Source organism: Micropterus salmoides, unplaced genomic scaffold, assembly GCF_014851395.1.
Source record: "Micropterus salmoides isolate LMB-PRFRI ecotype aquatic unplaced genomic scaffold, ASM1485139v1 Ms_hic_scaffold_13, whole genome shotgun sequence".
Taxonomy (NCBI): Eukaryota; Metazoa; Chordata; class Actinopteri; order Centrarchiformes; family Centrarchidae; genus Micropterus; species Micropterus salmoides.
The window spans coordinates 2,904,738-3,048,916 of NW_024040374.1; the positions used below are offsets into that span (position 1 = coordinate 2,904,738).

The window sequence follows — 144,179 nt, forward strand, 5'->3', positions numbered from 1 at the left end:
AATATCATTAAAATGCAACAATCTGGGAAGAAAGAAACTGCTCACCACACATGCCTACATGCACAGAAATATCTTCATGAGCTGAGAGATAATCCGATGGGTTTCTAAAAGGTTAATTTAGGTTAAGACCTAGGACAATTTACCCATTTAGCCCAAAGGGGCTCTTAATCCTAAATTAAGTCATTATAACTAAAGAAATTTATCACCAAATTTGAAGATACACATTTTTTCCTGGACAGAAATGATATACAGTAAATAACATTAATAGCATTATGGTGGTCAGCCTCAGAGTTGTGTGCATGCATGATTAAAAAATAGAACATTATGGCAATTTGCACAGTGCAACAGAGTAAACCTGTACTTGTCCTCCTTGAGCCATTATAACCTTTCAGATTCATTTTAATATATTCAATGCCCTGTGATCGCCTTCGACTTGGCTTTGTACCACAAATGAGCTGAGGGTTAGCTCCACACCCATGAACACACCCATACACACACCCATGATCAGCTGGAATCCACACACACACACACCGCTATCTCCTCATGTTAGCAGTAATGTGCTGACTAAGACCGCATCACTGCATGTACAGACAGCACATCTCTCTCTTTCACTATGAAACTCTGTAAGTTTAATTGTTTTGTTTTTTACTGTCTGAGGGCTGTCTCATCTTGTCAGGTCCTTGGCATCAGCCTGCATGTCCTGAACAATGTGTGTGTTCATGTCTGAGTGTGTGTGTGTGTGTGTGTGTGTGCGAAGGGAAAGTTTTCAGCCATTAGGTGAGAGGATTAAAAGTGGTGCTGAGTAATTATAATAACTGCCTGTGTTCAGGGTGTGGCTGCTTGTTTAACATTGTTCTCAGGCTTCGCAGACATTACAGGAAACCCTGAACATGAAAACCATCCTTATAACTAGATTGCAATGTTTAATTAGCTCACAGCAGTTAAAAGCTTACAAATTTAGCCCAGAGTTCTTCTGCTCTGCCAATCACTAAACCAGTGCTTGCTGGGATCTTTTCAGTAGTATAAAGATGAATATTGATCAAGATAAAAGACAGTTGTTGTAGTTCATGCACTTAAGCTCAATCCATATCAAATATCTGTGAAGCTTATAACTACATTGTGGATGTAAGATTTCACATAACAGACTATAAGCAGAACAGGTTATGCACTCATGCATGGGCGTAGCCCTGCTGTGTTGTCACACTCTACACCTTCGAGGCACATAGATATCACATCCATGTCTGCACCTGTTAAAGCAGGTGGTGCAGAGATGACAAATGCAAAAGTAATTATCTCCATCAATAACTGATTTCAATCATCAGGATATTTTCTTTGAAGAAATGTCTAAACGGTTAGCAAAAATTTGTTTTTATAATGTTCAGCCGACCACCAATTGGCAATCAGGGAAAGAAAACACATGTAAGCTGTATTAAAAAATTGCGATCCACGGAGCACGTAGCAGACACGTTTCCCTGCTCACTTAAACAAAGTTAACAAAGTTAAGGTTGAATAGCTAGTAAAAAGTTGTTTCACTGACATTGAGATAAGTTAAATAAACTTAAGATATTAAGTTGAATCAAGCAAGTTGCCATACTAATGTTTGTAAAAGTCAAATTTTTCTTTACATTTTCAAGTTAGTGCTTTATGAGACAAGTACTTACAACCAAGGGCGTCACTTTGTATTGAAAAGTGGCTGAGATTAGGAGCGTGATGATACATATGGGTCACAAGAAGATGTGACAATGCACGAGTACAAGACAAGAAGATTTGTAGCACTATTTTGAATAAATATTTGATGTTGATATACTGTACATGAGTGGTGGTCTGGGGGTCCTCCGCCAGAAGATTGTGAACATTAAACTTGTAATTTCCTGCGTTCTGGAGACATTTTAGTTAACATTTCTTGCAGCAAACTATTCGTCAGATTTTTTTAAAGAAATGCCTTCAAAAAGTGATGGGGACATAATCAGCCATTTGAAAATGTGTTGGTCCCCAGCGTCCCCAGTGTAAACGACACCTATGCTTACAACTTTTCCTGCTGCTATCAGAGCCACTTTTTAGCAGGGTTAGTGGGTTAGACAGGTCAGACTCCTCGCAGGGACTTTCCTACATTGTTCGTGCCTTACGGTGAGGACAAAAATCAATATCAACCTTCATTGTGTTTGACATTGTTTTCATTTTTATTAAAAGAAACACCTATGATGTATCTTAACATGCTTTGCGATGTGGTTTGTATGCAAGTTAAAGATGAGAAAATATGCAAGTTTCCAACATCTGTGAGTTTCTTTAAACTACAAAACAGCAGCATCACTGGAGAGTTTTAACTCCCAATCAATGCATGCTGGGAAGTCTGCTGATACAGGGTGCAAATTATACAATGACAGTCAGGGGCGGGGACGCTCATAAAATACAGGCATTATGCATTATCATCCCTAATTGCTAATTCTTAAAATTAAAAGTTTTAAGTTTCAACAAATATCTCCTTTCCTCTTGCTCATGTTGACTGTGAATGCAATGTAATCTGAGTTCGATAAAGCCGTAGTCATACATTGTTGGGTCTTTGTAAATAACAGTACGGTAGACATCTTTTCTCTTAATTATGACATCTTTTCTCAAAATTGCGAGATCTTTGCTTACAATTATGAGATCCTGATTTTGTAATTATGACATCTTTTCTCCTAATTACGAGATAAGGTGTCTAATTTTTTTCCTTTGGTGAATGCAATGCCCTTCTGTACTTGAGGCCTGCACTCCAGGTGAGCCATATGTGTGTCACCACTGTGACAGCGCAAGACAAGCTGGTGCACATTTGCACATTTTGTTTTTTACATTATTATGCTCACTACTATGTCATTACTATGACTGACAGTGGCTAAGATACTTATATCAACCCTACACACACACACGCACACATGCACACACACATATTCCTTATTACATAATGTTACATTTCACCCCAGAATATGTTACTAGCCCAGACTGTGGGGGGGGATTGTAACATTTTACTCTTTGTGTTTGAGAATGAACCATGCATTTTCTGTCTGTGTTGCAGAGATAACAATTACACTATTAAATGTAACTAGTGTGTATTGAATGCACAGACTCAAGATTCATCCCTGGTCTCACCTAATTCATTCATCCCAACATTTTCAATCAAGTTGAGTCATATTTCAAGTTCTGAAGTGGTCTGAAAGTAAAAAGTAAACTTTTTTAGTGTATGTTTTATCTTCTTTTAAGAATAAACATACACTATCTTAGCTTTGAATTAGTTAGCTTTTTAGGTTGCATTTGTATCAGATATTCAAATAAGCTTGAAACTTTTATTGAATTTTAATATTTTACCAATCCATATATTTAAATTCATCTTTCAACAATTTTAGGTAAATGTACAAATAAATTCAACCCAAACATTCACATTCCAAAAACTTCAACTGTTCATAACAATGCCTCACAGTACTTGAAGTGGGCCGGAACGCACCTCGACATTTTACTCTTTGGCGTACAGGGACTTCTCCCAAGCTACCGGTAGGCTACTGTCCTCTGCCCTCTCCATATCAGGTTCTCTGGGCGCTACGTGACGTTCACCTGTTCCAGTTCTCACCTGACTGCTAACCTCTGTCTGCGGAGAGAGACGAGGGAGAAGAGAAGGTCGGTGTCTTTGAAGCAGCAACGTGCTGAATGTAGCTCGTCACTGTCACTGAACCGACCAATCACCGCCTGGATGGGGCGGGACATTTAAAAATATTGACAGATAATTTTCACTGGGGACGCTGGGGACAGGTCAGAATCAGAATGTCTCCATCACTTTTTTAAAGCTTTTGTTAAAAATGTTCTGGGGGGGGAGTACTGGCACCTATTTTTCTTCCGCTTCAAGCACTGGTGCTTCATATACAGTGAATGATAAAGAGAGACATACAGCACCTTCCACTGGCAAGTGTCCTTCATATGTGGACACATTTATGTTCTTTAAATGTGCTTGTGAGTACTGAATTTGTCCAAGTCATTTGGATTTGTTCTGTGAACACACTATTCGCAAACACTAAATGTTCTGATACTGACTCTGCGGTTAGGGTGGAGCTGAGTATGTAGCAACCAGAAACCAAAATGTATGCGTGTGCACAAACACACACGCACGCACGCACGCATGCACACAGTCGTATAAAGGGAAGAGTCAGGACTTTTATTCAATAGGGCTTGACTGCTATACATTTTTAATAGGGCACCCTGAATCACAGGGAGTAATGAGAAAGAATAAGCTCTTACTCCTGTGTTTGCACCTGTGCAGGTGTGTGTGTGTGAGAGAGAGAGAGAATGAGCATATAAAGGATGAGAGGACAAAAACTAGACTCATGCATTGGTTGAGAGACTTTGCATCAAAGGTGAAAGAGGTGACTGTGCAGGGAAACTGAGAGAAGCTCTGTGTTCAGTTTCAACACGGCTGCTCTTATCGCCCATGTTTGTTGTCCTGTTGAAATGATAATAGTGCTGAAATTGCACCTGAACAGTTCATCTAAGGATACTGTGTATGTAAGCATGAATGAAGGAGCACAGGAGCTGGTACAAATAAGGAGATATGGGTCCACTGTGTACCGTGCTGTCTGGTTTCAGGGCAGAAGAGCAGCTAGGTTGCAGGCTGCTGTAGCGCATTGGTCCTGTGACAGAAGTGTACCTGTGCAGAAGGGTGACATGGATATGCCTCCTGGGGGTATGGAGACAGAGCCAGGGAGGGAGAGGGGGTGAATGGGAGTGAGGGGCCGTTAGAGAGCCGTCACATGACACCTGAACCAATCTGGGTCACTGGTGTCATGGAGACAAATCATGCTGCTCCACCTCCTTGTGAAATGAGGAATGCTTTCCCTCAGTAGAGTAGAGATTATCTGGGATGTTATATAATGTATTTGGAAGGCTTAAAGGACCATGGTCAATAAATAATATGTTAATGTCTGCTTTCCAAAGAATCATGTAGTGGTTTAGATTTGTTAATGTTTTTTTTAACCAACATTTCATTGATTTCCACTTCTTTCACTATATAAACATGAATATCATATTAGACGTCAAACACATGAGCATCATGTTCTCCTTTTATTATTGTCACACAATAGCATAACTGACAAATATAAAAGGTGACGTGATGTTCATTGTGATGGATTAGTATCTTAAGATGTGTCTAATATGCACAAGTTGAATTTAATATTAATAATAATAAAATTTCTATACAAATGGTGCTTTACAGATATAAAAACAGATAAATGCAAAAGAAAACAAATAAATTACAAGAGCATGTAAAAATACAAGATAAGAGAGTTTATATATTTAAACACAAACATATAAAATTCACTTGAACCAGTGGATTAAATTAGAAGGAGTAATTTAAAATATATATATCTTGCAATAATGCAGCTTCACAAAACATGCAACAGTGTGGCAGCATGTGATACCACAGTAGTGAGAAGTGTTCTGTTCAAGGGTTATATAAGATGATCAATACCACTCTCATGTCTGTGCATTAAGTATGGAGCTAAAGCCAGGGACAATTAGTTTAGCTTAGCATAAAGACTGGAGGCAGAGTGAGACAGCTAGGCTTGCTCTGTCCAAAGTTAAATAAATACGCCAGCCAAAACCTCACTAATTAACACATATTGTTTGTTAAATACAGTTTCAGAAGGAATTATCCCCATCTGCCTAGTGCTAGTCACAAAAAGACTCCTTGAAGTCCCTGCACCCAGCTGTGTTCAAAATACCATTTTACTTACAGTTAGCTGCACACACAATCAGAAAGAGAAGACAGGTACAGGAGTTGCAGCACACTTTTGACTGAGGTGAAATCAGTAAATAACTACACTATATATAATATACTTAATTGTGTGCAGCATGCTGCCTATAAGGGGCACTGAAACACATAAAACGGCATGTAAGTTTCAAACTCAAATTTGCAAAGAGATTTACTCATAGCAAGTTTAATGTTTAAGCTGATAGTGGCCATTCATGATAGCTTTTCTTTACCTCATGTTTTTGTTGTCTTTTACTTTAATTGTGTCTGTGTGTGTGTGTGTGTGTGTGTGTGGAGGGGCGTGGGGGTAGCATTATTGTCATTGTCTTTGTTTTTATACTGTGAAGTATGTGTTACATGGCTTTTGTATGAAAAGTGCTATACAAATAGCAGTGATTGATTGATGGATTAAACAAATGAGATATGTGTTAATTAATGAGTTTTAAAGGTGTTGGTTTTTGAACTTTGGACAGAGCCAGGCTAATGGTTTCCCTGTGTCCAGTCTAATCGCCTCTCAGCTGTAACACCTTACTCAAATATACATGATTGAAATCATGTATATTGTGTATAAAGTGTATTTCCTATAATCCTGTAGAGCTGCTGTGTGAAGTAACTGAACATTAAAAAATTATTATCATTTTAATTTGGATATATTATTAAAATTGACAACTTATTAAATGTTTGCTGACAGTGACATTTAATAAAATTTAGCCTAATAATATTAATTAAATTTTTACATTTTTTGATTTAGTGTGTGTATGTGGAGAAGGGTTTTTTTAGAGCCCTAAGAATGCCTGAATGCCTGAGCCAGCTCTGGTATGTGTTTTAATATGGGTGTGGTTGGCAGAATGTAACAGATGACACATACACACACATAACCACCTCGGCTTATTCTCAGCCTCCTCCTCGATCTTAAACCTTAATAAGTCTCTGAGAAGGAGGAGGTGGAGACGGGTGGGGTGAGGAAGGAGGTGAGAGATGAGCCCAAGTTGTCACCTCTCCGTTATTCTGTCAGCTAAGCCGCACCCTGAATATGAGGAGTTTGCTGTCAGGTTATTACACACAAGACTAGGCTATATCTCACCCACATGAACGTCTCCACACATTATCTAGGCTGCAGGCCTCTCAGATGCTGAGGGGAAATCTGTCAATCACTTGGATCTCAAGGTCAATGCACACAGTCATTTGGGAGCAGCTGCAGCCACATCAACACCTACAACATGTAAAGACATTTGAATCTCACTTCCTTGCTTGTGTGCACCTTTGGCAATAGAGCTGTGTGAGCTATAGTTTATTTTCTATCTTGTTATTATGCTAAAAAATCTATTAATTAATGGAGACAAACTGATGCAAGGACGGGTATTGTGATTATTTGACGCCCCCTCGCGGCTGTCCAGCAGCACATCACCACCAAAAACCTTGACATCCTCCTATTGTCTCCTCAAACCAGTAACTAATAGGCCTATTGCCTATTTATATGACGGTTATGAAAAAAAAAAAATCCCATGACGCAAAACAGCCTCCGCGGGATGTTCAGCAAACGCATCTACGCAAACAGCCTGCAAACCCTGCAGCTATTTCTCCACCTGGTCATTTTATCATAAATCATATTCTATCGATGAAAAACATAAATGATTAAATAATCCTAGAAGCTTGATATTCAGTGGAGAGGGCAGAGGCTGCACACAAAGGGGATCATTGTTGCCTGCAGATGCCCGTCAGTGGTGCAGTCGCCCTTTGAAGGCTCACCAATCGCAGCGCATAGCGCGACCGAGGGAGGGCGGGGTTTTCTCTCCCCCCCAATCTCTGCTCCAAGCCCCGCTTTAGCACCATGTCCCATTGACTAGACGGCGACAAACCGAGCAGCATATTCCACCACGTCTCTGAGCCCAACACCACCAAAGTGGACAAGCGATGACTGGGAACTCGGGTATTCTGGAATTGAGAAACTAAGTGATGCTCCAGGAGGTCACAGTTTGGACAGGTATGAGACCTGTGGCGCTCATGGATGAAGGGCCAGCAGATGTTTAGTGGATCACAGCGTGGATGTAGCTCCATATTCCACTTCTACACTACCAGCAGTCCTGGCCCACTAAAGCTCCACATGGATGGATCCCGCTATACTCATGGAATACAAAACCCATGCTGGTGAGCATGCCTGCCTATCCGAGTCCACTCCTCTCCGGGAGCACCTCCACAGACCTCTCCTCCTGACACAGCCTCTCTTCTCGGACATCCCCTGGTCGCTTCGAGTCCCCTCGCCATGAGGACGACTGCTCGGTGATTCGGTGCTTCTGCACGCCTGCACTGACCGAAAGACCCCTATTTTTGGATCGGGCTTTTGTTGGCTACACACAGGATTTATCTGCGCTCTGGGCTTTCTTTGTGTCAAAGGGCTTAACACAGAGTGCGCGGACGACAACAGAGCGGGGGGCTTTGCTTCACCCGCTGTTGCGCCCAGCTGCTCTCTTTTTGGCCGGGGCGCGATGGCAGCCGGCCGGCCGGAGGCGCAGGACCACCCGCCTGAGAACGGCTTCACCCCACTGGAGCACCCAGTGCCCCGGCTGCTACCGCACATCGACGGCTCGGTTCTGCCGTCTCTGGGGGGGTTTGGGAAACATCAGAAGCAGCTCGTGGTCCTGACCTGGATACCGGCTTTGTTCATCGGCTTTAGTCAGTTTTCGGATTATTTCCTCCTGGCGCAGCCTAATGGCACGTGCGTGCAACCCCTCGCGAACCAGAGTAACTGGACCGCTGCAACCCCGCCGGTCACCGTCACCAGTGGCGTGCCCGCGCTGCAACTCAAAGAAAACGGCACCGGGGAGGGATACGGCGACGGCAGCGGTTTGCTGTGCGCTTGCAAGGAGTGGAGGCTGGAGCTACAGACGGGACTTAGTCAGAATGTGGTTACCAAGGTAACAAACGAGAACCAGATAGCTCAACGAGAGAGAAGAATGCTCTCTGTTCGCCATCATCATCATCATCCTCCTCACCACACTGTTTCTTCATCACTGCCAGTCTCAGTTCAGTGCAGAGCAGAGCCTGATACACAAGTAGCATACTAACACAGCTGACTGAAGTTACCCACTGACCTCAATATGAGAGGACGTGTGTGTGTGTGTGTGTGTGTGTTCAGCACAGAGGAGACAGCAGCTGATGACTACAGCGATGCTCCAGGATGTACTGTGTGTGTGTTGGTCTAGGCAATATGGTTGAAGTCAGTCTCACATTATTAACAATTTTCTGACATTATTATATCCATATATTACAATATGGCAAATTAATAACAAATCACATATAAAACAATCAAATTGATGTTCAATTCAAGGAACTGTGTTCCACTGTTATTCATTACATCACACAACACTAGCTGGATTACCAACTGCGCAAAGTGGGCAACTGTCCCAGAGCCAAAGGGGGATGCACCGATAAACCCTTTTCTCTCCCCGATACTGATTCCGATATCTCTCCTCGGTGTATCTGCAAATGCCAATAGAGAACCGATCCGCTAAACTGAATGGCCAGCTGCAACTTAGAGAATGTAACTAAGAGTGGAAACACTGAAATTTATAATGACATTGAAGAAGGATATATCCTACCAATCTGCTCAATAACGATCGGTGCATCCCTGGCCAGAACTCCAACTAGAAGCTCCAGATTTACTGTGTTTAAAGTGGTTTGTGCGTGAAAGAATTTATTTGGGAATATGCCACACTAAAGCACTGACATAAGAAAGCAGCGATGTTGAGTTGTCGCCAAGCTCTGGCATGTGTGCATGAATGATACCTCAATACATGATAAACCCATCCTGACTGAGTTCTCCAAACCAACACCGAACATTTTATGACCAGCACCATCAGTCATATCCAGTCTGCTTCTATTCTGTCCTCTTTGCTCCTCTGCACAGTCGTATGGCTCGGAGGGGAGTTCTGTAAACAACTGTTAAACACCAACACTACTTAAACACGCAGCTGAATTGGCCTGCTGGGCTTTTATATTTTCAGGGTTGTGCACAAATATAGAGTACACATCGTGCTTCCACATGTGTCCTTGGCTGAGTTTCAGATGCTGAGAGCTGCAGCGGTGTGTGCACTGACCCATGGGCTTACAGGAAAGAGTGGAAAGCTATTGATTTCTGTTATTATAGACACGCGCCCACATATTCACACACGCTGCCCTTTCTCCCTCTCACACACACATACATGCTTGCGTTTTCTCTTTTGTTTCCTTCAGGATGCACATTTAAATATTTCAAGAGCGTCCATAGCGTGTTTGTTCACACTTCAACCTTCATGAATTATCAAAACAGTGAGTCAGAGAGTGAAGGGTTTTGACAGACTTCCGATGAGAGAAGCCCACATTTCTTTTTGTTTCTGTGCAGCTTTCAGAGGAAAACCGCTCAGCTGCTGATGTTTAATTCCCTTTTATCTTGTTGTGGGTGGTGTTCTCTGAAAAGTTGACTAATTTTCCTCTCTCCGTCTTTGTCTCATGTTGCAGTGGAACCTGGTTTGTGACTCAGCCTGGAAGGTGCATATTGCCAAGTTCTCTTTGCTGGTGGGCTCCATATTTGGCTACCTAGTGATGGGTGTCATGGCTGACTGGTAAGCTGCCTGTTTTTTGTCCGTTTTGTGCCTCTGGTTAACCCTAAAAGATCCATTCATCAAAATTACAAAAAAGTATTTTCTCACTTACTGTCATCTAACCATGCAGATAGTTTTGGTTTTATTTATAAAGGTTGTGAGGTATCAAAGATGTCTGCCTTCACCCCAAAACAATGGAGGTGAATGAAGTTTTCTTTATACAAATCCTTAAGAAAAATTAATTTAATTTAAAATTGACGTAAACAAGACAAAGAGTTTACTACCATGCTTGTGTAGAGGGTTTACTTTGGCACAGTGAAACGTAGAGCTAAATGCTAACATGAGCATGCTAACATGCTCACAATAACAACACTAACAGGCGTTTATTAAGTCAGAATCAGAAAGCTTTATTGTCACTGAACGAGATTTGAGTGCAAACTCCACTCAATGGACGGTTGGTTAGGAAGTCCATGATCCATCTGCATGTGTGCTGACTGATGCCTAGATTGTAAAGTTTGTAAAGTGGATTCTGTTTGGGATGATGGTATTAAACGCCGAGCTAAAATCAACAAACAGCGTTCTCACATATTAGCTGCGATGTTCCAGGTGAGCTATTGCTGTGTGAAGAGCAGTGTTGATGGCATCTTCAGTTGACCTATTAGTGTTGCTCCAGAGTGGGAGGGAGAGAGGATTTTATGTGTTTTAAGATAAGCCTCTCAAAGCACTTAATCACAGTAGAGGTAAGGGCCACAGGTCCGTAGTCATTTAGGCTACTGATAGGTGTTTTCCTTGGGTAGTGGGACAATGGTGGCAGATTTAAAGCATTTAGGAACAGTGCATGCAGACAGAGATAGGTTAAAGATGTTTGTGAATACCTCTGCCAGCTGGTCTGCACAGCCCCTAAGAACCATCCCCGGTGTGCCGTAAGGGCCAGCCGCCTTCCTGGGGTTCACACCACAGAGCACTCTTATGATATCCTCTGTGGTCACAGTAAGTGGTAGGTCATGGTTAGGTGGAGCAGGCCCCGTTTCCGTCTCAGTCATCTCAAAACGGGCAAAGAAGTGGTTGAACTCTTCAGCAAGAAGGTCGCTACTGGTGTGGACTATTGGATCCTTGCTGCCCTTGTAGTTGGTGAGATGCTGGATACCTTGCTTTTGCGTCTTTTATGCCTCTCTTTAGGTTGGATCTGGCCAAGTATAAGGTTTGCCATCACAGTTTAGCATGTAAGAATGCTAACATTTGCATAAACCAAGGTATTGGACAAATTAAAATTATGACCTGATGATAGCACTAGATTAAAAGCCAGTGATCCTGTGGCACACATGAATTTATGTACCAAATTTCATGGAAATCTACCCAGTAGCTCTGTCCAGAAACAGTGGGCCTCATGCAAGAAATCTCTCTTACTTTTTTCATATTCATACAAGTGTTATAAGTCATATTTACCAAACTCTCTCAACTGGCCAAAACAGTTGTAAATCGCTTGTTTCAGGCTGATAAATGTCACCTTTTCATGAGGAGGTGCGTGCTTGTTAGATTTCAGCATTGGCATAATCTACGTCCCTAAAATTGCCATATAAGGCCGCCTGTTCCGCTCCATGTGTGGACAACTTTCACTCACAAAAAAGTCTGTCAGAAATCAACAGATATAGAGATAACAAGTTTTGTTGCAGTGTCATTTCAGTCATGTTAGATGACGCGTAACAATACAAAATATTAATAGCACAGCTGTCAAGGAAATGTCATCAGAGCAGAGGCACACTGTGACAGATATAAAGAGTGAATGGGTTGGCATGAAGGTAGATGCAAAAAAATGACTAATATGAGAGTGGGTCAAGGGGATGTGAAAGTCATGAAGATATAAGACAATATAATATTATGGCCCTAGGTAGGTGATGTTAGAACAGAGGATGATACTGACAGAGACCTGCATTAGGGCCCTACGGCAACAACTTCAGAACTGTAAATATATAAAAAAATAAACTGTAAATATACCAACAAAAATCTTAAACTCTAAATATGAATATTGTGTTCACCACATCATTAGCATGGGACCATGCTGATTCATTTTGCATTATGTACTGTATGTCTTAGTTATATCCTACATTTTAGTTCATTTTGGTATCTTATTAAACTACAAATTCATTCAGTTGAAGGTGTTTCAGGTGAAATTAGTGTTTTCCCCCTGTGTGAAGGGCAGACTGTCTGTTCATAACTCATTTGACAGGTCTGGACCACACGTACAAAACTGTGAATGCCACAAATTCCCTCATATCACTTATATGTGCCACTTCAGAACAAATCTGTTTGTGCGAGTGGTTCTTGCATGAGGCCCAATGTCCCATTTAGTGTGGCTAATCCACAGCAGTTTCAACAGGGACAATTTCTTCGGTAGAAATAAGCAATAAAAACGGTCCAGGCGTTACCAGGGACAGATGTCTCAAAACGTAGACATTTAAAACCAAATCTATCTGCATCTATAAGTGAGGAAATATGTTTTATTTAATTGTAATTAGGTGAACAAAATCACCCTTTATGTCACACTGTTGTCACGTCTGCAGCCTGTGAACCACTTGAGCTGCATCGTGGGAAAAAAAGTCCCTGTATTGAGTTTGGGATCAGTAACCATGGAAACAATGTAAAGAAATGTGCAGGCCCAGCAGGCCTTAGCTCTGACCTGACCCACTGACCTACAGACCCCCCCTTAAACCAGGATGTCCAGCATACAATGACTGGGAATGGTCTCTTTCACCTGACTGCACATCAAAAGCTTCATTTCTCAGTTTGTGACAGTTTCTAAACCCTTTGCTACGTCTTTCTCCCTCTGCTTCTCCCTGTTTCTAAGGTTTGGTCGACACCCAGTGTTGATTCTCTCAGTGCTTTTCATGCTGGTGTTTGGTCTGAGTGTTGCCTTCTCTGTAAACGTCACCATGTTCAGCACCTTGCGCTTCTTTGAGGGTTTCTGCTTGGCGGGCCTCGCTCTCTCCCTCTACGTGCTCAGTAAGTAATTGCTTTCACATTCTCGTGCCTGTCTGCTTTCAAGCGCCTGTATTTCCTCATACTTTCCCTGTCCTTTTATCGTGTTTATTTAATGCCTGAGTAGTATGGATTAGTAAGGGACTTAGAGGAAATCATTTCAGAGCAGAAACAGAAATCCTAGGCTAAACCTTGTCCTCATATTATGAAATTTAATGTTATTAGTGTCTGATATTTGTTCGTTCAGACATTTAATGCCTGTCTTTGTCTTCATAAAGGGTGGTGGACTTTAGAAACAACACGGACTACATAGGGTTGGTGTCTTGTTGAATAAATGTAATGTGAATTTTCAATAAAATAAAATGAATATATCAGGGACAATGATGGAAATAAGTCAAGGACTTTTTATTTCCATCAGTGATAAAGTTTTATATCAAAACCTGTCCTTTAATCCATAGAAATGTAAGAAAAATAAATATAGGCTTTCAAACACAGTTGGGACATTTTTTTGACAAGTGTTCACTGTCCGGTTACTTTTTTATGGTTGTTGGTCCTGTACTGTATTCGAATTTGGTGTTTAGCTATATTGTCTGTCTACAGTTATATAACAACGCAAATTGTTGTTTTTTTGTATGCCAACAAATTTTCGTATATCTTTGTTAAAATCATTATTGGTTTGAACCAATTTATTGAGACAGAAAACCCCAGCAACACTTTCACTAATTTAGAAAGACTAATGCGCACTGCTCAATGAGAGATTGCAGATTGACAGAAGCTACTGGAACAACAGCTAATGTGGGCTTTGGCTGTGTTTTCAGTTATATGTTGATTAAGTACATTTAACAATTCAGCATTATCTGATTAGCGCAGAGACTTCGCAAATGTTTTGTCAGAGAACACAACTGCATAATAGCACATGGCCAAGGTGTTCTTAATGACACCAAACTGCCATTTTTACTTGCCTCCAGCCCCCACTGCATTCCCCTCTGTCCCCTCTCCCTGCTGCCTCTTTCATGCCAGTAGATTTGATATTTCTAAACATATTCACAACTGTGAAGTGTTTTTACATCATCGGACAATTCAAGATGGCGGCTGCTAGTCTCGTGCTTCCACTTTCACTCATTAGTTGAGATTTTAGCTGTCGAGTTTAATTTCAGCTTTTCTTTTTTTGATCCCCCAAACAGACACAAATTGGCATCAATCAATACAAACAAAATAGAAGTAGAAACATTTACTAGAATTCTTAAAAGAATCTCACAAGTAATGTTATTTTAGCAGATTGCAGTCAAGAAATACTGTCAGTGGTCAAACAGAAATACCTGTAATGGGAGGCAGTTTTTCTATATTTCACTTGTTTGTGTGCTCAGTGTTGACACATTAACTGTGTGTGAGTGAGTGTGTGTGTGTGATTTTGCTGTTTGCGGATTGGATTGGATTGTATGCATGCACTTAGAAGTGAAACAAAAAAAGGTGTTTTGTGTGAGTTTGTGTGAGGTGTAGCTGAGTACAGTTGGCTCGCTGCCAAAGAATGACTCGCTTTGAAGTAAACTCATAGTAGGACAGCAGATAACACACACTGCCATCCCATTAACAGAAAAAAACATGTAGAATAACAGAACACAGCGTGTCATAAAGACATTGAAGCTTCCAAAAAACTAAAATACTGTACGCGTGAGCTATGGGGAAATGCAGCACAGTTTGCACAGATGCAGAGTGGACACTGAATATGAAACTTCTTATTACTGTACCTTGTTTCTCCTTGTATTGTTTGCCAAGAGAGGTACAATAGTCACCCTGCAGGACAGAAACAGTACAGTCAGTCAGTATTTTGGCAAGACACATTGTTCTGTTGTGTTTGCTCTGTAGTCCAGTACTTTGGATTTGAAATGCAAAATGGCTATGTGGTTGAAGTGCTCATAGCTCTTTTTAAACTCATCCACAGCAGATGAACAGTGTAGGATATACATATTTTTAAGGGGCTAAAGGTAATTGAATTGTAAACTTGAATAAAGTGGTCATGTTTAAAGTTAAATTCTGGTTTATCACAACAAATTTTAGTAGTTTTAAACCAGTATTCCTATCCTATAATAATATGACTGTACTCACTAAGTGTACAGCAGCTGGAATTCCCATACAGTCGGCCATCCAAGATCAGAATAGATCAGGCATGCTAGGGCTGTCGCTCAGCAGAGGATCACACAGATTATAAACAAGCAGTTTAGCCCATCTTATTTGGAGGAAGTCAACGGTAGATTTTCAAACATCCAGTTAACAAATCGACCTCCTTATTTGAATCACTGTACTTACCATAGTTGTGTGCTCACACAGTTTTCCTGTGCAATGAGGGATTTCCAGGCCTGTACTTCAGCCAGCTTCATGTCTTGCTTGTTTCAGGATTTTTTGCCTGCCTCTAGGAGGTGAAACACATGATCAGTTGGGCTGAGGTCATATGAGGTCATATGTTTACATGCATTGTGGATGTAAACAGCCTCAAATTAAATCTGAAAGCAATTTAATGTAGAGTAATGTTTAAACACAGCTTTTTTAAACACACAGCAGAGGCATTTTATTGTAGAGTGTGATAGACTGCTGAGTGCTAAATAGCAATAGCCTACAACAGAAAAAGGATCAGATAAAGAAACATAAAAATATGCGTGAAGCACATGTATAATGTATTACGGATGATTATTCAGTATGTATACATGAGTATGTGCTGTGGTTGCACTGTTCCATCTGTATTTACGTACCTCCTCTCCCCACAGAAATACTCTTTGTCTGCCTTATTTTCCCCTCCTTTCACTTTTTATCACTGTAAATTCAGAGCTGAATCCAGCATCTCTAAATCCAGCAGCACTCTGGCTCTTTCCATTTTCACTCTATGCTTTACTCTCCTCTGCCCCATTCACCCCATCTTCCTAATTTCTCTCTCTCACAACCATTTTATTATTACCAGCACTCTCACCATCACTTTCTCATTTTCTCGAAGCTCATTTGAAATCTCCCATCGTTTGGTTATCTCTCTGCAGCATGCAGCACATAATGAACTCCACTGGAGCTGCCAGCAGAAGCTTTAGTTTGTTCTGCTAATATAAATGTGTTTATGTGTGTGTTTTTTTGTGCATATTTATTATTGCACCAATTCTGCACGGGTTTATTAGTTTGTAATTTAGCACCTACCTCAGGGCCGTCCTCCGGGAGCTTTAAAGAAAGAGCTTCCATCTCCTCATACCCTTTTCCTTGTTTGTCTCTACATTTGAGGACAACTGCATGTAAGCCCACTCTGCAGTCACGGCTGTCAATATCCAAACTCATCTAGAAAATATTCTCACGTTAATACAAATGTTGTTTGGGCAAGAAACCATTATCAAATGTCCAACTGAAAATCTGTATTTTGAGTTTTAAATACTTGCTACTTAACTATGCTACTTCCTATGGAGCTTTAGAGCTCTGAGGAAGTGATGGTGTAACAGAGAGGTAGTGTATTTAGCTCTGTTGTGGAGAAACTATGAGTGTTTGGAACCAAGCTACAGATCTGAAACTGGACTTAGGATTTGACTTGGACTGGCTAAGAGATTTGACACACTTCATGTTCAGACTGAGGAGATCCATGTGTTTAAAAAAGTCCAGTCCAGTTTAAAGGTTTATCAAATGCTAAAACATCACAATGGTTTATAACATTAGGAGTTATTGGTGTATCTTTTCTTTTCCGATGATCTTAGATTAGATGGATTTTTTTATTAATGAATGAAATCGAAAAATACATTGGGTTACGCTGTAGATTTCAGTTCGTGACTGGTGTTTAAGGGAGAGTTGGGTACATTTTATTTGGACATTTTCAGTTAGGGATGTACTCACTTTTGTTGCCAGCGACAACGATTAATGGCTGTGTGATGTGTAATTTCTTCAGTGTCATCACATGAAAAGATATAATATATAATTAAATGTGAGGGCTGTACTCACTTTTGTGAGATACTGTGTGTATATATATGTAAAAGATTGAAGTCTCAGGTTTTGATTCGGTAAAATCCCATAGCAATAAAACATTAATAAGACACCATCACACAAGTTTCAGTAGATATTTTGGTATGTTTTCCTCACAAAATTGTGTCAACATTTGAATTCACTGCATATGCTGTGAATCCCAGCTGACTAGAGCTGCTATAACATTTTCAGAGCCACTTTTCAAGGCCTATAGGGAGTGAGCATTGGGTACTGAAAAGATAGAGTTTCGGTGAATGAGTTTTGTATAGACCCAAAGGTATTAGGCTGCAGATTCTTTTACACAGTGAGACAAGGTTAATATCTTTGTCTCTTCCTCTCTGTCTCTGCTCCTTAGAGACTCGTCAGTAATGACAAAAACATGCAGTATATGTGTGTGTGTGTGTGTGTGTGTGCGTGTGTGTGCTAGCGGGGATGACTACTGCTGACTCAGCTGGGGAGAAGACTGTCCTGTCATGCTGTGCCCTTGTCAAACCTTCTGTTTCCCATCTTTGCCTCACTATGAAGTCATCCACCTAAGGCAGCAACGAAAGATTATTTTTTGTTAGTGGTTAATTTTGTTTAGTCTATAAAAAGCCAGAAAACTGTGAAAAATGCTCATCGCAACTTTCCGAAGGTAACATCTTCAAATAGTTTTGTCTGACCATCAGTTCAACCTCAAAGGTGTTCACTTTACAATGATATTAAACAAAAAGCAGAAAATCCCCACATTTGAGAAGCTGGAGCTAGCTAATTTTTTGCATTTTTATCCATGCTAGAAGCCTGGCTCTAGGGTTGTAAATGACCGTCTATAGATCAGGTGGTCGGTCCACCACTTTGAAGATGAATTGCCATTATATACAGACAATCATGTCCCATCAGGATGAATTGTAAAAGCCTTTGTGATCCTCTGACTTCTCTGGCTCCAGCAGCAGATTAAAATATTTTACAGACCAAACACTTACTTGATGAATCATTTGGTCTAAAAAAAGCCACTTTCAAATATTTTTCACTAATACAATTTCCTAAAGCCCAATGTGATCTCTTCGAGTTGCTTGTTTTGTCCGGCCAGTCCAAACAGCCCAAGAGTCTAAAACCCCACATCTCCCTCCTCTCTCTGAAGGCAAGTGTAGCCATTCACGAAAACTATAAATGCCATTGATTTCTGACGTGGAGGGACAGTACAATGTAAGAACTAGTTCTGATTGAGTATAACGTGGCCCTTAGTTTTGTGATCTACATATGCGGTTCATTTTCTATGGTTGACTAATCGATACATTGACTAGTCATTTCAGCGTTACATTTTTCCCTCCAAGCAAATATACAGTAAATCTAAAGTGCATATAACCACCTGCATCCTTCCTATACATCTACATCACATACACACACCCAGACTGTGGTTCTCCCTCTGAACTCATGCTGCTAGAAAGCCAATTGTCTCTCCACCCTGTTCTCATGCCCCAGGCAAGGTTAGCAAGGGAGCAGCAGCCAACAGAAAGTGTGTGTGGTTGTGCTGTCAGCCATTTGTCATCAAAGATTAGTTTGGCCATTGGATCAGCTGCTTTTTGTTGCACTCTCTTTGTTTTTCTCCTCCCTTTCTTCCATTATAGTTTTAGTTTTTCTCACACTCTGCAACTGTTTGCTTTCAGATGTAAAGACAGTGGAGAAGCTGCTTGGTGAAAGGAGGAGGGAGAGGAAGGGGGTAAGGAGGGTGGCTAAATGTGGGGGATGGTGGCTTTACAAAGGGTGAGGGAGCCACTTTAGCCCTGATGAGCGAGAGTGGGCAGGAGGGAGGGTGAGGAGGGAGGATCAGCCCACAGGGGGGGCAGTGAGATAATCAGCACAAGGAGAACCATTCTCCCACTCAGTTGGAACAAAAGGTCCTTGCCAGCGCATGTGTGTGTGTGTGTGTGTTGATATCCCAGTAGATTCAGTAGGATGAGAAACCTCCCCACAGAGTTGGGGAGTGTTTTTTGTTTTGCGAGGAAGGTTAGGGATGCATAACCTTTGCCAAGGTACAGTTGATTTCTCTAATCTATGTGTGTGTCTCAGTCTGATCCGTGTCTATTGACTGCTGTGGACAGACTGGATAGATTTTTCAGAGTTGTGTATCAGAACAGACTGCAGCAGTGGAAAATAGCTAAAAAAAATGCAAAGCATTGTAATTAAGTGTGATTTTTGGGTACTTGCACTACTAAATTTTCATTTTATGCTACTTCCTTCTATTTCACTACATTTCAGAGGGCAATAATATTGTTATTGCGTTATTACACTTAACTTTTCAAATAAATGATTCCCATAGAAACATTAATAATTGCTGAATAATATATAAAGCATTGTTATATATCAAACTACCTAATTGCACAAGCAGCTACAACATTTAAATGCAATATTACAAGGTATAGAAAAACACAATACTACTTAAAGCGGCAGTCATTGTTTTTTGGACACTTGGCGGCAGCGGAAAGAGTTAAAAACACAACAATTTTTCATGGCTAATGTGTTAGCAAGTTGCTTAGTTACACATCAAGCAGACAAGAGGCAAAATTATCATCCCATTGGTGCGTTTATCTCCTGATGAATCAAAGTTCACTCTCCTTTGAGATCTTTTTTTTGGTCTCCACCAACTACTGAGAAAAATATCTGGCTTTTTAGCTGCTAAATGCTCCACTATGTTCAGAATCAGCTTTATTGCCAGTTATGTGTACACGTACGAAGAATTTGACTCTGGATTGTACAATGCTCACAATGTGCTTATTTATACAATAATACAGTAATAAAATCAAACACAGGCTACAGTATAGAGAACACATATATACACACTATAAACAAAAACAAAAAAGACAGATTGAAACAGTAGTGCAATGATGCAGGAGTAAATTATTATTACCATTATTATTATTATGTACATGTCGGAGGTGGATGTGACATATAGGTGCACATACAAATACAAGCAAACATGTAAACTTGTACACAGTGTGTTGGAGCTGTGACGGAAAGGCAAGAGCTGTAACCCCACCCGGATTTGAACCCGGGTACCAAACATGCAACTTGACTGCAACGCCAAAGAGCCAGGCTTGTTGGCATGGCAGTCGCAGCGCATACTCAACTGTAGTGACGGTGGTCCGTCACAGGAGCACAGTGCAAAGGATGCTGGAATAAATAAGTATTATGTGCAGGTGTTATGTACTTGAGGTAGGTGGATTAGGTATACAGTATATACAATATGAACAGTATGAACAGCTTTGAAATAGAGAATGATGAATAAATAATATATCGTAGCCAGTAAACAGGTGGCTGATTAGAGGCAGAGTTACTGGGTTATTGCACAGGAATTGTTCCTGACACTGTGAGTCAGAGTCAGCTGTTCATCAGAGTGATGGCTTGTGGGAAGAAACTGTTCCTGAGTCTGTTGTTTTTGACGTACAGTGCTCTGTAGAAGTTGGAACAGGTTGTGTCCGAGGTGATGATCTTTTCTGCTGTCCTGACTGTCCGTTGTAGTCTGCTCCTGTCCTTTTTGGTGGCAGATCCAAACCAGACAGTGATGGATGAGTAGAGGACACATTGGATGATGGCTGTGTTGAAGTGGATCAGCAGCTCCTTAGGCAGGTTGAGCTTCCCGAGCTGGCGCAGGAAGTACATTCTCTGCTGGGCCTTCTTGATGATGGTGTCTGTGTTGGCCACTCACTTTAGGTCCTGGGAAATAGTGGATCCCAGAAACCTGAAGGATTCCACAGATACAGGGCTGTTGAGTATGGTGATGGGGGGCAGAGTGTGGGGGGGGGGGTGGGTCCTCCTGAAGTCCACGGTCACAGGTCCACAGTTTTGAGCGCGTTAAGCTCCAGGTTGTTCTGACCGCACCAGAGAGCCGGCTGATCAACCTCCCGTCTGTAGGCCGACTCATCACCGTCCTGGATGAGGCTGATGACCGATGTGTCGTCAGCAAACTTCAGGAGTTTGACAGATGGGTCTCTTGAGGTGCAGTCGTTGGTGTAGAGGGAGAAGAGCAGTGGGGAGAGCACACACCCCTGGGGGGCGCCAGTGCTAATAGTCCGGGTGCTGGATGTGATGTTCCCCAGCCTCACCTGCCCCACCTCAAACTCTCTCTAAAGAATTCATGTCGCTGTTCACAATGAGCCTCGTTCTGGTGTTACTCCTGGTACCATGTTTTGTTCATTATCCTTCCTGAAAAATAAACTGCAACCCTTCTTTGACAAAAATCCGTTTTTTCGTCGTGTTAGCAGGTTAACAATAGCAACGTCTTCTTCTCTACCAAAACGTATATCGGTTGTTCCCACAAACCACTACTGACTCCCTTTGGTACAATGTGGAATTACATCTATTCATCACACTCAGGTCGGAATTGATGCGACTTTGAAAAAAATTTGAACTGAGCATTAAGGCCTGCAGTCTGAATGTAGCCTTATTCTCCATTGATGCATGAAGACAGGGTGAAAAGACAGACAGAGGGGGGCAGACAGGCAGGTTAAGGATTATGGGTCAGTGTGATTTCGTCATCTGTTTTGGTTCCTGCAAGGGAGGTATTTTGGAGACATTGACTCTAAAACTGTCCACCTGGGGCTGAAGACAACAGATGTGAAGGGCTTCCTAGTAATACCTTTATTTTTTCTTTGTCAGCCTTTGTGCCTTATGTTCTAACTGAATCATTTTCCTGTCTTTCTCTTATCTTATCTAAATCTTTGTCATCTCTCTCTCTTTCTTTGTTTTTCTTTCATTCCCTCCGTCTTTATGTGTTTTTCTCTGTCTCTCTGCTTTCCTCTGGCTCGTCTTTATTATCATTCATGCGGTGATTCCACTGGTGAATGGAGGGACTTTTCTGTGTCCTTTGGAGGGAAAAGTAATTTGCATTCTGCCCCACTCTTTCTAATTCCTCCTCTCCCTCCCGTTCCCTTTCCTCACCCTCTTTATCTTCACAATAAAAAGTCATGGCACATGAGGCCAGGTTACTGAGTCTCACCCCTCCCTCCCTCCCTCCCTCCTCCCTCCCTCCTCCCTCCCTCCTCCTCTCCCTCCTCACCCTCCTCACCCACCCACAATGGTCACCTTCAAAAAGACCTTGCCATATGGGCCAGGCCATCTGGACTGTACCATATTACAGGCAGTACGGGAGGGGATGGGAGCCGTGTCTGAGGGAAATTATGAGACAGTCACAGTGAAACTCTCACTTAGCAGCTGAACACTCTCAAAAGCTTTGACGTGTAGTCCATCCTAAGTTCATAAAGAGGTCTGGTGTTAAACTAGCGAGTTCTCCAGGGAAGGATCAGTAATAGTAGTCCTCAATAATTCAGAGAGGAAATTCAATACTGGCCCCACCATTAAACAAACACATACATCACACTCTTCCAGGCCATTAAGGCTTCTGCGTAGTTTAGGATGGTAATCTCCCTCATCGCAGACACACACACACACACACACACACACACACAGACACACAGCTTATGCATAATTTACATGTCTCCACTAGTGCACCAACAACACAAGAATCTATATTTTATATGAAACTAAATGTTCCTCTTTCTCTCTGTCTCTCTATTTTAGGGATCGAGCTTTGTTTACCAGCCTGGCGTTTCTCCATGACCATGGTGGCCAGTTTTCTGATGGTGGGCGGGCAGCTACTGATGCCAGGAGTGGCCGCTCTGTGCCGCAATTGGCCAGGCCGGGATGACTGGCAGGTCCTGCAGATTGTCATTATCAGCCCTTTCGTTCTGATGCTTCCTTACGTCTGGTGAGTCCCACCCTCTGAGGAAATCCACAGCGGGGACAGGGTGGGCAGATTCTTCTAGCTCTGAGCCAGGCGATGGCTTGTACAGTACATACTACACTACACAGTACTGAACACAATCTGCTTCTACTAACAAACAATAGTCTCTTTCTCCTGTCATTTCTTCTTCCCCCTTCTGTTTCTTCTTCTTGCTTTCACAATACATTCTCTTTTCATCCTTCTTGTCTGACCTCTCCATGTCCTTCCCATTCCTCTCTTTCTCTCGCTCTGCAGGATTTTCCCCGAGTCATTGCGCTGGTTGCTGGCCACCCAGCACTACAGGCGGTCCAAAGCCATGATGCTACGCATTGCCAGAAAGAACCAGGTTGACATGACAACAGAGCCGAGTGGAGTTCTTACAGGTGAGGAAGATTTCAAGAGGCACATGAAGCAAAATCCATTTCACTTTGTATTTATACTTTCTTTTACTTTATTCACTTTATAATGCAAATTATTTTAATTTGTCACTAATGTTATGTTGCAGCTGCTTCTTGGTGTGTGGTGATGAAATGGACATGCAACAAACACAAAGACACTGACTCATATACAAAGATTCCTTTTCATGTCTGCAAACAGTTTTCAAGCTGCATTTCTCAGCTCTATATGATGAAATGCAGGTGAAATGAAGCAAACACATGCATGCTCCTTTAGATCTTTAGAGATCTTCTCACAGGAAGATCAATAAAGTCAGACTTCTGTCTAAGACTGCCTGAGTTTAATCTGTCAGTTTCATTCTTTATAACTGACCATCAGACTTTCTTAGATCCCAATGTCACATTTTCAAATTGCTTTTTTGTCTGATCAACAGAACAAAACCATAATATTCAATTTACATTAAAAAAGTGGATAATGAATTGTCTCGCAACCGTGCTGTCTTTAAAGAACTGACATATTGTTGATTTCCTTAACCTAGATCTCTCCCCTTACTTCCTTCCATGTCTTAGTGATTGATTCCTTGTTTCTGCTTCTCACAGTGGCCAAGCAGACAGATATATGATGAGAGTGGGCAAAGGGATGTGCTATATCTATAAAGGCCCCACAGCACATTAGCTCGTCTGTGCTAAATGTCCCATAGCAGCTGGCCTCTCATTACCTTCTGAAAGAAAAGGTTTTAAGGTGTGCGTTTCATTTTTCCTACCAGAACTGGAGCAGGAGTTGCACAAGAAACCTCAGAGGACCTGTATTGTCAAGATGATGAGCACCAGGAACCTGTGGAAAAACATTGTGGTGCTCTGTGTCAACTCGTAAGTGTGTCGCGTTTGTGGCCAGGCTTGGACACTTCCTTTTCAAATCAAAGGCAATATCTGTAGTGTTGAAAGAGCATGAATTACACATGAGCTTGTTCCCCAGAGAGAAATGAAGATGTCGCCCCGTGGCAGACGCATGTCTCAGGTACCACCTCCCTGCCCACATTCTTATTGTTTCTTTGTGTGTTGTTTGTGCAGGCTGACAGGTTATGGCATCCACCACTGCTTCGCCCGCAGTATGATGGACCCGGAGGCCCAGCCCACTGCTTTGTGTCATGCGGACTATTACACCATGGCAGGCATCGCTGTGGCAACTTGCCTGGCGCTTTGCCCCGCTGTGGGGTTGATGGGTCGGCGTGGGGGGCTGCTCACCTTCATGATCATAACAGCCCTGGCATCCCTACTACAGCTGGGTTTACTCAACTGTGAGTAATCACACAATTAAATACAAATCAGGACAAACAGACCGTTTGCTAAGTCCTGCAGCCATTAATTACTGCATTCTAGAGTTACACATATGCAATATGTATATGGTGATAAAACTCACTCAAAATGTGATGTAATTTTTGGAACAATGGTTATTTGATTTCGGACACAAGTAGATAAAAGCAGCTTCTCATTGTCAGCTGGCGATCGTTTATTTAGATGCCTGAAAGAGTTCTTGGAAAACCCTGCGCTGGGATCTTAACTATAGACTTGATTTTTACATTGATAATATCAGCTAACAGTGCTGTAACAAGACTAAAATGACTAAAGCTAAAATTTCTAGGTAAAAAAGTAATTTTCACCAGTGATCCAAGTCAAAAACTTGGATATAAAGAAGCAGCATTGTTGTTTGTTTTTCAAGTTTAAGCTAGTTAATCATTGTGTGTTATGATTTATGATTAGTCGTTGTATTTTCAAACAATATGTATCTTTTTTATTCGAGAAATGTTTCAAGCATGAGGAATAACCAATGAGTTTAGCAAATATATCTTAAGCCAGTAGCAGGACAGAGCAGCTAAAGTTACCCCAAACGCTGATGTATTGTTAGCATGATCCAAAACCAACGCCCAGTGGATTTGTCAGTTCTGAACGAGGCTTTTTCTAATTTGTCTTGTTACCCCACAACAGTATACATTTATCTAATGTTATGCTATCACGTGGCAGTAATGCTAAGTGAGAAGCTAGTTAGCATGACATGCTAACATTAGCATCTTACCTCAGCGCTCAAAAGCACACACTGAACACTGTTACTGTAGTTTTTTTGTTTTAGAAAGGCAAGAAAAAACCCTTCAAACTGTATGGTTTTTATGCATCATTCCTACTACTGACCCATGCACTTCACATGTTGAGAATACCCCAAAGCTTTAAGATACCTGCTGTGCATAGCTATGGTTGTTAAAATATAATTGGACAAATGCTGTTCTGGGAAAGTTTTAGCAAAGTTCATGTCAGAAAAATCTGTTCATAAAGTTATGTAAACTGTCTTGGACACACATTACCAAAAAAAAGAAAGTTGACATTCAACAGTGCACTAAGTTGTACTTGCATCCCTGTGTCATTAAAACCATACAGGCAGCAGTTCAACTCTCGGTCTAATAGGAGCCTCTCCTTTTCTGACCTACATATGCAGAACAGTAGTCATTATTTCAGGCTTCAGCGATAAAATGTTCCTGAGGGCTTTTTTATTCTGCTTGTTTTGAGTCAGCACTGTGCTGCCCTTCGTGCTAGAGACTAATGATATGTTCTCTCTTTTACTCTCCGATGCTCGCTAATGGAATCCAGTGATTGGGAAGTATAGCCTTCGCCATGACACAGGTACAGCTACAGTTTGATGATTTGTGATACATATTGATTCCTTTGAAATAATGAATTCCCCTATGAGCAGAGGGTTAGGCTATGATGTACTGTAATTTTTAGGTCCCTGTGAGATATTCTTATCTCTTTTGTGTGTTAAATTAGCTGTTTGTGTTTCATGTTGGGTGTTTCTGGTACTACTTACGTTTTCTTGTCCTCCTCTCTGCAGTTTTGCGAGACACTCTGAACAGGAAATTCTCTGTGGCCTTCTCCATCATCGGCATGTTCTCCTCTCATGCTGTCAGCACACTGAGTATATTCTTTTGTGCTGAAATCACTCCTACTGTGATCAGGTGAGTCTGGATGGTCATAAACACATATTACAACACTTAGGCAAACATTCTTACTTTTCATTACACCCATACATAATGGCTGACAGTAGGGCTCCAGATTGTATCTGAAATCCCTTCCAATATACTACTTATAGCAAACTCTATTTACTATGTGCCATTTTATTTGAGTGTCCAAATTCTTAGTGTTAAATTTGTGCACTCTTTTGAATTGAATGTAAAATATTTACATTCTTCGTCAGTGTCACAACAATGCTGTACAGGTGGCCCTCCAATAGCATAAACACAGGTGATGCCCTTTAAGGTAACTGGCATTAGCAACAATTATCCCAATGACTTCCACACTGTGAGGTACACACATTTCAAATGTGGAAAATGGAATCAGTACTTTGTATCGGCAGAGACTCTCAGTTGAGGTACTGGGAGAGAAAACGTTGGACCATTTTGCTGTCTCTTTGTTAAGTTCATCGAAAGTGCAAAGTCACAATTTAACTATCAGTCGGCACACATTAATATATTTTTCCTTTTAGTACAAAAAGGTATGGTACATTTATTTCTTATTATTATTTCTGCAAAAACAGTACACTTTGACAATTTCTGCGTAGTCCCTGCTGTAAATTATTACAATTTATGGAATCTTTGGACACAGCTGTTGTTTTCATTTTGCTTATTAGCTCCATCTTGTGGTTCAGCTTTGACTGACAGGTGAGTGTGGCTTTGATGCCCATAAAGGGCTCAGTACGCTTCAAACCAATACTTTGTATGAAGTTTTGTCCGAAGGTGTCTAAATGTGTTTATACCTGTTACGTGGATACACTTGAAGGGGGGGCCAATAAGTCTGCATCATAGAGAAGGGCGAGACAGGATAAATTGTACAAACGGGGGTAAAGGTGCAGACAGTCTTTCCTCAGAGGCATTGATGGTGTTGCACTTGTTTAGACACACAAGAAATAGCAGAAGTAGTTGTATGAAGTTGTGTGAAGACTGCGTGAAGTGGATTGTTGGTTTTGGAAAGTTACAAGAATTGCTGGAGACAGACCCCCAATTCTGAAGTTGAACAGGTGTGGGGGGGTGAGGTTTCAGACCCTGTTTGATAATTTGATGAAACAAGCACTTCATATGAAGTATAACGATGCTTTAAGAGCTCCTGCTGTTAGTTTTAGTCACACCAGACTACCTTGGTAATGGATCTACAACACTTTCTCTCTCTGTGCAGGGGTGGAGGGCTTGGTTTGGTCCTGGCCAGCGCTGGCTTTGGCATGCTCACAGCACCCATCATGGAGCTACACAACCAGAAGGGCTATTTCCTGCATCACGTGATCTTTGCCTGCTGCACCCTCCTGTGCATCATCTGCCTGCTGCTGCTGCCTGAGCCGCGGGGCCATCCACTGCCGGAGAGCCTGGCCGATGGAGAGACCTTCACCCGTCAGACCCTGCTCCATCCAGGAGAGCAGCACCTACTTCTCGCCAAGGGTGATGGGGATTACTCCCGAGTCCATGACACACCGTTACACCTCTCAGCCACTGGGGGCGCTACAGTGGCAGTAGCCACCGCTCTGGCAGCGGTCCCTGCCACATACGCCCTGGCGACTGGCGGGGAGGTTATTGGAAATTGTGCCATAGCCAATGGGGTGTGAGCATCATAGCAATTGTCTGCTACTGTGCTACTAATGGCTCAAGCATTAACCTGACTGAATTGTCCTTGAACTTGTGAAAAAACTTTTAAGGGAAAAAAAGAATCTTTTGGATGAACCAGATGAACTCTTGTAACGGTGAATATGAGATGGTGACGATAGTAAATTTGTGTAGTTTGTAGTGACTATGATTCATTCAGGAGTTGCCAAAAATATTGTACTGGACTAAGTTTATCTGAAGTCAGTGTATGTTAAATAATGAGTCTTCAGTGGTGTTGGTCATTTTATTGCACTGCCGTCTGTTCCAACGCTAATGAGTTACTGGGAAAAAGATGCAGATGCAGGCAAGTGAAGAGGCAAAGTAGAGCAGACAAGCTTTCAATAATGTGTGCTCTGTCAGTTTTCTGTTTGTAGTTTTTACTCGTTGAGAGAGGATTTTACTGCATCTTATAATTCTTTATAAGTTATTTTGCACTAAATGTCAGAGACACAATCAAGTGTTTGTGATTTTCAGCCAACACATTAGAGATCCAGGGATTGGCTAAACCACTACCACTCTTTTTGCATGAAAGGGCACAAATAGTTTTACATGTTTGTTTCTTCTTATTTGTAGTCCCTCTACTAGAAGTCCAATGTGGCACTTTATCCTCAGAGGTGAGGTCAGTGTAGACACTGATTTTTAAAGAAAGCATTACTACAGTTGGTGTTGGTATATGATGGTTGTCTGACCTGACAAACAGCCGGAGACCTTGGCAGACTGTATGTGTAGCCTATAGACTGTGGGTAATGCTAAACAAATCTGAGAGTTGAATGGACATTATGGTCAGTGTACTACTGTATGTCTAATGAAGCATCTCAGCATTTAAATGGCTTTATCGTGACGGCTCTGTTTTTAAAAACAAATACAAACAGAGAATGTAATTTAAGAAAACCAGTATTTATTTTGTCATGCTGCCAAGGGCAATTTGTTGCTTGAAATACCTCCCTAATTAGCAAATATTTCCACTCTCACTCCTCCTTCTCTGTACTGTGGTACTGTTGTAATCCTACTCCTAGGATGTGTAACTCTAGACAGAAAGCACAATATTTCATAGTTTGTTTATTTTTAAATACACATTTGTGAAGGTTAGAATAGAGCAGCGTAATCTGCATAGACCTGGCCTAGTTGTGATTAGTGTACATTTATACACTTTACTATATAAGTATCCCTTAGGACTGCATTAAATTGTAAGGTATGTATACATGTACCATTCATTCATAATGTATTGACCATCAACTTTTACAGGATATAAGCACATTGACTACATAAACCATCCTGTAAACCAATTTTGTGCAAATGTACCTGAATCCACAGATCCAAACATCCTTCATTTTTCAAATCCTATTTAGTGCACAGCACATATTTTTAACACCCTGTATGGTTTACTAGTTTGTATGTTTTCAACAGTTAAACACTAGGAGAAAAAGAAAAAAAAATAACTCAACCACTAATGCTTTTTTCTAAGTGTTATTTTTTTAATATGATGCATTTGTACAAAAAGCCATAGGCCTACATGTTTTGATAATAAACCACTTAATTTATTACGTCAATAAAAGAACACTTGTTGTGAGCGTTTGTGGTTATTGTGTTGGTGTACGATACAGTATCAGAAGGAAAATGTCAGGTCCAAAAGGAGAACAGGAGAAGCATTTGCTTTTTTTCCTACACAAAATGAGAGCTCAATAAACAATCAAAAGTGTTCAGGGTGAAGTTCCAACTCCTTTTTTATCCTGTTCTCCACCAGAAGACTGAGGTTGGAGTCTGTCATTGGAAGACTGTAACTCACAAAGACTTGCTTTTTGGTCTTCTTTGCTGCAAAACAGACATAAACAGACAATTTTTTCACTTTTAGTTTAACACACAAAATGGTTTGCTTTAGTATACAATTACATTAAAGTCATCAGTCTTGGAAGCTGGTGACCCAAGACAAATGTTTGCTTTCTGTCACTATTTTTAAGTTAATGGACAGTGTCGGTGTTTTTGCATGTTTAAGCCTATTCACTACAATGTCTATTTTTTCAAGACCAACCATTTCCAAAGCATAACATATGATCTTTGTGTTTTTCACACATTTCAAGAAGCCACTGGTTTTAATTAAATTTGTTGTGGTATGAATATCGACTTGGGAAGACTTGCCTGACATCTGTAATCTGTCATGGTAAACAGCGTTATAACTTTTAATCTTGTCAAACTTTTGTGGTCATTTTATGGTTACATAGTAATAATAATAATTAAGCTATGACTTTGTATAGCACTTTTAAATACTAACAAAACTGTTTCACAGCAATTAAGGTAAAACATTGATAAATTAAAATTAGTATCACACACAGTGGTTTACAATCAATAAATAAGACATAAACAAATCAATATACAAATAAATGAAAAAATTAAGTATACGTCACACAGAGAAAGCTTTTTTGTAGAACTGCTGTTGTGAATAATTTTAGAGCATTATAGCCTAAATTGTTATCATTAATTACTTGAGCGATGGTGGTCTACATTGTCATCATTTAAAGTGTTATTTTATAGTGTAAAGTGTAGGATCACAGTGTTAAAACTCTATAGCTCTGAGTGTATGTGCTCCTTTCTGTATCTAACTGCCCAGGCTCAGCAGTAGCACATGTATGTGTGTGAGCAGGCACGTGTGCTTTGGGAGCAGAGTGAGGAAGCACAGTGAGACAGCATCAAAAACACCAGTTAAGGAAAATGTAGAAGCAGAATTAGTGAAAATTGTGTTACAAAACATACATTATAATAATATAGTCCATCACAGTAAGAATGCCCTGTCTCTAGCACACAGCACAAAAGACACCAGCTTATTCCACAAAGTCAGGTTATGGTTAAAATAGCATGATCAGCAGAGGGCATGTCTAGGACACACAGAGGGGGAGCAGTGCAGACAAAAAACAGACATCAGTCAAGAAACACTCATCAGTGATTATCCTTAATCATTAATCATTCTTAATCATTTCATTATCCTTAATAGTCATTCTTAATCATTTTTTTTTTACCCAGATGTGCCTTGACTTTACTTAGAAGTGCTGAACTATAGTCATGAATACAGAAACAAGCTCACTGTGGTTAGATTATTGACTGCAGACACTGATTATGCAAGCCTTGTTCAACTGTTATCTACTGTAGATTTATGACTGCAGGAGAGGCTGCAGGAGTTCAAAATCTGCTGATGCTGTGACAGTGCATGCTGTTATCTACTGTTGTTTTGACTACATGAGGAACTGTTGATGTAGTAGTCTGCTGATATTAATACTACATGTTTAATTACTGATTAAGGGTTTGACTGTCAACTTCCAACCTCGCTGAAGGAATTTTTGATGACAGAAAAACCGACAGAGGCTTGCTAAAAACATTTCAGATAGTGGATGACAAAAAAGACGACAGACGCTTCACAAAAACGCGACAGAGAGAAGATAAGCAGAAAAGAGCCCGCACAACATCAAGATTACTGTAAGAAACCAAGCATTAATGAAAGATACAGCATTACATATGTTATTCTTGTATTCATTTTTTAAGAAATACAATTGTGTGTCAAATTATGCATGTATAACTTTAAAAAAACAACAAAAAACGGTGAGACTGAAGTTGAAATGTAATGGTGAACTTCTTATCCAGTAGTGTAAAAATATAGAAAATCAACAATACAGTAATGAATGACAGCTGGAAAACATTGTTAATTGGTAAAACAACACATGTAAGCAGCATGACAGCAGAGGATAAGAAGTTCACCATAAGGAGAGGAGGGGGCAAACCAGCCCAGAGGGGGATTTATAAGGCTTTCTGCAGACCACAGGATTGACTCCATCCTCCGACCTGCAGGGATGATGTACGGGTTTATCTGTCCTGTATTGGAACAAACTCTTTTGCACCGACTCTTGACTGCAAACTTATTGACTATAGTAGAAAGTTAATGGAGTATTTTTTGACAAAGTTTAAAAAGCTGGTGAAGGTGGGGGACCAGGCTTAACCGGCCCAGCCTGGTCGTACATCTGATCCAACACTGTGTCTTAAGAAGTGAGATAAACAGACAGGAACAGACTCTGCGAGCCTGTTAACCAGTGAATTGATTTCTAACTGAGAAAAGTATAAAAAAAGAGTTCCAGTAATTGAGGGCGGGAGAAGATAAAAGTATGGATGAGTTTCTCCAGATCTGCGGCTGAAATAAAAAGACTTATCCTGGGCTATTTTATTTCAAATGACAAAAACATAACTGGACAACTTTCTTTACATGGGCTTCAAAACATAGTATAGACTCTTCCAATCAATCTGCACTTGCAACTGCATTAACACAAGCTGACAACACTAAAAGCAGACATGAAGGATGATCTAACTAAAGCAAGTTTCAGGACTCTGCATTCCGAAATGAATGAAACACATAAACAAAATCTGAAACAGCAGCAGGATTTGGAAAACTGTTAGAAGTAAAGTTGATTTTAAGTGATTTCTGCAAATACCGGCAGCCTTAAACATACAAAAGCATCTTTAATATCCACAAATAATAATCACATGATAGCAGAAATACATAACAGCATAGATTTTGTTTAAAAGTTTACATTTATGAGAAAAAAACCCAGTGCAGACATAAGAGAAGAGGTGGAACTTTCAGACAGGCCAATATGAGGAACTGCAACAAAGAATGTGTCACATCTTAGTCATTTATAAATGTCTGCGGTCCTACCCCAGTTCTTTATGCTTTTGGTCTTTAAACAGCAACATCATCTCATAATACTGGTAGCTTAAATGCGACCGCTGATTAACATGTGCATACCCTGCTTTCAATAGAGTACATGTAACATCACAAGCCTTTCTGAAAAATAGAATTTTCTGAGTTTATGTCTTGCAGATTTATGACTTTAATCTTGGAATATTACTCCACTCCCATGACCTTGTAATTATCTACAATGGCCCTAATAAGCAGTCATAGAAAAGAGCTTTTCAGCTTTTTAATAATGTATTAGAACTTTCTACATTAGCAGCAAAAGAAATATAAATTCATGAAAAGTCATACATCATTACCTAATCTCTGTGCCAAGGAATTTGGAGCAGTATTGGATGGGTCCCCCAAGACTAATGTAGATAGAGGCATTGAATCCTGCAGACCAAAAAAGAGAAATACATTTAGCTCTGACATCCAAAACAATGTTTTACTTTCCTAATATCTGTCTGCCCAGGTGTTTCAAAAAGGTTTTCAAACTAAAGGCAATACATCCCAAACAGCTTTGTTGTCTCTGTCATTGGTGGTATAGTCAAAGGATGTCAACGAAATGTACTGTACTTTAGGCCCATTAATCAACCCGTGGCCTTGCGATGGAATACTGCAAAATCATAGGGTGGTCCCACTATGCAACGGATCTTTAAGACAACGTGACAAAGCCTTCCTCTTAAAAGGGTCGACTCATCTAGGTCACAGAAATATTTTCCCACGTTTCCCTTGTTGGATTTTGCAATGGATGCTGAAGGTGAGCAATATGGATCAAATCCTCATGGAATATGTAATTTTTTATATCACATTATTGATATTAGAGTTACACCGCCCAGTGAAAGCATGTTTTAATTTCCACAAAAATTATTATTATTATTATTATTTAATTCTACCTGCTCTGCCTCAGAAGCTCAGTGGGCAAGTCCGGACATAAAATTCAAATAAAAACAAATTCTCAGGTGTTCAGGAAAGACAAATAAAATGTTCCTATAAATCAAAATAACAGAATAAACAGAAGTTTTTCCTGACCACAATACCTTTATTTAGAAAACATTGATAAAACTCAGGATTTCCATTTTACATTCAAAAGAGTTCAATTAAACAGGGAATATTTTACTGTGCAAAATATTTTAAAAGGAATTATACTAGATCTTTTACACAAAACAAAACCTCTCAAGGTTTCTGTCCAGAAATAGCCAGCACCTGACTCCTCTTCCTCTTTTATCCCTAAAGTGTTCAAATTAAAATAATCATACAGGAATAATCTGTCAGGTTAATATGTGACAACTTATGCTTCATCATACTGCGACAAAAGCACATACAAGTCATTACTATAAAAAAAAAACCCACTATACTTCTTGATTTACTATACTGACCACAATGGCTGGATACTCCCAGACACATACTGTACAGCAAAGGGATAAATACTACAGTATAAAAAGTACATATATGATTTCTGACAGTTGACAAATTAAAATCCTTAGTTCAATATCACTCCTAATCAATGCAGACAGCTTTGGTTTGTTTTGGAAAAGTTCAACATTCCCAAAATTGTATGTGGTCACAAAGGAACACATGAAATGAGATGTGTTGAATAAAACAGTATTTACGTGCACGGCTAGACACCACTAAGTCAGGATAATATAATCATTACTCTGTGTGGCCCAAAACTGCAACAGCCTGCCCATAAATATCCAACAAGTAACATCAGCAAATTCCTCCAAGAGAAATCTTAAGACTCATCTTTTTAATCTTTAATCTAAACTGTTATTTTGCTGCCATGCCCATTTTATTGACTCATACTGAAATGTTTTATTTTCTATCCTGTTTAATTGTATTTCAAATTGTTTGTTTGCAACCTTTTAATGTGTTTGAGATGAACTTAAGAAGAGTTTTAAACATTTTTGGTGCAATTTTATGTAGAGCCCTTTGAGCTGCACCCTGTGCATGAAAGTTTTAATGCCAATAAAGTTTATAATTGGCATTATTGTTATTTAGGTGGACTAGCTTTAACCCTTTAGGGCTTCATCAATTAAGGCCTGTCCTGATAATACATCCAAATTTATGCACCTGTCTAATTTATTTTTTATGCAAATTGCACATTTTCTGTTCATCCAATAAACCTCATTTCACTACTGAAATATTTCTGTGTCTTTCAGTTATTTGATAGCTCAAAAGGAAATTGCTTATCCAAAACACCCAATTATTTATAAATGAAAATCATGGAAATTGTCAGGAGTGCCTAAACTTTTGCATACGACTGTATGTCACAGCAGCACGTGGAAAAACTCGTCAGTCGACTTGACTACTGTAATGGTGTCTTTACAGGTCTCCCTAAGAAAATGGATCAGACAGCTGCAGCTGAACACCAAAAAAGTGGATCACATCACTCCAGTTCTGAGGTCTTTACACTGGCGGATTGATTTAAAAATACTGCTGTTTGTTTATAAAGCACTGAATGATTTAGTGCCGAAATACATTTCTGATCTTCTGCTTCGTTATGAACCATCCAGACCTCTCAGCTCCTCTGGGATCAGGTCTGCTTTCTGTTCTCAGAGTCAGAAGAAGCGTTTGCTTTTTGTAATGCTCCATATATCTGGAACAAACTCCCAGAAAACTGCAGATCTCTAAACTTTTGACACTAACTTACCTTTAATTCAATAAAATTGAAGGCTGTAGATGAATAACTTGTAAGTTACTGCACTTCAACTTTCACTGTCCTGATTTAACTCTTTAAAAATGTTTTATCCTGTTTTTATTTTCTATTCAACTTTAATTCAATTTCACAGTCTTTTTTATATTTCCCTATTTTGCTTTTTAAGTTTTTATGTAGGAAGCACGTTGAATTGCCTTGTTGTTGTTGTTGTAATGTGCTATGCAAATGAACTTACCTTACGGCACTCATATAAAAAACCCGGGTATTTTAAAATCTAAATTATATTACATTTGCATCAAGATGAAAGCACTTTGTTAAGTTGGCGTGTTTACTTACATATTTGCTGCTCATTGAGACCGCCAGGTTGGACAGGACGGGACTCGAACCGACCCACAGGAAAAACCCGCCGCTGAGCTTCATTACGTGAAAGTGCACGACCTGCTCCAAAATCTTCTCCGAAAAATTGTGCACTGTAATGGCATCAAACGCCGCTCCGTTTTGTGTTTCAGTCATTTTGTTTAACTCTAACTATCTAGCTTTGACTAGCAAACACTTGCACTCGTGTTGGCTGTAAACAGAAACAGCTACTTCCTGCTTAAAGAAAAGCGCAGACCAAAGCAATCGATCATCAATGTTCAGCTAGTGCAGCACTAGCACAACTGATCTTGACCATAGACTGTGAATGTTACCATATATATTTTTTTTTTACCATATTCACTCACTGTAGGCCTGCTGTTTGAATTAAACATTAAATATAAATGACCACTTATAGTAAAGGGCTTATAAGTTGTAAGTAACGACTTAATGACTTTATGCTTAGTGAGGAGTGACCCATCACTTACTTCAGAAAATATTTAATTATAGAACAAAATAACATTGAGATAAAGAAAGTACAATATACAGTAATTGATAAACAAGGTTAAATAATTGAATTTCTTAGTGGAAATATTTGCAATAAACTAGACTATTAGTCAGTCTGTTTTGTTTTTTTCTTCACAAAATGATCAGTCGTTATTTCACCGTGTTAATTGATGCTTCAATCATCCAGAAAGTCTTCCACCAGTTTGTTGAATTCAGCAGCATATCTCAGGTGGAGATTGTGTTTGCCCTCTGGCATCAGGTGTAATCTACATTTGGGACAAAAATAAAAGGGTATACACATGTCACACGTGTCATTGTAATACTGCTGTTGTTTAACTCTGTGTGTGTGGTCTCACCGCGATCCCTTGATGTGTTCGAGGAGACACTGTGGGTGGAAGCTGGGCACCATGGGGTCTTTCTCTCCATGAATGATGAGGGTTGGACAGCTGATGTGGGGCAGAAGCTCCATGCAGATACTCCCTGACCAGAGGAGCTTACATTTAACATTTTGGCTTTACTCTTTTCAGCTGACATTTATTTGAATGCCACAAACTTCAGGAGCATGTCAAACAAATTTCCTTGTGTATAAATGTCTCTTGTGGCAGAAATAAATTCCATCAGTCTTGTGTTTCTTCTTACTACACATCCCCACATCCTCTATGTAAAACACTATAAACACAGTATTTATATATTTTACTTTATACCAACATCAATCTCCAAACACCTCCCCTCCACCTCCTCATTTTATCATTTGTGATGGTTTTCAGTTTTAGATTGCTCAGATTCCCTTGTGTAATGAGTCTGTAACAACACGAATTCAGTACCTTCTGGTCTTTTTGCAAAATGTGCGACCCCATCCACCCAGGCCTCCCAGGTTTTAGCAAAGACTTCTGCTCCATACACCTCCTCCATGGGCTGCCTCATCCTCGCACTCCACTTGGAGACATCACGCACCGCTACGTGTTTCCACAGAAATCCAAGCACACACAAAGACAAAGTTAAGTGACTGCACTGGCAGTTACCCAAGACAGTGATAAGTAGAGTAAGAGTACCATCGTAAAGCTCAAGGTCGTGCTGGGAAATAAAGGCATTGGATCCCCATACAACCATCTTGCCGATCAGATCGGGGTTCTTCGCTGCTGCAATCAGAGCTGTGATTCCTCCGTCACTCCACCCAAGCAGAGAGAACTTGCTAAAGCCTAATGCCTGCCAATAAAATGAAAAATACTACCACTAACAAAGTGTATATTGTCTAAAATGCAACAAATGAACTAAATAATAAACATGCAGATGTCAATAAGCTTCCAGCACTTTGTAAACTATGCAGTTTAGTCTGGTAAATCATTAGACTGTTTAGACCTTCATCAGATCGACTGCATCCTTTGCATCCCTCTCAAAGAATTCAGGGGGGAAGTCTCTGTCTGGAGGGCGGGATTGTCCATAACCACGGGGGTCCCAGCCCACTACAGTGAAGCGTTCCTTATTCAGAGACTTCAGCTGAGGTCCGAAATCAGTCCGAGTGCTTCCTGTGGGCAAAGAGACCAGGTTTTCACAAGCTCAGAGGATGTATTCATATAGGACGTGAGACAGACATGACTGTATTGTTGTATTTACCCAGAGCGCCAGGAATCAACAGCACAGCGTGTTTCCCTCTGCCTGTCTGCTCGTAGTACAGATCCACTCCATTAACATGCTGCCTGCCTGAGGCCACTGAAGAGCTGCAGGGAAGCAGACAGGTACACTTTGGCTGCAATGCTCATAGTGATGGAAAAGAATAGATCTCTCTATTGAACAGCACTGGTTTTCATTTGACAGCCACAGTAAAACCAAATATGTTTGATCTTATCTTTAATACAGTTGCAGCAATCATATTTGGGGCGGTTGTGGCTCAGTAGGTAGGTAATCAGAAGGTTGGTGGTTCGATCCCCGGCTCTTCCAGTCTGCATGTTGAAGTGTCTGATCCCCTAATTGCTCCCTGTGCTGTTGCTGTGTGAGTGTGTGTCAATGCTTAGTTTTTGTTTCTGATGAGCAGTTGGCACCTTGCATGGCAGCCCTTGTCATCAGTGTAGGAATGTGTGAATGTGGTGAATGTAACATGTAGTGTAAAGCACTTTCAGTGGTCAGACGACTCCACTTACCATACAGTACAGCAATAATACCATGAAAACGCTGTATCTTTGTTGTGAGACACAAGAGCATGTATCACCTTCTCTGCAGAGAAGGTGATACATGCTCAACACCATGATCCCAATAGCCCTCAATATCATTTTCACCGAATCTTGATGTATGACTTTATTGTATCTTTGTTCTTTGTACTAGCTGGTGCATTGTTACAGCTATTTCCTTGGATTAATGTAAATGTACTGTTATTTTGTCATTTGTTTCTGTACTCACAGCTTGTGGCAATTTCACAGTTTGCACCTCCAGGTCATTGACCTGCTGTTGAACATGACTCAGGCTGTGAGGAGGGCCTCTGTACTTTGATACACTAACACTTTAGTAAAACATGAAGCTACACTGACAATGATTGCTTTGCTGACTGATTTGATGGCGTGCCACCAGTTACAAAAAAGTCAGGCAGGAAAATGCTTCAGTTTAAAAGCAATCTTGTGGAATTGTAGGTATTGTGCAGGTGCTCAAAAACTCTTGAAATATAAGATCCTGAAGGATTTTAGTGGTCTTGCAGGAAATGTTAATGTTTCCTACAGGGAAATTCACTGTCCTCCATTTTCCCAGATAGAAAAAGTTGTTAATTCAACACAGAGTTATGCTATTTTGAATCAACTTTTTTTTTTTTTTTACAGCGGTCACAATTTCAGTGTTAAAATGTATTTATATACCTCCATCATTTAAGCTTATGCATGATCAAATGAACCATTGAAAAACAAATCTGTGGGTATATATTTTAAGATTTTTGGGCCCTTTTTCTTTCATATTTGGATAATTTCCCATTGTAGATTTACCCAATTGCAGAGGGAATGTTGCATATGGTTTCTGCTCCAAAAGGTTTATCACCTTCGTGTGGTTAATACTTCAATTTTATGGATGTTTTAAATGCTTTTTATTCATTTTTAAATATAAAATTTGACATTGTAGGGACGCCAATTAAAAAGAACCCATATCTTTATAGGTAAAGCAGGTACAAAATTACCTCAATAATAATAATAATAATAATAATAATAATAATAATAATCCTACCACCATCATTTACAGCGATACAAGAGGACACGGTGCGTTTCCTTATAAATTATAAACATTTTAGCAATATTATTTCGTGCACACTTTTTGTGGTGCACTTCCTGGACATACAACGCCATCTAGTGGATTTAAATCAAATAAACCTTTCTGCAAAAATCACGAAAATGTTACTAAAAGCAGGGCAGACATTTCCTGTTCCGTGACTGCGGCACTCCGTGGTTACAGCAAATTTGAAAGAATTTGCTTATGAACATGCAAATATCACAGTTAACATAGTGCAGATAGTTACCAGTACGGCTGGATCGCTGTTATGGCTCTATTCATGACAGTTCTGCATTTGAAGAAACGTCCTCCGAGTAAAACCAACGTCATTTCTCAGACGTCCACACACAGGTCTATTTCGTGTGGTTAAAGATTGAACAAAGTTTGTTTCTTTCAAAGTATCTTTCTGACTGCAGATCAGTATAATCCTGCACTGCACGTTTTTTAGGGGGTCCAGGAAGCTGCAGTCAGTTTGGCACTTTCAACACTGTCTTTATTGACACATTTACAGCGAAAGTACGAAAACGCACAGAAACTCAACCCTTACGTGAAGGTTTTAATTCACTATAATAAGGTTTTAATTCACTATAATAAGGTTTTAATTCACTATAATAAGTATAATGTTTCAGTAACATTATTTCACAGATCCCATGATTTCGCAAATTATTTCCGAGGGAGTTTCCTTGTATGTTCTTGGGAAAAAGGAAAAAAGAGACAATGTGATACAGTTAGGCCTATGGTGTTCAGTAGTATTTACTTTCCAGAGGAATTTCCCTTTTGGTAAAGTTTCTTAAATTAATTCATTAGTCATGTAATTTTGGAAACCTCATATCTTTTAAGTTTGGGGTTTTTTGCATGTTCAGTCACCTGCAGTGCATTGTCTAGACCAGGCTACACAAGCAAATAAGTGAAATTGATTTACTGGAAATGTAACAGTAGGACCCTTCCCCCATTTTACACATTACTTGTAGGTCTATACCAAGTTAAAGTACAGTTAGACTATCTTTGCTTCCCTGAAAAATTAGGAAACTATGGGACCTGTGATAAATGGCTTTTATTTTATATGAGCTATATGTAAAAATATGGGCTATTTGTTTGCCAAAATGTCATTCGCAGACAAAGAAATGTATTTCTACTCTATATTGACATGACTTATTGGAGAGTTTAAACACCCATTTAGACCTGTTGTGAACAAACTATGATAAAACTCCTATAAAGTAGCCTACAGAGATTCTGTATAGAGAAAGTAAATTATATAACCGTGAACTGCATAGTTCAGAGTCAAATGCTAATGTCAATATGGTAAGATGTTCACAATGTCCATGCTGATGTTTATCTGGTATACTTTCACCATTTGCCCGTAAACACAAAGTACAGCTGATCATGGCATTAATCCAGTTTTAAATCACAGTAATAAACAAAGTCAAACTTCGACCTCATGATGGCACTAGATGAGGAGAGGACCACCAAAGTTATTACACCACATCCTGATGGGGACATGAATGTCTGTGTCAGATTTCATGATGAACCTCAACCTCATGGTGGCGCTAGAGTAAAAGTCAGAGGACCACCAAGGTCAGCAGGCTTTTCATTCATAGCAGTCCAACAGTGATTTAGATATTCAGACTGTTATCAGACGCTGCCAAAACACCAAATGTTCTCTGGCTCCAGCTTCTTAAATGTGAGGATCTACTGTTTTTATTTTATTTTATATCACTCTAAACTGAATGTTTTGAGGTTTTGGGCTGTTGGTCGTACAAAACAAGGCATTCAAGGACATCAACTTGGGTTCTGGGAAGTTGCAGTAGGCATTTTTCATTACGTTCTAGCGTTTAATAGACTGACCGATTAATCAATAAATCTAGGAATAACTGTCTATAAGGACTTTACAGTTTGGTGCTGTTTTGTTGTAGCAGAGTTAGCATTATTATCTGATAGGTGTAACAAACAACCAACTGGCATCAAACTTGAAAGTTACTCTTGAATTTAAAGTTAAAACCTCCTCTTTTCTTTTTAATCATCAATATCTCACATCCTTTAGTGTCTGTGCAGCAGAGCCCCCACTCCCTCGTCCTACACACACACAAAGACACACAGACATACACCTACACACACACACACACAGTGATGCTCTAACGAAGGTGTTTTTTTAATACACAATCTATTCAAAAAAGCCCTTGTGTCTGATGAGTGACGTGTCTGTTTATCAATGGGTTTGAGATCTAGTTCTCAAGCAGCTTTTTGTAAACGCCTCCACTCTCCTCTGCCTGTCAGAGCGTCTGAGCTGTGCCACACACTGAACCACACACAGGAACACAAGACAAGACAACAAAGCTGGGCTAAAAATACCTCGATCTGCTCAGAGCGATGTGTTGAAGGAGTAGCAGAGTTTACTGGAAATACAGTTACTAAAAGTCCACTGAGCATCAACACATGAGTTAAAGCTGCTGAAAACATGCTTTGAAATCTGAAGTACTTCTCTATAAAAGAAAATATTCATCATTACACGTGCAACAATCAAAGTTAAAGTTGGAAAAGAACACATAGTTATTATTTATTATTAGTGCAGTACTCAAAAGACCCAGCAAATCTGCTTCATCCGGACTGTGTAAGACTGGTGTGATCAGCTGTCATCGCATTTTGATATTGAAATATTGCTAAATACTGATTGGTGTGACATCAGTTGTTTTCTAACCTCTTCCTGCCCACTTCAAACCATCAAGAATGAATCAATGTGAAATGAAAAATACAGAAAATCCTTAAATGAAATAACAGAAACTGCTATTTTTCAGGGCCTATACGCTAAATGGGGAAATACTTCCAATCCCTTACACCTCGAGACTATAGTATAATTGAGACTTATTACAGGTGACATGTATTTTGAGTCTCATCAAGTTCTCCTTGTACGGTATAATACCTCTGCAGATAGTGATAGCTAGGCGTGACCCGCTGTTGGATCTGTTGTCAACTGACCGCTGTCCCTCAACCATCTTTGTCTGGCTGGTATGTGCCTATCCACGGTCCCATGACACACTCCTGGTCTAAATATAAATATCCAAGCAGGGTGTTCTACTGCTAAGGTCACATTACGTCATCCCAAGCAGCATATTCTCAATCAAGTAGCACTCAGGGCATGTGCTTCGGATTGTGTCGCAGTCTTTATTCTATCCTGGGTCACATCAGGGGTTGTTTGAAAGTGACATGACACAGTAACAGCTGGTGATTGATTGTCTTCCTGCGGAGAGGGCTCAAGTTTAAAAACCTGGTGAAAAATCCTTATTGTGTGCTAAACTTGATGTGCTTCTCTTGAGACTTTTGGCTGACATGGGTAATGGAATTAACAAGGTACAGTATCAAAATACCTGTCATACTTAAATACATACATACATACATCCTTGTTGTACTTTTATACAACCTCTGCGTCAATTTCTAACTTCCTTCAGGTCCTGCCTAATCTTTACCTCGGAAATATCAAAGGTAAGATGCCCTGCCTCTTGTCATTTGAGTGAAGAATTGATTTATTTTCAGGATAATGTAGTATGTTTCAGTTCCTCATACGGAGGGGCATGTGGTGAGATACTACACTGAGCTCAGTTTCTATAGAGTGGAGAGGTCACAGTGTACAGCAGAATGATTTAAGGAGCGTATGAAAAAAAAACTATTACACTGTGCTTTTTGCTTCTATGCATGTGTGCGGGGGTTGGTGTGTAACTCTCTGTCAGCAGCTGGAGGAAGGCCGCGAGAGGGTTAGTGTAGGAGGGGGTGCCCCGAGACATGGGGGTGTCCCTGGTGTGAACTGTATTCCACATCTTTCCATAAAGCAGTAAATGCAGTCATTAGGTTGCTTTTTTATCTGTGCACACATGAAATGGTGACCACACAGGACATGTCTTCAAAATGTGGAGCACTTTTTGTAGAAAACACATTCAGGGAACCGCCGTCGAATAGGAAATCTTACTTCATGTTACCCAGGCTTTTGATCTTCTATTATCCATTTTGCATGGCACATTTGATAACATCTCAAAATTTTATCTCTGTACAACAGCAAGTGTGAGCAAGTATGAGGAAGTCTAAAACTATGTAAGACCTAAACAGTGTCAGCCAACTTGTCCTGCCCTATACAGGTGGGCCTTTTTAGGCAAAAAATAAAAACGTAAACATCCCTATCACAGAACCCATATAATACCTAGAAAGACAGTTTTCTGCAGTATCTACCAGCAAATATGTTTTGTCAGCTTTCTTGGATGTGAAAACAAACTAATAAAATATATTAAACTAATTCACCAGTTCATAGATTTTATGTGTGATTTAAAGGTAGCTTTTCCACACCAAATTCCATTTGCGTTAAAAGCTGAAATGACCGTTACTGCTGCTCTCCTTACAGTTACATTAGCTTTAGCAGGAGTTCAGTGTTAGCTGGGTTTTATTCTGTACTATGGTTGGATTTAGCCACTGCCTCAATTTCCTATGTGGAATTTAACTCAGTCAGTTTATCAAAAAGGATATTTTACAGATAACTGCTAGGAAAATAACAATAAGTAAATTCTGTTTTAGTTTTAACAGAGGCTCACCAGCTAATGTCGCTTGGTGCAGTTCTCTTGTTCTCTCTTGTTGGCTGTTTGTTTTTATCTTCTTTTTATAGTTCCTGCTAATTTTACATGCTGTTTTCACATAAATTACCCATCTGGCATAATCATTTTATATGGTAAACAGATGCCAAAAAGTCAGATTCCATAACTCACTTTTGACCAAATATATATTGACTGTGTTTCAGCTTTCTAGGGTAGTGTCACTGGTCTGTGCTCAGCAGAAATAAACTTCTCTGTTACCAGCTTTAATGTTGTATCAGCACCTTGACACCAAATAAAAATATTTATTCCATGACCAACACTGACTTACAGTGTTAAGTCACATAATCAGATTATGTTTCCTTTTCAAGTATCCTAAGGATTGGTATTAAGTACTAATATATTTATCTATTTATATTGTAAGCAGTTTTTTTTTTGCATCACAATGCGTGAGATTGGGGTTAGTTCAATTGATCTGGCTGGCAGGAGGGTTCAGTACAGACTCATCTTAGTCTTGTATAGGTGGCATCAGCATCCTGCAAACTTGCAAAGCATGAGAAAAAGTGCTCAAGACACATCTGTCCAAGGTAGAAAACATTTGGCTTCCTTTTAAAGAACAAAATTTGATTAGAAGAATTACTGTTTCTTGCTTTTGGCCCAAGCTGCTGCACTGTTTTAGAAACACTGGTTTTCCGGTTTTTCTTTCAGTTCAAAACAAGAGCAACACTTTTAAGCCATAAGGCCACATTTGCTTGGGAGATAATAGAGGAGGGGGGTTGTTGTTGGGTAAAAAATGCTTAATTTAGGTTGGACCTTACGTGGGGCGATTTGTGATTGGATGGAAAGAACATTTGAGATTTCACGATTTTCTTTGTGGTCCACAGATGCACGAGACAAGGAGCTTTTGGCACAGCACAACATCACCCACATCCTGTCCATCCATGACACAGCTGCACCCATCCTGGAGGTGAGCTGTCTTATCTGTGTCTTATATCGGCCCATGTGACCCTCCCCAGCATTAATTCGGCCATGAAGTACACAACCTCCCTGGAGCTCACCACCATTGTTTTCCCCCCTCAGTGTCCCTGCTGCTCGGTACTCGTTCTGAAAGTGTTCAATGTTGGCAGCAGACCTGAGATGCCACACAGCCTTTTTCTGACTAAAATTTCTTCATTAGGGCTGTATCTAACAAATGATCAAATTGAGTGTCGGTTCATCTGTTCAATGCATTGATTAGTTGTTTAGACTCAATGTCCACCACAATTTCCCAAAACCCAAGGTGACTTCACACATTTGAGAAGCTGGAACAGCATAATATTTCTTAGAAAATGTCTTAAACAATTGATCTTTTGATCAATTACTTAATCTATCGAATGACTAATTGATTAATCATCTAATTGTTTCAGGTCTAATCTTCACGACCCCCTTGTTCCTCTGTGGTATCATCTTCAACAATCTATTTATTATTGTTAGTTGTGTTATGAAAAGGTAAATACAAAGAACAAAGGGTGTTAGGTAATATCCTTTACACAAAAGTCCAATTTTTTATCAAAGGCTGTTGAAATAGACCACTTCAATTGGTGTGAAAGTCAGATGTTCTTATTTTCAATTCCTTTTGTCTTGTATCAGTCAAGACCTGGAATTCACCAAGTTTCACCAAGTAAGCAGTCTTCTATTGACTGTGATGCCTCAATATTGTGTGGGATCCCAGTGAATATCTGAAAATTTGTATGTTGTTTTCAGTTTGTTATGCAGCTGTGATGCAGATGCAAGTGATTATTCTGGAAGATACATTTCACACAAGATGCTTTTAGCTCAGCAGCTTGAAGTCCATAAACTCTTGAAAGTGGAACTACATTAAAAAAGGTTTCTGGCTTTTCATGGCTGCATATAGATGGTTGTGATTTGTGTATGAAAGAGCGGGAAAGGCGTTTTTCTTGTGTGTACGTGAGCATGATAATGTGAGAAGGAGAGAAAGAGGTGATCTTACTGTGAGAACCTAGTCGGTTGAAAGTAGAAATTTGCTCATTGATTTCCATTTGCTAACCGATGTGAGGCTAGACCTTTTCTACAACTGCATCTGTTATTAGAGAAATTTAGTCGTTTTAATTTAGCTGAGACATTATCCTGTTAATAATAATTAATGATCCATTTGAATTTAATTGTCGTTTTATTAGAGTGACATTTTCCTCTCTCCGTCTCCGTCTCAGAGTCCATTTGAGTTGTTTTTGAAAATCTTGATCTTCAGTGTCCGCTTTCACAACTTTCATCTTTTCTTGTTGAAAGCGAGCATGAAAAGTGCTCAGAGATTTCTGTACACTTTCTCCATACACCATGTATGTTTCATGAAGAGAAACAGCAACTTGTATTACAGTATCACTACCCAAACTGGTCAACCACCAAAACTTTTAAAATGGTTTTGGACTTGAAATTATGTCTGACTCCCTGCACTGTGCTGCCCTTCCCTCTCCAGCTCATTAATCCTAGCAGCTGGACAAATCTTTGATCTTGTTTGTAGGATTGTTCTCGCATGTATATGGACGACACAGCTTTTTGAGTTCTGTGACAAAACGATGACTCAGGTCTGTTTTACCATGTGTAGCCCAAATGGCCAGATGGGATGGTTTATTTGCATACCTAACAGTCAAACTGCTGACTGATTGATTTCTTGGAAGACAGCATGATGGTTCCTGAGAGAGGAAGGTAGAATTTGCAACCACCAAGTCTCTAAGGTCGGCTGTGCCATTTACTGTACAGTATTTAGCTCTAATTAACATATTGCAAAATAAAAACGAAGAGGTCAGTTTTGTGGAATAAAATCTGAGCCTCCAAATGCCTTTTTGCAAGTGAAAAAATAAATGTATGCACCCACAATTTGCATGCAGATTGTTTGGAAGTGTATTCATGCTTTCTGTCGGCCTGGGTTTGATTTTTTAAATCGCTGACTCATGGTCATAAGAGCAATGGTGCAAAGATAAGAGGACTTTCGTCAGAAATCAGAATTTACAAGTTACGTGCTCCTTCAATGTGTCCATGTCTATTAGTGTTTAAGTGTGAGTGTTGCAACAGTTTGTCTGTGGTTGGGGTGTGCGAACTAACCTGTCTGGAGCACTTCCAGAGTTCAGTGTGTCCCAGAGGGCTCAGGGGTTTTTGCAGCGGTGCAGTCATAACGGGACAAGGTAGTTTCTGTCCACTGCATGTACCATCAGCTGCCAGGTGCACAGTACACAAAACACACAAATAGACACACACACGCAAACATCGTTTTGTCATGACCTGTCATACCAGCAGGGTCAGAGGGGCAAGGTTTCAGGGGCCGTCCCACACACCGAAAAACAGGAAGTGTGTTAGACCCAGAGTTGAAACAGATGACCGGACTGGATAGAAATACTTGTTATAATTTGTGAGCTGTTATACATTAATTAATTCATTATCTGCAGAAAAATGTCTAAATGTCCCCCCCTTCACCATCTAGGACATGACGTACCTGTGTATATCTGCTGCTGACCACTCTAAACAAAACCTGTGAGTACCTATATGGTATATACCAAATGCAGTATTTATATATGAGGTCCACTATGTTTAAAAGTTTTTCAATATTGACTAGATTGACCTTCTGATGAGCTGCAGCAAGGGCAATTTTAATTCAGTGTGTTTAACGTGATGCTTTTCCCAGGACTCAGTACTTCAGAGACAGCATCATGTTTATCCACGAGTCCCGACTCAAAGGAGAGGGCTGCCTTGTCCACTGGTGAGTGAAAATAAATCATGAAAATTGTTTGGTTTGTTCCTTACGTATTAATTAATCTTAAAATAACATGGTTGATTGATCAAACAGGACTTACTTAAGTTAAAGGGATTTTCATCCTTATTTTCTATAAATAATTTTAATAAAATAGTTTTATGTCTTGTTTTAACTGCACTTCATTATTTACTGCATAGTACTCCTATTTTTTGATTTAAAAATTGATTACATTGAGTCAAAATATACTGTACAACAGAGTAAATCATATGAAACTGGTAACATTTGCATTTGAGGATGTTGAAAGGAAGATACATAAATATGAGTTTCTTTTTGTTTAGAACGATGAGTATTTGCCTCAAGATATTTACTGACTGGACATCCTCATAATTTAGTTTTCATTTTCAACCACATCACTGTTGCCAAACCTGGCAAAATTCTGTTTTATGCTTTCATTGTAAATTTCATTACCTTTCATCTTTTCTCATATCAAACAAGCAAAATCAAGCATTTAACCACAGCTTAAGGAAAAGGGGGTTTCACTTCTTTGTACACTAAACAAGAGAATCTGAAAATGTGATCATTACTACAGCTACAGCTAGCATCATGCTGTGATGCCCTACGCTCAGTGTTGCAGGAGTGTCCCGCAGTGTGACTCTGGTGGTGGCTTACATCATGACCGTGACGGGCCGCGGCTGGGTGGAGGCTCTGGCGGCGGTGAGGGTGGCTCGGCCGTGTGCAGGGCCAAACCTGGGCTTCCTGCGTCAGCTGGAGGAGTTTGAAAACACAGAACTGACAGAAGTGAGTGCCACCCCGCTGATCTCACTTATGATCATTAAGGTTTCATGGATTTTCAGCAGTAGCAATTCACTGCATTTCTTGTTATTGCCTCTCTATTAGAAGTTTCTGGCAGACTCTGTTAACCATCAACATCCATGTGCATGGATACACATTCATATTGTGTATCCATGCACAAGAGATTCACAGGAAATGATGCAAACACATATTGGACTACAGAAGTCTGTGCAAGAGACAGCATCTGATCATGATTTCAGTATTACTGTGTTGGATGACATTGTTGACTGTCTACTTTATTAAAACAATGTGACATGATGAATGCTCTTGGCCAACGGTTTGATTAGGTGCTCTGTAAACTTATTCTGTTACATACTCGACAGAGTAGTTTACTACCAGGCTAAAAAGCAACATTTCACTGCCCTCTCTGGTTAAAAGTTTCAAACCTGTTTCAATTCTTTTTTATCGATAAGTAACAATTTTGGCCATTTTTGCCTTTTTATTTGACAGTTAACAGTGAAGAGGCAGACAGGAAGCAGTGGGAGAGAGAGGGGTGTGAGTTGAATCAAGCCGCGGACATTGTGGTTACATTATGCACCATGCACTGTAACCATTTAGCTACCGAGGCACTACAGCCGGTTTCGCTTCTGACCACACCATCACTGGGTGTGGTCAGAAGTGTGTGCTGTTGCACCTGTAACCACACCCACCAGTGATGTCACTGTGTACTGAGACACCCTCCACGTCGCTGCAGCAAGTTAAGAAGCTAAACAGCTGGAGGTCACCAAAAAACAAGGGGGACGGGGATGTTAGTCATTTTGAACTGAACATTGGTATCTATATAGCTATAAATATAATACCCCAAAACGTAAGGGTATGCTTGACATGAATTTTGGAGCTGTTCTGAATGGCCACACTGGAAAGGTGGGATGAAAGACAGACACCGTTCGACAATCTGAAGCATACTGACTCTAAAAAAAACACTTGCCCTTACCAACAGTAACCATAGTTGCCAAACAACAGGGACTTTAACAAGCCTCTTTTCCCCGAACTGGAAACACCCTCCATCCCTTTGATTCTGTCTCAGCTGTCTTTTATTCATCTCACTCACTTTTACTCTGCCCTCTGCTCCCCCTCCAGTATCGAGCCTGGTGGAAGGACCGATACGGGAAGAACTCGTTCAACGATGATGAGGAGATGGAAACCCTTTTAACCCAGAAATCTAACAGCAATTACACAACAACCAGGATCCCTCCTGCACTGGGCACAAGTGGCACCTGAAAAAAAATGTCTTCTCAGTGTCGTTTTGCCCTGAACTCGAGCAGCCGAAGGACTGTGGGCTTCTCCTTGGACCATTAAACCCACTAAGACCAGACCAGCTGTTTGAAAAAACTCCTGCCTTCATCAGCGATCCTGCAGAGAAATGCCTCAGCAGGAACAATTTCTGTATCGATATATGTTGAATCTCATGTTTGCAGAATTGCTACCTAGTCATGGGATGGGGGGATTTTTATGTCATTCTCTCACTCCCCCTTGTCATGACATGTCCTCAACACTAACTGTCAAAACAACATGCAAGGGCAGTCAAGCATGACACCAAGAAAATATGTACATGCAGTCCACAGTGTGAACACACATTTAGCAGTGTGCGCTCCCCCTGTCAGTTATGTTATGCTGTGTCTTCTACTATATGAGTATTACTTTCTATAACAGTGTGGAGCTAAAAAACACTGTCTCTTCCAGTAAAACAGTATCAGAAGCAATATTTATTTATTCACGCTGTTTTATTCCTTAATTACATTTTTAGTTAATTACATATCCATAAACCTGAGACTTAATTTGTCAAGTGAATATTTATTTATGTACTTGGTTCCCAACCTAGGGCCCCACAAAGGATTGGAAAGGCAGAAAATAAGCACGTTTTTTTAATGTTTCTTAATTTTAGGCATTTCATAAAACATTCAAATGAAAGAAGGTCTTTGGCTGAAATGGTCACAAGTGGGAGAAAAAGTATTTAGATCCTTTCCTCAATTAAAAGTAGCAATGCCAGAATGTAGGAAATACTCTAGTAATGCAAACACATTTAAAATCTTGATGCATTTGTGTATAGGCAGAATTTTAATATTGCTATTGGTTCTAACTGCTTTATATACTACTGCGTAGTTGAATCAATAAGAATTAATAATATTTTATAAGCTGATCTAAAGAAGTTACTTTAGCTATTAAATCAATGATGTGCAGATACTGAAGAGTATCTGACCATTTATAGTTCATAAATGTTCATATTTTTACTAATAACGTTTATTGGGATTGTTCTTATGTTAGGATTATTGTTATCGTCATTTTATAAATTGTGGTTTGTTTTCGATCAAGTTCTCTGCTTAATGTTGTTTTAATCTTGTTTTTGTGAAGCCATTTAGGCTATATCTCCGCATGAAATGTACTACACACATACAGTTACTATTTAAGTAAGTACAAACTTAAGTAAATGTATTTATAGTTACATCCCAGGACTGCAACTGATGACAGAAGTCAGACATTGCTTTATTTAATTCTACAGTACTTAAATAAATACATAATAAATACAGTTACTACTACATGTACAACCTTAAAACTTGAGTAAATGTATTTATAGTTTCTTTATTTAACTCTTCTTTAATACTACAGTATTAAAGTATATCTTACACGTTTATGTATCAATGATCCAATAAAATAATAAGGGTATTCTGCATAATAAGTTACTTTTTATACTTTAAGGCAAGACACTACAGCCCAAAACATTGTGTTTTTGTGCACTGGGCAGTTGTGAGATTTGGGGCTATTTTGCTTCCATAACATGTCAAAATACACTTTACCACTTTTTTCTCCAAAGGTTGGCATTAGATAATGCCTCTTTTGCATATTTAAACATAAAATGTCATTAATCTTGTAGGCCTATTACAAAAAATACATGTCTTTATGTAAGTGAAGTTTCAAGCTGATATCCATAAGTTTATCCACATTTTTAGCCTATTCACCTGTAGTGTCTCTTTTTAATTTTAAAATACATATGTTTAAAGGCCATTTCCTCAAAGTTAAATAGTTTTCTCATACTCTGAGCCACTACAGTTGCACTTTTCAGCTTTATCCCTCTTCTGAAGGTTCTTGCACATAATTATTCATTGACTAATTTATTGCTATAGGCCTAACCTATTTTCCTAAAAACATGGCAAAAATTGATTTTACTATGGCTGTTGAGGTTATTTTCTGGTTTATGGACTGATTAAAAGAGATTTTGACAACATTTGACTCTAATATGTTAACCAAATGAATCAAAACTTTATCCAGTGTTCCGATTTCTGTTCGGGAAATATATGCAAATCCCAGCACAGACCAGACAGACTGTACTTACACAATGCAAATCTGCATATTTAAACATACAATTTCTTACTTGTAACAAATAAATATTGTCTTAATGTAAGTAATCAACTGGAGAAGTTTCATGGTGACCTGTAGTGTCTGGCCTATAGGCTCCATTTGTTGCTGATAATTGTTACACTTAAGTACAGTTCCACTCAAGTAAATTGCTGGTAGCCTAATTACTTGGACTTAAATCTACATTTTATACTTCTACTTCACTACTTTTTAGTGAGAAATAGTCCTATTGTGCTTTGTGTTCCTCTACATTCACATGAAATCTAGTTAAAAATGACTTATGCTGCTACACAATATTGTATTAAATATTTAAAATTAACATTATTTCTTATAGGTGAATACATCAGTGATGATAACCACATATTGTATTATAGGCTATACATTCTTTATTACTACACCGGCAAGGGACAATACAGCAGAATAAATATTTTACTTTTAAAACTTTGAGCACGATTTCCTTTTTGTAGTACTTTTACTTAAGTAATAATCGGGAATGCAGGACTGCTGTACTTGTTACTGTGTAGCTACTGCCCAAAAGAGCATTCCTATTTTTTATCAGTTGTTTTTTTAAACTGATATGTATTTTGTAATGAACTTTTAAAATCCTATTGCAAAGTCTCTTTATTAACTCGATGACATTGTGCGCACTCAGAAACGTATTTTACTGTAGGTCTCTATTTCAAGGCTATTTGTTTCTGTGAAAAATGCCTGTATACAAATATGACACATAGGCTAATCTTATCTGGTAGACTTTTCTTGTCGGTATAAATTCTGTATAATCTTCCAATGGGAACAAACTGCTGATGTTTTTGTTCATCGCTTCTACTGCAGGACCACTGTTTAGTTACTTTTCGTAAAGCTTTATCATTTCAAAGAATTGTTTTCGTCTCCGTCTAATGATTTTCCACGTGTGCGGGTGTGTGACACTGCTGACTGACGCCGGCAGGGTTTCCCCCGTGTCTTACTGGAGATCGGCCGCTGTGTGCGCGTTGATAAGCTTCGCCGGAGAAGGCGGGCAGCGGCAGCAGCAGGTGCGTCCTCCTCAGCATCCCCGGCTGTGTCTCCGCCCTCTAGCTGCTCGCTATAGGCTGGGGGATTTAAGCGCGCCCGCCGTAATGATTAGGGCTTTCTGAGACTGATTGATTTCAAAACTTGACGGGTTTCGAGTTTCGCAGGTAAGACCACTTCGATATGCTCCCATGGCGCACATTAAGTCCAAGTTAGTCTGCGTGGGAGATCAGAGGGGGTTAGTTTTACTCAGCTTGGATAGACTCACCCTTCGCTAAACTTACATTACTTTCAAAACACATATCAGCACATTGCACTGCATTGCAGGACCTAACAGTGGAGTTTTTGCATGCGTCTGTTTGGACAGAGATGAACCAAGAGTTGGATTACGGAGGCTCCGGGAGCAGCGGTAACGGAAAGCTGCGCCAGTGGCTGATCGATCAGGTGGACAGCAGCAAATATCCCGGTCTGGTGTGGGAAAACGACGAGAAGAGCATCTTCAGGATACCGTGGAAACACGCCGGGAAACAGGACTACAACCGGGATGAGGATGCCGCGCTTTTCAAGGTAAAACAGCCGCATCCTCCGGTTCATCCAGCCACAGATACTTTCAGAATAAAAGTAAGAAAGTAGGTGTAACTATCAAAAAACATAGTTTTAAATGCGTTTAAAATCTCACAAAGATTTAAAGTGATATGACGGGAGACTATGAGAAATAATTGCCAAGGCTACAGTTAATATATATTTTTTTATCATAATGATGCGGCCTACCAATTCGAGTTTTAATGTCTTGTTATATTTCACGTTTAGTAGGCTAAAGCACTTTGCATTGTCGTTGTGTATGAAATGGGTAATATAAATAGGGCTGCAAAGATTCTTTTCATTATTGATTAGTGCCGATTACTTTGATTGATGTTTGGTCTATTAAATGTCAGAGGCTATTCTAAACCTAAAGTCAGTTTAATATTAAGCTATATAGCTTAGTTAAGAAAAACAGGAAATCTTTGCTTGTTCCTATAATGCATTTTCTGTTGGTGGACTACTTAATTAATTGCTTTAGCTCTTTAAACTCTGTAACAGGCTACCACAATGATAAGCTTTGTAGTAAAAGTTCCTTTTCTTACGAGGATGTCTATCTTAAACACACTTCTGCAGGCTCCGCAGTAAGCTACATGCAGAAGTTGGATTTTGTCTTATACTCTCAAGCTTTAGTAAGGTTTTTTTTTAAGTTTTACCGGTGACCTGTCTGCAGGCCTGGGCGTTGTTTAAAGGCAAGTTTCGGGAGGGGATCGACAAGCCGGACCCGCCGACTTGGAAGACTCGCCTCCGCTGCGCCCTCAACAAGAGCAATGACTTTGAGGAACTTGTGGAGAGAAGCCAGTTGGACATCTCAGACCCTTACAAAGTCTACCGCATCATCCCCGAGGGCGCCAAGAAAAGTCAGTCCCACCTCAAACTCCTCATATGTCAAACAACGCAGGTTGATACTGTGGCACAGCGTGAGTTAAAGGGCGTTGCAGCCTGAAGAATACATTCTTGAATTTAACCAAATAGGGTGATTTCAAATGAAGGCTTTTTTTAAAGATAAGATTATTAGTTGTTTTTATGGTGAACTCGTTTTGGAAATTCTCTGAATACACTCAGTGATTCATAAAGGTCACTGACACTGACTTTCAGAGTCAAGAAGTTCAAGCACCCCTTAAAGGTCATGCTGCATGCATGTGCAGAGTTCTGTATGTCAGATTTGTTCTTCTCTGTCTTGCATTTAGGACCCCGACAAGAAGACAGTCCCCTCAGTCCAATGAGCTATCAGGTGCACCCCTCCTATCCTGCCCTGCAGACCCAGGTGATTTTCATACACATGCAAATGAGTGGGGTGGACTAGAGAGAAAGAGACCCAGAGAGAGAATGAGAGAGGTTGGATGTGCAGCAGGATGAGAAAGCATACTGTGCATGTATGAATGACATCAGATATACCAGATGCCTAGTGGAGGTTTATGAGTTTCATCCCAGAGTTTTTACTGATACTGACGTCAAGTGCTGTTGGAAATGCTGAAATTTCAAGAATCATCACACAGGACCAAGAGAGTGTCCCATTTATCTGTGTTGTACAAGTTTAAGCTGTGATATTTTAGGCAAAAAGTATGTTAATAATGTCTTTTACTTAGTTAGACAGTTATGTATGTTTGTGCCAGGGTAATGAATTCTCCTTCCTTTCCTAAATTTAATTATTTTTTTATAATTTTAAGTAAAATTGTGACATTTTAACACATTTGTGACAGCTCTGAAAAAGGATGCTGTAATTGTAAAATGTAAACTACTAACTTAATTACTAATAAAGACTAACTAATTACAAACGATTTAAATTATATCACCATTAAAACCTGGTGTCCTGCTGTGTCCAGTACAGTGCGGTCGGATTACGTTAACTTTGCATGTTGGTTGTGTCTCTGTCTGTAGATGCCACAGTACATGCCCACACCAGAATGTGGCTGGAGAGATTACTGTCAGGATCAGGCCTCCCTGCCTGAGCTGCCCTTCACTCAGTGTCCCTGTCCCCCCCGCAGCCTGCCATGGCAGGGCCCGTCCATGGAGAATGGTACAATATATATATATTACAATATTAATGTAAAAGCATTAGCAACTTGTCAGTTTAAGTATTGCACATGTAAACGTTTTTCCTGCTGGTACTGAGCTCTTGTTTGTTCCTCTGTGTGTCCAGGATATCAGCTCAGAGCCTCAATTTACTCGTATGGTCCTGCTGATAGCCAGCCGTCGCCGTTTACACTGGACGCCAGCATCAGATCAGCAGAGGCGCTCTCAGGTACACAAACACTTTCATTTCACTTTTTTCTCTGCACGCTATGAAATCAGAAGGAGGGGATACTGTTGGTGCAGGTGACGTCTTCAGCTCTAGAATCTTTGAAACAAAGCCATAAATCAAGCAGTGAACACATCTTTACATAATATTTAAACACCTGGAGATATCATAATATGCCACATGTAAGTCCATATGTACAAGACTGTGCTTTGTTTATGGTCATATACAAAGACTATCTATTAAAGTATAACTTTTAAAGTAGTCTAATTTTAGCCAATATCCATTTAGACATCTTTAAAAAAGCTAATCAATGCAAAACTGCAGAGGACTTAATAACACTGCTCTGATATTGGGACAACTTGGAAGGTTAATACAACTGCACATTGTTTTGCCAAACTTAAAAATACATTGATTGAGGGTGCAATAATTAAACTTTTTTAAAAAAATCAATCATGAATATTTTTGATCTACTGTATATATTCAGAATCACCATTAGCATCACCTCCGTCGGCTGGTGTTTCGATACACCCACTTTACGCTACTAGCACCAAAGCCTGGGGATGGCTGTGTATCTGTCAGCTAGATTAGATTAGATTAGATTATTTTCTGCCCCTAGTGGCCCTAAATGAATTAACACAGCTTTAATGAAACCTGGGTAAGATGGCACTGTGTTATGACATTGAGAAAATACACTATACGCCTGATGGAGGCACTATTTTAAACTAGCTTCAGTTTAAGATTAAAATTTTGCAGTGATAATTTCAGACATGGCTGTTCTAACTTCAGTAAAATTTGAAGGCAAGACATATTTTAGGGCTTTGTAGCGATTCAAAACACTGACTGATGAAGGCACTATAATTAAAGTTTTCAACATTTCATCTTGCAACACAGAGCCTAACCTCAAAAGCAAGAGAGTCCAAGCACTAAGACATCACTTCCATATAACCATTCATAAGCTCTGTTCAAAGCTCTGTTCTGTTCACTGTTTAACTGTTTGCTGCTTCTGGCCAGAGAACAACAAACTTTAGGATGCAGCAGCATAAAGGCCAATAAAATAATTTGGGATGGGTTTTGATTAGTGATTTGAACATGGATGGATCAGTCCAGTCTTGGATGTTTTTAGGGATAGAGTTCCAGCGTGTTCCTATCGCCCCCGGTCTAATGTGGAGACGGAGTCGTGGAGACAGGAGGTTGGCAGTGAGGCAGTTTGTCAGAGTGGAGTGAGTTGTAGTAATGATAGATTTAGTGGAATTTTAGAGCTGGACGTCATTGGCATAGCAGTGGAAGTGGAGACCATAGCGGCGAATGAGCTTACCAAGGAGGACCATGTACAGGATGAACAGGGGAGGACCAAGCACCGAAGCCTGGGGGACACCTTGGGACAGGGGAGCAGTGGAGGAGGTGCAGTTGATGATACTGATGAACTGTTTGTGAGAAATGACCTTAGCCAAGAGGGGGCAGTACCAGAGATGCTGAGGGAGACCTCAAAGTGGGAGAGAAGAATGGTGTGGGTGATGGTATCAAAAGCTGCAGGAAAGTCTAGGAGGATGAAAATGTTGAGATTACCAGAGTCTGAGGAGAAGGTCGTTCGGGACTTTGAGGAAGGATGTTTCTGTTCTGTGTTGTGAGCGGGAACAGGATTGAAATGCTTCGTTCAGGTCGTTTGAATGAGGTGAGCAACAACATGATCCAGTATTTTTGACAGGAAGGGGAGATTGGAGATGGGCGGGAAATTACTCATGATATCAGGGTTAAGTCCAGGTTTTGTGAGGATGGGCGTGACAGCAGTCAGCTTGAGTGTTTGGGGTACAGAACCAGAGCTGAAGGAGGAGTTAATGAATGTTCTGTGATGAGTGAGGAGATCACTGGGTCCAAGGCGCAAGTGGTGCTTTTCATTTCTATCATAAAGTTGGACAGCTCCATGTGGGAAACAGGAGAACAGAGACAGCGGTTAGTGGTAAAGGAGACATGTGGGGGAGGTGGTCAAGTAACTGTAGAAGGTAACAATTTTTGTTTGGAAAAAGAACATTATCACCTCAAAATATCTGAAGAAATAAGTGAACTGGTAAATTGAGCAGGTTTAAAGCTATAGACTACGCATGCCAATGTGCGATCACTGAGAAAGAAGTAAAAACTCATTAAAGTTAAGCAGTGCCTGCATTTCAATTTGTAGTTTGGTATGTAATGGAATAAATACATAAAATCAGTTTGGATTTCTGCGGGGTTGGAACAAATCCCTAAAAGGAAATTATCAAGTCATTTCTTCCAGCGGACTAATCAGTTATTCCCCTAATCGCATTTATTTTTATATTCCAAACATACAGTAGCTCGAACTCAGTAACAGTAACCGCATGAGTCAAGGTATGATTGTATCGTATGGATGAGACAAAGATCAGTGTCTGAAATATGTGACATTCACTAAGACAGCACATTACACTGGGAAACATCTGAAAAGATTAATGCATCAGAAAATGTGAAGAAAACATATTCAGTGACCTCTGCCTGTGTCCTCTCCTCCTCCAATCAGACATCCGCCTGCACGTGTCTGTATATTTCCGGGACACTCTGGTGAGGGATGTGACCATCTCCAGTCCGGAGGGGTGCCACATCACTCCGTGCTCCCCAGATGAAAAGCACTTTCTGCCTGGAGTTCCTGAGGTGGTCCCCCTGCCTGTGGACAGTCTCTCAGGGCAGAGGAGGTCAGAGGAGTGTCCACCGAGTCCCTCGTCAAACCTGGAGAGGGGAGTGTTACTGTGGATGGGCCCAGATGGACTCTACGCTCGGAGGCTGTGCCAGAGCAGAGTGTACTGGCAGGGAGGACTGTCCCAGTACGGAGACAAGCCCAACAAACTGGAGAGAGAGGTCACCTGTAAACTCCTCCACACACAGGACTACCTTACAGGTGAGGCAACGGAACAGGGCTGCAACTAATGATTAGTTCCATAATAATAATATCGATTAGTTGTCTCTGATCTATAGCCAAGTCTATGAAACGCCATAAAGCAGTGAAAAATGCCATCACAAAGCCCAAGGTGATGACTTCAGTTCAACAGTCCACATCCAAAGATATTCAAATTATAATATTAAACACAGAGAAATCACATTTAAGGAGCCGAAACCAGCAAACGTTTGGCATTTTGGATCGACTGATGATACACACCTGATTATTATATATGTTTGTTGATTTGTTTTCTTTAAAATTAAAGCATGTTGCACAACTCCTCTCCAGTACCCGATGCTTCATCACTTGTTTTCAGCTATCTCGCCCTGGAGAAGAGTTGTGCAAGGTATTTTTTTAGTTTTAAGGACTTTCACCGATGCTTCAAGTGCAGATATGATCCTTTGAGTTACAGTACAGATACAAAACCCTTTATTCACTGAACAAGAAAGACCAAACTTCTGAAATGTTTAACACTGTTTAAACACAAGCAGCAAGAGATTTGCTTCTTAAATGTAAATTTAAATCTACATACAATCTAAAGGAACTGTCTGATCAAAGAATACATTGAGAATTATACGAATGTGACCTTTCAGTCCTTGACAGATGTGGACAGATTTCATTCTGTACAAAAAAGGGTTAATAACCAGCCCTACAACTGCTAAATCAATCAATCATTCTGGAAATGCCTTCAGAAAAGTGGAAAGTGGCTCATAAATTCACCTTCTGGGTACTTCAAAAGTCAAGTTTGTTTGTCAATGTGTCTGAACTGTCTTTGAGAAAAACAACAGCTCATTTTCTGTAAGTCACTTTGGACAAATGCTTTGTAAGAACAAAACTTATGAAAAACAAACCCCTATCAGAGAGGTAGACAAACTTTTTAAAGTAGCATTTCATGTTGAGGCAACAGTCACATGACTTCTTCACAGACACATCATCCCCGCCCACATGCCAAGACGGCCCCAGCTGTGTAAAATTATAACAGCTAATTGTATTTGCATACATGGTGTGACCAGGACTTTCCATTCGAATCACCCCAAAGGTCATGCCACTTAGAGTGAAATTCTTCTGAATTCATTTGAATTGTACCAGCTAAGATGTATTTTAGACATCAGAAGCTAATGATGGTTTGATCTTGTCTCCTTCATGACTATCAGAGATCCAGAGCTACGGGCTCCATGGTCGACCGCCTCCTCGTTTACAGGTCCTGCTGAGTTTTGGAGATGAGTGTCTGGACCCGCAGAGACAAAGACGGACCCTCACTGTCCAGGTCACTGTCCATTCTGTAATTCTAGCACTCATATTAAAGCACTGTTTAATCAGCCCTGCCTCATATCTCTTCATAGTACTTCCATGCACATTCAGATTGCTTTCATTTTATTTGTTTTATTATTTATTATTTACCGGGTTGTAAGTTAAGTCTTGAACGTTTAAAATGTAAAGTAAAAAATAGGATTTGAAACAAAGTTAAAACGTCAGATCTGAAAGTCTGTAAGAACTTCTTCATTGTCATAATGTTTGCTTTGTTTGAAAACTTGAAATTCAGTTCCTGAACGAGTCTTGCAGATATTCAGCACCCGCCTGGTTCCAGACCTCTGAATTGCCACCCACATCTGGGATTTTCTTTCACTGATTTCAAGCCAAAATGAAGGAGACTAATTTAACACACTCATTTGAAAGAATCAAATCTGCTATTTCTGCTTCAGATGACTTGTCACTATTTCAACCAAAAAACAAACAAAAGCGGAGGTCCAAACTATTGTGCTCTAGCATTTGTTGGCCGTTAGTGTTACTGTTGTAGCCAGATAATGAGACTGAATCGCCAGTCATTGTGTTCATGTTAGCTTATTTCTTTATGGGAGGAGTTTTTATTTTGCCCTAACCAATCAGTAGCGAGTGATGTATTTGTCCCAATGTCGCCATCTTCAGTTGACAAAGAAGATGCTTTTCCTGTCATTCGAAGAAATATGCAGATTAGAGCTTAAACAAGTAGTTGATTAATCAATTAGTCGATAAACAGTGAAAACACCTAAATATTCCACTGAAACAAGTATGTCAAATACCTGCTGGACAGGTGCATTTAAAATGACAATAATAAAATAATTCTTCACCTTGGAAACAATTTTTACGTTATCGTCCTCAATGGCTGGAGTTTGTTCATCTCCACAATATCTGAGCAAACTCCGAACAGGAGACCGACCATGAGTTACAGTTGAAAGCTCTAGACAAAGCTAGTAAATGGATCTTTGAGGGAAGATTTTCTTTATGAAACTTAAAATGAGAACAAAGCAGCTCTTACAGACTTTCAAGTGTTATTTTTACACTTTCAAGTCCTGTTTTTCACTTTTCAAACTTTTTAGGCTGTTAAATATTAGCTTTGATATTTTTATATTGATTTGAGCTGATAGAAATCAGTGATAGTCTAAAGCTTTTCACTGACCTCTCTGACTTTCTTGTGCTTCAGGTGGAGCCGCTGTTTGACAGGCAGCTCCTGTACTACGCCCAGCAGATGGGTGGCCACTACTACCGCAGCTACGAGCACCCAGGAGTCACGGATCACATAAACACCTCTGAGGACTACCAGAGGGCCATCACACATCACCACAGCAGCAGCCTGCAGGAGTGATCTCAGTAGGTTCAAGTGACTGTTGAAAACTTCCAGATGCAGCAATGAAAGGACAAGGAAGGAAACTGAGACAAGAGGACAAACCTGGACAGTATTATACATAAATCGATGGACATTTAGTGGCAGTTACTGTTTGCCCTGCAGGGTTCTGTGTATGTTTGTCAGTGTGTGTGGCAACAAAGTTGCAGTGTTATTTTTTTACTTACTATTTGTAGGTTGCCATGAGTATTTTTTATACTGTCTATGCAAAGAAACCTGACAGCTTAGGTGATTGTATTGTGGAAAACTGTGTGGTGATTTTAGTGCCTTAAGGGGATAGTTAGTTAGTTTATGAAATACGCTTAATCACTTGCTGAAAGTTAGATGAGAAGATCGATAACACTCTCAAGTCTGTACACTAAACATGAAGCTGGAGCCAGCAGGTGGTTATCTTAGCTTAGCAGTAAGACAAGAAAGGGGCGGAAATAGTTAGCCTGGCTCTGTCTAAATGCACCTCTAAAGCTCACAATTTAACATGATGTATACTGTTTGAAAGTAAAGAGTAAAATGTTTTATGGATGGTTAGGAGTCTTGTCCAGAAGCAGTAATTTCCTGGAGACTTTGCTGATTGTTTGGCAATTGCTCAGAGCCAAGAAAAAGGCTGGCATGAGTAGTTTTGGACTTACTGTGTACTCTGTACACAAGTTACAATGTGTTATATGAGAGCTTTAAAGGCACTAGGAGATTAGATTTTGTACCTTTGGAGTGAACCAAGCTAGCTGGTAGCTTAGCAGTCTTTATGCTAAGCTAAGCTTAGTAGCTTCATGGATTACTGTACAAATGTGAGATCTGTGAGAGTGGTATGGATTTTCTTATTTAACTGTTCTTGTAAATAATTTTGCATCTCTTGTTGCTAGGAGACACTATCACCACCATTTAATAAATTATGAATGAAATCTTGCCTGGCTGTGTTTGTGTGAGAAACTCTCAGGGAGTTGATTTTAAATAAGCTTTTTTCAACTCAATTTTGTATTTCATTTACTTGATTTATTTTTAAGTGTCATACATCAAATCTGAGAGACAGTTTAAGTGAATGTTTTGAGATTTTGGTGCCATGAATGAGCACATTTCTGTTGTAAAAAACAATAAATGGCTGAAGGTAAAAAGAGTGACGACCTTTGTTCATAGTTGTATGAGCTCTTCGGATAATGTCAGTAGTATGTGTGCTTGTCTGAACAGGAAGTGTGGTTCAGATGCAGGATGGGGCTGGTTAATCAAACACTTCATTATCACAAACAATGTGATGACATCACGAGGGGAGGAGAAAGAGGAAGAGGTTGGCCACGCTTTCCACGCTGCGCTGGAGCGAAAGCCTTCCTGGCTTCTACTTACAGATTAGTCTGTTTCCACGTCCCTGGAAAACAATCATAATACCCCATAAATACATTAGTCACTGCCGCAAAATAATGTACAAGAAGAGCAAGGAAGATGTCATCACTTGATAAGGTTGCTTGTGAAAAACAATTGAGACATTTTACCTGGAAATCCACCATCTAATGGCTTTTCATCAGGCAGAAAGCTTCAAAGTTTAGCATGACTACAGCTAATAGACTTCGTAAACAGTACATCAGAGCTGCAACTAATGATTAATTTGTTTATATAATGTGTTCATTATGGTTTTGATAAACAGATTAATTGTTAAGTCCATAAAATATAAGAAAATGGTAAAATAAATGACCAACTTCCCAGCGCCTGAGGCGACATCTTCAAACTGCTTGTTTTACTTCAAATCTCAAAGACAAAAACTTTTTTAGAATATAAATGACAGAAAAGCAGCAGATCCCCACATTTTAAGGGATCTAATTTTTTATTTAATTGCATTTTTGTTGACTAAATTACCTGAAACGATTGATTATCGACTAAAATGATTAAATAACCTAAGCATTTCATTTACTATAGAGCATGCTTCGTTAACACACACACATTAATACACACTTAAAAACTGTCTGTTCAAGTGCTGTGTGGTGATGTTCTATATTTTTCTTATTTGTCAACAGATCCCAAAAACCAACAATGAATTGATCAGTTAGTATTGTGTGTGTATCCACTGCCTGATATATCTTAGTCCTCTGTGCCAACGAAGCTCCATTGTTGTCCAGAAACTACACTACGAGCACCAAATTGTTGTGTATTTATCTGCTGCTGAGAATAGTCCCCAATAAGTGCACTATTTCCTCCTGTTTGAATAACGTTTTTTAAAACCAATGGGAAGCTGAGAGCCACACTGAGAGACAGACTGACACATTAATGGTTCTGGTCTTTTCATGGGATTTGTTGACAATAAGAAAAATGCAGAATATTGCTAACCTTATGCTTATAACCTTATAACCTTAAGACTTTTCTGCCAATAACCATTATTGGAAATGTCATGGATTATATAAAAATAATTTGTTGAAGCACTTTTGTGTAAAGTTTCAACTAGTGGAGGTTAAAGGTTTATGTGATGCTTGCAAATGTCTGAAAAACACATCACTCAATCAGTAACTGTCCTGATCTTTTGTGGAACATTTCATCATATTTAGTCACTGAAAGAGACAATCTTACTTTAACTCAGATGTGGAAAACATCAAACGCCTTGCAGGTTTTCTACAGCAGGTGGGTCCATGAACACCTATTCACCACTTCAAGCGAAAACATGTTTTTGTAAATTTCAAAAAGGGAAAAATCTGCTTGCTTTCATTGACCCTTAAGCTTTGAGAAATGCAAACAAAGTCAGAAATGAACTTTGTCCATTCAGAATTGATCAATTAATTGTTACATTTGACCAGGTGAGATGATGAAAATTATGCGTAAGGCCACACTTTTAACACCACCTTCTTTTTAGCATTTATAGGCACTTTATAAACATTTAGTATAATTAAGTTGTAAGATTTAAGTGTTCATTAAAGTATTTGTTAACTGTAACTTTTCCTATGGGCAATTATAAGCGGAGGCTGTTGTATAAACAGATGATGAATGACAATATAGTAAAGTATGGTAAGTAAATATAGGACAACCCTGTCAAATGCCACAAATTTCCAGTGTAAATTATGTGATTGTTACTTGCTGCTCTTGTGAACTTCTAAGCCCACTGCATGAAAACATGTTGCTTAAGCTGCTTGACAATCAAGGTGAGCTAAATCGAATTTCCTCTCATGTGTCAAATTTCTCCATCCTTTTGATTACCCACTCACGGTGAAGAAAAGTGAGATCAAGGTCTAAATGTGTTTTGAAGGTCTTGTCATCTCGTCTCCTGAATGGAACAGAGTACCGGCGAATGAAAAACCCCCCCTTCTCACCTCTGTTACTGTAAACAGAGAGCTGGTGGAGAACGGATAAGGCTTTAGGCTTTGAACTTATTTTGTGAATGAATCCGTGGGAGGACAGAGAGCTATGTTTAGAACACAGAGAATCAAAACAACTCCTGCTTGCACTGCATGGCTTTCCCCTAAATGTAGATGGGAAACCAATACAAAGCAAAGGTTTGAGGTGCATGAATGTAGACAATAACAGAAAATTGTAGCCAAAAGACAACTGAAACGTGCAGGTGTAGCTTGTACATTCAAAAGTTGAGACTGAATGGGTGAGCTCCTGCTACAACACAACAGCACATCCGCAATGTCCTCAGATAACCTCCTCGTGTCTTGTCAAACTTTCTCATGTGAGCTGTGGGCGTGTCACTGTCTGTCTCCTCTACTTGAGTGACTCGACCTGCCACAACCGTCCCTACACCCACCACCATAATCATACTTTCTGTTGTCACCATCTTCCTCTTGGATCCAATTGCAGCCTCCTCTGTTTGCTGCCCTGAATAACGGCCTACACCGTCCCCACCCTGCATACGCCCTGTACACACTCTCCTCCCAGAGAGCTAGATGCTGACATACCAGACAGCACAAGTGAACTGGTGAGCTGGAGCTCCAGAGATGAATGGCTAAACCCGCTGGTTTGACATATGATGCACACAGACCAACTGTCGGCAAATATACACTAATGCAAAACAGTTCACTTAAGTGTGATATATATCTGTAGACAAGACTAGATGGTATTACTCATAAGTGATTGTTTTGCAGATATTTCATAGGGTTGGCCACAAAATTATTATCAGAACAATTTTCAACAGCTCTGCAATGAATTGATGAGGTTTTTAATTTCCATTCTTTGAGACTGTATCTGAAAGGGACTTCTCTATATACAAGGATGTCCATACGTGGAGTATTAATATATTTTACTTAGGTGTGTATTGGTGTAACATGCGGGTTATATTTTTTGAACTTTTACCACCAGTCACCAATCACTGCTAAAAAATTTAAAAATGAACTGTTAAGTTCAACGTTTAAACCAACAAGGATAAGAAGTCCTGAAAAAGTGCTCAGAATTATGGAAAGATCTGTGACAACTAAGGAAACTTGATCTGCTGATGAAGAATGTGATACAGTGAGACGCACCTGAACAAGAAAGAAAGTGGACCTTGAGTTGAATTTGTTGATTTTACAAAAAAACACAAATGAAAACATGCTACTTCTACAGTGAGTTGTATTACTTTATTGGGCAGTAGCAATTGCACTGAACAAATTATCAACAGTGACCTTAAATCCTCAACACATTCTGCAAGTGTATAGGACAGATATTTCAGTCTGAGCAGAGACAGTGGAGACTCCAGCTTTATAGTTTCATCACCACTGCTGGCCCAGAACTTTCTTGAAACAAGCCTTTTGTCACACTGTCTGATAGCTACATGAGTGTCCGTATGTAATTAGCATAACCAACATGACTGGGACTGTCCTACACAGTAACAATGAAATCCACTCATTTAGTGTATTTGAGATTAGATTAACAGTCGCTGTCCAATCTATTGAAGCAGAAATTGAAAGTGACACTGAAAATAGCGATAACTGAAAAGATAAAGTTCATTAGCTGATGTGCACAGATAAGAAACAGAGTAGTATAGTGGCAGATAGAGTGGATTGAGTTTATCTCTTCACAGGCTGGACACAGGAGGGCTGGAAGCAGGTGAGCTGGAGCTGCATGCTGCTTTTAAACTTGTTCAACAGCTCTTCCAGTAACCTGGCGGAAAAGATAAAAACATACACAAATCATGTGAAATGAATCTTTAAAACATGAAGCACACACCCAAAGGTCACATCTCTTATTGGTAACATGGACCAGTATGAGACTCACTTCTTATCAGCTCCGCTGTGTAGCTGAGGAAGGGCATCCAAAGCCAGTTTGAAGCTGGAACTAGAAACGAGATGCTCAGTTAAAACTTTATTTCAAAAAGAACATATTTATTAACACTGGATACCAGAAAATACACTTCAGAATAGTGTCAGTATATCCATGTATGCACACTGAACTACCTACATGAACACAAAAATGAACGCACACACATGCACACCACAGTGCATGCACACAGCAGAACCAGATTACTTTCACTTCCTTTCCATAACCCACCAAGTAAGATAAATAGGGATTGTAGTGAGGGATGTGCGACTGCCAAGATTTATGTTTGTCACATTCGCACCATAAATCACTAGGCACATATATGTGAGTTCCTGTCTGTGCCACTGTGTGTGTGTTCGCTCTACTTACTTGCTTTCAGTGTTTAAGAATGCGGCTATGGCATCTCTCAGAGCAAAGAGTTCAAGTCGAGCCTGAGGACGATGGGGGGGATTATAAAAAAGAAAGGGCAACAGTGCAGATGAAATCAAAGGAAAATTGTCAACTGCCAGCAGTTGGTAGCTTGAACAGATATATGGTATTATAAGAAATGACAGGTAAATCCCCAACAAGTGTGGGGGGTCGACTTATGAGTCAGGGTCTTACTAAGAGTGATAAACTGCTCTATAACGGTGTGCGTGTGAATGCCAGTGTGTACCTGCAGGGCTCCATTTTTGCTGAATGAGGACACGCATTGCATAAGGCGACACATCTCGTCCGCAACTGACTCAACAATTTTAGACAAAACCCGAGGTACCAGATCCTTAGAGACTGTGAAGACCTGAGAAAGAGAAGGTTGTGAAAGGATAAGACAGGGTGGGGATAAAAAAAAAACAAAAAAAACACAGCAGGTAAATGCAGGGTTTTTTTTGTTTTGTTTTTTAAAAGGACAAGTCCAAAGAACAACAGGAGTGTTGATGGTGTTTAAAAAGTGTGTATGTTGTTTGTACCTCAGCATGAACTGTGATGATGTTGACCAGAGCTTCCTTCAGGTAGTTCCTTACACCTGAGGGAGAAGAAGGCACGACGTGAACAAAATTTCAGGGAAACCGGATGACGAGATGCTAAGAGAGCTAAATGGAAACAAATAGTATTCAAACTGTCAGATACACCTCAGGCTTGAACAACAGTCGTCGGGGAGAATGTGTCGAGCTACAGGCAGGTCTGACACACACCAGCTGCATTGTCAAGTGTTCCGTTATTTAACACGTGTCGTATCTCAAAAAGAAAGGTATCAAAGTACCATTTTTGGTACTGATACGTTACTCAGGAGTCGTATTGACAATAGTATAGAAAGACGTCACAGGATAGCCAGCCCTATGCATAAGATGTTTTATAGCCGTGTCAAAATCACAAGCCCATAACTAAAAAGAGCCATATTTGGTTATTTATGATTAATATATTTTTGGAACTGGAGCAGTCCAGGGAGAAGAAAAGTAGCACACTGAAGGTAAATAATACCAAAGTTTTACACTGCAGGGCTTAAGAGGCATAACTCTGCCCACACCAGTGTTGTGTCATCATGTTTTGTTTAAGCCAATAGTATATACAATGAGAAATGGTGAATCTAAGTGGCTGTTCAGTGAAATCTTCATAATGATTAACAATTTACGTGGACCAACGTCATTTGCGCTAAAAATGTGACAGAGAGGACGTTATTGCTCCTAAAATTATTTTACTTTACACCGGAGAGACCATAGTTAATGTGTTGCTTGGAAGTTTAAAATCTAACATTTAATAAACAGTGAAACAACCAGAGGCGAAAACAGACAGAAAGTACTGAAACTGGATGTTTAATGCCTTGCAGCACCCACACACCAACATGAGTCCCACACAAAAAGTGCAACAAGTGAAAGTATCATATCCTAGACCTGTGGTTTAGTGTCCAAAATGTTCCTCTTTCACATGTAACCCAAACACACAAACTCACACCGGCAGGAACAAACCCGTGCAAGACCCAACTTTCGATCAATACTGCCTTTTAAAACCGTGTGATAAGCTGCTGCCCATCTGAAAATTCACCCAAAGCTCGCACACACACTCTGACATGTTGCTTCACATCCTGTGCTTAGGTAAACCACATATACGCATTAAAGTTTCACCTGGGTTTGGAGTGCATCTGGTGAGCAAAAAAGTCAAACTAAACTCATAAACACACATATCACTGCACACCCACAGCTGAATGCAAAGGCCACGATTCTTTAAGGGGGGACCAATACACTAATCTAAGTGGTGTTTACAGTAAGCCATCAAAGAGCTGTACTTTACACATGACACATGAGAGCCACAACAACAAAGATCAGACAAGATATGTCGAGTTACATCCCACAGGACTGTTAGGGACTCACTTCTGATTTTACAAGGGTCAATTAGCGGTTGCCACGGGTGACTTCCCCTGTCATCTCCAGACATACATCCAGGTTTTATCATAATGCCACACAAGGAGTGTGTCCGGACCGTAAACTTTTCACTTAGCATGCCTCCACTGAGGCTGTGCTGTGCAGTACCTGTTGGTGTTTGGCAGTCTCTCCAGTCAAAGTATCCAGCGTAGATGCCGGGCTCCAGAGAGCCGGCAATCGGGTCAGCTCGTCTCTCAATGTAGGCATCAAAGAGTTTTCTGTCCAACTCTCGTACAGCGTCCACACTCACCTGGCATGTCAAGGACATTTAATGTTACCGCAACAGAATGGAGACAAAAAGTACACAATACCCTTTTTTTATTGTCACTTCTAAGGCTAAGCAGGCTGCAGCACTGAACAAATAAATCCATCCATCAACAGACACATAATACATCCCCATCTAATGATCATTGTTTAGCTGTGTTGTCTCTCTTTAGTTGCATGTCTATATCAGTGCTTCTGACAACCGGAGTCTAAATCATTGTACAGTATGTGTCAACATACTTTGATACTGAAATCCGCTAATGCACATTTGTATGTTTGGCTGGCCGATAGGATTAAACCAATTTCAAGATAGCAATATGAGCAGTAAGAATTTCCGTTAGTGATATAGATCTTGATTTGGGCTGCAACTACTGACTTGCGGCAAAATTCTAATTTTTTCAGTTCAGATCCCAAAGATGTTCATTTACAATAACAAAAAACTGAAAAATAGCATAAAAATTTCACATTTCAGAGACAGAGAATGTTTTTGATAAGCAACTTTAAATTGTTGTAGCAAAATCACATATAAAAATAATTCTCAGTGAACGTAATGAAACATATCCCATCTCACATGAGAGAAATTGAAAGAAAGCAAAAATTGTCAGTGAAACTTAACAAGTTTCATCGACAATTTTTGCTTTCTTTCAATTTCTTTAATCAACATATTTATTATGTCCAACAAAATTTAGTCAAGTCATGACAATGCCATTACTATACGTTTCCAATAAAAAGACAAAGTGCCACACACATAACTTGTTATATAAATACTAAAATACAAGATAAGTCTAAAATCAGTCTTTCAAAGAAAATGGTGTTCACCTATTTTTACAGGAAACCAACTGAACAATTTGCTTTGTGATTCAGCCATTACTCATTGTGTGCAGTTGTGTGACTGTGCGCATATGTGAAGAAAAAGGAGTGAAAATGTGGAACTGAGCTTCCAAGACAATGACCTTTACTTATTTTCTTTTAAGAAAAGAGTCATATCTCTGCTCAGAACACAGTGAGGGATCTTCAGCATCTTTTGTCAGCTTTGTATTTAATGACAACACAAAAAACTCCTCAAACAGTACGAGACAGAGCTGAGTAATCATTCCTTTATCTGAAGTCCTTACAGTTATTTCAAAAACCAGCTGCTAATTAGTAATGGTAGTTAATGGAGTGTAACACTGACCCGTGTGATCTTCTCGGTTCCTGTGAAGCCATGTTTCTCAAAGTGATCGGCCAGGTTCAGGAAGGTGCGTCTCTCCAGGTATTGGCAGTTACTTAGGATGATCAGTAGACGCTGCTCCTATACACAAAAACACACGTTTATACTTTTATATTTGTGTGAACTCCTGTAGACATAATACAGTCCGTAGCCATGAGTTTCTGAATATGTCCATACTTTTCTAGAATATTCTCCCTTTCCAATTGTTCTCACTTTTCAAACTTGTCCACATTTTCCTAATACACACTCACCAGCCACTTTATTAGGCACACCTGTTCATTGCTTGTTAACACAAATTGCTATTCACATGGAAGCAACTCAATGCATTTAGGCATGTGGACGCGGTCAAGACAACTTGCTGAAGTTCAAACCGAGCATCAGAATGGTGAAAAAAGGGGATTGGATCGACTTTGAATGTGGCATGGTTTGGCGTAAACAACATGAAAGCATGGATCCATCCTGCCTTGTAGTGGTGTAATGGTGTAGGGGATATTTTCTTGGCACACTCTGGGCCCCCTAGTATCAACTGAGCATTGTTTAAATGCGACAGCCTACCCGAGTATTGTTACCGACCAACGTCCATTGCTTTATGACCATAGTGTACAATATTCTGATGGCTGCTTCCGGCAGGATAATGCGCCATGTTATAAAGCTCAAATCTTCTCAAACTGGTTCTTGAACATGACAATGACTTCACTGCACTCCAATGGCCTCCACAGTCACCAGATCTCAATCCAATAGAGCAGCTTTGGGATGTCGTGGAACGGGAGATTCGCATCATGGATGTGCAGCTGACAAATCTGCGTGATGCTATCATGTCAATCTGGACCAAAGAATGGTCACCATCAACACCTTGTTGAAAGTACGCCACGAAGAATTAGGGCAGTTCTGAGGCAAAAGGGGGTCACTAGCAAGGTGTACCCAATAAAATAGCCAGTGAGTGCGTCTTTACTTTCCAAAAATATCCTAATTTATAAATGTCCCCACTTAACTAAATCATCACCATACTTTCCTAAAATGTCCTTGCCTCTTCCATGTCCTTCCTTTCCACAGTTGTGCTGCTATTGTTTTGCTAAAACTTTCTTTAATCTCCTCACTTCGCTCAGTTTCCTAAAACGTACACACTTTTCTGAAACATCCTAATGTTCCTAAATTTTTCTCCCTTTCTAAGCGTCCTCACTTTTCAAACTTGTCCACACTCTCCAAAAATGTCCTGTCCTAAAATGGCATCACTTCGTAAATTGTTCTTACTTAGCAAAAATATTCTCAGTTGTGCCTCAAAAGTCCCCATTCACTAAAATGTCATAACTTTCTAAAAATGTCCATGGTTTTCAAAATGTCTTTATTTTCCTACAATATCCTCACTTTTAAAAATTGGCCACACTTTCCTTAAAGGTGGGGGCATGTGATTCTAGAGAAATCCAATACCATGATATTGAGCGAACGACACAGCAATTAATGTAACCAACGTTAGTTGTGGGTTAGCATACTGTTGCTTCAGTTGCTGCTGCAAAGCTAACATGAGATGTTCCCAGTGCCAGCACATCTCAACAACAGCATGTCTTGGCAAACCAGAAAGTACGCTGAATGTCTGTAGGAAAGTCATTTAATGTTACCTGACACTCAAATCATGGCTGAAATAGTCTTGTGTGTGGCAGGTTGTGGGACACTTTGTTTGTTTCCTATTTAAAGAGCCAGACAATCACCAGACTTTTTTTCAGCACACACAAAGAACATACAGCTGGAGGGACAGTGGGAAGATATTTGAATTCGACAAAAGAACGTGTATGGGATAAGAATCGCACACCCCCGTATAAATTAAAGTTCACTAAAATGTTCTCACTTTCCAAAAATGTCCTTGCTTTTTCACAGTTGCTCTCACTTTCCAAAATTGCTTTTATTTCTTTGCTAAAATGCCACGTGTTTCTCAATATGTACACACTTTTCTAAAATATTCTCCCTTTACAAGTGTCTGCACTTTTCAAACCTTTTCCTCATGTGGCTTTCAGACAATGTCCTAATTTTTTCAAATAATTACCTCAAAATGTCCTCCTGTCCTAAAATGCCATCACTTGGGAAAATGTTCTCACTTTTCAAAACTGTTCTTACTGGTGTTTCCAATGTCCTTGCTTTCCTAACACATTCCCCACTTTCCAAAATGTCTATATTTTTCAAGAAAAAATCCATATCTCCCAATATGTTCTGCCTTTTGAAAAGGGTCCTCACTTTTCTGACCTCCTCATTTTCCTAATATGTCCTTACTCTAAAAGGTCTAAAACTAAAATTGGTACTCCCAAATAAATAAGCGCAAACACACGATAATGCATACAGATTAAGAAACATAAGCACACTAACACTGACAGGAGCAACGACAGAATATCAGCCTACATTTTGACAACCACATATGATGTCGTCATTGGCAGCAACCAATACTGCAGACCTACACACAAGATAAAAGACTTCAGTGGACTGATGTCAAATGATATCTATCTAGTAATGGCAGCCAGGTACCGTCCTTGTTAGTATGTGGGTGATTCAAGCTTGCCAACATGCCAAACACTAGAGCTCATATAATGAGTGACACCAGTGGTAACTCTGGTCAACTGCACTCGGTCGAGTCTGGCTGCATAACCCCTGCTACACATATTTTGGCTGGGGAAACCCCATCTGCACCTTGCTCCATTTCCCTTTACCAGAAGCACTCTACGCCCTACTCTTCCTCCTCCCCTGCGCTTAACCCCTTTCACTAACATCTCAAACAAGTTACAGGAAATGAGGACATATCTGCTTCTTGTCCGCAACCAGGAAACAGCCTGATAACATTTGGTGGTTTGAATGAGTGACACACGTGTTTGTCTGGCTGTGTATAGAAGAGAGCTCATGCTTTGGAGATGCTAGCAGTCGCCGAATGTGGGATTTCAGATTGTATTATCCCCCAACAGTTTAAAGGAAACAACAAAAAAGCAAATCCCACTTACAGATGTTGGACTGAAGCCCTCTTGAATACCATGAAACCGATCAGGCGAGGACAGGTCCACTGAAATGTTGCTGCACACACAGGAGAGATTTTAACATGCTAGAGTCGGGCACACTGTAATCAAAGATATAAAATAGTTATCCAAATACTTACTGAGATTTCTCCATGTCTCCATCTGTTTTAGTGCTCAACTGCTCCAAGCAGTTTATGAAAACCTGAGTCGAACACATGGACACACGTGGTCAGGCATGGTGTGAAAACATCCGCTCATTTCACAACAGATTTATATCTTAGCTATACTAACACAAGATGATACAGTGCTTCAGCGGAAAATTTATATACATATATATATATTTTTAGCTTTCATATGGCACCTATACACTGCAAAAACAACAATCTTGTCAGTTTACTGCATATCACACTATATGAGTTGGCACAAAAGAAATCTTGGTGGACTGATTGAATAAAATCAGTGTAGTGCTATGTTGCAAAAGGAAAAGGAAAAAAAAAAAAAGGAAGCAAGCAGAGACACGTCATGTTTTTAAAAAGTAGCAAAAACGATCAACAAGGTTTAGCCACAGAGCTAGAATCAAAAAATCTTGCAAGAGTGTGGCTCTCGTGGCCAAGGAAAAGACAACCACGTGGCATGCTGATTCTGCAAACTTGTTGTCTAAGTAAGCAGTAACATTACTCTATATTGCCAGAGTATTCTGTATCATTTCATGGTGTATTTTGACTGGTTGATTTTTAGATGTGGATCATAGCAGAAGTCTCATTGTGGGGGTTTGGTCCTAAATATCTCAGGATTGTCATTGGTTGTCAAAGTTCTAAATTTATAATGCTGTATATCCAATGGATATTTGTCCAAGATATGGATATTATCCATATCATGGACAGCCCAAGATCACACAGTGTAAAGGGTCATTTAAACAGAGCATTAAGAGCTAAAATCATGGGTGAACAGCATGTTAAATACCGCTTTCCCTAATTTGGTGTGTTCTTAAAAACATCTAAAATGTAACTACCCCTGTTATTTTGGCTTCAGGTTGACGTATCTTACCTTCATGATGCTCACACTGAGCTCTGTGGCCTGGTCCTGGACCTGGTCCAACTGCAGCACCTGAAGAAAAGACAACATCAGAGAAGTCTTACTTTCCAAATTACCTAAAATAAGGGGTTGTGTCTATGTTCTGTGTTTTATTATTATTAAGTTATGAAGCACAATGTCATATGATTGCTTTCCAGGACCCCCCCCCCACAGTAGTGGTTATAATCACACAAAACCTTCTGCTAATCTAGTTTCTGTATTTGTAGATGATCTCACATTGATTTCTCCTGGTTTGATCTCCAGCGGTTCTTTGAGTGACTGCAGCATCTGGACCACGCACTGTTCAAACTGGGAGGGCTGCAAAAAACATGATGCAGAGAACACGCACACACGCGCGCGCACACACACACACACACATATATTTGCAAAAACTAGCTCCTGAAAACATCCTGCAATTTTTAACTGCATCATATGGGGTTGGCAACCTCAATCAGCATGTATGCAAACACATTATGGGTGACATGTTTAATGGTCAGAGGGGGATGTTCTACCATACAGAACATACATTTGTTAGGAAAAGCCAATTTTATTTATGTTATTGTACAGAGAATTCCTGGCTATGCTGCTGACTACAAAGTGAAAAACTCATCATTTAAATTGCAGTACTCATATTTGTGTGTACCTTTGAGTGTGAGCGACAATTTGGTGCAGTATGTCTACCATTTTTCATTATGATACTATGTATCGTTTGATGCAATAACACATTCTTACCAGACTGGTGATTCCCTCATTATCTACAACCCAGGCCTCTTTCTCAGCAAGCGTCTTGACATCTGAGTGAGTAAAAAGCACAAATATGGATTGAAAGGAAAATTACTTGAAACCTCTTGACAGTTTATTGAAGTCACAGATAAAAAAGCCTTTCTATATATGAGGTGTGACCACTTTCGTACAGGTTCATTACAAATGAAAATATCAGAATTAAAGGTTTCTGAGGGAAAACCACAACATGATATAAAATCAAACTCTTTCTGTGGAGACCACAATTTGATGTGAGTGTGGCGGAAAGTTAAGTGAAAACCAGTCACTCTTCTCAAAATGACCATTCCTAACCACAAGTGAAACTGAGCATGTCTGGTTTTAGTCTCATAACACTTTCTCCATTACTACCCTGGAAGTTGTATAAGGTAAATGATGACAGTTGAGGACACTGACCACCAGATACTTCAGGAAAGAATGCAGCAAAAACACATGAGTCTTTACTGTCTGTGTTGGGTTTGCACAAAAGAATGGCGTTATTATACATCTTCAGTTTAGAGCTAGTGTTACTGTATAGCCATTCCATGACTTATTACTTGTATATAGTACTATACACTAATTGTTATAGTATACGGTTTAGAAGTTAGTACACAAGAAACTAATGTATCTCTGCTAACAAGAAATCATACAATATGGACCCCAATAAACTGCAACATCAGAATTACATTCAGGAGAAAGCTACATGTGTTTCTAAAGATTTAATATTCATACTTTAGTTTACTTATATCTTCCTGTAGCTCAAAAATCTGTTTTTTTTTAGTACTGTATGCATTCTGATCTTATAGTATAGTTAACACTTATTCTTAATTTCCAGTGAACATTCATTTTGCAAAACTTAAAATATGCGTAGAATTCAGTTATTGTGTTGTTTTTGATAAATAAAATGAAAAACTGGCTTAAAAATATATTTAAAAATCTAATATATCAAAGTCCAGGTGAAAATAGGATAAAAAAATAATCATTCGCAGAACATTACATTTACATTACATTTATTAATTTATCTGACGCTTTTATCCAAAGCACCATCACCACCACAAATTATATAGCTTTCATGTAGTGTTTAAGTGTCTTTTACCAACGTTTTAATAAGGTAGTTTATTTGCCTTTTGTTTATGTGCCGGGGACAACATTTTTAGGAACTGATGTTTCAAAAGTCTTGTTAATTTTCCATGAAGATCACTTACAACCCATAAAGACAAGCCTTATTATAGCCTCTTCCATCTGTTACTGTTCCTTCTCCCTCACCTTCTGTAGTGTGCAGGAGAGTTACCATGAGGCAGTGAACTCTCAATTCCAGCAGCAGATCCTGGATCACCTGCAGCAAATCATTTGGGATCTCCAGAGCAGACAGAGCCTCATGACAACCCCTGGACAAGAGAGGCAACAAAAAAGAGAGAGGGGTCATTAAATGTTATGGCAGGCATGAAGTTCAAAATTCCTGCATATAACCATGTCAGAGCTGCAGTCAGTCAATGAGACACATATTCAAACAGGTGTGAGAACCTGACGGTGTGTATGATTTGTGTAAGCCAGGCTCCAGTGAGCTCTGTCTTGTTCTCCCAGCCTCCATAAAGTTTCAGCTCTGCCTGTGGTAGGGTGGTGGGGAGAAGAGCTCCCCGAACAAGCTTCACCAGCCGGAGGGTCATCTCCTCAATCATTTTCTATGAAACACACAGCATTTTATATTAACAACTGTGGTGAGTAAGACTCTCAAAATGACAATTTTCATAATGAAGCATACCTTAAAGTCATTCTGTCTCTGTCTAGCATTCTTCTTCGATTTTTCCACCTGCCCAGATTTCTCTCCAGTCTGCAGAAAAAAAACAAAAACAAGAAATACTATTGCTTAATATTTTCAATAACCTTTTAAAACCTTCAGAAATAAAACTTTTATATCTGGAAAAATTCATAAAATTAGTCTTTTTTCAACGTTTGGTTTTAGTGCTTTTGTTTGACTAATTAAATAAAATTTCCAGAAAACTAGAACATAATAAGTAGACAGATCATCTCTCACTGTGATTTCCGTCAGGCTTGTCAAGGCAATGGTATTTTTTAGCCAAAAAGTTAAAGGGCTAATCCACCAAAAAAACTATTTTCTATGTGTTGCCAGTTGTCATAGAAAATATTTCTATACACAGTGTGTCCTGTGGATCCAGAGTAACAGGGACACTGATTCCAGTAGGACGTGTTACTTGGATTTTATAAAAATATTGCTTTTCCATACACTGAGCACTACAAATGAAGTTCGAAGTTCCAGTCACGTCAATTGTTTTGGGGTTGAGGGAGAAATCTCAGAGAAGAAGATCAAACTATCTAAATGGCAAGATACTACAAGGAAATGTTTTTGTGAACCCATGTGTTCAAGTGTGTTGTAGGCAGTATTTTATATTTGTTTGTTTCTTGTCATTGTAAATTTTTCTCAGGTATTTACCTCACTAAATAGACTTCCATTAACATAAGAGATCCAAAGCTTCCAGAAGTTGGGCAACTGACCGACTACCACATCTGACAGCTTCTCCACAAACTGCACCTGCTGCGGGGTTTCAAAGCGCCAGTCTGGAATAAGGACACACACATACTGATACACCCTGATACACAATACTTATTTTTACTATACTGGAAGGTGATGGGGGACTTAAAGGATAAACTAGCAAACCGCACTTCTGTAATTCGAAGAATCAAAGAACAAAATATTTAACTTCCAGGCACACCAAGTTCCTGTTGTTTTGTTTTTTGTTTGCACTTTTACCGTACTGCGTGATGTAAGGAGACACACTGCAGTTCCCTTACACATGATACTGTGATTCCCCTAAGTACTGTACATGGCAAGAAGTGTTACACACACACAAACAAACAAATGCACAGTCAGAGTGAGGTTCAGACAGGGAAGCCCCTGCCAAGCAGTGGTTGGGTAAGTTGTAATATGATTGTGGTGCTCACTGCTGGGTCGTGGTGTTCGCAGGCTGCCCCCTCTCTTCAGAGATGCGGTGTGGCTGAGCCTGCCGAGGGCCGATGTACGGGTATCCCCCTCTGGGTCCAGAGCTCCGACACCCACTGACAGACATAACGAAAGGAGGAATTTTGGGGGAGGGGGGGGGGGGGGGGGGGGGTTTGCAAGAAATGAGAAATGAACTTGGTAGAAAAAGAAACACATACTTCACATATCAAATAATCACATCAGCCATTTTCATAATTCCACATTCCTTAATAAGCTCAGCGGGCTTTCACACCAAACAATCCTCCCTCGCCCCTCTGGCCTTTCTTTATTTGTGTTCTGATCCATCTATGCTGTGGCCCACAGCTGAGAGACTGTCCCGTTGTTTCCAGGGTGAGGAAACAGAGCTGTGGGCTTTGTGAGCACCGGGGTGAAGTGGGTTTACACCGGCCACATTAGGCTCAGTTACGTCTCATCCTCAGGCAAGCACCAGAACTCCACCAGATGGCAACAGGGAGCCTTGCAGCACTCTGCAACCACACACTCCAATCTCACTTAGTGAGATAACTTTAGTGCAATGAATCTATGAGATAACTTTAGGATATCAGAAGAAGGGGTGAAAGTTGACAAACAGGAATGAAAGTGAAACACTGCAGTGCTGAGAGGGGATCAAACATACAACAATGAAAATGAAACTTAATACACAAGTTCGTGCAACGCTGCAATACGCCTACAAGTAGCTTGTCTAAACTTAGGGAAACGGATGGCCACATTTCCAAAACATGTGTCTGACACACACGGAGAAAAGTGTACTGGTGACTCACAGACTGAATGTAGTGTGTAAGCAAGTATTGAGAAATCCCCAAGCAAAGGAGCAAATGCGTTAACGCTGGCCGTGCACGGCCTTCCAGTCTAGAAAATGTAAGGAAATTCTCAATTGAGTCAGATTATCTGTAAACACACAAAGCTTTCTCATATTACACTTAGACCCCCCCCCCCACACACACACATATTGGCCTTATGGCTCTGTGCAGTGTCTGTAATGTTTTACAGGGATGAAAGCTGCTGTTGATCCAGGTGTCAGCTGAACCCCCGGCATCCTCAGTATGCCAAGTGTATGCATGTGTGAGACAGTTTAGGTGCGAGTGCGTGTGGGTTAAGTGTTAAACTATTCGTAATGCTGCTGTGTTGTTTTCTTGCTAGGGGTTTGAAGATTAAAACATAGGAACCGCTATGTATGTGACACTGACATGTCGCCTCTGCTCACTTCCTCCTCAAGTTTGATGCTTCTTTGCAGTTCCTGTTCCCCAAGGGGTCACTAACCCTTACCACACACGAGCCTGCTTTCCCTTTATACACACACATGCACGCACGCACAAAAACAAGATAGTGTACTTTTAAAACTAGATTTTCAGCTTGTTTTTCAACTTTTAGTTCTTTATTGTTCAGCTTTTATCCATTTTTCCAACATTTTCAGGTTAGACAGATGATAAAGAATATAATAAAGTAATAAATAAACTCACAAGTTCCAAGATTTCTTGGAAGAGAAAAGTAAAACTTGAAATGACCCACAAGAATTTAGCTGATACACATGCAAACACATTACTCACATGTTAATTGAAGTGTGATAATTAACACGTTTCTCCTAGAATGGTACTGACCGATCCTAAAATCGAAACCGCATGTTTCCCAGTCAAATGTACGAACACCAGAATCCCTCTAATTGTTCAGTGACAATCCTATTTTTCTACGAACAAAATTTCCTGCTAATTGTATTGATATTGGCAGAAGAAGCGCTGTTCAGGATTTAAGAGTACTGCAGTTTATAATTGAATCAGGCAGAGTCAGATTGCAGCACCGGGGCACGATGGGAGCGTTTAGACATACGGAAGCAACTTGCGTTGCTATGCTTCCTCACAAGAAAACTCAAGACTTCAGGCTTTTGGTCCAACAGAGATGGATGGGTCTATTTCACGTTTAAGGCATTTTATACGGTAATTAATGGAATCATAACTACACCAGAACGGCCTCTGGCCTCATATACTGGACTGAGAAACAAGAGACAGAGAACATGACATCAGTTATTGCAGACATGGCTGATCCATCACAGAGGAATAATCCCTGCCACGTGTGATGCTGACAATAGCATAAAAGATGGCTTATAAATACACAGAGCTGGCAAATGTGATACGAGGAGGAAGAGGAGGCCGCTAGCAGGCTGTGAGGTACCGGTTAGGGGGATTCAGGCTATTTGAGAGGAGGAGTAAGGGGGAGGAAGAGTGGGGTTGGGGGAATGTAGTGGATGTGGTTTATGATGGTTCAAGGGCTGCCTGGGTGGAGGGATGTTTCAAGAGGCACGGGTTTCGTACTTGGGTGAGAGGTGAGCAGCAGACCGGGGATGGTAAATAGCTACCAGGTGTGTGTGTGTGTGTGTGTGTGTGTGTGTGTGTGTGTGTGTGTGTGTGACAGAGAGGGGAAGAGGTAGGGGTTCTCTGTAACGTGTGACAGCAGAGGGGACAGGAGACACCAGAAATGACATTGTGAACCTTACTAGTACACAAACCAAGCCGCCAGAGGTAACGCTGGGCTGGAAGGTGTTTTTGTTGTGGTGGCCACAGTCAGAAATGCATGACATGATGACCAATAGGAAAGAAGCAGCAAAACAGTGAACACATTTTTCTGAGCATTGCAAACACACCGACATGACTTTTTGTATTCTCAAAAGCTGATCTATTAGGTCCAAAAAAAATTGAAAGTTTCCAAGCCAGAGTGGGACAACTTCTAAACATTGTATCCACTTCTATTAATAAATCCAAGACACAAAACGAGGATGCACATGTCTGTGCACAAGCACAGACAATTGTTGACAATTATTGGCATTAAAAAGCCAAGAGACTAACAACGCTCCAGCGAAAGACAGAGATACAGGCCTGCTAACATGGATTTTAATAATGCAAGTTCCATAATATTAAAAAATTTGCAAGTTTTGCAAACCAATGTTTTGATGAGAACGTAAACAGAATACTGTTTATTTATGAGAAATCACCACAGGGTACCTTTAAAAACACCCTGCATTTACATTTTCCTTACAAGTGACCTCATGTGGTTGTGTAAATGATGACTGTCCTCTCTCAGTGGCAGAGGCAGAGGTAGCGTGATGTTATTCATACCACCACAGAGAAGTCTTAGCAAGGGGATCGGGGTGGATTTACAACTCTCATGACCTCGACGTGGAGACTGCAACACATGTCCTGCCTGCTATTTTCTTCTAAATATGAAGGTGACCTTTTTCTAACCTTAACCAAGTAGCTTTAGTTGCCTAAACTTAAACGGAGCTTAACCATAGATATGGCAATTCAGGAAACACTCATGAGTTTTTTTGGATGACAATGACAATAACCTCTTATATGTGTAAGGTATGAGGACTTGTTGTGCAGTGTCAACATTGTAAATAGAAAACTGTTTAGACCTAATGTTTCTCATGAATGACTTAAAGTTATATTTTATGTGGCGCAAACTGTTATATTAAAGTAAATAAACTGTCAATGTGCATTTCTGTGTATGTGTTTTAGTGCATTTTTGCAAACCAGCAATTTTCAGAATAGGTGGGTTGCATGTGATCAGCATGCAATTTCAGATTCACTCCCTGCCACATGTTGCTCTGCTGAGGAATGCATGTGTTGACTGAAAAGGGGCCATCCCTGACATGATAATCAAGATGATATTTAACTGTGGAAAGGCAGGGACCAAACCAACCCCCAGATCCATCAAGCCTGAGCCCCGGAAACCACTTGTTACCCTTAGCATTAGACATGTTTATGTTCCAGCTGCACTATGTGAGGCAGCCACCCACTCACATGTATTTGTATGGGTGCCTTTGTGTAAGTATGGGTGAAGGAGTGTGTGCGTGTGTGTCTAAGCGTGGTTAGCGAATCGCTGTTCTTCCTGAGCGGACGGTTTCACATTCACATTTTTCTGCTGGCTGATTTAACAGAGGAACAGCTTAATTGGGGTTAATTGTTCCAATCCATCTGTGAAGCTGTGTGTGAGTGAGAAAGAGAGTTTGTATGTGTGCGTGTGCAGTAACATGTCAAGCCCTGAAACCCAAATCCAAAGCCAATGCTCCCTCACTTTCATCTTATTCATACATTCATGAAAAAATAAACATGCAAGCCTCGAGCAGAACAGGCAGGGGAGGGCGGTGACAGAGAAGGGAATGCAAGCAGAGAGCTGGTACGACGGAGAGGCAGCTCGCTTTCTCTCTTCCCACAGCCAACTTCAAACTCACGTGACATCCACCAGCGACTTTATAGGAAATGCTAAATAGGGGCTTTTCACTTCATGTATAAAGTGAAATTAGCTTAGACATGCGTGTGCTTCTGTGAGTTAGTCACCTCTCTGGCCACTGATGAACTCATCTCTGCAGTTTTGCATGAGCTGCAGGATCCACTTGTGCTGAGCGTAGATGCACAGCCATGCTGGGTCCCCAGAAGCGTGCAGGTCAGACAGGTACCTACACGTGCACAAACACACAGGTGTAAAAACATTTACATTCAAAGAAAGAAAATAAAAAAAGAAACCCCACAGCTATTCTGGTGAGGCTCACTAGAATAGCTGTAAGAGCAGAACAATTATTTCAGCAAATACCTCCTGCTTCAGGATAAAGGCAACAAATAATCAAACAAAAGCACATTAAGTGTCTTTATAACATGTTGTTCCACCACAAGCCTCCAAAACAGCTTCATGCTCTTTGGCAAAGATGTTTCAAGTCTCTGGAACGCTTGTCTCCGTGCTCATCAAACAATTCAGCTACTCCTGTGGCCTGTACTGTATGGAGGCATCAGCATTTGTTATGTCTCTACACTCCTTTACTCAAGTTTTTATTTTAATTTGTCCTCCATTTGTATATAGAGTATCGATCCACAATGAACTCCATTATCAATAGAGAAGTCAGTCATAGCCAAAAAAGGCTTTCAGCACACATAAATCTACATTTAACTTTAACTTTTCTGGTAAGTAAAAATCACTAAGTAGAAAAATCAGGATGCTTACATTGAAATTCAGCAATACAGCCTTGAAGATAACTATGCCAACCAACAATTAAGTAGAAATTAATATGAATCCTTTAAAGCCACTAGGTGCAAAAAAATGCTGGCTTCACCAAGATGGAACAGCAAAAAAAAAAACTGGATCAGTCATTGCGTTAGTCAGCTTATCACAGATATCAGCATATACGTTAGTTTAATTTAGTTTACTTTTCAATTGTAAAATGCCCCACTCCGTGCATATGTTGGTCACAGACCAAATGTAAGACATCCTGATCAAAACATTTTCTTGTGTTATCTGTAAATATCAATATTGGTACATGCTTTAAATACCTAAATAATCAAAATAATTCAAAAGTTGTTATAATCACTTATAAATTCCATATATTGGCTTTCAGTTAATGTGTACAATGAAAATATAAATTATATAATATAGACATACTCATTGCACAATAAATAATAAAGCGTAAGAGAAAGACATATTAAAAAAAAACAACTATTTGAATGCATCCAATAGCAGAGACAATATATATTTATATTCTTGCCCACATTTGTGCATAAATTCAAATTCAGAAATAAAAAAGCATTTTTCAATCCTCTCGCCTCGCACTTTACAAACACTTCACCCTCTTATCCACTCCTCTACATCTCTACCCATAAGTTTATTTCCTGGGCATCACTCAGTGACCTGTGGGATGTCAGATGACTCACTCTGAGCTGTGGCCTGGCTCCCTCTACTGTCATCCTATGATCAAGCTGCTCAGTTGTTTCTCATTAGGTGGCATCTTTCAAAAGTTTGAGCAAGTCTCACAGGCACAAAACACACACACACACACACACACACACACCATCCACAGCAAGAGTAAACAGGAGCTGAGTGGGTGTTCAGAGCCGTGCCTAATGCAGCAGGATGAAAGATGTTGCCGTGTGGTCGAGAACTGGTCTCTGTGATCGTGACAGGTCGGTCTTAACAATAATAAATCGAGAAGACCACAAGAATGAATGGATAGACGGATAGAGGGGAAAAAAGAAGGAAAGAAAGGCAGGGAAGAGGGAAAAATAGAAACAGAAACAAAGAGAATGGGACAACAAAAAGCTGAGAAGATTAGTGAACGTTCAGAGAAACGTGAGATGCAGACAGAAGAAAGTGGATGGAGGACGGAGTTTTGGTAAACGATGACACAGACAGACAGACATCAAAGAAACCAACAGGAGTGTAATGAAAGAGTATAACAATTAAGTCATAACTTATATTTAATGTTCACAGACTGTCTGCAAATTGCAGAGATTGTGTGACACATGTAAACACAGGAAAGACATATGAAGACTGCTGAATAGGGAAAAAGATAAGTTATAGATGATGAACACATAATGTAAAAACAAAACAGAGTATGAGATGTGTAAAGACACGAACATGACGACTGGGTGGAATACGGACAGATGGTACGAAATGGCTGTCGCAGGATTATAATAATGTAAAGAGACCTGATGTATCTCTTCTGGTCGTGCAGTGTTGACGGGGTCTGCAGCAGTTTCTCCATTAAGAGACTCCTCAGAGCTCCAATCCTCGTCTCAACCTCAGCATACACTACGGTAGAGTAACACAAAACCATTTTATTTATGATGAAAACACTAAAAAATTGAGAGAGTCAGTGAAACAGTGAAATTTTAGTTCATTTCATTCATTTGTTGAGGTAAAAACCCCAAAAGGGAAAATAATCTGTTTACCTTTTTTGAAAACATGGACCTCAGTATTGCCAAAGAGAGATTTGGCTTTCTCATAATCATTGATCACCACATCGTAATCACCCTGAAAGAGAATTGTCAGTTCAGTTAACAATGCAGCTCCATCTGTTTTTTTTATAACCTATCAATTGTGAAACAGACTGTATTTAAGCCTCTCTAGCTCCACCCTCTGGATGACAGCCATCCAATCTGTGACTTAAAACAAATATACTACACTGAGGATATATGGCAAAGGAAACCCTGTATTAAAAATAACTTTAATTTTAAAGTAACAATTAATAATTAAAAAGGGCAGCTTCACAAGAATCCCACAATGTTGAGTGCACTTCTTTTGTAGTACTGTTTGGGTTAAAAAAAAGCTAATGTCCACATAACAAAGGCATTTTACCCAAAACTGCATTTATTAAATTTAATAAGTAAAGTTTGGAAATTCATGACCAGAACTGTTAAATGCAGAAAACTGCTTAGGCTGAGGGGAAATATTTCAAGCTCACAAACAGGAACACATGAAACTACAACTGTAGCCTTAACAATTAACGCAGATTTAAAAAAAACACCTCTACTACGGTACTACAGTTTTAACAAAAATTGGACATTGTGAGCTTTGGAGAGCAGGTATCACTGGCTTTTGAAGATACAAGCAACAGAAATCAAAAATAACTTTTCCATCATTCTGTTTCTTAATTTGTTAAGTAGTTATAACCTGGCTCTTGGTTTATTTGTTGTTTATGGTTGCTGTCTTGGGTTATGTATATATTTATGTATTCATGAGCTGAGTAAAGTGAGATGAGGTGAATTTACACACGCTGCTGGACTTGTAATGGCATTGGATGTTTCTTTTGGGAGCCATTAGGTTTTATGATTGCTTTGCACAGCATTCTGTGCCTCCTACAGTACAAACACTGTTCTCTGATGATGTTCCCATACTTTTAGATGACAATGTCCTGTTATGACAGCTAAATTAACTCAGGATTAGTTTCATGAACACCAAGACGAAAACAATAGCCTCACAAATAACCAGACCTAAACCCTCTATGCTGAGGGAAGTCCTAAGAGTGCAGACTGCAAAACACATTTTCACCTCTTCTATTATTCAGAGAGCTGAAGGGTCTCCGTCTTGATGAATGATCCACTAACTCTTGCACACAGCTCAAGACTCAAATGATAGCATTACAACTGTACTGGTGTGGAGGCAAAGGGAAGCTGTATTTATTCTGTATTGGGTGCTTAACAGTCATACATGTGCTGGTGGTGTTTTGTATATACGTGTATGTGGATAGTACCTTTTGGATATTGCGTTCAATGTTGAGTGGCAGGTTGAAGAGAAACTTGAAACGTTGCAGGACGTTGAGTGCATTGCGTGTGGAGTCAGCTTTGTCTTTCCGCCCCAAGACCTCCTGGAAAAGAGTATCGGCAGTATCACTCGCTCCTATGAAAAAGACGGCGAGAGAAAGAGTGAGTGAGAGTGAAACAGGGAGGAGAAAATGAGAAACTGGGATACTATAAAAATAAATGTTGATACCACATTTCCCTTTTAATGTCGGTCTCTGGTTTTCTTCCTGCTCTGTATGCTATCTGACACAGAGGCTGAACTGTTAAGGAGAAAGTGACAGCTATCTCGTAGTCAGACAGCTTAGTGGAACCTTTGCACAGCTAACTGGCTTCGTGGGTGGCCTTGGATGTGCCGGCAAATAGAAAAAAAAGACAAAAACATGTTCCTCTAATCAAAACAAAACCCCACCCCCAAAACAAAATCCTTAAGGAACAACAGCATAGGGTCTGGCAAAGGAATATTTCGCATTTTTTGCTTGCAAATCTAAGTTGTCATGAAACTACTGGCTCTGTGTGTTTCACACATGGGTTTTGGGGGGTGAACAGTGGCCTAGGCACACTGGGCCCACAAGTTTGGGGCTGTGGGGATGAAAGCTACGTCCGGCTGGGAGGTTTATTTACTCTAGACTCCGGGAAAAGAACCTGCTTATTGACCCTCCATTAGAGGAGTCACATTATCATGTATGAGATGAGAGGGTGGGAAGATCTACAAAGGCAGCCAAACATACATGGCCTACATGTGTTTGGTCAATGGACGGTGTATCAGTGTGTGATAACTGGTGGATGGTGGGCAGCACAGAGAAGACTCTCTTCTCACAATCACTATGACTCTTTGAGTTTTAACTTTAGTTTAGCTCTAGCTTTTTCAACAGTCAGCACATGGAGAAATATTGTCAAAAAGACCACAGCTATTCACTTACGACACCTAACATTATCTTTTAACAGAGAAAAGGGGTTACCATCTCCCTCCATATATGACCACTTGTTATCATATGAACGTTTCACACTAATGTCACATGTGGGCCACTTCATTCCACGACGAAGACAGTAAGACATTCACCAGTAACTAAGCCTTGAGGTGAAAATATTTGTGTGTGTAAACTGTTCTCCTTACCTATATTATGTTATAATATGTAAAGATAAATTAAAGAATGATAAAGGCTATACATACAATTGTTTTAATTACCTTTTTACTGACATAAAAGTGTTCTCATCAATGATGAATGACTTAGCTTGTTAAACTTGTTAAACTATCAAACAACTAAAAAGCCAAATGAACCCAGGATTGCCGTACTGAGCATTGCTGAACCTGCACAGTAACATGAAGGGTGTAAAAAATGAACACCAACTACAATTTTTCTTGTGGCTGGACTTAAAAATGAAATGCCACTTACGGTTAAGGATATTTTCTAGTCGCTGAGTCATTGATCCCTCCACTCTTTCTGTACCATCAGACTCCAGCCTCTGGTGGATTGCTGCAACACAAAAGTCAGTATTCATTTATACTGTAAAAGAATGTGGTGGACAAAATACAGTGAAATCAACTGAAATACAAATCAGAAAATTATAAATGGTAGCATGAATGTTGAGGTGGCAAGTAAAAAAGTGAAAAACGGTGCAATTCCCTGACACAGGAACATTTTCAATTTCAGGAACTGAAGGTAAAACAATAAACAGGCCCTACCCCAGTGGTAGATGGGAGATAACCTCGGTGGTTCTCCGCCCACAGATACTACTATTGAACCCACCCCGCCTTGAGTCTGTTCCCACGCAAAAAACAGGACCTGACCTTGTTCCAGTGGTGACTGTACTGGATCAATTCACCTAACCAAAACCATTAACAGCCCAGTTTTGTGGTCTTGGGACATTTGGAGCCCTTTGACCTGGAGGTAATGCGAATCTAAAATGTTTCCACTCTGAAAAATAACATTTGGGAGAGCAGAGCTGGAGGTCTGGATGCCAAAAATTGTTGTTGCCCAGGGGAGGTGGGAGGGACTCTCTGATGGCTTGTATCCATCACTTAGCGTGAAGAGCTTTACGCGGGAGAGGGAATTTGAAAAGAGGGAATGAGGGGAGAAAACAGAGAGAGAAAAAGAGGCAGAGCGAGTAGTGTGGCTACCCCAGTGAATAAATAAATGGTGTGCAGTAGTGGGCAGCTGGGTGTTGAGAGCTGCAGTGTGGGTTTATTGACAGAGTGGAAGAGAGGTGGAGAAGGCTTAGGAGACCGTCTTATACATTCTTGTGGAGCGATTCAGATATGCAACAAGCAGACATCTCAAGAATGAAGTTAAGAGACAGAAACATTAAAAAAAAATAAAGGATAACGACCCTCTCATTTCTATTCTATCCACTTCCTTGCCTTCCTTCTTCTCCCACACTTGTTCCATTACAAATACTGGCTGTTAGCAGAGCTTGGAGACAGCAGAGGGAGCGGGAGGCAAAGTGAAGGGGGAGAGTTCTGTAAATAAATATGTGGGTCCATTCTGACAGACAGAAGCCTCAAGGCTGAGGCTGAGGTATTCCTAAAACACCCTGTTCAAACATGCCATTGCCTAATCAGTACGGACGTCGATGGCCCTTTCATGGACCTCTTGCTGCTCGCCGACCAGCAGAAAACTTGGCCAAATGCAGGTTGGGACAAAGGCACGTAGACATGGGAGTGTATATGGGAGAGCACAGGATTGATAGGCCTGAACACACAGGAAGACACACACACACACACACACCCCACAGGTCTGCTTCACATCTCCATACTCCCCCTTGCCCTTTTGCCAGCTGTGTGTCCTCTGCATCTGTCACACACTGAAGGGCTGATGACGTCACAGCTAACCTAAACATCAAGTCAGAGTCCGGATAACACACACAGCCAGGACCTGAGGAAGAGCCGCAGCTCCCGCTCAGCTTCCTGGAACCGTTGAGGGGGAAAAAAATGAACAAGAATAAAAATACAGCGTCCCTGGATTCTAAAGCTGGAGATGTTTTGACTCCTGCCGGGGCTGGCCGCTCAGGGAATAGGCCCTGGGAATCTGGCATTTTTGGAACACGGTAGCCGTTCCGTTTCCTGCATCACTGGGAGACTTCCTTTTCACACAACAATGAAAAACCTCAAATTTCAACATTTTAGTAGAAACAACCCTGGACTCCCTGACAGACTGTCAGTCAGTCAATCAGCTGGAGCAGCTCTGTCTCAGAAGCATGGCTCAATTTGTCACTGAGGCTCCATGACCAGTGGCCATGCCAAAAAAATTCCATTTCTTTCAACAGTCTGAGGTGGTTCACATGGAGTCTTTAGAGGACCACTTGTTTCCTCACTGCAAAAATCCCCTTCTGTAAACAAGTACAATATTATATCAAACAAAAGAATCTGCCAATGGGGTAAAACTAGCATAACAATCAGGCCACTACAAAACACTATGTGAACTAAAAACTAGTAAGAATGACTTGATATAATTACGGTTCAGAAATTTAACATATACTGTGTTGAACCTACATTATTTGATTAAATCCCCATTTGGCCTCAAAACATACTTCCAACTTTTTACGCCTAGTAACTGGACCAACTGACAATAACCAAAGGACTGATATCTACATGATCCAACCTGTGACTTCATGTGAATGCTGTCTGACTCTGAGCCCTGTGTGAGTGATGCTGCATTACTTTTCTGGGTCACAGCCTCAGGTACAGCAGTCACCCGCATTTAGGGTCCTACTGGGTTAGGCTGGCTCAGTGTCATTTAATATTTAATGTATTCTCTAATCTCTTTTGTACAATAATATTTTTTCCCTTGTAATTAAGGATGCACCCATTCAACTTTTTTCTCTTTATATGAATTCTGATAACTCAACTTGGGACATGCTGATACAGATTCTCGATCCGATACCAATGGCCAATTTCCCCAAGTTTAAAATCTGTCCACCACATATAATTGTTATGTAAAGTAACATTTGGCAAGGAATTACTGTGGTGCTAAAAACGGTTCGCTGTGACTTCATAAATATAGCATAAACACAGAATTGTATAATAACATTGACAAAGAAACTGTTTTAATGTGGACTGGTCAATCTGGTTGATCTGCTTAATAAGGTTAGCATCGGACCACATACGGATCTGTTGGTTGGGATGGTATCCTTTGTCTCAATAAAAACATAAAATATCTTTTGAGGCCTGCAACTTGATCATGCACTCCTGATCTGGCCTTTGGAAGATTTAAGAATATGACGCTAGCATAAAAAGTTGGCTAGAGCTTTCAGTCTCGTTTCTATATTTGCCAAAAGCAGCCATTAGCTAACTAACCCAAACAGTACTGTAATTACTAAGATTTGTAGTTTGCAGATGCAAAATTCTAAACTGTGTGTTTAAGCACAGTTCATAGTTCATTAAAAAAGAGACATGGGATTTTATTTTGCTATTTCTGTTGGAGGTGGTTAGCTATATTAGAGAGCAATTAAGAAGCAATTAGTGGGGACAAGAAAAAGAGAGGGAGGAAGAGAAACCCCACGGATACTGAAGTCAGAGTCCTGCTGTTTGCTCTAAATATTTTTTATCCGCCTCATTTCTTTTCCCAGATTTGGCTTCTCTTCTTGTTTCCACTTGCCGGCAGCAGTACGCTTGCATTAAAAAATTACTCCAGACTTCTATTAAAGTCATCAATAAAAATCTCACATGCAAGCAGAACTGAAAATAAACAGGAGAGGAGACAAAAATGACTTGATGATGATTGAGAGGGCTGGAAACACTACAGCAAATTCTGACTAGGAGAACACACAAGCACCCTGTTTAAACTTTTTTGTACAGCTAATTTCTTAAAGATTTTTACAGCGACATCTCAGGTGAGGTTCATTTGGAATGACTCAGAACAACAGAGACCTGCCAAATGCTGCTAAAAGACAAAGAAAGGATTCACAGTTCCTCAGACAGCTGTGCTAACTAGGCCTGGCAGTGAGCTATTGCAGAGCTGTCTCGAGGTAGCTGGCTGCTAGCAGCATGCCGGCTGGTATGTCGGTTTGGCTGACCATGCCTAGTATACAGAATATCTCCACTTGAGCTATCCATTCTGGGCTACCACTTCATTTTTTATGACTGAATGAATGCCAACTCTTGGCCAAGAAAGGATGTTGTAGTGCTGTAATGAGTCATGGTGAGAAGACGGGCCTCAGGAAGTTTAAAAATTATCTTTTAAGTCAAGGTGCTGGTCCAAACATGAGATAATGTTTTGTAGAAACGATATTTGAAAAGCTGGATTTGTATGATATTTGAGGAGTAGACATTTACAGATTCACAACTCTCAAAAAAATGTGTACCTGCTCTTATATTACAGAGTGAGCCTGTTCCTTTATGATTATATTTACCAGCTTGTAGATAACTCTGTCAGCTGTTTGGTGGTGGACAGGTAGCTGCAGATGCAGGTTATAATTATCTGTGGTTTTGTCACTATAAGCAACACCTTTCACATATAGTAATTTGAGCCATTCTTAGTATTAAAAATATCGATTAGTGCAGCTTTAATTAAAGTATTTCATCTTTCAATTTTATAAGAAACAAGTTTAAGGATGAGGACTAACTGGGGAGTCTGGCAAATGTATAATGAGCAAACTTTCCTCAAACTCTGCTAATTACCAGAGCTGTTATTAAGGTAAAATGTTTGAAAATCACTATAAACCTTCCTCCACTGTTTAATGTTAATCCTTCTTGAAATAATACAACAGTATTACAGACCACTTGACTATTGTTTGTTTCCCACTTTGTTTAATTGAAAGTGTTCCTTATCTTTTAAAAGTCTTTATAAAACATTTTTGTTGCAACGGCCGCGGGGCATCTTATAATCAGGGTCATCTTACATTCAGGCCAATACAGTGAAATCTCATCCTGTTACACAGGTCAAAAAGCATCATTATGCCCTCTTGGTTCCCAGGTCACTTGAGGCCATCCATGGTGCACTGCTTCCTCCATCTGTAAAGACTGTACATTTCCCATTGGGGCACTGGGCACACAGTAGGCACGCTCAGTCTGAACGTGAGAATGACTGTGCATTGTTCCCATTGGTCATATTGGGTCTGTTATCAGCACTATCAGTCCTAATACTCTGGCCTGCATTGTGTTGGGCTGCTCCGTTTATTTAGATTCAGCCACTAACAATGAAAACATTGCCTCTCTCCCAATCGGGGCACAAACATACGGAAAGCAATAATAATAATGATGGAGGCAAAAAAGTGCACGTATAAATAGTAAGGGGAAGTAACTGAGCGGCTATGGTGGGAGGAGAGAGTAAACAGACAAAAGTATGAATGATGAAGCAAACAATTGATTTGAGGTACCTGGCAGAGCGACAGCAGTCAGTCTGTTACCTTGAAATCTCTTTGGCATCTCAGAGTCAACGTGTCTAAGTCTGTGTGTGTGTGTGTGTGTGTGTGTGTGTGTGTGTGTGTGTGTGTGTGTGTGTGTGTGTCCACTTCCTGGCTCTAGGGAGACTGTGTGTGACAGGTGAGAGCTGATCTCATTTTGATGAAGGTGAATTAGCCGTGTTGTGGTTGGCTGCTGTAACTATAGCAGAAAGTGGAGGGTTTTCACACAGCGGCCAAATGAGCCTCTTTAATCAACCGCTGCTCAACCGCATGTGGAGTAAAAATATCCTGAGACATGAACATTTGCACACCAAAAATCAAGAACTTTTTTTCTGAGCAGAAATGAAGAGTGATGATTTGAAAGTTTGTGTATTAATTGTAGAGCATTTGGTGCAATTCCACAGCACACAAAAATGTGTTAATCCCTCTCACCTGCCAAAGCGTCCTGGGCCTCAAAGAACGTACTGAGGCCTCCTTTCACATAGGCCAGACTCCCCTCATTCTTCTTAGTAGCTTGCTTCTTCAGATTACTGGCCGCAACCTTCAACTGCTCAAAACTGAGGAAAGAAAAACAAAATGATCACGACATTATTTTAGGCCTGCAATTTGTGATTAAATTAAGTTTAAAAAAATGCCCATTACAGAGTGCCCAAGATTACATATTCAGATTGCTCCAACAGTCAAATTTACAATGTTAAACAGAAAAACAGAACAACAAAAAAGCACTGAAAGGCCATAACCAAGAAAGGTTTGGTATTTTACTTGATGACAATTAATTTCTAATCCATTAGCCAACTTATCCTTTTAGCACTACATAAACAATATATTGCCATTTTGTTGTCTAGAGACAAACGTTTTGTTGCACAGCTCACACAGAAGCATGTATCTCAGAAACACAATTACACACATATTTTTGGCCAATGTGAGTACGTGTGTCTGTGTGTCAGTGTCCTGAGTGAGGTTTCCTCCGCAGGAAGAAACAGTCACCCAGCGAGGTCCAAACAGAGGCCTCTGGTCATGCTGGATCTTGGGGTCTGGGTTACCGAAAGGCTAAGCAGGGGGAGAGGAAGCCAGGAGAGTCCAAAATAACTCTCCTCTGCCCTGACATGACAGTCAACTGGGCTCAGGGCTTTTGGGTCAGCAGGCTGCCTTGTCTACAACACCTAACTGTTCTCTGAAGGACCAAATGACCATGTGAAGAGTCGGCTCAGAAACTATAACCTCAAAATGAACATCATAAAACCAAAGCGTATAAAGTTCTCTGTAATTTCCCCCCATGTATTAAAAAAAAAAATTCTTTAGTCATTGCTATCTCCCAGTATGTACCACAGGGCTGCAACTAACGATTCAATCAAGTGCAAGGAGATGTCTTTAAAGGTCTTCTTTCGTCTGACCAACAGTCAAAACCCAAATACATAAACACACACGCACAGAAGAAGTTATCTACATTTTAGAAGATAAATCAATTATCAAAACTGTTGCAGGTTAATTTCCTGTCAACTGACTTATCCATAAATTGCAGTTCTATAGGACCATAATGCTGTGTTTGGCTTGGAGAGGGTATAGAAGGTAATGTCTCTTTAACAACACATGGATTTACCTGCCACTGATCCCATCTGCCAGCAAAGAGTGTTACAGGACAAATACAGGCCCTACAGTGTTGAAAACGCATCTTAACAAACCAGTAGGAGTTGCTAGCACAGTGACCAAAACATGCTAGACTCCCACTAGGATTTGTTGGTGTGCCCAGCTATGCCAGAAGGAATTAATCCCAGCCCTCAGTTTGCCTCTGCATCACCCTGTATAGACTCCTGTCTCTTGTCTATTTACTTCAGTTGAGGACAAAAATATGATGCAAGCCAACATCTTGTGGGTATCCAATAAATTCAAAATCACGAGGGATGGTAACTTAAGATCAGTGATAAAGGATCTACCTGGAGCCTGAATGGTTTTCTATGAGGTACCAGGTGGCAGAGAAGTTCTCACTGGTGAAGTCTCCACTCATTCCAGGAAACGTCACCTCCATGTCTTTCTGTGGGATTTTGCCTCTGGGAGAAGACAAATAAACAAAGATGAGCACAAAAAAAGGCAGGACAAAGTAGGAGGAACTCCACTGTATTAAAAGACGTACGGTATATAAACACAAAAACACCAAGGATGAAATGTGCAGTACAAACTTTAGCGACACTTAAACAAAGAAAAAATAAATGTGTAAATATATTACCAACAAATTGGTAGTGAGGAGGGCTTGGCAAAAGAATTGTGTAAATATTCTGATGCTTTATTAATGAGGGTCAGTTTTTACAGCAGGGGGCAGTGTGCAGCCAAAAAGTACCCATGCTGGGAGAGCTTGGCGTGGGAAGTGCAGTGTGTGACGCCTGGTTGCCCCTGGAGGACCCAGCACTCATTAGGGAAGCTTGATCTCTACTAATGACCCGTGGCCTACACAAACCAACCCCCACCTCCACCACCACCCACTCTGCAGTTACACACACACACACACACACACATATGTAGAAAAACTGACGCACAGACAGTACAGAATTTAGTTCTAAGGTCTGTGAAACAGAAATCCAAATACAAGAACACACTTGGTGACACGTGCACACAAACACAAGCACAGAAAACCAGACGCACTTAGAAGTATGTACAAGCAGATACACACTCATTCATGTTTATGACTTTAATATTACTTCTGTAGAGTTGTTGCAATGGTTAAATGACACCATATCATAACAGAGTGAAGGTGCAAGTTTCCTCATTATTAAAGAACACACATTCACTGTAGATGGACATACACTATTTTGGGCACTAAATATTATTACTGCAGGTAGTGATGTTGCAGTGGTTAAGGTGAGAAACTTGAGTGAAATTGCAAGCATCAAAAAGGTCAACAATATTTATCAAAGATTAGATTTCAGTGTTGTAATCCCTAATTGTATTCAGTTTAGCTCAGCAGATACCAAACTAAGGATGGTTACTGAAGACAGTCCCTTACAGCAACAGCTGTGCAACTACTGCTCTTTAATCTTATCACTTCAAAATCAGATTTTATGGGATTCTGTATCTTTGTCTGTAACAAGCATACTCACTTTAAGCAGGTTGTATATATGCTTTTGTAGAAAGCTAGTTTTGTCAGCTGGTTCAGTCAATTGCTCAATACTTACAGCTTGTAGTTAAGCATGTGGAGATATTTAATACGCCTAAGACTAGTTTGTGTAGTGTCTATCTAGAGACATTTCAATCTCCACATACTAAATTACGTATGCTATTACAAACAGCTGGTGAAAACAGCTACAGCTGAATGAACATCCAGTGACATCACCATACATAGAAGTGCACAAGAGTGATGCTCTTTTACAAATAAACTGCTCCTTTGAATAAATCCGTAAAGTATTAATTTCTAAAACCCTCCCTCTTTCAGATAATCACAAACCATTAAGGTGCACAGATGACAATGTGTTCATATATATTACTGTCAAAAAGAATTGAGTAGACTTTTTATGCTGGATGTTTAATGCAACCCTGGGAGATAAGTGAATGGTACAGCTTGTTCATCGGGGTCTCATCTCTGGACACGAGCGGTCACTTGCCCCCGGCCCCTCTAAACCAAACAAACACTAAGCTAGAAATGCCAGAACCTGACAACACAAACTATATATTACAACTTCTGTACTCCCTGCCAGGCGCGTGGGAGGCAGCACCATGCTGCCTGCTCTGAGGCGGTATACAAATAAGTGTGTGGGTCACTGCCACACTTCTTTCCAAATCCCTTTCTATCGTCGTCCTCTCTGCTTTATACACAATTCTTCTGTTTCCACTCCCTGTGAGCAGCGGTTTGAGGCAGTTCAGCCATTGCTGTGTTGGCATAATATTTCAAACGCCTGCATATGGGGAGAGTTTGTTCTTGTTTAGGGATGTAAACCATGACTCAATAACTAGAGCGCATGTGTTTACGGCGGTGTGATTGTGCTGAGCGATTTCTGTGTGTGTGTGTGTGTGTGTATTTGTATGTTCTTGTTCTGTACTTGTCTAACTCGATGCCCAGTGGATTGCTGGGTCGCAGGGAGAGGGGGGAGATGCCTTTGTTGCGGTCAGTCCTCATGTCGTAATAGTTCATCTCATCTACCCACACAGCAGACTGGTCCAGGATACCTGCAGGACAGGGCAGGACGGGAGAGGCGTGACACGCGTCACTGAGCTCAACAATATATCCCAGATGTGCACACGCAGACATTCACTGTCTCAAAAATATTTTGCACACAAACAAACATGAACATTCAGGCGGCACCATATAAAATAATTACTGTTACCATATAATCTTGTTTTTCTCCAACTGTCATTAAACGAGTGCAAATTCTGCATACTCAACTCTGTACCTATGAAATGTTCGTAGGTCCGGGTAAAGTGCCTGTGTTTTCCACAACTAAATAAATGTGCTGTAAAAACAGAAATGCTTCAAGTTGTACACAGAAACAGGAGTTTCCAGGGGACACACACATCATTAGTAAAGAGCTAATGCTGTGTATAGCCAGTATCTCCAGTAATATTGGAATCAAAGAATCAGATTGTTAAATCTAAAATAAACATTGTTAGCTTATTCTCAAACTTCATTGACGTGTGGTTGACTTCAGAAAAATCACATGACCAGATGTGTTCATCATTCTTGGCAAATAGGTTGTTCAATCTGCTGTGTTTTTTTTTGGTTTTTTTTAACAATCTCATGTCTACATTGCCAAAGTGGCGAAAACAATTTCTTTTATATATGCTTTGTCTATTTAAATGTGTTTTTTTTTTTTTTTAGTTGTAGGCCATGGAGCGCTCTCATCCACTGTAAGGATCTCTCCTTAGTTGCTCTGCCTTAGTTTTCTCTCATTCTTTTTATTGTGATAAGGTTTGTTTCTGTGAAAAATGTTCCTTATCTGAATCAAGGTTGTAAACATAGAAGGTGTCTTACAGATTGTAAAGCCTTTGGGACAAACTTGTAATTTTGGTGTAAATAAACTTGACTTGGCTGCAACAAGTGCTAAAACAATTAGTGGGTTTTGATAACTAATTCATTGTTTGTCTTCTTTGTTTATCAATTAAAAAACAGTGGTTTCAGACTCTTAAATTTGAGGATTTGCTGCTTTTCTTTGTTTTATATATCACTGTCAGCTGTCAATATATTATGGTTTTGAAATGCTGGTTGGAAAAAGACAAATATGAAGACGTCACCTAGAGCTCTGCGAATTTGTGACATGGATTGTTCACTATTTCCTGATATTTTGTAGATGAAACATTTAAGAAATTAACTTAAAAAAATACAATCTTATGCTAATGTAATGTTAGCTAATGTAATGAATCATTAGTTAACGTTTATCTGCTCTTGTTCAGGCTAGCAAATAAAATATATTTTTTAGTCTCATAAGGTCTTACCAATCCTCTCAGGCCTGAGCAGTTTGAATGAGACTGTGGAGGTGCCCAGACCTCCGGACTTGGTGGTGACAATTATCTCTCCCTTGTCGTCTTTGGCAGGACCCACGCGACACACTATCTTGCTGGCTGACATCCATTCGGCTGTCAGCAGGCAGTTATGGCCACAGATCGACAGGCCTTAGATGGAAGAGAGAGGGAAAAGGTTAAAAGGTTGAGAGATACAGCCACACAGTGACAGCACAAATAAACAAAACGTAGCACCGACGCACACACACACAGACAATCTATAACAAGAGGAGCTCAGTCAGACAGAATTGGTGTCTATCAACAAGTTTAGTCAAACTGTCACCAGGGGTCAAAGTTCAAGTTGGGGTCGCAATGGGTGTGGGTGACCGTGACCTTCCTTCCTCTCACTCAGCTCCTTTAAGCTAATGTGTGTAACTTTAGTGCTAAGTGGCCCATTACTGGCACAATGTGCGCTCTGCCCCTACATCTGTCGTCCTCTTTTTAAACCCTCTTGAAAACTATTTGGACACTAGAAGGCAGACAGGGATTATGTTGACATGTCCAGCCGAGGGGATTCAGAAAGCTTCACGTGTGTATAATCAAACATTATAAAAGCCTGTGAAAGCTGATCAACAAATAGCCCATAAAACCGTGGATAATATGCCCATTAGAGCCCCATTTCCTGCCTCTGTTCTCTACTGGCCACTTTGTTTGAACACATAAGCACTCACACACATTTGTGCATATCTAATTGTCTAATTCTGACCCCAGGGACATTCATGGTCAGAAACAGGCCTGTATCACGGGCCAGAGCACGGCTTGCCAAGCATGGAGCAGTGTGTGAGTCCTCTGGACTGTCCCCCCTTTCCCCACCTCTGCTCATACCAAAGAAGTAGGGTAGGGAAGGAATTGGCGAACAAGGGGGAAAATAGAGGCATAGAAAAAGTGTGACGTTCAAACTCATAATGAGAACAAGATGGAGGTAGTCCATCTGTGTGGCTCTTGAAAATCATAAAATAAAGACACACCAAAAACCATATTATATTCACATTACCGCATGTTGATAAGCTATTGAGTTTCTCAAACTAGGCATACAATAATCTAAATATTTACAGACACAAAAAAATGTGTGCTGCAGATAGAGTTGGCCAAATGGTCACAGAAGAAGCAAAGCTGAATTACATAACAATAAAATATGTGAATATTTCTTTTGTTTGGTCTGTAGAAGAGTTTTGTTAAGTTTTTTTTTCTACTAAAGTTGCAGGAGTGCTCATACGACAATGCTGGGAGATCTTTTTTTTTTGGTGTAACCTTTAAAGGGCATTTCAAATTATTGTTACATGTACAATAAATTCACAGAAGATTTATATGAAATTATAATTGCATATTGAAATGGTAAAACACATACAATTTTTAAATAAATGCTTTTGCTTTGTGTCAGAATTTTTACAGAACTGCCTCAATTTAGAAAATACTTGTCATAAATGCAACACATTTAAACATTTATGTATGCAGCAAGTATAAAATTAATAGTTTATTGCTAAAATGTATTTAAAAAATGATTGCCATCATTAGTATTTAACTTGGTTAAGTTTAGACAGTTTTTTTTAATCAACTTGTTAAATTGTCATGAAAGTAACACGAAAGTAGTGAAAAAATGATGAAATTCTTATTCAAGAGGGGGGAAAGAATCAGGCGTCCTGTCCACTTACGTATCATATAAACAAAAACAAACTTTACACCAGCCTGTTTAAAAAAGGGGCCGCTGTGGTTTGTTGATGGATAAGTTAATAAAATCAGATAATATGACTTAAGTTACAAAATACTTACATACTACATACCAGAGCAGAAATTAAATGACAAAAATAAAGCAGCTATATTTAATCCACATCAGTGTCACTCTTTTTCAAAAAGTGATTACCACAGAGAGATAAGAACAATAAAAATCCATCACCTAAAAACTACTAATTACGATAAAACAAATAAATGTTAATTGCATAATGTGTTGACATCTTACACCAGCATATTTATATCTGTGGGTTGATCTAAAAAATGACTATATGGTGTATCTTTATCTTAACATATTCATTGATTACATATATATCTGATTAAGAAGAAAGAAAACATATCAAGGGGAAGCATATAAAGGATGAATATGAATGTTTTTATTCCCCGTGAAAATCAATATTACTGAATTAAAATAATTATTTTTTAATTAAACAAACATTTACCAAGACAGAGCTGCCTGTGTGGCCAAGTCATGTGGTTATAAATGCATTACCGATGAGATCGGCTGGGCCAGTTCCCAGGTTTTCTCCACGGATGGTAACTTTGGTCCAAGCAGCACCCTCCTTGGGCGAGATGCCCGTGACCAGCGGGGGCTGACGGGCGCGAGACATGGTGGCCTTAGGCCGACAGGAACACTGGATCGATCAGCACCTGGACACGAAAAAGACGGGCCGAGGGAAGCATATATAAGAAGACATGTTGAGTTACACAAAACTCAACAAACTCCAAACACTGACAGTTCAGTTAACACATATAAACAACATCAAAAAATGTCAGAGTATACATTACATTTGTATATTTAAAGAAAGTGAATCAGGGGTTTTAATAATCAGTAAACTGTTTAAGTGAATTAAGTAATAACATTTGGTGGTTGCACACTGAAATAAAAAAAAAAAATCAAAGTCTAGTACAGAATAACCACAAGTTATAGCTCTGGAAGCTGAAATAACTTAACAAGATATCATATACACTAATTACTGCTGTAAGAATGGTAAGGTATTTTCAAACGGTCATAAAAAAACACTGCTAGAAGTACCTGCTGTAAACTATACACACCGGGTCTTAAAAGGGGATTTAAAATAATCTTCATGTCAACATGGAACCATAGTTGGTGAACCCACAACCCTCTCCTATAACAAATAGGGTAGATTACTTTTTAAAATTCACCAGCTGCTTTTACCAGATATTTAGGCTTTTAGAACTAACAATATACGAGCAGCATTTGGATGGCAGCTAGTGTTAATTTCCAGTTATCTCTCAGATAATAGTAAAAATAGAGAAGGGAGCCAAGAATGAAGGAGCAGACAGAGAGCAGGGAGGAAAGGAAGAATGTAAACCTCACAGCGAAGGATAAATAAACCTGGCCTCCCCAATCATTCCACATAAGCCCACACAATACAGTACAGATTATGGTACCAACGAAGGAGCACCCATGCAAATCTGTTCATGTTGAGGCTGAGCAAAGGAAGAGAGGGAAACAATCCAAATGAAAAAATGAAAGGATGTATTTCAGCTGCACAGATGTTTGCTAATAAATTACTGCCAGGTCCCAAAAAGGCTGACCAATCTAGACTCTGAAGCAGCTTGAGAAAGGCTTCCGCCCTTCTGCTCCACAGCCAAAACACGTTCTCCACAAACAATGCAAGGGTTCGCACGGACCGGACCTGCAACAAGTTCATGGCGGTAACCCTTTGCACAGTTATATGGTCACCAATTAGGTGTAGGCGTACAACTGAGGTGCAAGGAGACTTCCAAGAGCCAACAGCGGCGCCAATATCAAAGGAAATCAAAACTGACACACATTGACAACATTGATTAGTCTACTTGTTAGCGAGACTTTCCTGTAAAAAGAAAATCTGAGTTTCAAACAACCCCTGCAGCAACCAGTGCAAGCATCAAGAGTCAGAAATTAGTGCTGCTAATTATTAAAAAATCATTTTTTAATAATTAGATTAACACAGTCTATAAAATGTTACAAAGCACATTTCCCCAGAGTCTAAGAGTACATCTTCAAATATGCTAGCCTGGTGAGGCAAACATAGTGAAGTTTACAATGATATAAAACAGAGAAAAGCAGATAATCCTCACATTTGATAAGCAATGTTTGGCATTTTCGCTTGAAAAATGACTTAAAACCCCATGCTTAGATGGAGACCCAATGGGGTTGGATAATATGCAAACGGGGTCAGACAAAATTATTTAAATATTAAATTACATGTTAAAATTTAACATGTTATAAAATACGTAGCTTGAATGTAGCATTACCCTTTGAACTTTATGAACCATCACCATCATGAGCTGAAACAATTTGATGATGAATTGACCGACAGAAAATATTTGGCAACTATTCTGACAATCAATAAATCATTTAAGTCAAGCGTAATGGCCTAGATTTAACTTCTCATCTGTATGGATTTTATGCTTTTCTTCGTCGTGTGAATATATTTGGGTTTTGAACTGTTAGTCGGAAGAAACAAGATATCTGAAGAAGTCACCTTGGGCATCTTTCACCATTTTATAGACCACATGATTAATTCATTGATCAAGAAATTCCTTAATCAGCAATGAAAATAAATAATTAATGGAAACCTTGCTTCACAGGACTTCACTTTGATGCAACTTGGCATTGTTGCATACATAGTGAAGGCCTCTGACTTTAGGCTGCAGCTCCATCTGAAAGCACAACTAGGCTATCTCTCATTGTGAGTTCAAATAAACATCACTGCCAACCGACTGTGCTTCTCACTCAGTGGCCACTTTATTAGGTAAACCTGTAAAACATAATGCAGTCGTTCTGCCGTTAAGTCTACTTTTATGATATATCTATTGTTCACTTTTTGTTGACATGGTCATAGAGGTGTGAATTCAATGATATATTTTAGCATTGAGGTCAAAGTCATAGATGCTGTTATGTACTGGACTGCTTTGTATTTAGAGAGAGAAAAAAAACTTTTACGTACTCTGCCCCATCAGCTTGGAACTCCCTACAAAATAGTATTAAATTTAAAGAACTAGTGTCTCGTTATTTTCAATCACTGATGAAGGACTTTGGGCTGATTCCACTATGTGTCATTGTTTGTAAGTTTAGCAGTGTTATTACTGTGAGTTAAATTTTTCTTGTTTTTATGGATTGTTGCAACTTTTAAGCAACGACTTGCTGCCGCCTATCTCGGCCAGGATGCTCTTGGAAAAGACATTTTCAACTCAATGAGCCTTTCTTGGTTAAATAAAGGTTTAAATAAAAAAATGGAGTTTATTGTTTCAAATATTCTGTCCTATTTATGTATGATATGTAAATGGAATAAACTAAAACATTTGGAAATCTTTTAATTTAATGCAGTCCAGTTAACACCAGCACTGTTATGACTATGATTCAGTAATAAACACAGAATTTGTGACAGAGCTGCTGTATTGAATTACAATAGATTGTACAATAATCATAATAATTAATTATTATTATTATAATTAACAACAACAACAACATGTCATTTAGCTTTTAGTTTTTATCCAAATCAACTTACAATAATATCTATACATATCAGAGGTTGCACGCCTATGAAGCAAGTACGGGTTAAGTGTCTTGCTTGGGGACACAGCAGTGGATGCCCAGCAGGGGGAATCGAACCTAGGTCTTCCATAGCACAGTCACGTCTTATCCACCGCCCCATTACCACTCCCGAGATGTGCCTAATAAAGTAGCCACTGAATGCAGGTCTCTAAAGTACCAGAGCGGTCAATGAAAAGTAAAATGCTCTTTCATAAATCTTCATTAAAATACCTTAAAATCTGTCATTTAAAAAAAACATCCAATAGCAAAGACATACCTTTATTTTAAATAGCTGAAGTCAGTACAATTTAATCAAATTGTGGTCCAAAGAAAAAAAAATAAAAAAGGTTGGGAAACTCTCTGGATTAATCAGTTACCAAAATGACTGTACATTTTCTATCAATTGATTAATTGACAAATCAGTCAAGAGAATAATCATCTCAGTTCTACCCCTAAGAAAACCTCTTTAAGAAAACAACTGAAGTCCCATCAGCTCACAATTAACAAATAGCTGAATGTTTGCCTCATGGCACTAAGACTTCAGACCTCAGATTTTCATTACAGTGTCCTTGCAAATTTTTGAAATTGCATTAAAAAAGCATAAAAAGCTGCAGTTGGACAGCAGCACATGTACTGACCGAGAAACCTCCAAAAGTAGGAACCTGGGAAAGTTTTTTGCGACAGGACCCCCCCCCCCGCCATCGGCCTGACATCCCAGAGTTAACAAGAAAACTCCAACGGGATTTAGCTCATGTTGATGCTGCTTCCCTAGCGCTTGTCAGAGGAAATGGAGGGGCTATGGATCGGACATGAAGAAGATAAGAGGTTAACGGGCCTAAAACAAGTGCTTGGTATATCCTTCATCAATCCCATATGTTTAGAGTGGGAGTGGTGAGGGGCAGAGGATTGGGATCTTTATTTCGTAAAATTCAGGAGTGTTTCTAGCCTACCCCCCCCCCAACTTGGAAATACACGTGCACAAACACACAGATAGCCTGCCCACACACACACACTAACACGCTGAGCCGAAAGACAGCTCAGCTAGGTTGCGTGCGAGGGGCCCGAGCTGGTGTTGTGTGGTCTGTGTGTATGCGAGTATGTGGAAGGATCTGCGGAGAGGTCTGGGCAGTGTGTGTGTGTGTGTGAGTGTGTGTGGGTGTGTGTGTGTGTAAGTGTGTGTGTGTGTGGTCTGGGTGTGTGGTCTCTGGCGCGGGCCTGGGGAGAGCCTGCTGACGGCTGGGATGAGAAAAGAGCCGCTGTGTTTACTTTACTCTGGGGGCTGTGCATGGACACGGGAACACTGCCCAGGCCCCTCTCTGTAACACCAGCATGCACACACACACATGCAAATCAAGCAGAAACCAAGGAGACTATTGCACAAGTCACACACAATCACAAATACCCTGTAAACTAGGTAAAGCAAACTAGACCTTTATGCAGACCGGGGCCTGACTGCATGAACTATACTTTAAAGTAGCACGAAGAGGCAAACAAAAGAAGAGGTTTCTGAAATTGGAAACTTGTGAGGTAGCCTGCATTTTCCACAAGAGGGATAGAGTTATTAACCTCTAGGGGGCATCAGAGGATCCCCATAAGATTTTACCCCACTTTCTTCCAACATGTGTCAAGCCCTGTCATACTGTGAAGTCTAGATTTAATCAATGACAACACACAACAGATTTAGCCCTTTTCTCTTGCTCGATTCTCTTCCAACCATGATGCTGTTAGCCCCCCTCCCCCCGCCCCAGCTCCAGCTCCAGCTCCAGCTCCAGCTCCAACCCCAACCTCTCTCTCTGGTAATAGGGCTGAAAATGCAGGTTTGTTTTCCTTGGAGGCTGACTTACAAACAGCAGGGTTGGCTCTAATCTGTGTGGTAGCTGTGGAAGTCTGAGGCTTTGGGTCTTCTTGCAGCGCTGCTAACAAGAGACAACTCTTCCGTGGCCTTGTGCTGGACTACGCAGACACAAAGGAAAGACTTTTCATTAAAGCTCTAAACAAATCATTTTGCACATGAAACCATTCAACTTCCAACATACTGCAGTACACTCACAAATGCTGTACTCAATGGTCTGGGCTCAATGGCTGCAATGAACTTCTCTTTCCTAAAAAAAGAAAGACTGAGTTCAGTCCCACTCTACTTACTTGTGACTTGATAGTGTCAGATTAGGACATGTGGCTTATTTCCCCCTGCTACTGGGGTTGACGCAGGGTTTAGAGAGCATTGGCAGCACATATCAGAAAAGACTACTTTGCATTTCAAGTACACGCTTTTATGTATCAAATCAAGCGTTCCCTTTTCACTGGTAAACTGTCTAACCCATCACAGGTGTTTGTTTTGTTGAAGATTACAGTTCACATTGATTGAGCCAAGTTATATTGAACAATACAGTGTGAGATTGAGGGCCCATTAGGCCTTTGGCCTGGTCTGAGGGTTTTTCCTCCAACATTTTCAAGCACACCGCGATGAACTGGGCTGCAGGGAAGAGCATTTACAGGCAACTATATTCACCATATAGGATTAAATCATTTTAATTGTTTGTTACCTGTGATGAACAGTTTAGTCCAGTCAGTGCTGCTATTAAAAATAAATATATGGTTAAAATCAATAACACGATATAAAAAAAAACTTTTTCAAAAATTATTTCTAATATTAAACAAATCATATAGGGCTATATATATACACATATAAAATAACTTATGTCGATTGCCATAAACTGTGTTTCACTGTTGTACATCAGACAGACATCTTTGGAATTAGAAAGGGTTTTAATTACAATCTACTTGGAATCATTAATTTGGACAACAGAATTTTACAAAAACAATAATCTTATCAACAAGACATAACAACATAAAATTTAAACTGAAACAATTCGTTCAATAGGCTACTTATTTGATAGACAGAAAATAATCCAACATCATCAAAAATGCCAAACATTTGCTTATTCCAGTTCCACAAATGTGTAAATTTCCTGCTCATCCCAATTTTATATGATTGTACATTGAGTATTTGGGGGCTTTAGACTGTCAGTCAAAATAAGACATCTGATACCATCACTTGGGGCTCTGAGAAACTGTGACCGACATCTTTCACGAACAAATGAAAAAATAACCATTACATTATTCAGATACTATAACATTTGTTAGTTACAGATGTAAAATAATCACTCAACTGTATCTAAGACTCAAGCCACGTCCCTAGTTCCTAAATCAGGGAGCTTTGTTGCATGTCACACATATTCTCTCCACACTTCTTGTCTGTCTCTTAACTCTATACTATCAACTAAAGGGAAGAAGGTAAATCTGGCCTGTATAACAAGAATCTTAACAGACTTATAATGCACCAAACCTCCAATCAGATCATCCACCAACAAGTCCTCCAAACTCTAACATTTGGCTAGCTTTTTATTTCGACAACTTCAAAACATACTCTTTGTAGCACCACAAACGAGGGGATCTATCTACGCGACGCACCCTATCAACACACACACACAGCCACATGACTCATCTCATGAATAAGGCGTTCATACCTTAGCTCATATGCTGCACTGAGCTCAAAGGTGACTCGCATATGGCAGTGATTGGCAAGCGTGTGTGTGTGTGTGAGTGAATGTGTGTCGGTGTAAGAGAGAGTGTAATGGGTTTAGGGGGCACAAAGGGACCCATTTAGACAGTTCATCACCCTCACCCCCTCCGTCTCCCATCAGAGCAGCTAACTCACTACGCCGGCGTCACTCCATGCTCCCCAACATTACACAAACACCAGATTCCATCAAAGATCCCCCCCTGGCTCCTCTGAATGGACAGAGCAGGCCAAACATCACCAAGCCTGAGATGAGAGGTCTGATCACACAGCCTGGGCGACGCTTTCAACAATCCTCCACAGTGTTCGCTCACACCCAGGCCACCACATGCCTCTAAGATGTGGAGAGGGCAATGTAGCTGATAGCCAAAAATTGTAATAATGTGTGTCAACTGTATCATATTTCAAATAAACAGATCATAAATAACATGAACTGTGCAGGTTGTGTTTGAAAACAGATGCCGCGACTGCTGCCCAGTCCGTTCTTCCACAATGAGTCGACATATCCTGCGCATGCAGCCAGTCCCGGCATTTATGGAGAGTCTTTCGTGACAGAGAAAGAGGACAGAGTGATCAGTGCCTCTGGCTAACTATCCAACAATCATGATGTCTGCCCACAGGCTTTGTTGTCTTTAGGACTGTCTGTTTGTTTGTTTGTCAGTCTCAAGTGCTTTTCAGAGTTAGGCCTAACGAAGTGAAGTCCCCAATTTCCCATATAAAAATCTTGGAACAATAAACAGAAATATGAAGTATAGGCCTGCAAATGCAGGAAGATGTTTTCAAAGGATTAAGAGACTGGAGACAGACAGCTTTGCCCAGTGACATGGCGAAATGGAGAGATTTGAACCTTCATGAGTCCTGCTATAACACTGCTGCCCCAGCTGCTTTACATAGAAAACAGATCACCAGCGTGAGAATCATTACAGTCACATACTATCATGAGTTACACAAACACTGAAGCTTACAAAACAAATCAAGCCTTTCATTAAGGATTGCAACTAATTATTAATATTTTTAGTATCAATTCATTATTATTGATTACTTTTCCTTTTTTTTTTTTTTTACTGTTTATAGGGCAGCAGCTAATCTGCGTTTGATTATCTCTATTAATCATTAATAGTTTGTTCAATAAAGTGTCAAAAAATATTGACAAATGCCCATCCTAATTTCCCAGAGCCCAAACTGAAGTCTTCAAACTGCTTGTTTTGTCTGGCTAACAGCCCAGAACGCCCAAATATTCAATTTACTATAATTAAAGAATAAATCAAAGAAAGAAAATGCAATTTCTTACATTTGGGATGCTGAATCCATTAACTGAATATCAAACTTGTTATAGATATTTTGGACATTTGGCTTGATTAATGTTGTAAAATGTCAAAAACAGTAAAAATAAATAAATAATGACAGTAGGATGGTAGCGTCTTAAAATTGCTTGTTTTGTCCAATCCAAGTCTGTCTAACTGTCCAAAACCAAAGGGTATTCAAATTTACAATATAAAACAAAAAGGCAGAATATCCTAACATTTGAGAAGCTGGAATAAGCAAATGTTTGGCGTTTTTGGTTACTACATGGCTTAAATCAATTACCAAGACTATTGTTGACAATGATTACTGTTCTAGGGCTGCAATTATTTTGTAAAAAATGTCAGAAAATAGTGAAAACGCCTTATGTCTTAAAATTTCTTTGCAGTCTGAGTAACAGTCCCAAAATATCCCAAAATATTCAGTTTGCTATCAAACTTAAACAATTAATCACTAATAGATTAAAATTGCGTAAAAATATATTTCTTTCTAATGATCTGTTTCAGTACTCGTGCTGCTGACCCCTTCAGTACTGAGCTCCGAGGTGTGCTGTGACATGTTTTCCCAGCCCAAACCTCCTCTGTCTATCTTTTCAGGACTGGCTGGGTCATAGAAACCATACTGTGAAAACCAGTGGCCCAGCAAGCCTGTCAGCAGGGAGGAGGCTACCAGGTGGGGCCGACTGCGGAGAGCAGACAGGGGTGAGAGAAAAGTGCCGCTTCACAAACAAGGCTCGGCATGACCCCCCTTGCTCGATCCACCCTGAGATCTACGGAGCAGCGGCACTGAGGAAAAGCCTCAAAAAACACAACCCACCACATTCCACCAAAACAAACAAGCAGGGCCACCCAAATTTTTCAATTAGAGCCCCAGGAGGGGGCAGGAAATGGATCAGTGTAGCCTTGCCCCCGCCATACCCCAGCCAAGCAATGCTAACTTTGGGGAAGGGCAAGAGATTCATGGAGCTCCGTAGGCTCTCACTGAAAGGCTGAGGACTTGCTTGCATGGATGTCGACACAAATGATGGAGGAGCTCAATGACAACTTATTCCTGCGACATGGCGCCTGCCTGAAATCGACCTGTCAATCAAGTACTCACATTCACTCTCTCATATAATCAGTTGAACAAACACACATGGTAAGGTACTATTTGCCCTGAAAAAGCCTATTTAAAGTAAGTATGTTACAACAATATTTGACAAAAGTACACAAGAGTAGTAGGATTATAGAGGCTTAGACTTTGTTCTGTTTGAAAACATTACACTTAATGAGGCTGAGGGGAGATCTGTTTCCATATGACAACAGGAAGGACAAAGTTTTTTAAGCAAGTAATATTTTAACCTTAAGACCTACTGAAAAGCAATGGCACGGCTGAAATGGTGCATTCTTGATTTCAGAGAAACATAGGCTTGATCTGACATTTCTAAAACAACAGAAGCTGAGCTCACGTTATGACTGCTCACGGCACAAACAGTTTTAGGACAAAAGCACACTTTAATCTATCAGTTCCATGACAGTTTGATGTGCTACTGTTCTACCCGCACTTTTCACCACTAAATGACGGAGCATGCTGCAACTGAATGAAACCACAATATGTTGTCATGTCAGAGATCAAATTGTGTCAATTAGTTACTGATGGTCAATGAAAATCACGCTTTATCCCTCATCTTCAGTTCATCCTACAATCTTATGAGTGGGTTTTAAAGAAACGGTGGAAGGTAAATGTTTGTTTCATTTAGTTCCAGCTTCTCAAACGTGAAGATGTAGCTTTTTTGTCATATAAGCCGGCAAACTGAATATCTTTGGGTTTTAGACAGCTGGTCAAATAAAACAAGCATTTTGAGTACATCTTGATTTTTGGGAAGTTTTAACAAGCATATTTCACTGTTTTCGGACATTAAATAGACAAAATTATCAAATTATTAATTTAAAAAATAATCCGCAGATTGTTGAGGTACAATGTGTAAGAATGGAGACTACTCTCCAGCTGTTGAATTCACACTCTAAAAAAATAGGGGGGCACCATATAAAATATCAGGTCATAACTACTGCTAACTGTTGTTAGCTAGTTAGCTCAATTAGCCATGCAGCTAACTTAGCGGTCGTAGTAGCAGACTGAGTCCAGAATGGGAACCAGTGCTGGACAAGTGGACAACAGGAGCGGGAGCCGAGCCACAAGGAGAGGCAGCGACAAGTGAATTAAGAGTTTATTTCCACCAAACCAGAGTTGATGACTGTTGGAATAGTGGAAAGACTAAGACGATTATGGTTTTATCTTGTTTCTGTCAAATTTGAATGAAGTGTCTTTTACGATGAGTTAACAACGCAATAAGATATTGAAAAACAGAAACTTTAATTCAGAAGGTCTACAGTTGTATTTTTGTTTGATATGGAAATAGATGTGCAAATATTTTCTTGCTTGACAATTTGTAAGTTTGTTACGTTTATTTATTAAACTACAAAACCTAAAAGATCTTGTGTAACATAGCAAACTCAGCACTCGCACACATCTCCCACGTGAAACTACAGGGGAAAGCCTGAGCCATACCAGGGATGGAAATTAACATCTGCCAAATGCGGGTGGATTTTCTGTTTGGCAGCCAAATGTTGGAAGGCTACAAGCCACATTAGCGGGTAAATATATTCAGCATATAATTTCTATTTGACGGTAATTAGCAGCAGACTGTTGTTCTTGTTTGCTCGATCAGGCCACTGCCAAAACAGTATTAAAAAAGAAAAACAAAAAAATCGCATTAGAAACTCAACATCCTGCAGTTGTTTTGCAGCCCTTGGCGTGCACTGTTGTCCAATCAAGAGTTATTAAGACGTGACGAGTGGTTGCCAAATGTTATTTCTTTACTTTTAATCAAGCGGCAACCTCTGGGTCTGAAAATTCAAACCATACAGACGGAACTTAAACCTGCATTCTCTCTATCGGCCAGCAGACGGCGAGTCCGCTGGTTGCAAAAAGAAGTTCGGTTTAATTAGAAATGACCCTACTTCTCATCTGAATTATTACCTCTGTAAACACTTTCCTAATGAGTTTATGGTCTCAGTCGCTAGTTTCAAGACTTCTTCAGCACAGCATGATGTTCATTTAGTAAATTATGGTCCTATTTAGGTGGAAATAGACCAGAAAGTAGCGTATGCTTTAGGGCGGGACTACCTTGTGATTGTGTCGCTACCATGGCGACCTGTCAATCAGGACTTGTATCCGCTGCTCTGTCTAAAGTTTTTTATTACAAGGCTGTCAGCAGGAGAGAGAGCACATCATGTTGGAGTCTGTATGTTTTGTTTTAAAAGTAAATTGTTTTGTTAACCTTTTTATTTTTTATAATTTTAACTGTGATTACATTTTAGTTTAGTTTTTTATATGCAGGATGTATTTAATAAACAATTAAACATGTTAACAGTATAACATAACTTTAGTATAACATAACATAACTAAGTCTTTGGTTTTGTTATAACACTGAAAAATAACTTTTGGAGGGAGGGACAGTAAAAACTGTCTTGGGGCCAATAAGTTTCAAACCCACAGTTGCAAAAAAGTGTAACGTTGAGCCCTGCACTTAAAAAATAACAAGATGATTCCTGGACAGAAGGACTGATATCCAGTTTCCAAAACAAGCCATCAAATTGATGCCTATAAACAAATGACTTGGTTCAGTATAGACAATTATCTCAAAATCATGGCACTGAGACAAGATTGAAAACTTGCAATCAAGTTCCTTAAGAGAAAGGTAATGTGATTGGACATAAACTATAAACCAATGATTTGTCATCTACAATCAAAGTAGAGAAGTAACAACTGCTGTTTCAAAAACCTCATTTACAGTAATGTAATGTTTATTCTCGTTAAAGTGTCTCCAGTGGTTGGCTGCCTTTCAGAGTCATACGAGGTCATTTGGTGTGATCATCTGTATCCAGTCAGTGTTTGCCAAGATTAAGCAAGGTGTTAATTCCATTACATTTTTGTTGTTTTTATAGAGCCTTTCACAGGCAATTATTATTTCTGTGTTAAAAAGCAATTACTTAATTTTTTTTTTTTTTCGGGAATAGATTGCACCATGTTTACAGAAGTTAGGAGAGAAATCAGGCCTCCTGGCAATAAGTTGGTACTGCAGGTTCTCTCATGCAAACAACACTCTTGTGCTGTCTCAGGTTATCACAATCACACCACTGTAATTGCTTCACTTGAGGTGAGCAATGTATCAAGCACTGGTCGGATGAGAGGATTGAGAAGTGAAAGATGGAGGTTTCTGAGGGGGACAAAATAGGTTTTGTCTGTTTTGATTTAGATTTGGTATATTTGCAGGGAATACTTTCCTTTACATGCTGTGGATTCTCCAGAGTAATCAGGACGTAGTGGTGGAAAGTAATTAAGTATATTTACTCAAGTACTGTACTTTAGTTGAGTATGTTCTTTTCATGCTTCTCCACCACATCTCAGAGGGAAATATTGCACTTTTTACTCAACTTTATCTGACAGCTTTAGTTCCATTACAAATTAATATTTACACACAAAACACAGAAGAGCTAATAAAATATAATGGGTTATAAATAAACCTCAGCAGTTTATACTAGTACCACTGAAATGATTAGTCAATAAGATTGACAGAAAATTTATCGGCAGCTATTTTAATCATCGTTTAAGTAATTGTTCATGTAAATATATTTTTTGGTTCAACCTTCACAAATGTTAAGATTTGTTGCTTTTTCCATATAATCCTTTTATTCATTTAATGTATTTTTAATTATTTTGATGTTATTGTTTGGGCAAAACAAACAAAAACATTGTGAAGGCATTTCTCACTATTTTCAGAATTTTTACAAAACAAACAATCAATGGCTTCATGGAGAAAACAATCAGCAGGTTAATCCATAATGGAAATAAACATTATTTGCAGTCAAAATACTTCAAAATGAGCTCCATCTCAACCAACTACAACAGTAATAATAATCTAATAATACATAACGGCATAACAGTAACAGAGAATATTTTTAAACACTGAATACTTTTAACTTTTCCGGACTGAACATTTTCATGGCAATACGTTTGCTTGTACTCGTAATTTTACAGCGTTGTATAATGTGACTAACTATTGGAGACAAGCAAACAAAAAGACAAAAAATATAGTAAAGAAGTATGGAGGGGAGTATATCTAATGTATGGTACGTTGCACAATAAAGCAGTGACTATACCGTTAGCTAGATACAACTAGAACACATTCTCCTACACAAACAACAAAGCATCACCTTTAAATTGACAGATATTTCAATGGAGTTTGGTTTAGCTACTGGTGTTGCAAGATGACAACAGTAAGCGCATTTGTCACCTCTTTCTACTACCATTGACTATCGTTACTACATTACAGCCGCCCCGGTGCGTCGTGCCAAACATCCAATAAGTAATTTTAGAGAAACGGATATCAGCCTTGTTGACAAATTTGACAATTAACGTAACGTTAGCTCAGGCTAACCTACGTCCGCTAACAAGCTCTTCGTTATGCCGAATAAGATAGCACAGTGGCTGTCATTTTTGTTCGTCGCAGTCGTACAACCCGCTCACATTATTACATGTTTTAGCACAATTAAATTACCTTCGAGTTCACCGGTATTTAAGACAAAAATAGCTTAGAGAAAATGGTAACTTACAGTTCACAACAGCTGGACTGCAGCGACCGTTTCCTGTATCCGGTGAACACTTCCGGCTTTTCGTTCTCAGCCTTCAGAATAAAATACCATTAAAGAAACAGGAATGACTAACGTTAAAGTTATGAATTTGATTTAACTAATTTATTGCATGGATAAAGTTCTTAGTATCTTTGCATGTCATTTTCCAATTTATCCAATTGTCATCTGATGTAGACACATTCTAATCCTCATGAAAAATACATTATACATTTACAATTTGTTGCATATTCTGTGCCCCACTCATGACTCTCTTTGTGATACTCATAGTTTACTTGACTTTTCCCATTTTTATGTTGCTTTATACTTCTACTCCACTATATGTCTGGGGTAAATTGTGCAGTTTTTACTTCACTACATTTATCTGACAGTTGTATTTAATCACAGTTCAAGATTTTACATAGTCTGTTGTACAAATCATATATGATACAGTGTAATAGATTAAATTACCAAACAGTGTATAAAGCAGCTGAAATGAGCTCTGACTCAAACAGCAACAACATTAAAATGCTGCTTAAATGTTCAAGTGCATCAATAATAATAATCCAATGTGATAATATATATTGTACATATATTTATATTTATGAATACTTTGTCTGGCCCTGCAACCTTGCTGTTGCATAATACTAACTACCTGATCTGACTGAATTTCTCCCGTTTTGTTTGTTTGTTTGTTTTTTGCCTTTTACACCATACTTACTTGTTTGGCAGGTTGTTACTTCTGCACTTCTGTCTATTTGAAGGTACATGTTAAGAGTTACTGGAAGTATTGCTGTACTGTAACAACATCTAATGAGCAGTTTGATCAATGCGTCAGCTGGCTTTTGCGAGATGTAAGGCTAAATGCAGTAAATACAGCATTATTAGCCTGCATGCTACTCTTAAGTGTTGGATGTCCTTTGTGTGAGAATTCTGAGGCCCAGTGGGAGCTTAGCTTCTTTACTCGTTTCACTTTTCACGGTGCATCACTGAGGTATTTCCACTTGTTCTGGGAAAGGCGCAGCATCATTAGAAATGCAACAGAGACCACCCAGGCACACACTAGAACACTGATACCATTACATTTATCTCACCAAATTGTGCAGGACAGAAAGAATTTCTGTGATAAGGCAAGGCCCAATCCCTGGGGAAACCATATTGTCCAATTAGAGAGGGCGATCTGATAATTAAGGGATCAAACTGTGGCTTGGGAGTTTGCACAGATGCAACACAGGGGCTGTTTGTCTACATAAACATGAAATTAAAGCAATGACGCTGGAAGATTTTAATCTTAGTCTCAGTGGCACAGCCTTTGCCATTGAATGAGAACTTGACATATCACACATACCAACTGGTGAATCTACAAATCAATATGCAATTTGACGCACTGTATGTGTCAAGTTTTGAGCCATTAATGTAATGCAAGGGAAAATAAATGTTTTTATATTTATTTTATTAACCCACCAAGGCCAGTTTTGACATTTTAAAATACGGAAGAGAAAGAACCACTTAAGTAGAGCCTTGGTTTTGGTTAAAGGAATAGTTTGACATTTTTGGAAATATACTTATTCGCTTTCTTGCTGAGAGTAAGATCTTAATGTGGAGACAGGAGATAGTTAGCTTTGCTGAGCATAAAGACTGAAACTAGGGGGAAACAGCCAGCCTTGCTCTGTCCACAGATAATAAAATCCACCTATCTCCCAGAATCTCTGAGCTCACTATCTAACACATTATATCTTGTATTTATATCTGCTAAATTTCCAAAGTGTTTAAACAACAAGTTGTGGTTATGCACTGTATAATTTCTTGGTTAATTCGAGGGGAGGTAGTTTCTTTATGCTCAGCTAAGCTAAGCTGCTGATTGTTGAAGAAAATATCGTGAGCCATGTTCAGGTGTGAAGAGACTGATGAAGACTTAACATAGCATAGTTTATTGAGCCCGGCCGAGGAGACACAGTGCCAGCATACAACATGTGAACACGTCAAATGGCAACACCAAATTTGAAGGATAACATCTTTTGGTCCCTTTAATGTTTCTCCCCTCCCCCTAGTGCCTGTAGATTTCTCTATTAGGTCATCTTTCACCTAGAAGAACTAATCTATCTGATGTTTAGACTCCACTGCTTCGTCATATTGGAATCTCTCACTACCCATGAGTTGTACTCTAATCTGTGGAGTCAGTGAGTTCTTATAAATATTCTTGTTGGACTCAACCTTGAAAGATTCCCAGAGAACACTGATATCTGCTAGCCTGACGTCTGAGCTACTGTCTCTAACTAATCAGTCTATTGTTGTCTCCCTGACAAGGACAAGTACATGTGAGAAATACCTAAAGCTAGAATGTCAGAAAACACTTATGGGGTCAGCTAAATTACTCTAAGCTAGACCTGTCTTACCTTTCCCTGTAACATCAACAAAGCCCCTTCAGCAATATTCTCAACAGCTATAGCTTTATATTTAACGGACAGATATGAGAATGATATCGATCTTCTCATCTAACTCTCAAAAGCAAATAAACTTATTAAACAAAATGTCAAACTTCTCCATAAAAAACCTAAATCTATACCTACTGCTGACAATATTATCATTTGGCGAGGAACACATGATTGCATGTTGTGTTTTTAAATAACACAGGCTTTCAGAGCAGGTGTCCCAGGTGTGCTCCTGAGGGACACTGTTGGTGCCTTGATCCTTGCTGTGTCCCCCTAACCCTCTGTAATCCACATCCCGTAATGGCACATGCTGCGCTGGCACCATTGCTCATCCCTGAACCCTATTGTTCATTGTTTGTCTTCTCCAGTTTTTTCCCATGGGCCCCTGGCCAGTGAGAGGAAAAGGTCACTGTAAATATTGCGCTAAAATCCTCCCTCCCTCCCATAGAGCTCCTGAAGATGGAACAGGCGACCAGTGGGTGAGCACTTCCTTCCTGCGCAGGGCATTTCAACTGTAAGACATCAAACAAGTATGAATCCCTCAATGTCAAAGATCGCTGTAGTCAGATCATATGCTCAGAGTTGACATTAAAATAACCTGGGCAGGCCTCAGCTGTTTTTGAAGCACATCAGATAACTTAATATCTACATATGTGGCATCTAAAAGCTGCAATATATCAAGAAAACCTGACTGTCGAAGTGAAATATCTCTATGTTTGCTCATTAAAAGAACATTAAGCATAGCTGCACTTTAGTCAGTTTCTGTAACTGTTGAATGAGCAATAATATGTTATTAATGACAATGCAAAAATCCGATCCCTGCCTATATTTTGCATCTCATAAAATACATGGAATATGGATTCCAAGGGAAATTAAGTGAGGCTTAGCCACCCCTTACCCATTCATGGCTAATCACTAGCCTGTAGCACTGCTGTTAATACAAGACTGGGAGATTTTAAATAAACCCCTGATATTTGGGTTTGTTTTGCTTCTGAGTGGCGCTCCATCTCCCGCTGCTCCCCTTTCCCGGAGAGTCCGGTTCCCTGGGCTCACATTTTGGGCTCCGGAAATCCAGGCCTGTGCCAGGCTTAGCTTGGAAAAGCATCCAGATGAACACAATGGAAGAGGCAGAGTTTAGGGGAACAGAGAGTCTTTCAGTCTGAGTGCTGACACATTGCTTGACACAGTGGCTGGATAACATGGCCAGTGGATGAAGAGATGAAGCGCGGAGAACAGGAAAGATTTTACAACAAGGTGGGAAAAAATAATCTGATCCAGCTCTGATGATATCTCCCCCATGACCTTGATGGATAGTTTACCCAAATAATAAAAAAAATTCATTGCCTAACTATGAATTCTGTGTCGTGCAGAATGAATATGTGTTTGTGGTGCTCACAGCATTAAAAAAATATGTTTAAACAAACACAAGCCTCTCTAGTGGCTCTGCAAGGCTGTACTTAGGCACAGGTGTGCATGCATAAATGCTCACAATGACAATGCTATATACTGATAATTACAAAGTGTTGCTTACCATGATCACAATCTTAGTTTAGAGAGTTAACATGTTTACATTTCCTAATTAGCACTAAAGAAAAAATTCCCAACAACTAAGGCTGATGAGAATGTCATTAGTTTTGCAGGTATTTGGTCATAAACCAAAGTGGACAAATTTTGACAGGATGAAAAGTTAAGGTGTCACCAAAGTGATTATAATTCATCCTGAGGGGGAAATGAATGTCTGTACCAAAACTGATAGCATTCCATCCAGAAGTTGTCAAGAAATTTAACTAAAAACCACAACAGTCACCCTCATGGTGGTGCTAATGGAAAAGTCAGGGGATCACCGAAGTCATATTGAGATATTGGAATATTTCAGTCTGCACCAAAGTGGTGGACCAACCATTAGACCGACTATGGCATCCATACAGCAATGTCAGTAGTGTGGTTTAAACTTCAATAGCAACAACAATTCTTCCCAGGAATTTTGTCTTTATTATTATTATGTTATTCCACATAACATACTGTCACCAGTTTACACAGGAATCATTTCTTCAGTAGAAAGTAGTTCCACTTAAAACTATTTATGGTGAGCATAGCAAGTATACCAATAAGGAAATAAGACACACATCTAATTAAGAAGAAGACATCCTTTACTATTCTCAAAATTTTCACTCTGTTGTTATTATTATTTACACTCACAAACAGGACCTACACACATACATTAATGTGTGGAGAGATGCAGAATGAGTGATTTTTGCCCAATCTTTAATACTGTTAATACTACAATGTTTTCATAGTAACAATAATAAATGTGGAAGGATACACTTCAAGACAAACCCACAAAGACTAATCATCTCAACTTTAGTGTTTTGGCATCTCTCAGCTCATTGTTTTGGTTTTACATTACTGTTTTGGTTCAGTTTCATCATTCTCATCAACCCTATTTTCAGCCACAGCAGGCAGCTGTTGTAATCAAGAAAAACACAGTCCACTACCTGCCCAGCACCAAATATCCAGACAAAGTTGCGACTAGCTGGTGAACAAAGTGAAGCATTTAAGCAACTAAAGCTCCACATACTTCCTACAGGAGTTGGTAAAGACCAAGTTTATGAGGTGAACACAAACAAGACTTCAAATAAATGCTAATGTTGCACTGCATTGTGTAAACTTTTACCGCCTGTTGTGCTGCCACTAAGCAGCCAAAAACTTAAAAAACAAAAATTCAAATAAGGAGATTTTGTATTTCTCTGCAGCATTACAGTATATTCTGGCATAGTGCAGATTAGAGGGATCTGAAACAGTATTAGACCATCACGTGGGGAGATTACATTTAGAGAAAATATCATTTACAGATTACACAAATTTGTAATATCTGAAGAAAACATTATGAAAGTTATTGATGACTTACTTGATAATTTGACATTTCTTTGGATGGATGGGGTTGCACTTTGGCCCCAGTAGTTCTAAAATCCTTGTTATGGCCCTGCTGTCGCCCATCCACACTGTAACAGGGACGCTGCTTCTGGAAAGACACTTTTCTTTTGAATTTGTTAAACTATCATTTGTCAATGTTTTGAACACAGCAAATGAAATTCCATTCACCAAACTATTTAAATGACTAAATAAAGACAACATGACAACAGTGAGAAAATATTGGGGGGTCTGTTGTTGTTTTTTTTGAGTAATCTGGGTGAACTGACCCTTTAAGTGTTAAGACACAGGGAAGATTGGAGAATTCCCACAGTTCGGTAAGAATCCAAAGAAAAAGAGTAGGTGTGAGAGGGTATAAAGCAGCATTTTCCCAAATATGTTCAGACTTTTACCACCCAGGTTAACATAACATGTTCCTTGCCTTCTCATAACACCAATCCTTCAGCCCCCCAGGCCAGACAACAGGCTTCTGTGTCTCGGGAGGCACAGGCAGGATCGGCCCTGAGAACTGTGGAGGAACACTGTCTGGGAAAAGTCTAGAAAGAAAAATGAAATATCCACAAGTGTGCTGAAGACGTAAAGTAGCCAGAAGGACTTCCTTTGACACATTATTGTCTCCCAAAAGGTTGTTGTGTAATACCGCCTCATATTTTACTGCTACGCGTTCATCCCTACTTCAATGAGTAACGTAACGTTGAGAAGAAACAGCTTTCATCCACAGAGGCCAGCTGAAGCCATTGATGCATGCTGCAGTGAGTGCTCTGTCTTTGATAAGATGTGACAGGTTGGAGTGTGTTCATAACTGTTTGTGTTTATAAACAGGTGGACTTAGTTACAGCTGAGGGTTATTTGTGTGATGGATGGGCCCGTGCCAATTGCAATCAAGAAGAGAGCATAATAAAATCATACATTCACCCTGCTGATGTTATATGCTCAGACTCTGTTTTCTGTCGTCATTGGTTAGATGTTTAGATTTTTTTTTTATTGGTCTTATGTTGCCATATTTTCATTAGTAAGATTATCATCCTTTTTTGGGACATTCCCTCTGCAGCTACATCACTTTAATCATAAAATCATAAAATGATAGCTTACTATACTGAAATAAAAACTTTTTTGCACCAGATTGAGTTTGTATTGTCTTTGTTATAATCCTTTTAATTTTTATTATGTTTTTGAAGTAAAGCCTATCTACAAAGACAATGAGCATGTTTCCCTTATGAGAAAATACATTTTATTTAAGTTAAATCTAAATTATGTGCTGACAGAAGGAGAAAGACATGTATGAAGGATTTTTATAAATTATAAATCACTACAAAAGCACTACAAAGTGATCCAAAAGTTAAAGTAAACCATACAGAACAGTATAACTGTTTAAAAATTAAATTAAAGGAGACATCAGGAATTAAAAATACCACATGACACAAACTGAAAATAACATTATATCTTATTTTCCACTGTGTGAAAGGAAGAGAGGGCCTTAACTTGAATGAGCCCTCTAATGCCACACTTGGGTTTTCTATCCCATGGATCAGCCTGTAAGGATTTAATACAGTCAGGAGGAACACGATTAGCCTCAGTGAATATTAACTGGATTTAATGTGCTGCATATTGGCTCACAAATGATATAATAATATGTCTTCATTTCCTTTGTTAAATCAGTGACAGTAAGGACTGAGGCCTTGGCGGGCAACATAACTGTGTCCTTTTTTGTGCACATATTTCCAGAAAAAGAAATGTGGCAACAGCCCAGAAGGTGGCGCCCAAGAATGTAATTTATGAACTTGGCCTCTCCTCTCTGTGCTAAAGATGTACAAGATTAGAGGTGAACAGACAGTTTTGTTCAAAAGTTTAAAGATGTTAGGAAAATGTGAATGGTAGAGTGGTGATTGCTAACAAGAATCCTACCCTTGTATTGATTAAACCTCTATACAGTTGTTCACCCTTATATTATTATATAACAATACATTTACTGTGGAAACAAAACACATTTGGTGGGTTGTTGTTTGAAGTGTTTTGATAAGTACCACTACAATTCTGCAATTTGGTATTATACCAAAACACCACTTTTATTGCTACCTTACGCTGACAAATATATGTTTTTTACAGTAGCCTTCTTCCTTTAACAAAGAAGCCAAGCTGTCAAAACAAAGCCAACTGTGTTCAATAAAACAACATCTTTCATTTAGCTCAGGAATTAACTGAGGAAGTAAACAAGATAGCAAATATGACCAGACACTAATTTCCAACTTTCAGTATTTAGACATAATGTGGTGGGTGCCAAAATATTGAGCCTTAATATTCATTCCTTACTATACTACTACTACTAATACTACTACTACTCCTAAGTGCTTTGATTCAAGAGAAAATAAAGATCCTATAGGAAAAACAGAGTAAACCTAAAAGGTAATAGAAAATAATAATAAGACACACAAACAAATTAAAGCAATAGAGAGAGAGAGCTTCAAATAAAAGGTCAAATACAAAGCCAATAACAACCACACCTCTCTGACAAACAAAGAGGTACTATTTATTGTTTTGTTGTTATTTATTGAGTGCTGTGCTGGAATGTTGTAAGGTCTTCTTTTTGTTCATTATATATCTTTTACGTTTGATTAAATGCAAAAGATAAATAATAGGAGCTCTTCATGTAAACAGGCAGGGTAAGAGTGTGTAAAGTCGGGAGGTGCTTATATTTTGTTTTCAGAATCCATGCACATTTTAAAAGGTGTGTGTGAAGAGCTGAATATTTGCACAGACTTCTGTACAAGCACAGACTTCAAACAAAAACAATACAAAAGCAGAGAAAGTCCACAGATGTGATCAATCAATCACAGGCCTTTAAATCATCAACTTATTTTGGAGGCATATAGATATATATGGTTTAAGGTATGTTTATATAGTAGGTAAATACTGTATGTGTGTACTGTCCATTACTCTGTGTGTGTGTGTGGGGGGGGGGGTTGAAGCAGAAAGGCTGGAGGGAAAACATGTGAGAAAGAAGACACAGAGGAATCTAAACACAGGCAGATCTTTGAAGTACAGACCAGGGTAATGATATTGTGAACCGGTTATTTAACAAATACAAACACAAGTTATATGTCAGCCTAGGAAATATCTGATCTGTACATCTGATATAAAGTGATATATACAGTACAGTATCGTATAAACAGAGCATATTAAAGGCCGTAGTGTTAATGTGGAGGCTATAAATTGTACTATCAATGGGTTGGAGGCGGGGACAGATTTCCCGTGTTAAGTGGATGAGGTAGTGTGGAATACAGGAAGGGAAATGGCATGTGTGTACTTCAGTGTGAGGTGGAGGAGGGGATGTAAGGAGAACTATAGGACTGTGTATGTTGTAGAGGTGCGGAGTGCGCAGCAGTGCAAATTGAGGTCAGTTTCAGCCAAGTAGCCTTTTAGCTTTGATCCTTCAGTTAAACTGGATGAAAGACATCCTGCTTCCCTCACCAAGGAGGGAGGAAGGGGTGGCGAGCAGGGGGAGGACCTCAGTTTTCTACCTGACAAATATGACTTGATGCAGCACAAACTGTATCCTCTATTACACAGATAATCTCTTATTTTCATCTGACTCGCCTCTCCTCTGCCTAATGCTGGTCGTGTCCTCACCCACGCCTTTCTGTAAATCACCCCACCCCCCATCCCCCCCTTTTCCTCTTAATATAAATCCTGATGGGCTTTATCAATCCGTTGTCTCTCTATCTGTTCTTCCCTGACTCCCTCTCTTCTGTTGTTTTCCTTTACAGTGCATTCAAAATCTGAACTTTGATCCTCCCACGACCTGTCAGACAGTGGACCCGAAGCCTGGAGCAATACAATGTTTGCGTGTGTGTGCAGCCTTGTGTGTGTGTGTTTTCACATGTGCAGTCTGAGTTGATGTGCATGTGATTAAAACTTAATGGGATTATGGTGTTTAGACTTGATTCATGGTGTCACTAATGTGTCTTAACAATGTATGTGAACATAGTGAACAAGTTTCAGTGTGGAAGCTGCTGCTTCCAGTCAGGCAGTATGACTATTACGTCTATGAGAAATCTGGTTGAGTAATGGATAATTTCAGTTCACTTCAAATTGGGTCAGTTACAATAACATTGTACTCACCAAGAGCAATTCTGAGATCTGGGAACACAGGACATCACTACAACAAAGACCAACGTGGTGAGAAGCAGTCAGATTCTCAAACAAGTTGTAGTTTTGGAGAGAAAATTAAGAATTAGTATGCAAACTGACCCCGGTACAGCACTTTAATCACAACATAGCAGCCAATCAGAGATCCCGCAGGGGAGCTGTAGATGGGGCCTTGACATTGACGTTGGAGGAACAAAGCTGTGAAGCTACACATACTGCAGTGACAGCAGAAAAGTGGTTTAAATATCCTTTGGCAAAGCTGATCACTGGATAATGGAAAGCTTGCCAACAAATCCAAGTGAAATCATTGGATAATAGGTGTTTCTGCTTGAACCTGTGCTAAAAGGTACCAGCTGAAAAAGTTGTGTTCCATCACTTTCTGTTTGACCTCCAAATAAAGTTTTGACTTTTCATGCTCTTTCTGACATTAATGTAGCGTACTGTAGTGACGTTGCTGTGTTCCCAGATCTCATAAATTAAAAGTGCTGTGTGGAGTTTTCTTGTAAACAAACAAAAGTTATGTTACTCACCAAAATGTGTTCATTCTTGAGGTTCTTGAGGTTCAACAAATGCATTGAAATCATTCCTTTACCCAAAACATTTGTAACACCAATCTTGTTGTTTGTCTTTGTTGGAGCATTGTTATGCTTGTTATGTTGTTACTGCCCCCAAATGTTCATCAGCTAAATAATGTGAAACCAATCGCTGGTCATGGATCATGCCTCTTGCGTGTGCACATACGTCTTCACGGTTGTGCACAATACAAATAAAACGGGGATCCACTAATAAACTGTCCACTGCTCGCCTTATGTCATCTCTCTCGTCTTGTTCACATGGCTTGTCATCATTTCTCATTTTGCATTCTCTCTTTGTCTTCAACTTTCTGCTCTGAGTTGAGATACGTGTGTGTTTCTTCATACTGGAAAGAACAGACACATGGCAGGATGGAACTATAAATTCAAACACAATCAAGCTCAGGAACAAAGAGGATTTATAGAGGGCCGCTTTCCTGTTTTTGACACTGGTGCAGTAAGATCATAAATGTCCTGTATATTCTTCATTTATTTATTCTCATCAGAGTTGAGTTTGTAAATGTGGAAACAAGGAAAAGAGTCATCTGGAAAGAGAGCTAGGGCAGTTGAAGTTAATTCATCACACACTGAATAACAAGATGTATTAACATTTTAGGAGATTACAGGAAGTGTGTGTGCTAGCGTGGAGGTCTATTAGAGAAGTGGGAGGATGCAAATGTCCGTGAAATAAAATGGAGCTACAAACAAATCTTGAGAGATTATCTACCCTGACGTGACATTATGCGAATAACTGAGCAGATCTGGCGCCCATTCAGCCTGAATCCTTTCACACTGTGTGTGGGAACACGGCATCTTCACATCAGTAAACAGTGCGTCAGTAACAGAGCCTTTGAGAAGAGGCTGCACTCCTTAGATAACTTTGTAAACACTATAACAGATGTTAAATCACCTGGCTATACCACAATACAAATCTGCAAAGTAATGATGACTCACATATAGAATGGAAACACGCACACAAGGAATGCAATTTTGAAATAGTCTGTTACAATGCATGATTCATGTTAGCATAAACAATGCAATTATGACAAACAAAAGCAAATACGATTTATAGTTCTGAGCTGTTTACCAGGTTGCTATTTTAGAGCTCAGCTTTGATTGATGGACAGGTTGATGTCTCACACCCAAATGCTAATATGCCCAGAGGAGAAACACAAATTCAACTGACGAATGACCCTCTTTTCATTCAGCCATCTTGCTTCTTAGAATGGGGATGGAATCACCACTATATTGCATAATGAGACAAGTCTCAACAGCTGGGGATCACTCTGGCTCTCTAAACTAATCTTCCCTGACAACTTCTCCGGAGCCAGGAAAACACCTTATTCAATGATCTGAGAAACAGGTTCTTTTATAATGGATTGGTGTTCAGCTAAGTCTGAAATTAACACCAAATACGTTGTTATTCACAGGTGTTTGTGATGTTGTGCATACAAGTTGCAAGTTATCCTTTGGTGTAAGTAGTTTTAAGGTCCTTTGTTCAAGTAAGAGAAGAAACACGTCAAAGCAAAAATATTCCATTATAAGTAGTTGGATGTTTAAAATTTTACTCACCACTGCAGTAATTTAATCAAATTAACTTAAAAATCAAAAGTACTTAATGTGCGGAAATGCCCATTAGGAGAATCTTACATGCCTTAACACAAATGCAACATATTTATGTTGTAACTGGTGGATAAAACCAATTTAACCAATTTATAAGGTGATCATCTGCTTTTTTGTAAAGTCTTAATCCATAACTACAGTGGTAACTCTGTGGAAAGTCATCCAAATTTTTTTTATTCCTCTTTAATTTAGACTATTTCAGTTTTCAGGTCCAGAAAATCTGGCCACCAGTCTTAAATGGAAATAAGAAAAGAGAAATGATAGGCCTTTTTCACACAAGGCATTTTGACATGTCACAATATGAAAAGCGCAGGTGTAAATACCAAAATGAATGATGGCTCAGCTCCATTTAGCTGCTTCAGTTTCAGGGTCCTGGTGTTGTGCATGCTGGCTCACTGTCACAGTCATGGCTTACTGGAGCACTTGAATAGAATAGAGCAATCATTAATGTTACAGTATAACACCTGTGCTTTTATTACTGTGACAAGTCAAAATCTCTGCTTTGAAAAGGGCCTCTTCCTGCCTCACTTTGGGCGTTCCAATGTTTTTACTGTTTCATTGTGAAACTTTATTACTATTAGAAAAAAAATACTATAAATGGATATAAAAGTAGTGAAAAGTACAATATTCCTACCTGAAATGTAGTGGAATAAAAGCATAAGGTAGCGGAAAATTCAAGTTACCTACTTCAAGATTGTAGAAGTACAGTATATTCATTCAGTAAATGTACTGGTCTCCACTCCTTTGATAACCAATGTTAACCGAGCCCATCAAGACCCCTGAGAACTCAGATCTGTGTAAGTATTTCTGTAGGATGATAGAGGAAAGGTAGGACACTCCAAAAGCAATCTCCCCCTCCATATTTAATTGCCTCCAGCTCCTAACCCACCCCCAACCCTTTTGTGTCCAGCAGGAAATGGAATATGAAACATTTGCATTGGTTAATACATTTCATAAGCACAACAATCAGAGCATCGTTGTAGATTAACGATGCACATCCATCATGCGGTTACAGCCGTAGACGATTCTCCAGCTCTGCACACATACACACACACTGACATGCAGAGGCAAACTACGAGCACACACACAGACACTCACACACATTATAAAATAAGTTATGTTACCATGTGGATACTGGCATCCATGGCACAGAGAATTTTCTAGATTTGCGCAAGTGTAACTGTAAACCTTTGGTTTACACAAACACACACACACAAGACCCAAGGGTTGCCCCATCGCGTGTGACTGCTGTGCAGAAGGCGAGTGCACAGGGAGGTTTCTTGGATGTTTAACATGTCATCCAACCTGTTTCAGCTCATAATGAGGTGACAGTTGGATTGTTATCAGGGAGACAAACAAAGGCATTATTGAGGCAGGCTGATACTTCAGTGGGCTCCTCATTGACCTGGGATTAGCCCGGCTTTAGGCACAAAATCATCTGCAAAATACTACAACAGAGTTTTGTTTCTAACATTGAGCCATAGAACAAAACAGCCATACAGTAAATATCTAAATATGTACCAATATGCCCATTTTATCATGTGATAATCTTACATCCAAAATTGTTTGTATACACAGTGGTAATTGGTGGTTAATTGGTATTAAATGTTTTAATGACAAAGAAAACTTGTCACTTGCGTCATTATGTTCTGTCGCCGGTCTTTTAAAGCATTTACAACAGACTAAGGGTTTTCATTTGCACATTTATCTGAAATATCGGACTCTTTTGACATGTTTTCAACATTACTTTTATTTTCTTGCTGTGGTGAGAAAACATACCACCTCCACAGGAGCAAACATATGTAAACACTGGCATTCTGCTGTGTCTAGTCCTTGGTGAGTGGAGTTGCAACATGTGTTCGCTGTTGTTTATATGATGTAACAGTACTGATGTGATTTCCTTGTGTTTTGATTTTTCTGGTAATATCATCTTTAGTTTGTGTTTCTGAATTGTTGTGATTTCTGTATCATTTTAAATTGATTTCACTTACTATGAGATAGTCAGTTTTATTATTTTCTTTGACAGGGGATTTAGCTGATGATGGTTCAGAATAGAGATATACTTTAATATTTGCCATTACTTTCAGGCGTGGCTAATGATTTTTCCATTGTCTTCTGAAAATGAACTTGCCTTAAGTTGCAGCCAATGTCCTTTAAGATCTTATACATAATCTATGAAACAATGCAAACAAAGATACTCCCAGCAACCCTAGCTCAAACTGTTTACTGCGTTGGAATGACTCATCTCAAACTCAAGCTGTAGTCTTGACATTGGAAATAGGGATGCTATAGTATGAAACAACAAGATGAAGCTGACCTTCCTGCCTCAATCCTCCAGGAACAGCACCGGGTTGTGTGTGATTTGAGTCTAATAAACACTGAAAGGTTTCTAGTAGGCGTATCAGTACATTATTTTTGTGCTGCTCATCTGTGTGGGGAGCCAGCAGGAAATCAGCCAGAGAATGACACTTAAGCTCATGCGCTATGGGCCAAGGAGGCCTAAAAAACTTTTTTGGCGGATGTGGCCGATGAGCCACTTTCAATGGAATGAGTGAGGCTCATTCTTGGAAGACTGTATTTAGTTTTCTAAATACATGCATGCTTTTGCTTTTGTTTGTGACAACCATGCCTGACAAGCAAAACCTGATGTTCCCTATATCGACCCCATTTATCACCTCCACAGGTAAATAAAAACGCACAGTTAGTATGTTAACTAAGTCCTGCATTCGCACCATTTAGACCAGGCAGAGTGTGTTGAGGGTCTACTGTAAGAATGGACACAAATCGCTTCATCTTTAAAGCCAGTACTCAAGGCCTCCTTCAGTAATGTAAATCAGTAAAAACACCAGTCTCAGCAGCAGCAGCAGCAGCAGCAGCACTGTGGGACTACAGGCTGCAGTTAGTGTTTCACTAGAGAGGCTGTGTGGTCCTCCAGTCTCCTGCTATTAGTTTGTTTACAGAAGTTAAAGCTGTGAGCTGCTGAGTGCCTGGGGCCAGCATTCCAATACAGTGGCTCATATAAGCATGCACAGGCACACTCTGCAACGCTGTTGTCTCTCAATACAATGTATGCAAACCGTAGCACCGAGCAGCACGCCCAAACCCACATTACAAGCACTTATTTTTCGGTTTCTTTTCTAAAAGGATCCATCCCTCTTCTTCACGCGCACAGTTGCTCTTTAGCTGTTTTTCTTGCTATCTAATCATATTTCAGAAATCCTTTCTTCCTCACTTAATATATAACATAATCCACACAATAATCTCTTCACTCAAACATAAACACATAATGGCATGCGATGCTGTAGGCATGAGTGGAAATCTATGGTCTGGCCTACGTGGTCTCGTGGACAACAGATGAAAGGTGTTGCATGTTGAAATGTGCCGTTACACATGTATTTGAATGGACAGGTGAGATGTCTCACACTGATAATACACGGCTGGCATTCATAGAGGGCTTGTGTGCATAGTAATCACTCGCTTACTGTGACCAGCTGTCACATAAACATTCACCTCGGAATAGATGAACTTGCAGAGTTAATGAAACAGGTGACAGATGAGATGACACATGGGTGTTAGCTAGGTTAAAGTGTTTCAGTCTGCGGGAAAGAGACAAAAATGCAGATAATTCCTAAATGTGATGTAGATTTATTTGAAGAATCTGTATGCATGTCTGTCAAGCGAAAAGAAAAGCATGTAAATAGCTTTTAAAAGTGCAACCACAGGAACAAAGCAATAATAAAAGTCTACTGCAGTGTTGAGTCAGGGTCAAAGGTTATTTAATGAATGCTGGTTGTATTAAAAAGACTGTATCAACTGCCTATGGAATAAAATGGCTGTCATTTCACATGCTGATAAGAATGTCATTTTCATCTCTTAGTCTTTGTCTGAAGATTTTAGAAGGTAAACCTTGGAGGTACTTTTCAGTACAGGTGTTACACATGTTGACCCAAAGCCTCAGTTTTGAATGGTTACACACCTGAGTTGGTAATGGACTTATTTTATCTTGTTTAAACAGTTCTGATTGTTGATAGGCAGACATGTTCACACCTAGAAACAAGAAATAACATTACTCCAAATCTTATCTGCTATTGTTTTCTTAAACTATAGTCACATATAAACTATTTTCTGCATTGTGTTGTAGAGGATTGGTGGAAAATTGAGTAATCCCAAACCAAATCTTTAGTGAAATACATACGCAGTTTCAGTATCAGACTCTTGTGCAACATAAGTCCTTGTAGAACTTGATACTTTGTTCAGTTCTTCATGACAGCAAACCGAAAAGTGATCTTTGGAACGTCTCATCACAACCATTTCACCTAAGTCGCTCTATACTTGCTGCTGTTTGCTGGCCAAATTGCATCAATATTTTATTCTCCATTCAACAATCATAAAGCTGTCATCTAATTTAGGTTAATGTGAATGCTTAGTCACTCACACAAAGCAGAAAATTGGACAGTATACAGACACACCCTGTGCTAATGGCCCCAAACGCCGTTGGCCACAGGTATTGCCGAATTCTCCACAACTTGGCGAAGGCCCAGGTCCTTGAACGTGGAGGATGACCTCAGTTTACAATAGGAGCACTTCTATAGTCTGTAGTCACGCGATCCAGAAAAACACGGAAAAAAGCACTTCAGCGGTCCCCCTTCAGTTCTAATGCCTTTCAATTTGTCTTTGCTTTTGTAAACTTATAATAAAAAAAAATTCCAATAGAAATAATTGCCAGTAACAAGCATTTTAAAGAAGCAGTAATGATCCCATGTTGACAGATTATGAAATAGCGCTAATGACAAATGAGTAACATTTGAATAATAAATTACAGTTTGGCATTTTTATTAGATTATAATGTCTTTATTACTGTAACATGGCTGTAATTATTAACATAATGTCAAAAAAGTACACCCGTGTATTTTCTAAAATTAAAATTAGTAGTTACTAACGATACCATTCATGCATTTAGAATTAGTAAAGTGAATTTGTAAAAGTTTGTTAAGAGCGTTATATAAAAGTTATTAAACACTGTACTTAAATTCAATTCGAGAATGGAGGGATGAAAAGGGTTGTTTGGTGGCCTAGGAACCCAGGGGCCCAGACTCGATAAGTGTCTTGCTTATCAACCCCCCAATGGTTCCTGTTGTAGAAAAATAACAATTACTTTGGCAGAATTATGGATTTTAACCTGCATGTCTTTGACGGTGAGAGGAAACTGGAGCACCCAGGGGAAACCCACGCTAACACGGGGAGAACATGCAAACTCCACACATAAAGGGTGGGATGACTGAGGTCTGAACTCAGGACCTTCTTGCTGTAAGGTAGCAGTGCTGTCCACTGGGCCACCGTGCTGCCCGTTAAAAGAGGTGAGATAAGAGGGTTTGTGGGGGAGGGACGTGAGACCTGAGAAACGGGAGAGAAAGGGGTTAGACAGGCTTATATATGAATGTGCATGTGATTGGATTAGAGAGGCACAGGTGGATGAAATGAGTGAAACACGGGTGGTTGGATTCCAGGAATTGAATGAGGCGTAGGTGGTTGAATCAGTAAGAGAGAGGCGTGGTCCTGTTCCTGTACTTTAGTTATATATATAAATCCATTAAATATTTTAATATATATAAACAATTTAAAATACGCTTAATTTTTCAGATATTTTTACATAAGGGAGATTTGGTACAAATGTGTTGATAGGTTCTTGGGGTTTTAAAGCTTTAATTTATTGTCTTTGTAGACACCTTACAATCACAGGATTTTTCCTTCACATTTTGATAAAATGTTTGAAAAATCCTCTTAATTTTAAAGGCACCCTACTATGGACCATGACCTACCAGATTTCGCCCAAAGCATGCTGGAATAGGTTCAGCCCGTAGGAATTTAAAAGGCATCTGTTTATCGTGATTTGGTCTAAGGTACATCCCATGTTTGTTTGTCTTTTTAACAAAAAACAATGCTCGTTTTCCTGTTTAGACTCATATTCACATCAAGATAAATAAGCAGACGCAGAAGCAGAATATTTGTGTAGTACTGTCTAACCTGAACTCCATATAAACAGTATTCTCTGTGTGAAAGCTGATATCATTCAGTAAATAATATGAAAAAAAATGACGCTGCTGTAGAGACAGAAAGGCTGTGAGTTAAACTTTTAAACTCTCGAAATTTATAATTTGAACATTCTTAAGGACATTTGGAGGAGCACTTAAATTTAGTGTAGTATGAGGTTCACCGCCTACTCTATGGACAAACATCCATTATAAGGAATTTCTGTTAAAGCCAACAGTCTCATTTACGGATTTATACCTTGATACCACATATGCACACACACTGGAAATGCAGTTAAGGACACAGGCTAGCCTATAGATGCAATGTAAATGAGCAGGTTTGCTCAGTACTAGTCAGCTAATATTATCATGCAAGTTGTGTGGTTGCATTCTTGCTAGAAAGCAAAAGGGGGATAGTGATTTAGAAGTGATTTATTGAAGAGTTAGCTTGGATGTTGTTTACTGTCTGCGAGCACAATACTTTCCTAAGATTTTCCTGGATAATTTAACAATATAATAAAGCTACAAGTTCAACAAAGCGTAGCATTTAACGTCAACCACCCTATTTGGGCAACAAAATTTCCAGCTTGGTCACTGGATGTGTCCTAAGATGCAAATACAGTAGCTGTCTAAGATCCTAAGACAGCTACTGGTGAATTCCAAGTCTTGTTGTCATCATGAGGTTACCAGGTGCCAAGCAGACACTTCAGGGAGTTGCTGCTCCTATATACCACCACGACCTTTTGTTTTTAGTCTTTTTTTTTTAAGATAAAAAAAAGAGATATAATGTGCTAATTAGTGAGCTTTAGAGATGTTTGTAGGCTGATTCTGTTACCTTCAGACTGAGCCAGGCTAACTGTTTACCCCGTTTCCACTCTTCTTAATTAGCTAAGCTTGGTATCTGCTGGCTGTAGCCATATAGTTACAGAACAGTGGGATCGATCTACTATTGAGAGTGAATAAGCATATTTCCCAACACGTCAAATAATTCCTTTAAAGTTGAGGCAATGGTTATCAATATGACACATCATCACTTTGCTGCTGAACACAGAATTTGTTCTGTATTTGTTCCCAGCTAGTGAAGAGGTTTGAACTTCAGGGAACTCAGATACCAGTAAAATTGACTCCTGCATCACTTTCCTCTTTGTGGTTACCAATGTCACACAACAAAGCAGGTTTAGTTAAAAAACAAATTCTGCCACCATCATCTCAGGTATATTGTCTTTGCTCTGAAAGGTTTTATCTACAGTATTGTACCCTTGACTTTGTAAAAATGAACAAGATTGTTTTCAATGCAGTTTCTCATACTGATGACTCAACCAGGAGACTTTTATCCCATCTAAGACCTTAAAGTGCTTCAGTGGCCTTGGTACATAACATTTTCTATGCAAATGATTAATTTTATTTCCTGAATCCTGGCAACCTCGTACAACCTGCCCACTTCCTTAGGCTATTATCTAAGCTACACTTCCCATAAATCAAAGACAATCACTAATTAGAAGATTGCTGGATAAAAATGAACAACAAACAGGCAGCAATGAAGGGAAACATTTTAAGCTACAACAGCTCTTCCAAAACAATGAAGCTAACGTTATGTACTGCATGGCACCAAACTGCTCATCGGCTGGCAACATCAGTGACCTGTCAGCTAAAAATACAGCAGCATTAACTTGTAGTGTGAAATAGGCTCCATCACATCCAAAGAATCAATCAGAGAAAATACAAGAAATTTCCCTTTGTCTGTTTGTCTTTGTGGCGTTAATTGTTTTTCTTGCATGGCTTGACGCTGGTTGGGAAATCACTGATGTCCAAGACCTGTAGTTATTGCTAATGTACAGACAGCAATATCATTACTGTGCTTTAAGGCTGGAAATATGGTTCCTAGAAGAACTACATGTGGCACCATGCAGAGAAACATTTTATGAAGTAAGTCACAGAAGACGCGATGCGCACACCTCCCAAATCTGGACCTGAGCATCAAGCAAGCTGATTGGTTGATTCAAAACCTGTGGGGTGGTAGATTTGTAATGCTACACTTGAACACTCACCGGAGAAGCATGATACACCCTTTACTCATACCACCTTAAACTTTCACAACAAAGTGAAGCTGTCAAGCAGTGATGATTATAGCCCTCCTGATGTTGAAAAAAAGAGCAAGAGTAGTTGATATACCGAAGCTGCAGAGTAACTTCTAGATCTACGGTCGCCGGGACACCAGTTTGATACGTTACTGAAAATACTGGAAGGTTACATCAAAAAGACCCGGACTGATTATACTGAAACAGCAGCTGGAAGTATGACAGTAGCACATTCACAGCTACACTGCACGTTGCCCTGGGGAATCATTATCTTTTTATTCATTTAGCTGACACTTTTATCCAAAACGACTTACAATTGCTATGTCAGACATAGCACGTAACTAGGGGTTAAGTGTCTTGCTCAGGGACATATTGGTGGATGGGTCATAGCGGGGATTGAACGGTCTCTCACACCAAAGACATAGTTTTATCCATTGCGCCATCGCCAACCCAATCTTACAGTAAAAAACTCCAGAATTGTTCTCCTACTGCTGTTGTTTATTCATTAGCTTTTGACATTTTTAGTTAGGAGAACAGTTTCAGAGTTGGAGGTTAAAAACAACATTTTCAGAAACATGGACTGGTCTAAAGTCAATACATTATATTACATTATGTTATGTCACAGTTTGCGCTGTTAATAGACAAAATACAACAGATCTTTATGACACCTAAGCCATAAAGTATAATGATGTGTTTGGTATAAATGTGAACAGGATAAACATGATACCGAAGGACAACTCTGATGACGTCCTACTGATTCCCTCAGGAGTCCATTTGAGTTGGGTTATGCTCATTTATGTAAGTCAGCATGATAGTGATACGGCAATATGGATGACACGGTCCCATCTTAGATGTGCTGTTTTTTTATGGGGATAATTTATATAACCAAGTTCACAATGTGACACGTAACAGACACCTCAGAAGTCATTCTGTAGCTGGATTGTGTAACTGTCATGTTCCCAGAGGCTCTCTTTGTTTTTAATGTCTCCTGAGAGTGTCTGTGTCTGTATATTGTGTAACTGCCACATGTCCCGAGGCCTCCGCCTATGAAACAACCATTTCTATTTTTACCACTTTCAAACCCTGTAGGCATAATGTAGCAAAGAAATAAAATGTTATGTTTTTGGATGTACATCCAGGACTGTATCTGAATTCAATGAATTTCAATAAAATATATCAATCAATCAATCAATCAATAAATAATTAGATTTTATTGATATGTGTGTTACCTGGTATTTGCATAAATGTAGTCATGGAAGTCACAGTGACAAACCAACAAAAATGGCCAAAAAAGTGAAATCATAAGTGCTACTTTGACATTAAAATACAAAAATGCGGGAATAAGAAATTTCTATTACTATTTTTTATATGTAAGCTGAATTGGTTATGTTATCAAAAGCTGTTTATTAATTTTTAAATGTATAAACTAACATTCATGTCTTATGTGTTTGCATTGCATCTATTAAACACAACTAGACCTATGTTATGTAATGCCCTAAATTGATGTGATTTGTGTAACTTCTTATTATTTTTTTATGTTTCTTTTAATTACACTAGTAACAAATCTGCTTTGCTTCGGAAAGGCACTTAAATGTGACCGAAAATCTCTACCACAATCCAAAATAAAGATTTACAAACATGGAATCCTGCATGAAATCAGAATAGGGGTGTGAGGGTGACTTGAAGAGCAGCAAATCTGTAAAATGTAGTTTTTGGAAGCAATGCTTTGTTAAACACTGTCAACACTGTAAGGATCATTAAAATTAATCTTTGGTCTCCAGTGCTTTTACCTGTGACAGTATTAGTAAATTCTGGGACTGTGTGTGTGTTTGTGGTCCCCTGGCTGGGTAACCACAGGGCAGGTGAAGTAATGCATGTCAGTGAACCCACGCAGAATGGCGTGTCTGGCAGAGCCAGCTGCTATAGAGGTGTTGAAAACATCTCTCTGCTCGTTTTTACTCCATCCCTGCCCTCCAGCTTTTCTGCTTCTCTCTTTACCTCCCTGGTTAAATTTCAATAACTGAGAGAGAGAAAGAGAGAGATATCTTCACCACAATATCTGTTTTACTCAAATATTGTGAAACATTGTACTTTTTACTCCACTTAATTTATCTGACAGAGTTACTATCAACATGCTTTTATAACAACGTAAATAACAGCATAATTTTTTCCTTATTTTACAGCAAAACTAAACTATTCCTTCACAATGAGTATTTTACAAAAACACATAGCAATATATCTTACTGCTAATAATTGTATCCTTTTACCTTCAGATTCTTAAAGTTAAAGTATTACAATTTATGCTAAAATGATTAGTTGATTAACTGAATAGTTGATCGACAGAATATTTTGATAATTAATTAATTTGATTTCAAGCAAAAAGTAGTTTATTTTGACTTCTTTGATAGAAAACTGACTATCTTTGGTTTTTGGTCATTTCTCAGCAGTCGAGAAAAACAAGCAACAAGTTGGGCTGTAGGAAATAGTGAAAAGAATTTTTCACAATTTTCTGACATTTCATAGGCCTACAATAGATTAATTGTTTAGAAAATAATCAGCAGATAAATTCATGGTGGAAATAATCCTTGGTTGCAGTCCCACTTAAAATACCCCATTAAGTAAAGGTCCAGCAATCAAAATATTACTTAAGTAGCTTTTATGAGCTAAATCTACACCAGTCATCAAAAGTAAAAGAATAGCTTCTGAAGGCAATATAGGTCCTATCAACGGTATTTTAATGTTGTAGTTGACAGGGAGTTACTTTTAAATTCTTTATTAGTTTGTCTAAAAATATCTTAACATGCAAAGTAACTAGTTATACTCATTGTCAATATTTCCCTGTGAAGTTCCCTGTGTAGAGTAGAAGTACACAGTACCTTAAAATGGAAAAACTCATTTACAGTACTTGAGTAAATGTACTTAGTTAAAGGACTTGAGTACTCATTCCAAAACTTATTAGGTTAATGTATTAGGACAGAATATTTATTATTTTAAATGTTGCCTTCCTGACCCTCCTTTCCTTCCTTGTCTTCACTGACCTCCATCTCCACACTCTCCACACAGTCTGAGCCTGAGGCTAACAGGTGAACCTATTGAACTACCGAGCTAAATAATGGCTGGAACATGTTCTCTCGTCTTTCTCTGTCTGTCAGTCTGAGGTTTTCACACTCCAGATGCCCTCAGACACACCTACTATCTCTACAACGTAAAACACCCTCACACAAGAGCAGCTCTCATGGTTCATCTGCAGGACAGAGGAGCTGTGAACTTTTGGTCCTAGGTTGATCAGTCAAGAAGGGGGAAATCAGGGCACGAAAACCAGCAAGTACCTCCACTTAACCTGTGAGTGCTTGAGTGACTAGGCAAACAAAAGCTGGAGGTAACACCCACTGCTTATATGAAGTGTATCTGCAGTCATTAGTCAGGCCTATCTGCTGCTGTTAACACAAGAGGGCTGACCTTAGCTGTTGTTGGTAGGAGCATGTGCATGTATTCATTTACTATATCACTGAATCCAGTCACGAAAGAATTGTTTGCGCAGATAAACAGCCTTCTTATTTGATATCTCACTCTCAGCAGTCCAGAAAGCACCTGAACACATGCAGCTAACGGTATGAGATACACGCAAATACCTGATGGTTTTTGGGAATGCATGACAAGCGACATGCCACTCAAAAACCTGCCTCTTATTGTGAGAGGTAATAAAGCCATGCATATGCAGAGCGGGGATGTCGGGCACCCTTATTGTGTATACTATACAAATGCATTGAAAGCAGCGAGACGGTGAAGAACAGGCCTGCTGTAGATTAGACCCCGTTACAGCGACCCTTGCGGCTAATCCTTGCACGAATGCCATCGAGAATGTTCCACTCCCAAGACACAGGCTTGGATTAAAGCTGGGAGTTATCGACATGTGCAGCACACACACAAAGAGAGCACCATTAACATAGAGAACGACACAAGCTGCTCTCCTTTGTGAGGGGCGGATGAAGCCGAGCCCCCACTTTGCATAAACAGAAGTCACCGGCGAAGGAGCAGTGAGAGGGGAAACAGAAAACAGCGATGACAAGGAGTGAAATTTGTTCTCAAACTCCAAACCCCTATACACTGCCGAGCCATATTAAAATGACAAAGGCAGGAAACTTGCTCTTTATGTTGTTGCCGTGATGCACCCTCATAAACTCGGAAAAACATCCTTTCATATTCACAATGTGATTTTCCCAATTTTCCCTTGGGGATCATTAAAGTTTCATCCTTCTTATAATGACTGAGTGCATTGTTGCGCTCCAACAACAAAAACTGATCTTTACAGTTGTGTACACTCTGAATGTGTTAAATATTAGAAGCTTCTTGTTGATATTAAGTTGCAGCATCTTTTAAATCATCCAAATCTCGTGTTTCAAAGCTTAATAATCCTTTATCCTTACGTCCTCCTTAGTGCTTGGGAATCAATAGTTGGTTCACCTAGATTACAAAATGAGATTTTTTCATTTACTTCCAGTGTTATCTACCCATACAAACACTTTGGTTTTATTAGTGAAGCATTTGAGTTATCTGTCAGTAACACTTCTGTGACCATACCAATACAATGGAGGGGAGTGTAATTTTGATTCTGATTCTCTCAGAGTATTGAAAATTTGCTGAATTTAAAGATGACTTTTGTTTGACTACCGGAAAACTCCGAAAGGCACCTTTAAGAGTTAGAAATCCCTTTGAAATCCGTTTACTGCGTGTTCTATGGATTGTCCAGAGTGACAAGGACACATGTTTCTGAAGGCATGTTACATTTTTTTAATGTAATTTTTCAATGCTGCAAGCACCAAATTCCATTTCCTTCCACTGTATCGAGATGAAGGCTGAAATTTCAGAGACACATGTGTAAAAAAAATCTATAGGGCAAGACACCACTTCAAGTAAGTGATAATGATATTTTGTAATTTAACCTACTCTAACTCTAACCAATGAATCAACCACCCATGTTTGTGTCAAGCTCCAGAGACTCAGAAAAGTTCCAGAGTTTGGTGACTCATAAAGCTTGGCTGTAGCTGGATGCTACCAATGTATTTTTCTTCTGCTCTGACATTCATTTTCAGTATCTAGCCACGCATTGTGAAACCTGGGAGTATCCCAGCTTCGTTAATCCACCTCCCAGACAACAGCATGGAAAGACAAATCTTTGAAACACTTATGTTAGTCAACTAACTGACTAAAGTATCTGATTGACTCATTGTTTTAAACAGTATCATAACAGCTGACAAGAGGTTGAAGAAAAGCTTGAGGCCCCTAAAATGCCAGCACAACACCTCGACCTGAAACCATGCCAAAAAGTTACATTAAAAAAGGCAATTCAAGATTGTCCACTGTATAATCAAAAGTTGCATGGATTATTTGCACACAACCAAATCTTAAAAAACCAAGCAGCTTTCCCTCTATAATAAGAGAGTGATGAAGAGTAAATGTTACATAACATGAAGGAAAATACCAAATGCTGTATGGAGATCCAGTATAGGTAGCGTCAGTTGAGAAATACGTAGTATCTCATTGGTGGATAGCAAATCATCTAGCTTTACAATTTACTTTGGGCATGTAGAGCCAATTTATCACAGGAACATATGAGCACCAGGAACTCAGGAGCTCCAGGTAAATTAAAAAAATTGGGAATATTAGGCAAAACAGACAGTGACAGATCCTGGGTCATTGGAACCAAAAATGGTCCCAGTGGGTAGAGATTTTCCTAAAAAACCTGTAAAAGTTAACGTAGTAAAAAGGGCCATGTAACTGTAATTTACTGTAAGGTCTTGAAATGTGTAACAGAAAGATTGCTGGCCACGTACTTGGCCGAGGTGACAGCAAGAACCACAATGCTCTGGTTGCTTGAATTATCCACCTGATGTTTGTCTTGCTGCTAATCTCTACCAACCGAGGTTGTGAATGAATTTCGCAACATTGCTCTGTTGCTCAAGTTGTTTTGTTTACATTTTTGTAATGTTGCATAATAACCCAAATAACACACACTTTTAAGTATGCCAATTTTGCAACTGTTAGAGGATTTGACCAATCTGAGCTGTAACCTCTTACTGATCTAAGGGCCCATCCACACTACTTTTTTGTTTTTGTTTAAAAATGGAGGTTTAAAACTAATACGAGCTCTGTCCACACCAGCTGCATTGATCTCCCTCTACATTAAAATGACTGAAAACGAACAGCTAGTGGCCGTTCACGTACACTGGGCATGCAAATACGAAGCAGATGGTCTCTCTCTTCCGTAGTTACAGAAAATTTGATGAAAGAATAAAGTACTACAGATATAATTTTGCCATGGACCAATGACGAGCTGGAACTGTTTCTAAACGTAACACGGGGTTAACAGCGACACAAAGTAATTACACAGTAGTACAAGTGTAGACTTGTACTTGTAAGTATTATTTGCGTGGTACAAGATAATTTAATTAAAAATACCAAATCAAAACCTCTGTCAGTAGCATTGTGTTTCTGCTTTGCATGACTAATAAGACCCAATCAGAGAGCCTAATGCGAGCATCTGCATCATCGTTTCTAAAGTCTTCAGTTTTTGCCCATTCCCACTAAAACGCTAATCAGAGTTTTAAAACGAAAAACAGGGTCGGAAGCGTTTTCAAACTTCTCCATTTTAGGCCTTTTTTTCGCCGTTTTAGAGTGGACAGGAGGTGCATACGTAGCAAAAGGTCTCAGTTTTAAAACAAAAACGCGGTAGTGTTGATGGGGCCTAACATTCTCACTGATGCAACGGTCAACGTTCTGCCATTCTCTGCTCAATAGGAAAAATGAACTGTTAGTTATTCAGTCATTAATAATTGACAATAATTTGATTAAAGAATGGCAAGTATAACAGCACTTTCCATCAGTGAATCACATGACTACACCTCAGGTGATTCACATCTGATTACAATTTGTATTAAACTTCAACCAAGCCCTGATTAACCAAGCATGTTTAAGTTACATTACCTTAATCATTAGCTAACCTTTTAATGTTATAAAAACAGGTGAATGTGTCATGTTCATTTTCACCTGTTATCATCACATAAACCAATTTGTGGTTTTAGAATGACTGTTTGTCCACCAAACACCTAATATGTGGGTTAGTCTGAATAGCTGTAAAATGAATGTTTGTCTGTTTGTCACCCAGTTTTACTAGGTTTGAATATTTCACCACAGTTCTGATGCTTGTGCGATTGGCTTCTTAGCATTTAATAAGTATCTATCTACATCCATGGTGTTCCTTGCAAATTGAACTTTAGCAAAAGACAGAAAAGACTTTTAGAGTGAATGTTAAATATTCTAAGGCTCAAAATATAAAGGAAAAGAAGGTAAAATAACAACATGAAAAAAGACTGCCTTCTATACCTTTGCTAAATCCAAACCTCTAAACATGACTTGGGTTTTTGTTTATTTTTGTCTGGCTGCACAGACTAAGAACTGCTCTTGTAAAGTAATATCACATATTTTGATAAAGTTGTGAACTTTGTCATGTCTGGCCACAAGCTAATTCATTTACAGACCATCATTAAATCCATTTATCATCTAAACACTGTAATGTTGACACATATCGTGACCACACATCTTATACATAATTGTTTTACTGTCAAAATATTTATGGGTCTTATCTCTTGTTTTTCTTGTATTTAATATGAAACAAAGTAGTCATGTCATTTAAAGTGAACTTAAGTAATATGACAATATTTAATTTTTATTTTAATTTAATATTCCACATTCTCATGTTCTTGACTATTCAAATAATTTATATGAAATAAGAATAAGAAATGAAACATCAGAGAAGATTTTTGCTGTATTTTACACTCAGCATTATTAAAACATCGACAGTAAACCTCACTATAAAGCAATACCAGCCTCACTATAAGCTTATCAGACCCAGTAGCTGTGTATGTGTGTGCCGTGACTTTACAGTGTCAACCCTCTGCTGCCTGGCTCCCTTTATGGATTGGTGAACAAGCACCGGGCAGCCTTTGGCCTCGAGAAAGCTCTATTGGGCCAGCACAGTGGCAACACACCTGATGAGCGGAAGAATGGCTCAATAGGCTGATAATGCAGCTCATGCTATCTGCTGCTGATTACTTTATAGATGTGTAATGCAGGGACAATTTGTTTTAGAGCTTAGGTGATCAAATATGGCCGAATGTCACTGCAGCGATCTGTGTTTATTTTACAATTTTTTATAAGAGCATTTCTCATTGTGTATTGATCTTGTTATCGGTGCAAATAGAAATGATGGTAGAGGCTAATGAATAATAAAGATGGTCTGTGCCGTATCTGCTCCTGAAATGATATTCACATCCAAACAACAATGAAGGATTCCCGTAACAGTCTTCAGCCTTCAGTACAAACACAAGTTGATCATCTGGTGTGTCGCTTCACAAAAAGATGTTGCGTTGTCACAATGTGATGTGGCATGTAATAAGTACATCCTGGTCTTAATTGGGTTGCTGTGTGAACATACGTAAATACTATGATATCCAGTCAAAAGCAATCACCTAAGGAAAAAACTATTTTATAATATCATTCAGAGCAGTTAAAATGGGAAATATCCAGTTATGCTAATTAACTTAATTATTTGGAGGTCTAGCTTAATCCAACATTATCAGTTTTGTAATTCAAGGTATATTGTGGTTTTTTGTGCACTGTAATTTAATATCTACAAAATTCTTTACATTGTTATCAAACAGCATTTTGATCAAATTTCAAGTCGGATTTATTAATATTCCATATTACATGTGACTAGTTCATACTGTATATTAGCAAGCTATTGTTAATTTTGTAAGTTGGTTCAACAGTTAGACCTGGCTGTTACTGGGTGTAAATATTGAGTAACCACTAAGAACTAGTTTGTATGGTGCTTCCCATTTGACTTAAGTGATACATAAATCTTCCCTCAGTAAACACGGATTTAACTAGGCTAAGTCTTACAAATGCAAAAGAAATATTCTGATCACTAAACAGCTTCCAACTTTCCAAAAGAAAAGTGACATGGCAAAAAAAGAGTGCATTGCAGTGCTTTTTGTGTCTCTTCTCTTCATCTGGGACCTACAGTAATGAGCCACACAGAGTGGGATTATGTGCCAAATGGGTGGCCTGGGGCGAGGAACACCAAGAAACCATCAAGTTTGGTGGTTTGAGAGTGAGCAGCGGGAAGGATTGGTTTGGTTTACATTGAAATTAAGGCAGAGAAATGAGAAACTGCTGTTTACATTATAGGTGGACTGTTCTCTGTATTTCCATCCACACCCAGGGAAAACCTAAGTCAAGGAGTTATGAAAAATGCATCTTGTAATTGAACATGTGAAATATGAAACAGAGCTTCGCCTCAATTTAGTTTACAATTCAAAATGCAGGCAATATAGATTTGCTCAGGGTTATTATGGCATTCAGTCACTGGCGCATGTGGACTAGATTGAAACTTACTATAGTACTATGTTTACCATGATTTATGATAACACCGCAGCAATGTTTAATGGGAAATAGTGGTCTAGAAAGTATTTGTTTACATTGTGAAAAAGGACTGTATTGAATGACACATTAAAAGACACATTAAAGATTTCATCTCTGTAAATATAAATCATGAATACATCAGATTACTGTTGACCATTCTGAAATGCATAGAGATTCAGATTTTTTATTACTTGATGCACATACCTATAACAAGTATAACCTATATACAAAACAAATAACCTATATCAAGACTGCATTGTTTTTTGTCAAAGTTGTTTATACGTTGCATGATAATTAAGATGTAAATGCAAATTTTTGAATGCACCACATTAGATTTTAAATCCAAAAATTTGATTTAAAGAAATGACTTGCTAAAGTAAGACACAGATTATTAGTATTAAAAAGCGTAAAATGTGGAAAATCACTGGAGTAACTTGAGTCTGACAGTCAGATACAGGATTGTGAGAAGTCTTAAACCTGACATCGAAAAATGTTTTTCAATTTTTCTCGATTTTTTTAATGAAATAAATAAAATCACATGTAGTGATTTGTAGATCAAAAGACGTCTGGATGATTAGGTTAAAACTTTCACTTAAAAGTAAATGTTATTTATGCCTTTGCACCATTTACAGGTCAAAGGTCAAGTTCAATGTGACCTCAAAACACATTTTTGGCCATAATTCAACAATTGATGTGTT

General features: G+C 39.4%; 6 protein-coding genes across 8 annotated transcripts; 3 read left to right on the forward strand and 3 right to left on the reverse strand.

The window, feature by feature from the left end:
* The first annotated feature begins 8,256 nt into the window (after positions 1–8,256).
* Positions 8,257–29,706, forward strand: LOC119900272 (solute carrier family 22 member 23). Its single transcript, XM_038715065.1, has 10 exons — positions 8,257–8,685; positions 10,268–10,371; positions 13,196–13,350; positions 22,864–23,050; positions 23,321–23,448; positions 24,228–24,330; positions 24,532–24,758; positions 26,101–26,133; positions 26,342–26,465; positions 27,679–29,706. Exons 1-10 carry the CDS (start codon positions 8,257–8,259, stop codon positions 28,097–28,099), a joined length of 1,911 nt encoding a protein of 636 aa, XP_038570993.1. The 3' UTR covers positions 28,100–29,706.
* Positions 29,598–36,120, reverse strand: psmg4 (proteasome (prosome, macropain) assembly chaperone 4). Its single transcript, XM_038715066.1, has 3 exons — positions 35,846–36,120; positions 33,168–33,243; positions 29,598–29,948 (listed from the first exon to the last, which is right to left on the reverse strand). Exons 1-3 carry the CDS (start codon positions 36,020–36,022, stop codon positions 29,827–29,829), a joined length of 375 nt encoding a protein of 124 aa, XP_038570994.1. The 5' UTR covers positions 36,023–36,120; the 3' UTR covers positions 29,598–29,826.
* A 227-nt stretch (positions 36,121–36,347) lies between these two features.
* Positions 36,348–40,089, reverse strand: bphl (biphenyl hydrolase like). The gene is made up of 7 exons (XM_038715067.1): positions 39,858–40,089; positions 37,985–38,088; positions 37,730–37,896; positions 37,423–37,576; positions 37,195–37,326; positions 36,727–36,850; positions 36,348–36,636 (listed from the first exon to the last, which is right to left on the reverse strand). Exons 1-7 carry the CDS (start codon positions 39,938–39,940, stop codon positions 36,546–36,548), a joined length of 855 nt encoding a protein of 284 aa, XP_038570995.1. The 5' UTR covers positions 39,941–40,089; the 3' UTR covers positions 36,348–36,545.
* A 1,930-nt stretch (positions 40,090–42,019) lies between these two features.
* On the forward strand, positions 42,020–52,521 carry LOC119900276 (dual specificity protein phosphatase 22-B-like). The gene is made up of 7 exons (XM_038715069.1): positions 42,020–42,955; positions 43,054–43,087; positions 45,063–45,145; positions 47,654–47,703; positions 47,855–47,929; positions 48,550–48,721; positions 49,856–52,521. Exons 1-7 carry the CDS (start codon positions 42,935–42,937, stop codon positions 49,994–49,996), a joined length of 576 nt encoding a protein of 191 aa, XP_038570997.1. The 5' UTR covers positions 42,020–42,934; the 3' UTR covers positions 49,997–52,521.
* A 602-nt stretch (positions 52,522–53,123) lies between these two features.
* Positions 53,124–62,669, forward strand: LOC119900277 (interferon regulatory factor 4-like). Of its 2 annotated transcripts, none has more exons than XM_038715070.1 (9): positions 53,124–53,304; positions 53,505–53,704; positions 54,390–54,636; positions 54,907–54,983; positions 55,598–55,736; positions 55,860–55,961; positions 58,486–58,860; positions 60,054–60,166; positions 61,361–62,669. In XM_038715070.1, the coding sequence occupies exons 2-9, from the start codon at positions 53,507–53,509 to the stop codon at positions 61,520–61,522; spliced, it is 1,413 nt and encodes a 470-aa protein (XP_038570998.1). In that variant the 5' UTR covers positions 53,124–53,304; positions 53,505–53,506; the 3' UTR covers positions 61,523–62,669. The 2 variants fall into 2 exon arrangements, with proteins under 2 accessions (XP_038570998.1, XP_038570999.1); XM_038715071.1 differs by having other exon boundaries at positions 53,129–53,304; positions 54,390–54,576.
* A 3,393-nt stretch (positions 62,670–66,062) lies between these two features.
* exoc2 (exocyst complex component 2) lies at positions 66,063–114,268 on the reverse strand. 2 transcript variants are annotated; one of them, XM_038715073.1, is made up of 28 exons: positions 114,173–114,268; positions 100,583–100,740; positions 98,296–98,472; positions 96,906–97,032; positions 94,812–94,925; positions 93,310–93,434; positions 87,930–88,010; positions 86,487–86,632; positions 85,186–85,267; positions 84,943–85,045; positions 82,807–82,925; positions 78,418–78,531; positions 77,909–78,033; positions 77,219–77,287; positions 76,981–77,138; positions 76,723–76,844; positions 75,430–75,491; positions 74,935–75,015; positions 74,671–74,730; positions 73,764–73,825; positions 73,612–73,681; positions 70,598–70,714; positions 69,268–69,409; positions 67,711–67,766; positions 67,419–67,541; positions 67,133–67,194; positions 66,722–66,781; positions 66,063–66,607 (listed from the first exon to the last, which is right to left on the reverse strand). In XM_038715073.1, the coding sequence occupies exons 2-28, from the start codon at positions 100,698–100,700 to the stop codon at positions 66,514–66,516; spliced, it is 2,769 nt and encodes a 922-aa protein (XP_038571001.1). In that variant the 5' UTR covers positions 100,701–100,740; positions 114,173–114,268; the 3' UTR covers positions 66,063–66,513. The 2 variants fall into 2 exon arrangements, with proteins under 2 accessions (XP_038571001.1, XP_038571002.1); XM_038715074.1 differs by lacking the exon at positions 114,173–114,268 and adding an exon at positions 105,481–105,580.
* Positions 114,269–144,179: the final 29,911 nt, after the last annotated feature.

Excerpts from the sequence above, each read along its gene's own strand:
- LOC119900272 (XM_038715065.1), top strand. The coding sequence starts at position 8,257 with ATGGCAGCCGGCCGGCCGGAGGCGCAGGACCACCCGCCTGAGAACGGC. Across the intron at positions 23,449-24,227 it reads GCCGAGTGGAGTTCTTACAG|AACTGGAGCAGGAGTTGCAC; the intron begins GTGAGGAAGATT and ends TTTTCCTACCAG. Across the intron at positions 24,759-26,100 it reads ACAGCTGGGTTTACTCAACT|TGATTGGGAAGTATAGCCTT; the intron begins GTGAGTAATCAC and ends AATGGAATCCAG.
- psmg4 (XM_038715066.1), bottom strand. The coding sequence starts at position 36,022 with ATGACTGAAACACAAAACGGAGCGGCGTTTGATGCCATTACAGTGCAC. Across the intron at positions 33,244-35,845 it reads TCTCAATGAGCAGCAAATAT|GATTCAATGCCTCTATCTAC; the intron begins GTAAGTAAACAC and ends TTTGGTCTGCAG. Across the intron at positions 29,949-33,167 it reads TTCCTTGGCACAGAGATTAG|CAAAGAAGACCAAAAAGCAA; the intron begins GTAATGATGTAT and ends TCTGTTTTGCAG.
- bphl (XM_038715067.1), bottom strand. The coding sequence starts at position 39,940 with ATGACGTTGGTTTTACTCGGAGGACGTTTCTTCAAATGCAGAACTGTC. Across the intron at positions 38,089-39,857 it reads ACAGCGATCCAGCCGTACTG|CTCTTCAGTGGCCTCAGGCA; the intron begins GTAACTATCTGC and ends GCTTCCCTGCAG. Across the intron at positions 37,897-37,984 it reads GTTGATTCCTGGCGCTCTGG|GAAGCACTCGGACTGATTTC; the intron begins GTAAATACAACA and ends CTTTGCCCACAG.
- LOC119900276 (XM_038715069.1), top strand. The coding sequence starts at position 42,935 with ATGGGTAATGGAATTAACAAG. Across the intron at positions 43,088-45,062 it reads TTACCTCGGAAATATCAAAG|ATGCACGAGACAAGGAGCTT; the intron begins GTAAGATGCCCT and ends TGTGGTCCACAG. Across the intron at positions 45,146-47,653 it reads CAGCTGCACCCATCCTGGAG|GACATGACGTACCTGTGTAT; the intron begins GTGAGCTGTCTT and ends TTCACCATCTAG.
- LOC119900277 (XM_038715070.1), top strand. The coding sequence starts at position 53,507 with ATGAACCAAGAGTTGGATTACGGAGGCTCCGGGAGCAGCGGTAACGGA. Across the intron at positions 55,962-58,485 it reads ATCAGCAGAGGCGCTCTCAG|ACATCCGCCTGCACGTGTCT; the intron begins GTACACAAACAC and ends TCCTCCAATCAG. Across the intron at positions 58,861-60,053 it reads CACACAGGACTACCTTACAG|AGATCCAGAGCTACGGGCTC; the intron begins GTGAGGCAACGG and ends CATGACTATCAG.
- exoc2 (XM_038715073.1), bottom strand. The coding sequence starts at position 100,700 with ATGTCTCGCGCCCGTCAGCCCCCGCTGGTCACGGGCATCTCGCCCAAG. Across the intron at positions 78,034-78,417 it reads GCGAACACCACGACCCAGCA|ACTGGCGCTTTGAAACCCCG; the intron begins GTGAGCACCACA and ends TCCTTATTCCAG. Across the intron at positions 75,492-76,722 it reads TCTCCTGCACACTACAGAAG|ATGTCAAGACGCTTGCTGAG; the intron begins GTGAGGGAGAAG and ends TTACTCACTCAG.